The sequence below is a fragment of the Hirsutella rhossiliensis genome (genome assembly GCF_020360975.1).
Source record: "Hirsutella rhossiliensis strain HR02 chromosome Unknown scaffold00001, whole genome shotgun sequence".
In the NCBI taxonomy this organism is placed as follows: Eukaryota; Fungi; Ascomycota; class Sordariomycetes; order Hypocreales; family Ophiocordycipitaceae; genus Hirsutella; species Hirsutella rhossiliensis.
The window spans coordinates 4204279-4326174 of NW_025408667.1; the positions used below are offsets into that span (position 1 = coordinate 4204279).

General features: G+C 56.2%; 30 protein-coding genes across 30 annotated transcripts; 13 read left to right on the forward strand and 17 right to left on the reverse strand.

Annotated features, from left to right (window-relative positions):
* Positions 1-4201: 4201 nt before the first annotated feature.
* Positions 4202-5647, forward strand: HRG_00529 (sodium/calcium exchanger protein; the record flags this gene model as incomplete). The annotated part of the gene is made up of 4 exons (XM_044859000.1): positions 4202-4519; positions 4574-4657; positions 4713-5536; positions 5602-5647. The coding sequence occupies 4 exons, from the start codon at positions 4202-4204 to the stop codon at positions 5645-5647; spliced, it is 1272 nt and encodes a 423-aa protein (XP_044725400.1).
* A 60-nt stretch (positions 5648-5707) lies between these two features.
* HRG_00530 (sodium/calcium exchanger protein) lies at positions 5708-7288 on the reverse strand (the record flags this gene model as incomplete). Its single annotated transcript, XM_044859001.1, has 4 exons — positions 5708-5759; positions 5818-6638; positions 6695-6778; positions 6857-7288. 4 exons carry the CDS (start codon positions 7286-7288, stop codon positions 5708-5710), a joined length of 1389 nt encoding a protein of 462 aa, XP_044725401.1.
* Positions 7289-8286: 998 nt separating this feature from the next.
* Positions 8287-9780, forward strand: HRG_00531 (sodium/calcium exchanger protein; the record flags this gene model as incomplete). Its single annotated transcript, XM_044859002.1, has 4 exons — positions 8287-8658; positions 8722-8805; positions 8882-9603; positions 9660-9780. The coding sequence occupies 4 exons, from the start codon at positions 8287-8289 to the stop codon at positions 9778-9780; spliced, it is 1299 nt and encodes a 432-aa protein (XP_044725402.1).
* Positions 9781-10025: 245 nt separating this feature from the next.
* Positions 10026-13279, reverse strand: HRG_00532 (e1-E2 ATPase domain-containing protein; the record flags this gene model as incomplete). Its single annotated transcript, XM_044859003.1, has 5 exons — positions 10026-10041; positions 10119-10283; positions 10342-10724; positions 10793-11874; positions 11926-13279. 5 exons carry the CDS (start codon positions 13277-13279, stop codon positions 10026-10028), a joined length of 3000 nt encoding a protein of 999 aa, XP_044725403.1.
* A 743-nt stretch (positions 13280-14022) lies between these two features.
* On the reverse strand, positions 14023-16354 carry HRG_00533 (Low temperature requirement A; the record flags this gene model as incomplete). Its single annotated transcript, XM_044859004.1, has 7 exons — positions 14023-14427; positions 14496-15151; positions 15231-15608; positions 15671-15775; positions 15834-15901; positions 15983-16107; positions 16166-16354. The coding sequence occupies 7 exons, from the start codon at positions 16352-16354 to the stop codon at positions 14023-14025; spliced, it is 1926 nt and encodes a 641-aa protein (XP_044725404.1).
* Positions 16355-20482: 4128 nt separating this feature from the next.
* On the forward strand, positions 20483-22421 carry HRG_00534 (major facilitator superfamily domain-containing protein; the record flags this gene model as incomplete). The annotated part of the gene is made up of 8 exons (XM_044859005.1): positions 20483-20579; positions 20644-20714; positions 20768-20838; positions 20894-21185; positions 21246-21572; positions 21624-21986; positions 22037-22141; positions 22194-22421. The coding sequence occupies 8 exons, from the start codon at positions 20483-20485 to the stop codon at positions 22419-22421; spliced, it is 1554 nt and encodes a 517-aa protein (XP_044725405.1).
* Positions 22422-25596: 3175 nt separating this feature from the next.
* On the forward strand, positions 25597-30757 carry HRG_00535 (ABC transporter transmembrane domain-containing protein; the record flags this gene model as incomplete). Its single annotated transcript, XM_044859006.1, has 2 exons — positions 25597-25667; positions 25807-30757. 2 exons carry the CDS (start codon positions 25597-25599, stop codon positions 30755-30757), a joined length of 5022 nt encoding a protein of 1673 aa, XP_044725406.1.
* A 491-nt stretch (positions 30758-31248) lies between these two features.
* HRG_00536 (alpha and gamma adaptin binding protein p34 domain-containing protein) lies at positions 31249-34108 on the forward strand (the record flags this gene model as incomplete). The annotated part of the gene is made up of 4 exons (XM_044859007.1): positions 31249-32400; positions 32939-33017; positions 33096-33530; positions 33609-34108. 4 exons carry the CDS (start codon positions 31249-31251, stop codon positions 34106-34108), a joined length of 2166 nt encoding a protein of 721 aa, XP_044725407.1.
* A 7501-nt stretch (positions 34109-41609) lies between these two features.
* On the forward strand, positions 41610-43608 carry HRG_00537 (homeobox domain-containing protein; the record flags this gene model as incomplete). The annotated part of the gene is made up of 3 exons (XM_044859008.1): positions 41610-41977; positions 42057-42268; positions 42326-43608. 3 exons carry the CDS (start codon positions 41610-41612, stop codon positions 43606-43608), a joined length of 1863 nt encoding a protein of 620 aa, XP_044725408.1.
* Positions 43609-44766: 1158 nt separating this feature from the next.
* Positions 44767-49174, forward strand: HRG_00538 (haloacid dehalogenase-like hydrolase domain-containing protein; the record flags this gene model as incomplete). The annotated part of the gene is made up of 2 exons (XM_044859009.1): positions 44767-48725; positions 48823-49174. The coding sequence occupies 2 exons, from the start codon at positions 44767-44769 to the stop codon at positions 49172-49174; spliced, it is 4311 nt and encodes a 1436-aa protein (XP_044725409.1).
* A 989-nt stretch (positions 49175-50163) lies between these two features.
* HRG_00539 (zinc-binding dehydrogenase domain-containing protein) lies at positions 50164-51582 on the reverse strand (the record flags this gene model as incomplete). The annotated part of the gene is made up of 3 exons (XM_044859010.1): positions 50164-50724; positions 50791-51301; positions 51350-51582. The coding sequence occupies 3 exons, from the start codon at positions 51580-51582 to the stop codon at positions 50164-50166; spliced, it is 1305 nt and encodes a 434-aa protein (XP_044725410.1).
* Positions 51583-52680: 1098 nt separating this feature from the next.
* Positions 52681-56915, reverse strand: HRG_00540 (TATA-binding protein interacting; the record flags this gene model as incomplete). The annotated part of the gene is made up of 4 exons (XM_044859011.1): positions 52681-53145; positions 53201-53539; positions 53599-56620; positions 56677-56915. The coding sequence occupies 4 exons, from the start codon at positions 56913-56915 to the stop codon at positions 52681-52683; spliced, it is 4065 nt and encodes a 1354-aa protein (XP_044725411.1).
* A 677-nt stretch (positions 56916-57592) lies between these two features.
* On the reverse strand, positions 57593-59011 carry HRG_00541 (uncharacterized protein; the record flags this gene model as incomplete). Its single annotated transcript, XM_044859012.1, has 1 exon — positions 57593-59011. One exon carries the CDS (start codon positions 59009-59011, stop codon positions 57593-57595), a length of 1419 nt encoding a protein of 472 aa, XP_044725412.1.
* Positions 59012-59815: 804 nt separating this feature from the next.
* Positions 59816-61660, forward strand: HRG_00542 (kinase; the record flags this gene model as incomplete). The annotated part of the gene is made up of 4 exons (XM_044859013.1): positions 59816-60198; positions 60469-60583; positions 60696-61152; positions 61422-61660. 4 exons carry the CDS (start codon positions 59816-59818, stop codon positions 61658-61660), a joined length of 1194 nt encoding a protein of 397 aa, XP_044725413.1.
* A 723-nt stretch (positions 61661-62383) lies between these two features.
* Positions 62384-63619, reverse strand: HRG_00543 (NAD dependent epimerase/dehydratase family domain-containing protein; the record flags this gene model as incomplete). Its single annotated transcript, XM_044859014.1, has 4 exons — positions 62384-62694; positions 62754-62876; positions 62931-63299; positions 63367-63619. 4 exons carry the CDS (start codon positions 63617-63619, stop codon positions 62384-62386), a joined length of 1056 nt encoding a protein of 351 aa, XP_044725414.1.
* Positions 63620-64878: 1259 nt separating this feature from the next.
* Positions 64879-66782, reverse strand: HRG_00544 (FAD binding domain-containing protein; the record flags this gene model as incomplete). The annotated part of the gene is made up of 3 exons (XM_044859015.1): positions 64879-66325; positions 66397-66600; positions 66757-66782. The coding sequence occupies 3 exons, from the start codon at positions 66780-66782 to the stop codon at positions 64879-64881; spliced, it is 1677 nt and encodes a 558-aa protein (XP_044725415.1).
* Positions 66783-70794: 4012 nt separating this feature from the next.
* Positions 70795-71497, reverse strand: HRG_00545 (prokaryotic phospholipase a2 domain-containing protein; the record flags this gene model as incomplete). The annotated part of the gene is made up of 2 exons (XM_044859016.1): positions 70795-71044; positions 71103-71497. The coding sequence occupies 2 exons, from the start codon at positions 71495-71497 to the stop codon at positions 70795-70797; spliced, it is 645 nt and encodes a 214-aa protein (XP_044725416.1).
* A 5355-nt stretch (positions 71498-76852) lies between these two features.
* Positions 76853-77990, reverse strand: HRG_00546 (uncharacterized protein; the record flags this gene model as incomplete). The annotated part of the gene is made up of 5 exons (XM_044859017.1): positions 76853-76993; positions 77067-77288; positions 77407-77560; positions 77615-77636; positions 77684-77990. 5 exons carry the CDS (start codon positions 77988-77990, stop codon positions 76853-76855), a joined length of 846 nt encoding a protein of 281 aa, XP_044725417.1.
* Positions 77991-81978: 3988 nt separating this feature from the next.
* Positions 81979-85976, forward strand: HRG_00547 (PIF1-like helicase domain-containing protein; the record flags this gene model as incomplete). Its single annotated transcript, XM_044859018.1, has 10 exons — positions 81979-82440; positions 82526-83296; positions 83492-83583; positions 83645-83705; positions 83783-84188; positions 84353-84531; positions 84752-85188; positions 85254-85631; positions 85686-85731; positions 85779-85976. 10 exons carry the CDS (start codon positions 81979-81981, stop codon positions 85974-85976), a joined length of 3030 nt encoding a protein of 1009 aa, XP_044725418.1.
* Positions 85977-86214: 238 nt separating this feature from the next.
* Positions 86215-88243, reverse strand: HRG_00548 (ferric reductase like transmembrane component domain-containing protein; the record flags this gene model as incomplete). Its single annotated transcript, XM_044859019.1, has 3 exons — positions 86215-86252; positions 86596-87142; positions 87203-88243. 3 exons carry the CDS (start codon positions 88241-88243, stop codon positions 86215-86217), a joined length of 1626 nt encoding a protein of 541 aa, XP_044725419.1.
* Positions 88244-92322: 4079 nt separating this feature from the next.
* On the reverse strand, positions 92323-92574 carry HRG_00549 (uncharacterized protein; the record flags this gene model as incomplete). The annotated part of the gene is made up of 1 exon (XM_044859020.1): positions 92323-92574. One exon carries the CDS (start codon positions 92572-92574, stop codon positions 92323-92325), a length of 252 nt encoding a protein of 83 aa, XP_044725420.1.
* Positions 92575-93163: 589 nt separating this feature from the next.
* Positions 93164-94802, reverse strand: HRG_00550 (protein prenyltransferase alpha subunit repeat domain-containing protein; the record flags this gene model as incomplete). Its single annotated transcript, XM_044859021.1, has 2 exons — positions 93164-94041; positions 94097-94802. The coding sequence occupies 2 exons, from the start codon at positions 94800-94802 to the stop codon at positions 93164-93166; spliced, it is 1584 nt and encodes a 527-aa protein (XP_044725421.1).
* A 270-nt stretch (positions 94803-95072) lies between these two features.
* Positions 95073-95635, reverse strand: HRG_00551 (Nuclear transport factor 2, Eukaryote; the record flags this gene model as incomplete). The annotated part of the gene is made up of 2 exons (XM_044859022.1): positions 95073-95536; positions 95590-95635. The coding sequence occupies 2 exons, from the start codon at positions 95633-95635 to the stop codon at positions 95073-95075; spliced, it is 510 nt and encodes a 169-aa protein (XP_044725422.1).
* A 232-nt stretch (positions 95636-95867) lies between these two features.
* On the forward strand, positions 95868-99137 carry HRG_00552 (tRNA synthetases class I (M) domain-containing protein; the record flags this gene model as incomplete). Its single annotated transcript, XM_044859023.1, has 7 exons — positions 95868-96027; positions 96092-97398; positions 97458-97954; positions 98247-98299; positions 98358-98437; positions 98499-98748; positions 98794-99137. The coding sequence occupies 7 exons, from the start codon at positions 95868-95870 to the stop codon at positions 99135-99137; spliced, it is 2691 nt and encodes an 896-aa protein (XP_044725423.1).
* A 373-nt stretch (positions 99138-99510) lies between these two features.
* HRG_00553 (ABC transporter domain-containing protein) lies at positions 99511-100551 on the reverse strand (the record flags this gene model as incomplete). The annotated part of the gene is made up of 1 exon (XM_044859024.1): positions 99511-100551. The coding sequence occupies one exon, from the start codon at positions 100549-100551 to the stop codon at positions 99511-99513; it is 1041 nt and encodes a 346-aa protein (XP_044725424.1).
* Positions 100552-105473: 4922 nt separating this feature from the next.
* On the reverse strand, positions 105474-107127 carry HRG_00554 (WD40 repeat 2; the record flags this gene model as incomplete). Its single annotated transcript, XM_044859025.1, has 5 exons — positions 105474-105965; positions 106032-106418; positions 106514-106557; positions 106601-107003; positions 107086-107127. The coding sequence occupies 5 exons, from the start codon at positions 107125-107127 to the stop codon at positions 105474-105476; spliced, it is 1368 nt and encodes a 455-aa protein (XP_044725425.1).
* A 1770-nt stretch (positions 107128-108897) lies between these two features.
* Positions 108898-111001, reverse strand: HRG_00555 (uncharacterized protein; the record flags this gene model as incomplete). Its single annotated transcript, XM_044859026.1, has 12 exons — positions 108898-109226; positions 109299-109365; positions 109428-109511; positions 109570-109658; positions 109715-109775; positions 109837-109918; positions 109983-110213; positions 110270-110351; positions 110414-110546; positions 110606-110702; positions 110758-110883; positions 110949-111001. The coding sequence occupies 12 exons, from the start codon at positions 110999-111001 to the stop codon at positions 108898-108900; spliced, it is 1434 nt and encodes a 477-aa protein (XP_044725426.1).
* Positions 111002-112175: 1174 nt separating this feature from the next.
* Positions 112176-112646, forward strand: HRG_00556 (aegerolysin domain-containing protein; the record flags this gene model as incomplete). Its single annotated transcript, XM_044859027.1, has 2 exons — positions 112176-112261; positions 112322-112646. 2 exons carry the CDS (start codon positions 112176-112178, stop codon positions 112644-112646), a joined length of 411 nt encoding a protein of 136 aa, XP_044725427.1.
* A 1751-nt stretch (positions 112647-114397) lies between these two features.
* HRG_00557 (uncharacterized protein) lies at positions 114398-115117 on the forward strand (the record flags this gene model as incomplete). Its single annotated transcript, XM_044859028.1, has 1 exon — positions 114398-115117. One exon carries the CDS (start codon positions 114398-114400, stop codon positions 115115-115117), a length of 720 nt encoding a protein of 239 aa, XP_044725428.1.
* Positions 115118-116834: 1717 nt separating this feature from the next.
* Positions 116835-117272, forward strand: HRG_00558 (YCII-related domain-containing protein; the record flags this gene model as incomplete). Its single annotated transcript, XM_044859029.1, has 1 exon — positions 116835-117272. The coding sequence occupies one exon, from the start codon at positions 116835-116837 to the stop codon at positions 117270-117272; it is 438 nt and encodes a 145-aa protein (XP_044725429.1).
* Between the last annotated feature and the right edge of the window lie 4624 nt (positions 117273-121896).

Consider the following 121896-nt stretch of genomic DNA (forward strand, 5'->3'; position numbering starts at 1 on the left):
GCGGATTATATAGATATTTTATAAAGATTTCCCTAGGGATATATTATATAGGGAATATACTACGATTTCCTAAGTAATAATAGTTCCTTAGGGACTATATTAATATTTCCCTAAGAAGTTACTATAAGAATATAATAGAGAGATTATAAAGAAATACTTATACTTACCTAGGGAAAATACTAGGAAATACCGCTAATACGCCGTACTACTATTATATAATTATAAGGTTAAGATATTACTTAGTTAAAGCCTTAAGTAAGGTCTTACGCTCGCTATAGTATATATAGAGGATAGAGAACCCGCTAGATCTTAGGTAAGTAGAGAAGAATATAGATAGTTATTATTACTCTTACTTTAACTTATAAGACCGGTTGCTAGTCTATATTTAACGCGCGTAATAATATATAGTAGCTAGTCTATATAATACGTTTAATTACGTATAGTAGCTAGTCCGTTTAATTACTTATTAGACCTATACCGGATCTAAGTAAACGGTAAGGTTAATATACTAGCCCTATACTAAGGGACTAGTATATAATAAGGAGGCCTATTTTTTTTAAGGTAAAGCCTTTAATATAGTAGCTAAGGGTCTTCTTTAGTTCTAGGCTCTTATTTAAATAATATATTAAAAAGAAGGTAGCTTCTATATAAGCTGCTTTTAAAGGACTATCCTACCTAACCTTTATATAAAGAGGCCTATTATTTAGAGCCTCTAGGTAGCTCTATTAGGCCTATATAACTTCTATAGTAGACTATTCTTAAAGTATATAAGTAAAAGCGGAATTTTAAGAAATTAAGGAATTATATAAGACTACGTAATAAAAGGGAAGAAGGAGTATAAGGTAGGATTTTTAATAGAATTTATTAGTAATATATTAGTATATAGAAGAGGTATTAAAGTTAATAATTCTTTCTCTATTTACTAGCGGACATACTATCTTATATAGATAATTATAGCTAAACGGAAGAACCTTTCGGGACTAGATTTAGGCTGCTATATAGCCCTAAGACTAAGGAATTTAGTAATACCTCGAGTGTATTAGGAAGTGTCTTAGTTCTACTAATATTCGTGTTTAAAGGAGGTTAGTCGTGCCGGTATTCTTAAGAGGTCTTAGCTAGCATTCTAAGCTAGCTCTATTTCTTCGATTCCCGATTATACGATAACCGGCAACCCGTTTAATGCATAATAACATGCAAAATAACGAGCGATTCTTACTCTATAATATAGGATTTTATCTATAATTAATATACTACTTATTAGCTTATATAATTAGGAGAGTACGTTATAGCTACTTTATTTATAGTAGGAACACCGTTCCTTATAACTATAGGGCCTAGCTTTAGTATAGGGGGCCTAAGACCCTTAAGAGCCTTATAAAGCCTTTTTAAAAGCTTTAAAACTAAGCTCTTTTAAAGGTCTTAAAGGCCTTTAAATAATCCCTTATTAGGGCTTTAAAAGCTAAAGCGGCCCTATAGCTATTTAAGGTATAATTTAAAATAGTATGCCTCTCCTACGCCCTTTAAACCCTATACTTTTTACTTAGTTACCTTATAAGGTAGGCTTATAACCTAGCTATATAGAATAACCTCGCTAACTTAAGCTTTAACCTAAGAGCCTTAAGCTATATTAGGCCCTATATATAGCTCTTCCGCCTCCTTAAAGGCTTAGTAGCTATTTTAGGACCTAATTATAATTTAGAAAGAAGGAATACTAGCTAAGAGCCCTTATAGGCTTTAGAGCCTAAGGCCTTTATTATTATAATAAAGGCCCTTAAGCTCTTAGCTAAGAAGTAATACTAATGCCTTTTAGCTAGCCTAGCTAGCTTAAAAGACTTTAGGCTATAGCCCTTAGCCTTCTATACTAATAGCTCTAAGGGGTGCCTTAAAGGGTCCCTTATAAAGACTAATACTTACTTTTTTTATAAAATAAGCCTAGAAAATAAGACTATTAAGGCGTACTATAAGAACCTAAGGCCCTTAATTAAAGTAGCTAATATAGAGCTATTCGCGATACTAAGGGTCCTAGAAGACTTAGCTAGGAGGCCTTAGCCCTTAAAGCTTAGCCCCCTTAACCCCCTTATAAAGGCCTATATCTTTATAGATAGCTAAGCCGCTATAAGGAAGGATATAGGTTTCTTAGACCTAGCTATATATATTAAAAGGCTCTTATCTAGCTTAGAAGCCTTTTATAATAAAGTATTATTATTTACCTTAAAGTAAATCTTTATTTAGCTTAGATTCTCTAGAAATCCTCTTTTTAATTAGATAATATATATCTTAGTTATTATTACGATATCTTAAGTATCTTTAAGTCTCGTCTTATACGTTACGCTTACCTCGCGTAGGGGATAAACCCCTATAGTAGGGCCCCTCCCTTAAGGGGACCCCTCCCTTACTAGCTCGGGCGCTTAAGTACGCTTTTCTAAAGTTCGAGCTTTCTAGAAAATTCTAAGGATTTTCTATTAAAAGACAGCTAATATAAAGTACTAGCTAGTAATATCTAAGTACTTTTACTTTAGCAGGTTAAGCTAAATAGAGATTTACTCTATAGTAAATAGTAATACTCTTTATAATATATAGCTATACTAGTACCCTAGCTACCTAGGGATCTTTAGTAATAAGCTAGCTAATTAGCTAGCTAAGAGAAGCTTAAGGGCCCCTACCTAAGGGACCCCTTTAGTTATTATTAGCTACTTATAAAGAAAGGTCTAGTAAGCTACTAAGAACTATTAAACGGGCCTCTAAGCTACTAATATAGCTAAAGGCCCTAGGGCTAAGAGCCTAGGTAAGCACTATATATCTATTTAAAAGACCCCCTGCTTAGCCCTTAGCCTAGAAAGGGACCTTATAAGGAGGCCTAGGCTAACCCTCTCGGCCTTCAACTAGCTCCTCTTTAAGGCTAGCTTTTTATTTTCCTTCTTAAAAAGGACTAATAAGGTAGACCGAGATAACTACCGCTACGGCTAAGAAAGGTATACGGCTAGGCACCTTATCCTAAGGTGCCCGAATAATAGGAGGGAAAGAGAGGTCCTTTACTAGACCTCTAAAAGATAAAAGGGGGCCCTTAGCCTACCTATTCTCTATAGCTCTAATAAAGGAAGGGAAGCCCTTCTAACCTTCTTAGCTAAAATAAAGATAGGGATAGCTAAGTAGCTCGAAAAGGAGTAACCTAGGGGCCCTAGGGCCCTTAGGGGAGGGAAACACCGCGCGGGAGGAACTAGACTAACCCTTCCTTTATTATTGCCTTTATAGCTACCCTTTCCCTAATTATTTATAAGCCCCTAGGCTCTTTAGCTAGCTAGGACTGCTAATAGGGGCCTAGGCCCCTACTAGCCTCGCCATGGCCCTAGAGGCTGCATGCGAGTAATGATAAAAAAAAACCTTGGCCGCTCATAACTATAGGTTTATTGAGTGGTTCGCTAGTTAGCTGACCAGCCCCTCCAGCAACGGCCGAGGCATTGTGGTCATCAACCTGCTGACCTGGACAACAAGCCGTGCCGCATTCCCGTGTTAGCGCGTTGGCTTGACCACAGAGCTGTCCGCCACCGTCAAGCTGAAAGTTGGGCCGCCGAGTGCCGGCCGCCGTTATTTTCTGAGCTCTCCCTGAAATCCAGCATATTCTGGCGAGAGCCCGATATCTTGACACGCCTGATAATGAGCCCGTCGACGGAGATCAGTGGGATGGCTTCCATACACATCGCGACGGGGGCGTCGGGGGCCCATGTTGGCACGCGGCGGCCGGCATGATCCTTCCGTGTCCTCTCGCCCGGGTCCTCGCAGGTCTGGGCGTCAGGGGTAGTTGGCGCGTGCTGGTGTTAGTTTGGTCTCGTCCGAGGACATGGCCGGTCCTGCGCAGCACTGCCCCCTTCTATAGAGGGGTGACAAGAGTAGGATTTGTTATGTGTAAGTATACGTACGAAGCATATACACGGCAGTACGGCTGAAAGACGACACCTGAACCAGTCTCAAGCCTCTTATCTGGCAGCCCAGTCCGTCACTCATCTCCGCCTCCCCGTGCCTGCTGTCTCAACTCCAGCCTAGACATGTGACCCGGCATCCGAGGCAGGTTGGCCGTTCCCCGGCGTTGCTCCGAGCCTGTCACCGGCCCTCGTCTCAACCGATGCTTGCCACACGAGCATTTGATTACACCAGATCGGCTCCGGAAGCAACAGAGGTGCCTTAATTACTGTCACTCCTGGCCATGTCCGAATCGGCGTCCCTCGCAGACAGCTTCGTCGAGCTCGCCGACCCGAGCGCGCGCCGCAATGTACGGCTGAGGCTCCCGGGACTGCTCAAGGACTTTGTCCTCAGCATCAATGTGTTGCTCGTGTTTGTGCCCTTGGGCTTCGTGTCTGTTGCCCTGCGGTGGCATGACGTGATCGTTGCAGCATTCAACTTCCTTGCCATCATACCGCTCTCGTGGCTCATTTCCGATGCCTCTGACACGATTGGGACTCACTTGGGAGACTTGGTTGGCGGCCTGGTGAATGCCACCTTTGGCAACACGGTTGAATTGATTGTGCGTGCTCCAGGGGATGGCCGGTCACACGTCGAGCTAACCACGGAGCTGCAGGTCGGCATAATAGCCATATACCACGACGAGCTCCTAGTTGCGCAGTCCATGATGCTGGGAAGCATTCTATCGGATATCCTGCTGGTCTGCTGGCCCAGCCCACCAGTGTCGCCCATGAGCCCGCGCTGACACCGTCCAGGTCCAAGGCTGCTGCATCGTCATTGCCGCGCGCACAAAGGGCGTTATCTGCGTCAACTCCAGCATGGTCGACTCGCTGTCCTCGCTCATGCTCCTGGCCGCCATGGCACTGGCCCTCCCCACCGCACTCTACGCAACCTTGCCCGACGCGGCAGGCCGCATCGACATCGACAAGAAGATCCTCTCCTTTAGCCGCGCAACCGTCGTCGTGCTGCTCGTTGTCTACACGGCATATCTCTATTTCCAGCTCAAGACGCACTCATCTCTGTTCACGGGCCACGCCGACGACGTGGACGAACACCGGCCTGTCGATGGACGTCGTGAGCGCCCTACCACGGACAGCCCTGCTCAGCAAATCGGTGAGGCCCACCCCGGCGAGGGTGAGCAGGACGACGTGCCGTCCATGGGTGTGGTCTACAAGGCTGGCGCCGTCCTCGTCATCTCGAGCCTGCTCATCGGCAGGTGCACGCATTCCTTCATGGAAAGCCTCAACGGCATGACAAAGGCACTCGGCATTACCAAGACCTTTGTGGCCCTCTTTATCCTCCCCGTGGCGAGCAACGCACCCGAACTTTCGCAAGTGGTGGCGGCGTCGCGGAAGCAAAAGGTCGACTTCGCCGTCGGCGTCATCATCGGCAGCATCCTGCAAATCGCGCTCTTTGTCCTCCCCATCCTTGTCGTCACGGGTTGGGCCATGGGCCGTCCGCTCGATCTCTACTTTGAGGTGTCGCAGACCTACATCCTCCTATTCGCCGTCGTCCTCGTGAACCAGGTGCTGCACGACAGACAGTACACATATCTGCACGGCGTCATGCTCCTCTGCGTGTGAGAAGCCTCCCCAAGCACGCAGTCTGCTCTGTTTTGTTTCCGCTAACCTCCAGGATCCCTAGCTACGCCGTCATCACCATGGCCTACTTCACCCAGTCCAACAGTTGAAATCACGGCCCAGTCTAGTTTCGAGTGCGTCCCCTTGACGCCACTCTCCGCGGGACAGTGTTATAGAGTCGGTTCGGGGCGAACATAGGACGCAACGACGATAGATAGGTACCTAGTCAGACGTATGTTAGTCGCGGCGCTTTTTCGAGCAGACAGCAGTGGGCACTTGCGTTCCCATAAGCATAGAGCCTTCAAAATAGTTCGTCTTCCCATGCTGAACTAGGTAGGTCATGATGATAACCGCCAACAAGAAGACCACGGCCTCGAACAGATCAAACTGGAGCGCCATCGGCCGCCCCATGATCCACCCCAGCAGCACGAGCAGGGGCATGAGGAAGAGCAGCGTGTCCAGCACGTTCGTCATGACATACCGGATCGCAAAGTCCAGCCCCATCTGCCTGGGCGCCGGCATGCCGCTGGACCGCGCGTGCTGGCAGATGGTGATGGACTTGGCGAGGCTGGCCACCAGCGGCAGGGCCACGAACCCCGTGAATGCCTCCGTCACATGCAGCGCCCGTGTTGCGGAGTCCATGCTGTACATCAGCAAGTTGGCGCACACGCCCGTGCAGGCGACGCTCCCAACAAAGCAAAAAGCCAACACCAGCGGCGATGCCGAGCCAGCCCGGCTGGCCCCCAGGACCGAGCTGGTGCGGCTGTCCGGGTTGGCGTGGACCGCGTTTGTGTTCCTGGGGAAAAGCTGACGGTGGGTCAAGAAGCGGAATGCGAGGTAGGTGATGAAGAGTAGGAATAGGACCACGGCGATGATGTGTGAAAGGCGAAGGGTGTAGTCGTCGACGGCAAGACGGACAGCAGGACGGACAGCAGCCACTGGAGCGTCTTCTTCTTCAGCAGTTGCAAGGGACATGGCGGTTGGGATGGTCAGGCAAAAGGCCGTGACCATGACGAGCGAAGACAGCACGCCGGAGCTCGCTCTGCTGAACGGCACGTCTGTCTTGCCGTAACTGGCGTGTAAGAAACTGCTACCCAGCACCTGCGACGCGTCGGTCAATAGGGCCACCTCGAGCACCATCCCGGGTCACATCGTACAAAGAGCGAGTAAAAGGCCGCGGTGCCTGTTGTGATTCCGAGGACGAGCTGGGTCTTGCCATAGTATAAGGCGGCGATGCTGAGCTGTTTGCAGCCATCCATGGTCAGCGTAAAAGGGCGACCAGCAGTGCTCCGGGAGGGAAGAAGGAAACGTCTCCTTGCCGTCAACTCGGTTGCATTGCCAAAGATGGCTCTAGGCAGACCGCCCCAGGCGCCGGCATTTCTTGTCAGCGCCAGAATGCTGTAGATATTCACAGCCGCCAGCGGCACGACGGCCAAGATGTTGAGGGCAAAGACGGCCACGGGGAGCAGCCGCAACAGCCCTGCGGCGATGGCGATGGGGACGAGAACGAGCAGCACCTTGGTCGGGCCAAGATGGCTGTTCTTGATCATAATGGTCAGCTGGCGATACGACTCGGAGCGCGCCAGCCAGGGCGCCGAAGGGCTTCTCTGCCGTATGGGTGATTGTCCATGCTGCGACTCTCGCTGCTCGTCATTGTCCGAAGTCCCGGCGCCGGGGTCCATCGTCAACGAAGTTGACGAGGTTGTGTCGAAACGATTGCGACGACGGAAAATTGCCGCGTTGGAGCTCATGGCTGCGCCGTTGGATGGAGCACAACGATGTTACTGTAGCCTGAGCCACGGCGTCTGCAACTACGGACTGTTCCAGCTGCTGGGCATGAGCTTCTATTGGACAAGCCGGCATTTGTTTCCGGTCCCCTGCAGAGACATCTGTCGCGAAGCCCAATGTGTTGGACAAACTTGGCCTTGGTCGGCACCGCGCAGCGCAGCTGGTACGAAGGTTGATACCAAAAGACCTTCAAGACGGAGGGCTAGGCAGGGGCCCCTGCTACTGTGTAATTCAGGGCTTGCATACAGTGCTGCTGGTTATGAAAGTGAAGTTATCTAGTCATCTGAGTCCCCCTAATCGGAGCTTCCGTGACGATCCAGAATAAAAGGCACAGGCTGTGACACTAATGATTGTTTCTCTTTGTTTGAGAGCTCCAGTGGGGCTCTTCCTTCCTTGTAACAGTTGCCGCCTTGTAAACACAATACTCATTGAATATGACTAGGCATTCGTTCGATACGCCTCTGCAGCTTCCCCTATAAGAGGGCCTTCTACGCTTCATTCCATCAAGTGACAAGTTGCTGCCTTTTTCTTAGTAGTCTAGGCTGGCTCAATAAAGGGCTATTGTCTCGTGGGTCGTCGGGCCGGCTCTTTGCTCAGCTTCGTGTTTGAGGCATCTTCGTCGAACTCTTTGCTGTTCTTGAAAGAGGGAAGTTACACATATAACTTATTAGCATTCAAGCTTCTCGAGCAGGGTAATGCATGCAATACAGCATAGATCTGCAGGTAAGCGTGGCTTACACGGTGGCAGGGGCCCCTGCCTAGCCCTCCGTGTTGAAGTTCTTTTGATATCAACCTTCGTACTCTGTACAGAGTGTCCGTACAGTAATTACTTCAACAGCACTGCCCCAATCGAAAGTGCCATGCCGCTTCCGAGGGCGTTATCACCTACACCACATCTCAGTGCATACGATCCCTCCTGTGTCCATGGGGCCCTTTGGTGCTCGACACACGCACCGCCATCATGTGCAGCGACGCGCCCGCTTCACGTCCAGACATCGTCACCGAGTCAACCCCATTGCTCGATGAGGCCGAACGCCTCGAGCCCTACAAGCCGCAGGAGACCCTGGTGGTTCGTGCCGGCAAGGAAGCCTGGTACGCCCTGAGAGCCACCCTCCTGTGCAGCGGCACCAATGTCCTCCTCGTCTGCGTGCCGCTCGGCCTCATGGCCGGTCGCTGGGGGTGGCCCGCAGCCGCCGTCTTCGTCCTCAACTTTCTGGCCATGCTCCCGCTCGCGTCCATCCTCACCTTTGCGACCGAGCAGCTCGCGGGCGTTGTTGGGTCTGTTGCCGGGGGCTTGATCAACGCCACGTTCGGGAATGCTGTCGAGATGATTGTCGGTTTGCTCGCCGAGTGACGCGAAGCCGGGTCGTCGTTGTGGCTAACAACCTCGCCGCAGGTTGGCGTCAGTGCTCTGAGGGAAGGGAAAATCTCCATTGTCCAGTCGAGCATGATTGGGAGCATTCTGTCGTCCATCATACTAGTACAGCCCCCTCTATCTTATCCAGTTGACTACAGTCGCCGCCCTCATGGTTGTTCCTCGTTGATAACACATCTAGATCCTTGGCACCTCTTTCCTCCTGGCCGGCCTGGGGAAACGCACAGTCGACATCAACGCGGATGTGAGCGGCATTCTAACCTCGCTTATGATCATCTCGTGCGCCTCCCTCATCATGCCCTCCGCTCTGGACATCGCCGACCCAGAGTCCCGCAACATCAAGAACAACCCCAGCAGCTACGTCCTGATCTTGTCCCGTATTATGTCCATCGTCCTCCTCGTCTTCTACCTGCTATACCTATATTTCCAGTCGGTGTCTCATGCGGAGCTCTTCGCCGAGGAAGAAAACGAGCCGCAGGACAAGCTACACGCCCTGTCGAGTTGCGTTTTTCTAATCCTCTCCACCCTTGGGGTAGGCTCCTGCTCGGACTGCCTGGTCGACAGCATCGACGGCTTTGTCGAGACGCTGGGCGTCAGCCGTAGCTTCATCGCCCTAATCATCGTGCCCATTGTTGGCAACCTCGGGTGCTTTGTCGGCACGATCCAGTGGTCCAGGACCAACCGGGTCAGCCTGGCCGTTTCGGTCATCGTGGGGAGTACGCTGCAGATATCGCTTTTCGTTGTCCCGTTCCTTGTGATTGTGGGCTGGATCATCGACAAGAACATGTCCCTGCGGTTTGATACCTTTGAAACAATCATCCTCACTCTATCGACCCTCATCGTCAGCTGCTTGTTGCGGGGCAAGAAGACGAACTATTTTGAAGGCCTACTTCTCATCGCTACGTGGGTATCTTTTGTCACCCTGCGTGGCAGCCGTAACTGAGCTGATTCGCGTACAGATATGTTATAATAGCCATCGCCTTCTTCGTACACCCTGGCGCGACAGTGTCCGCAAACGTACTCGACAATATCGCTGGTGGAAGGGATATGGCCTGGACGGCCGCAACAGCAGGTGGATGATGGAGGAGGTGGCGACGCGTGCGCTGACCAGCAATAGCCGCCGCATGCTCGGCTGCTTGAGAACCATGGACGCGAGGGAGCCCAGGCTTGCCCGTGCTCGAGGACTGGCCTAGATCAAGGCCTTGCAGAGTATATGTACAACCGCTAGAACAATGCGCTCTCACCAAAATTATAACATGTGCTATTCATCTGAGTCTTCCGATTCTCGCCGGCACCAACGCCTTGGCCCGCAAGACTTCCATGTTCTAGCCAAGTACCTCCCTAGGTTTGCAAACGGCCAGTCAGGCAGTAGACGCACGAGGACCCCGAGGGGCAAAGAGAGCACGCCAGGCACCAACGAGATGGCCCATTGGGCACCATTGAGTGGCACCACGGAGAAGGCTGCGCCACCAACGAAGATGATGAGGACTTGCGCTCCGATCATGATGCTGCTGACTGCTATGAACAGCCTATTTCGAATAACGCCCTCGAACACGTTGAGTGTGTTGTCGTGCTGTCGATTACTGGTCGTTTCAGCGTCAGTAGCTGCCTCCAGCTAAGCTGGGCCAAAGTGGCACGTACTTATACATATTAAAGACTTGTAGCCAGACAAAGGTGTTGAACACGATGGTCTGGAGTTGCTGTTCCTCCTCGTCGGTGTGGTAGGACAGAATACTCGATCCGCCGAAGTACAACACCAGCGTTACAGCTAATTGGTAGATAGACTGGCTTATAATCGTCTCCCACATCGGCACGGTAACTAGCGACGCTAATCTTGGTTCGGGCTTCCGGTCTAGGAGTCTTGACTTGGGGACGTCCGTTGCGAGCGCAAGCGCAGCGAGAGTGTCTTGGAATAGGTTGACCCACATGAGTTGAACAGGCGTGAGGACTGATCGCTCGTTTGGGTCTGCAATTGCCGAGATGAACGTCAGCAGGACCGACGTAATGGTGATGGTTATCTGGAACTAAACATGGGTCAGCGCCGCCAAATATAAACAAAGGCCACAGCACTGGCCAGCATTGCCTGTCATACCAGCAAGAACTTCCGGACCGAGTCCGTAACACCTCTGCCCCACATGATTGCCTTGGTGATGCACGTGAAATCGTCGTTCATCAAGACGATAGAAGACGCCTCCCGGGCAACTTCAGTCCCCGTGGTGCCGCCCATTGAAAAGCTAATGTCCGCCGTGCTGAGGGCGGCGGCGTCGTTTGTTCCGTCGCCAGTGACGGCGACTATTTCTCCGGCCCCTTGGAGCTGGGTAACAAGCTTCTGTTTGTCTCGGGGGCTCGACCTGGCGAGGACCTTGAGATGGGGGAGAACCCGTCTCAGTTCCTCGTCACTCATCGTCCTGAACTGCATGCCCTCCATACAGACATCGCTCTCATCATCGGCAAGTATACCACACTGCCTTGCAATGGCCATGGCTGTCTGGATATTATCTCCCGTGACCATGCGGACGGTGACGCCAGCCTTTTGGCATGTTTCCACAGCCTGCAGAACACCGGGCCGAAGGAGGTCCTCGATGCCGAAAATTCCCAGAAAGACCAGCTCTTGCAGAAGTTCATCAAGACCGAAATCCGTCTTCACGCTGTCAGCTTCGCCATCGCCCGGAAACTCCAGGTCCCGATACGCTAGACAGATGGTTCGAAGCGCGCCGCTGGCATAGCTCTCGATGTCGCCGGCCAACTGCTGTCGAGTCTGCGCACCGAGTTGGGTAACTCGATGGCCTTCCGTGGCGTTGTGGATGGCCTTGGAACACTTGGATAGCAAAACCTCTGAAGCGCCCTTGACCAAGACTCTGCATTTGTGTTTGGAACCAGGTAGCCTGATGACTGTTGCCATGCATTGCCGCGTGGCATTGAAGGGAATCAGCTGAGTGATGTCTCCTTCTAATCGCTCCAACTTAACAGGCCGGTGCATATCCAAGTGGCGCCGGGCAAAGTCTAGCAGAGCTGATTCGGTGTTGGACCCGATAAACGACTTGCCAAGGTGTTCTTCAAAGGCCACGGAGTTTATCGCAATGGATTGCCTGAGTATACGTTTGACGTCGGGGGCGAGTCTGTCTGCGACTTGTTCCAGGCTGGCCGTCTCGGGGCCTGTGAATGCTGATGCCCCTGCCGAATCCGCACGAGACGAGGGGATGCGGACACCACCGAAGTGCAAACAAGACCCGATCGAGCATGCCGCAACCATCATTCGGTTCTGTGTCAGCGTGCCAGTTTTGTCGGAGCAGATGTTGGTGACATTGCCCATGGTCTCGCAGGCTCTGAGGTGGCGAACAAGGTTGTTATCCTTGAGCATCCTCGTAGATGCAAAGGCCAGCGACAGCATCACTGCGAGAGGAAGGCCCTCCGGTACGGCTATGACGAGCACAGTGAGAGTGATGATGACGATATCGACGAACTCTCTGCCCTTGTCCGCCGGCGTTTCTGCGTTGTGAGGCAGCTTCACCAAGAATTTAATAAACAGAGTAGCGAATAAAACCAAAGCAACCACGCCGCCGCCATAGGCGATGTACTTGGCGACAGTTGTAAGCCGGACCTGCAGGGGGGTGGGCTCGGGCTCATCCTGCAAGGACGCAAGAACTTTGCCGTACGTTGAATTGAGCCCGGTCGCTGTGACGAGGAACGTGCCGACGCCGTCGAGGACCTTTGTTCCTGAAAGAACAAAGGGGTCATGGCGGAAGACGGCCGGGTCCCAAGCCTCCTGATTGCTATGCACCTCGCCGAATGCTTCGTCGCCTGGAACCTTGTGGACAAGCTCCCCTTCTCCAGTCGCCGAAGACTCGTCACACATGACGCTGAAGCCATTGATCAAAACACCATCGGCTGGTATCACATCGCCGGGCTCGAGGTGAACGACATCTCCAACCAAGACGCCGGACACGGGGATCAGAACCGAGATGCCTGAGCGAATGACCTTGACGTCCCTCTGCAGCTGCTTCTTGTTGAGCTTCCGGAACTGGCGCTGCTTCTCCCAGTCGTTGATTGATCCGACAAGCACAATGACCACAACGGCAATGAGGATGGCGACGCCCTCCACCCACTCGACGGGTGGGTTGCCCGGCGCGTGAGCCGTGCCTAGGGCCTGGTAGAGTCCGATGGCGAGAGACACGGCAGCGGCAGCTGTCAAGAGGAAGAGGACGGGGTCGTTGTACGCCGCCCACAGGAGCTGCAAGATGTTTGGCTGCTTTTTGGTCGGCACATGGTTATCAAGGAAAATGCGCTTCCGGTCAGAAAACAGGGCGTCCGTCGCGGAGCCTCCAAGCCACAGAGATTGGCTCCCCGCGACCAGATGTTCAGCCTTGCCATCGGTGGGAGTTATGGTAGCATTCCCGGCGACTGCGGGAGACGCGGCAAGCTTTGTCTCGTGGCCACTCAGGCCGCTCTGGAGGTCTGTTCGCAGCCCTCTCTCCAGGCCCGCAAGGCCACCGAGCCCGCAAAATGCTATAAGACTCTTGGGGTTGTGAAGGGTGCTCAGTTGCGCCGGAGAAAGCAAGGCGTCTCCTCTGCCTGCCATTGGATGATATGGGGCGTCAGCAAAGGGGGTAGCGGTCACCGGAGAGGGATGACAAGCCGCGGTCTAGAGCTTTTGTCCAGGCAGCCCTGCACAGCATGTACGGAGAGGTGCCGCAGCTGGATGCCGCTTCGTAGTGGCAGTTCGGCGTGCCGGCAGCTTCAGTCACGCGTGGTGAGCCGGCGATGGAGATGCTCCGCCAGAGATGCTCCGCCAGAGATGCTTGCACTGCTGGCAGCACTGCCACAGCATGTCGTGACGACGTCCAGCGTGGTTGCCCCGCAGGCGGCCTGCTCAGCAAAACCCCCTGACCCCCTACTAGCAGTCGCCTCGACAGCTCGAGGTAGGCTGTGCCAGCAGGTTCCTTTTGTTGCCCCTTCTGTAGCCCCCTGCCGCTGATTCCGTCCGATACGCCGCCACCGATCGCCAAATCTCCTCAAGGAGCTCCAAACAAATGCGCTGGCAAAGCGCATAACGAGTCGGAAGCCGACAATTACAGGACCCAAAACGAGGAGGCACCACGCTCGGGATTAAACGCCAGGATATATATAGTTAAACGATATAAACTAAGCTGTGTTATTATATATATACCTTACCCCTCTTATACTAAAGAAGGCGATTTTTATACTTATATCTTCACGTGGTTACCCAGACGCATGACTGTCCGGTAGCGAGTAACCTGTCTGGCTGTGCTCCCCATGCTGTATATTGATTCTATTTCCTGAGATGGCTTGACTACACACGCCCTAACTGTTTACATCCATCCCCTGTTGCTCCTTGCCCGTCCTCCGCGTGTCGTTGGTCCAGCCGCCAGCCGGGGTCGGCGGGACGTAGTCAGAGGCGCTGGGCCGGCCGCGGCGACGGAAGTGACGCACGTGGTGACCGACATTGCCGCCGTTGATGTGAGTGACGACGAGGACAATGGCCCAGACAAAGGTGATGACGGGCAGGACCCAGAGCGTCTGGAGGAAGTCAAAGGCCTTTTGGGGGCTGTAGAAAAGGAGGGCGGTGAGGCTGGTGCCGAGGGCGAGGAGGAAGATGATTGTAAGGCGGATAATAGGCCAGGGCTTGAGCGGCGTCGTGCGCGCAATGATGGCTAGGAACATCATAAAGAAGAGGGTGCATCCGCCGGCGACGTACGTGTAGGCAAACTGCGAGTCCCGTTAGTGGCGACGTAACCCCAACCGTAAGCCCCAGGGCCACGCATCTATTAACATACCACGAGCTTGTATCGTTCCAACGTCTTGTCCTGTACCTGGCCCTGGAAACCGCTGCCCTCGATGTCTTGGCCGACCTGGAGGTTTTTGGTTGTGACCTCGCTCTCTAGGCCCACGCCGAAGGTGGCGAACAGGGCGTTGGCCATGGAGGACATTGCGGCCTGGAGGGCGTTGGAGAAGACATCGTAGGATTGGAGGTCGGTATCCTGAAGGGCCGCTGTGTCGTCGGTGCGGTAGTAGTTAGCGAGGTCGGGCCAGAAGGAGTCGGGTATCTGGGAGATGTTGGCGAGCGCATTATTAACGGTATCCTGAGTGCTGGCGATCCTGGGTGGGAAATCGAGAAAGAAGACTTGCGCCGACTTATTGAGGCTGCCCTGTACCTGCTTGCTGGTGGCGTTAAAGAGCCAGTCACTATTAGCCCGGCTAAGGCCCGAGCTTAGCTTATTGAGCACGTCGATAATCTTAGACCAGAGAAGGAACTGCGTAAAGCCTTGGGTGAAGAGGATGAGGGAAAGGTGGAAGGGCAGGTGTATGCCTATCCAGAGCTGCTGGCGCAGGGGGGGCAGGTAGAACGAGGACCGTAGCCAGTCAAAGTAGACAAGGAAGATAAAGTAGATGGTGGCCGTAGCGGCCGTGACGAGCCCAATCGTCGCCTTGTCTGGTTTTGTTTGCAAGAAGGTCAGCGGATGTGGATGTACTAGGACGAGGCTGGGGAAGAAAGGGGGAGAGCCACGAACCCCAGGCATCCGGGTGCTTGACAATGGTGACGACCTCCCTAGCCACCTGGATAATACCGTCGCCAATGATAATTACGGTTAAAAGCGTGAGGCGCTTCATGATGTGCGTCTTGGTGAAGTTAAGGATAGCGTAAAAGTTGGAAATAGCAATGGTAATAATAGCCTCGGCGCCCGAAACAAAGTACCACGAGATAAAGATGCGGCTATTTCGGTCCTCTTTAAATCCAAAAGTGATGCCAAAATAGATGATGGCAGCGACGGTGTGAACGGCGATTTGAATGTATAGGGGAATGCGAGCCTTTTCGAACCGCCTGACGTGCCATAGCGTCGCGCCGTACTCAATGGCCAGGCACGCGCGGGAGAAAAAGAGGATGAGCGCTGCGCAAGTCAGTCCCAAGGCTCCTTTCCTCGACGTAGCAGAAGGGAAGAAAGTCACGCACACATTGCCTGCATCGTCTCTTTATCCTGGTCCGTCGGGTTGAACTTGGGGGCAACAACGGTGAAGCCAACCATGACGCCGAGCTGAATGGCCCTCGTCAGACGAGCTTGTGCCATGGGTTAGCCAGACGCGACTCTGAGTAGGCGGGGAAATAAAGGCCTCACAGAAGATGCTGTCGGTGACGTACCGAACGTCGAAGAGCGTGACAACAAGCCATGTCACCCACAGGAGGCTGTGGAGCGCAAGAGGTAGCGGTCAGTAGACTGATGCGGACAAAGGACGGACCAAGGTTTATTTAGACAAGGAGCCGTACAAGAAGAAGCCGATATAGGCCTTGAACCGGGCGTGGTTGGTGACTTCCTGGTTATCGGAAAAGACGTTGTAGTTGGCGGCGAAGAAGAGGTCGAAGAAGACCTCCAAGAGGCTGGGCTCCTCGCGCTGCGGGCCGTATCATGTTAGCACCAGTTGAATGCGCCAGTGAGGGAACTCGACGCACCCGCACGAGCCGGGGGAGGTCCCGGGGGGGACGGCGGCCGCCCTTGTCGCTGTCGCCGTCGCTGTCGCCGTCGCTGTCCGTGATGACGCGGTCGAGGCTCCGAGCCTCGTCATCACCGTGGTACACTAGCGGGCTCGTGAAGAGCCGCAGTTTGCCGCCGGGCTGCATTTTGGTGTCGTGGTCCGACATGCTGGAGGCTTTTTCCGGCATATACCGCGTGTTACCTCAACTAGATTACGGCGACATAAAAAAGGGAGAGTGAAGGGCACGACGGGTAATACTGGAAATGAAGTGGATGATAATAACGGCCAAAGAACCGTGGGTCCTGCTCTATGAAATCCCCTTCGAGCTAACAAGCCCTTGAGAGCATGACCGGCCCAGACAACCCCTGAAGAGCCTAAAGGACTCAATGGGGCGGGCGGCTCCCGGACGAGAGGGCTGAAGGTGAGAGACGCCTGGGGCTGAAACTCGCACGGCTCTCTGATGGCAAAGGCGGCCGGGTGTTACAAAGCCGTAAGGGATTGGACCTTCTGACACACAAAGTACTGCGTCTGACGCCGAACCTTGTTTCATCAAAACAATTAGAATCGATTAATCATCACAATATGTCCGCAGGGCAAAGAGGGACTACAGAAACACACAGACAAGCACACACCATCCCGGCCCAGTACACAAACCAGGGCCGTAGCAAGCTCGGAGGCCAGGATCGGAAACAAAATGCCGACCTGCCCATCCTCGCTTGGCCCCGTGCGAATGGCCCTGGAAAAGTACATAATGGGGCGCGGAGGGAGCCCGAGAGGCCGCGGCTGTGGCAAAGTGCCTTGGTATATCGCCGTCGAGTGCAGTCTCAACTTATCTGACAGGAATCTGAAATCCTGGGAGGGTCAAGAACGAGGGGATACCCTAGAACCCCCATTTTGCTTGCAGCAGTCAACCAGCTGTTTAAACCGCTTCCTGATAGGCCGAGGCTAAGTATATACTGTATATTGAAATTTTCCATTCCTTCTGACTTGTAGGAAGGCATCGTTTAGCCAAGGTAGAGTAGTAGATATAGTAGATTACTTAACTGTTAAGCATAATACAATTATTAGTCGCGTATATTTATCCATGTTTTATAGGCAGCTGTAAATGCAGAATATAAGAGAGACACGCCTATAAACCTTCCATTAACCTATAGTCATAAATGCTCTGATAATTAAAATGCTCTTTAAGGAGTGAGCCTCGTAGCAAGATAACATGTAAGGTAGCAATATAGCTAGCCCCTAAGACCCTAAGTCGGAGCCCAGCATCCAAGAAATTGGCGTAGATGATGGATGGCAAGCCTGGACTCGAAATCGATGTAAGATCAAGTGCCAAGTTGGAAGTTTTTTAGAAAATAAAGTTTTCAGGGCGGATGAGAAAGCCTGCTGAAGCATAATACAAGGAATCCGACGACTGAAACCCGTGCGCTCGCTGAAAACCACGTCGCATTTCGGCCCGTCTCGATTGTGACCTCTAAGCATACAAGATACTAGGAACGGTCGGGAGGAAGTTGGACACGGGTATAAGCCCAGGCGGCCGGTTCCGCCATCAACTCAACCGATATCCCGAGACCTTGCAGTGCACCAGCAACGGCCGTAAGCTGCAACATCTTTATAGCTACCCTTTCCCTAATTAGTTATAAGCCCCCGGGCTCTATAGCTAGCTAGGATATGGCCCTAGAGGCTGCATGCGAGTAATGAAAAAAAAAACCCCCCAAGTTATCTCTCGCTCGATTAATCCTTCGTTGATTCTTTGAACGGGGCAGAGGGCCGATCAGGGTCGCAACATAAGCACTTCCAAGACAATTCTGTCTTGGGTGCCGATAACGTATGCTCTGTTTGTCCCAAGCCCTGCTCCACGAACTGCGAAAGTAGGAGGAGACGGGTCTCGGCTTTGGAGTCGTCTTTTCCGGGCGCCATTATGGACAGCGCCTCCAATTGAAGGCGAACGAGCCCTCTTGACCTTGGATACCATCAAACAAGACAGTCAAGTGTCCACGTTGCCGGCCGCTGTCTCAGCATTTTGAAAATGAGCTCATGGACGGCTATCCAGTCTAGACGACGCCAGATCATGACCACGTATCACCGCTCCGGTCTTTCATTGGCTATAGAGTCTAGGAAACATTTGGTAATGTGGCCTTGCTGTCTTGGAAGGACTCGGCAATGTCATTTATAAGCTACATTTGAGACGGCGCTGCCTCGGCCGTTCGTTTGTCCGTCTCTGCGAAAGACGGCTTGCGCGAATAGGATGGAAGAGAAAAGAGGGAAAGGATTCTCGTCCGCTTAAGCTTATCAGCTAGACATTGATCGAATCGGTAGATCCTGCCACGGTGCCCTTGGTTACTTACAACTTGGGTAGTATACCGTGGTCGGGGATTTGACGGGTCCTGCCGAACCCGGTGCCGAGACTTGGCCCAATAGGCATCGAGGTGAAAGGGGGGGGAACGTAGTGATGAATGACGGATCTAGTTGCAGCTTCTCCGACAGATCTGACTACCTGTCTGCTTTGGAACCAAGGGATGGGAGTGCCGGAATGTTCGCTCCAGGGCCGCACGCCACGGAAAGTAGGAGGCGGGGGTGCGGATATTGTAGGTGCTCCATGTAAAGGCTACAATTGCTTCTACTCTTTAACATGCTAGGATGTCCTCGTGGGTTCCATTCATGGGCGGGCATTTACCATGCATACTCTGACGAAGAGTTCATCTCTCATAACTGAAGTGTAGGGATGCCTGTAGACTTCGGTCTATCCAGATACGAGTTCGATAGTTATTCTCAGAGGTAAGAGCGAGTTAAAGACTGCTTAATAAAGTCAGACATGCCCAACACCAACGAGTAAAAGAACGAGTGCCTGGCCCGCAACCGGCTCGCTCCAACGTAATGCCTGACGCACACGCGCTTACGGACACATCCCAGATGACGAATCAAGCTGCGGCAGGCCAGCGGCACCGGTATTGGTGTATCGTCAGGACCTGGCCTCAGGGCGAAACATTGACTTGGGACGACGAGGTGAGCTCGTCCGTTAGGCTGGATCGGGTGGCGGGATGGGCTGCAGCTCCTTGCTTCATGCTGCTGGTTTGCCCTGGATATGACAGGAAGGTGTTCTGCCCCGGTCTTGGGATGTCATGGTCGAGGGGTTGTAAGCGTTTCACCCGCTTCGACTTGGGCATTTGAGCCCTGCGGTGGCGAGCCGATCAGATATCTCCATACAGTCAAGGGCGACAGCCACAGAAGAAGCCACGATCAAAAGGCGCCTGATTAGATTATCCCCTTCCTGAAAAGAATAGAAGCCGTCCAAAGTGGATTCTTCGGGCGCCCCTCCCGAGCCAGCGGTTAAGCGGCATCGTGGTTCATGTGAGACAGCGATGCAGAATCGTGCACGCCAAAAGACTAATCCAGACTCCAAGGTCGACACCTCGCACAGGTTATCGCCGATGAACCTTGCAGATTCCATGCCAGACAAAACGGTCCTCTCGTCCTTAGGTGGCCTTGCTGCCAGCCTGGTAAATCCTCGAGGGTCGGAAGCCGGACAGTTACATGTCCAGAATGATGGCAACGTGCAAGGGGAAGCACTCCAGGCTCTGCTCTGCAACAGAGAGAGCCCAGGCACGGTATGGGACGCGAGGGCCAGCTTCCAACCTTCCATGCTGGATGCCCGTCTCACTGACACCAGCAAGCCCCTTACACCCTACACATTGCAGTCTGCCCACGCCCGCCGCCGCGGTAACGCAGCACATAGTACATGTACAAAGCCTGAAGGATAGGAACCAAGATGGGAGGAAAGAGAGATTCACATCCCGTGTATATAGTTACATGTAAAGCACAGTCCGTCTTGCCCAGCCCCGTTCAGCAACACGGCTGAGGCATTTGCGCGTTCATTACAGTCGTCTAAACCCCTCTTTGTCCCGATAACCCCCTGGAACCTCGCCATTCCTCCGTCCCCGAGCCTGTCTCGCGACACGCGGTGCCGCGACACAAACGGGCAAGAAAAAGGTCCTTCGGTCTGTATCAGACGGACAGCCACGCATCCAGGGAAATGGGGGCCCGGGAACAGTCCCAGGTTCATTGCAAAAACGTCCCATGTTGTCGCCGTCTGGCGTGTGTCTAGCTGTTGACGTGTGTCTAGCTGTTGACCGGATGAACCGATTTAAATATATCGATACGTCGCCATGGAATCTCCAGGGGCTCTTGCTCATGTCCCTTCGCTGAAGGCTCGGGCACCATCTCATCATTCTTCGGTTACCGCGTCCTCGCTTCGAACCTCCAATGCCCCAAGCCTCCAACGGCCTCTATTCCCACCATGAGTCGTTCCAGCGGAAGCACGATTGTGGAAGACAGCCAGAGTCACCTCGATGGCCCAGAGCATCCACCAGGGACTGTCGAGCTGCTGCTGTCCAGTAAGCTAAACATGACGGGACCAGCTGCACTCGAGGCCCAGGCTGACGCCTCTCTTTCCTCTAGAGCGCAAGAGCGAGAAGGAGGGCGAACTGACTCTGGTCCCCACGCCCACTGATGATCCTCGCGATCCCCTGGTTCGTTGCCTCCCACGTGTCTTTGCCAGGACGCTGCTCACCACGTCTTGCAGGCGTGGCCAATGTGGCGCAAATGCCTCAACTTTGGGCTCCTCTCCACCACCACCATGGCCCTGTTCACCGGGTATGCGAGACCGTCGGTTCACGTCGAGAGCTCCGGGGTACTGACAGCGCCGCAGCCTGTCTATCCAGCACATATTCTGGGCTCCCATGAGAAAGGACTTGAACGTCACCTACGACGACCTTATGCGTGCCAGGGCTGCCCAGCTCGGCTCCGAGGCCATCGCATGCGTCATCTTCATCCCATTTGCCAAAAAGTACGGCCGACGCCCCGTCTACATCGTCTCCACGATCACCTTCACCGCGGCCAGCTGGTGGTCGGCGTACATGAAGACGGTTCCCGAGATTTTCCTGAGCAACATACTCAAGGGCATCGCCGCCGCCGTCAACGAGACGGCGGTTCAGATGAGCGTACGTTGTCCCACGCCCCGGGTGAGCCCCTTGTGTTGCCGGTCTGACGATGCCGTCTAGGTCCGCGACATGTTCTTCGTCAATCAGAGGGGCAGTGCCAATGCCGTTTATCTTGCTGCTCTGAAGTTCGGCACCGCGCTCAGCCCCATCGCAGCCGGGGCCCAGGCGGCGAAAACGGGATGGCGGTCCTCCTACATCACCCTCTCCGCCATCATGACAGTCGTGACCCTGCTTTTCGCAGCAACGTTTGAGGAGACCAAGTTTATCCCTCGAGCCCAGGCCGGCGTGGGCGAAAAGAGCAGGCCCAGTGACGACGGGCTCCATACCGGGGACGGGGCGGCTCGTGTCGGGACTGGAGGACAGAAGGCCGCTCCGTCTTCAAAAAAAGTGCGGTGGCCGAGAGGCATGAGTCTCCAGTTCCTCACTACTACCGACGAGTCCCTCTGGAGGACCATGTATAACCCGATCCACGTGTGGTGGATGCCTCATATCCTCGCTGCTTCCTGGATATACGGATCGAGCCTCGCCTTGGTCATCATCTTGAGCTCCATGAAGTCCATCGTCTTCCCCGCACCACCGTATAACTTTAACCCTGGCCAGCTAGGGCTCTTGCAACTCGCGCCCTTTATCGGATCCTGTCTCGGCATCTTCTACGGCGGATACCTCGTTGATCGGGTCATCGTGTACTTGGCGAAACGGAACCGAGGTCTGTTCGAGCCGGAAATGCGCTTGTACCTGATGCCTCTGCCGGCCGTGATCATGGCGGGCGGCCTGGCTGTGTTTGGAATCACGGCGAGTCGCGTAAGTCGAGAACCAGACACAAGCGAGCCTTAGTTGCTGACAAACTGCAGGGTATGCACTGGATTTACCCGTGCATTGGAAGCGCCATGACCTCGTTCGGATTTGGAGCCCTCGGCGACATGGTGTTGACGTGCGTTATTGACGCCTATCCAAACGTATGCCCCCTGACCTCTGGACACTACGCGAGGCATGCTGACTCGGGGCAAGATTGTCTCTCTCGCGTTTGTTGCCATTGCCTTTTTCCGCAACACTCTGAGCATGATTGGCACATTTGGCCTCGGCCCGTGGCGCGAGAGCATGAGCGTCGAGAATATGTTCATCATCATGGCGGTCGTGAGCCTTGTCATTAACCTCTCTGCTTTGCCCCTTGTCATTTGGGGCAAGAAGGCAAGAATCGCCACCGCTGCTCGATATTATCGCCTGGCAACCAAATGAGGAAGTAGAGAAGCAGCAGCAGCAGCATCGGACCCAATGAGGGGATAATCAGCATCTCATTGGAGTTTGTGGGAAGGCCCTTGGTTTCTCATGTCTTGGATATATACATATGCGGGCGTCGAGGGATGATGTCGAAAACAGGACCTGGGCTGTAGGAAGGCACAAGGGAAACATGTAACTTGGCTTCAACGGTGAGATACGTGTTACCTACTTGGCATATAAAGACTGATTCCAAGACACTCGGCTCGGCTCTCCATGGTATGTTGAGAAGCATGCTGCCGGCAGTCCAGTCCGGTGGCGCGGGCCGGCATGCGGTGCGGGGCCGGCCGGCTTCGCAGACAGACAGACTGCCTGCCAGTTCCCGCTAGCCAAAGGGCTGACGCAGGCGTTGGAACTGACCCGTCGTGTGCATCCGAGCACAGGCCGTAAGCACCTACTCGGACTCGCTGATTGGGGCTCGGAAGGGCGAGGGCGCTGCACCTGACCAGGCCATGCAGGCGGGTGGATGAACGTCAGCCCAGTCAAGAGGCTCGTCCAGACTCCAGGCCGCCCCAGGCGAGGTGATGGTGCAGGGGAGAGGTTGGACGAAAGCCTCGTTTTCGCTGCCTCGCTGTACGGATACTGTATGCATGTATGTATGTATGTGACCAGACTGCTTCGTAAAGGTCAGCCGCTGAAGGACAAGCCATGCTGTGGCAGCTCTCCAGAACCTGTGCTGTATGCAACGTGCGTGCATGAGGCAGGCAGAAATGACGGGCGACGAAGAAGAGGCGGCGGCGGCGGCGGCGGTGAGTCACGATGCTTTGCCCACGGCAACGATGACGGGCCCTTGTCCCGCCGTGTGACTGCGGCGGCGGCGTCATCGGACGGCACCGAGGTTGCCGAGGGGGGTGGCCATTTCCGTGTCCGTGGAATGGCGTTGAAGCAGAAAAGATTCATGGCCGGAGAATCAAACAGAGAGCGAAGAGGATGATGGGTCATCGGTACCGCCAGGTATCCGTACCTCGCAGCCCGCTGGAGATGCGAGGTAACTACAGTGGTGTACCTCAATGGATTACTGGCAGTCCCCGCCGTGTGACTTGTCGTGCCACCGCCGCTACAGTGCGCCCAGTGGTCAAAGCCAGCAGGTAACGGCGTGTCTCGCTCTCTTGTTGGTTGCTGCCGAAGCCATGTAGCCTTGTCATGTTCACCAGCTTTGCCGTGTAATTTAGGGGGTTTCTTTAACTTGTTATAGTGGTTGGAAAAACATCATAAAGGGGCTTCGCCGCAACATCTCACCGCAGTCTGTCTCCAAAGGGCCTCGTGCTGCTCTTTTTGATACTACTTGCCCATGTTTAGCTCTGAAATTCTCCTCGGTTTGAGCAAGGATAAAATCCGCCCTCCTCGACCATGGTGTAATTGGGCTATTCTTATTCTGTCACACACATGAACCAATTTTGCTCGCCAACGATACCAACTCCGTCTTTTTATTGTTTCTCAGACTCGGGATTGTTCCGCAATGCCACGGGCGCCGGGGGTAACATAATTGCTGCCATCAAACGCAGTCATCCACGGTTGGCCCGCTGCTCATCTCATTGATCATTGAGGCAATCATCTTCTGTACACAAACGGCCGTCCCCAACGCTTTACCTCCCTTTTTGGTGCCTCGTTATGATGGATACGCTTAAAGGCGCTCCGTCTCAGTAAGCGTTGCGGACAATGCATACAATTTCTTCAAGCACAGGGGTCCAAGAGCATGAGAGGACGGCCTTGTTTCCACCCGTCCACCTCGTCCCTGCTTGCATAGACAGCTCACGGCCACAAGCCCGAGGCCGTGAGATGGGACGACGCCATGACCTTCCGGAGGGCGGCGGCAACATCCCATATACAATGCAGCCTGAGGGAAATGCCGTGATACAAGTCGCCTCTGGCAGGACCTTGACATTGACCTTGGGATAGTGAAAATGGATGTTGCATGTGTCAGGGCCCGTGCCGAAGCTCGGGACTAGCGAGCCAGAAAAGGGCAGACCCATAGCATGGATGAATGACTCTGACCGAGCATGGACGAGCAGCCCCCTGGTCGCCAGAGGGGAGGGTAAGATGACGCCTCATGCACGGCCTGGCTCGAAACCAAAGGAAGATGGATAGAAATGGTTCTGTCTTTGAATCTACTTTGTTCGCCGGCTGACTGAGATATCGATGGGCAGCACCTCGAGGCACTGGCTGGCTGTACGGCACTGTAGTTTTACAGTAGGTAGTGCTACAGGCAGGCCTTGGCGCTGGCGGCGAGCCTCGGACCCCTACGCCGCCAGTCGGTCATGTGCCCACTGCAAAGACCAGCAATTAGCCCTACTCCGCATCCCTAGCGAGGTACTTCTTCCTTCAGCCGGTGTGATGGCTCTGGCCAGGTACCGCCCTATCGAACCCGGCCGAATGCAATACCTCTTCGTACTTGACCTACTTGGCAGGTCCGAGGCACTCGTGCCTACCAACTTTTATACTTTGCCCGGCCCGCGTCTTCTCCCATCCGCGCCCTCCTCTCCTCTCTCCCGCTCCCTCTCTCTCGCCCCTTGACGCCCCCCCCTCCGTCTACCATCTCCCCATCTCTTTTCTTTTGCTCTTCCCCTCACCATCCCCTCTCCGCCTCCGGTCCCCGCCTCGCCTCGCCGACGCCTGCCCGCCCGCCTGTGCTCCTTGATTCGACCGGTGGCCTGGGAGGCATCGGGAAATCGATCAGCAACGAGGGCAATATCGGAAATAAGCACCGGCCCGTCCAGCAGCGCATTTGGCCGGCACAAGGATCCTGTCTCAATATTCTTATCCTTCCTCGCTCCCCCGCCGCGCCGGCTTCCGGGCCCCGATATCGATACAGCCCTCGACGTGACGCCCTCTTCCAATTCCTCGACGGGCACGCGATCTGCGACATCAACATCAGGCCTCCCTTTGCCCAGAGATAGAGAACCTTCTCCCTCTCCCTCTCTTCTTCCTCTCTTCTCTCTCACTCTTGCCCGTCGGCCTCCATCTCCGACTCTTACCCAAGGCTACCAGCACCATCGTCACCGCCGGCCGTCGACTCTTCGTCTCCGCCCCTGCACGACCAGCCACACCGGCTCCTACAACCTGACAGTACATGCACGCGTCTCTGCCACCGCATGCTACGAGACGGACCGTGGCATCCCCGACTTCGGCGCTGACCATGGGTGCTTTCGCCCACTGCTCGCCGCCGATATGGCGGGTAGATGACCTCACCTCGTGCTTCCAACAAGAGTTTGTCCTCCCACACTCGTCCTCCCCTCACCCCAAGCCCCCCCTGGTCCATGACCCGTCGATCCATGCATTGGCGCCGCCGCCCCCCGGCCTATGCGTGGCCATGCACGGCGCACGCTGCTGACTGAGATCCCGGCAGCTACCTCAAAATCCTCCTCCCGCTCATCGTCATCGCCCTCTCAGTCGCCCGCCTCGCCTGGTCCGCCGTCGCCCGCGCCATCACCCATCGAGATGCCCGGGGCTACCGACCCTTGGCCAGCGAGCATCGCGCCGACCCAGATCACACCGGCCTGCCTCCGGACACCTCGCCCGCCGATTCCGACGACGATGACGAGCAACATCTCGAAATCAATGCCGGCAGGCTGGCCCTGGCCAAGACTGCGAGCAGGGGCTCCATTGTCCAGGCCGACACCCCGGCTGGCCAACGTCTGTCTACGACTGTCGAGGAGCTGGCAATCATTGGCCTCGTCGTCGTCAATGTCATCGCCGCCATCACGGGCGCCTACGGTGCCGCCGGGCGCGGTAGCCTCGCCGCCGCCGCGGGCCTCCTCACCTGGATTTACACACTCATCCTCGCCTCCCTCCGCCTCTTCCTCGGCAGGTCCAAGTGGCGCATCCCTCGCCTCTGGAACCACACGGCCTCCATTTACGGCCTCAATTGGCTCTTGGACATTCTCATCTTCCGCTCCGTCATTATCCACCCCAGCTCGCGTCTAACCCAGGTCCTCGTCATCCTCGAGTTCGCCCTCGTCACCCTGCTCTTCGGCATGGCTCTGACTACTAGGAAGGGAAACAAGACTGTGCTTTTGGAGTGGGAGGACGGTATCGAGCCGTCCCGCGAGCCTCTTGCCAGCCTCTTCTCCCTCGCCACCTTCTCCTGGGTCGACGCCATCGTGTACCAGGGCTGGAAGACGACGATGGAGATGGACCATGTTTGGAACCTGCTGCCCAAGGACAAGGCTGCCGCCGTCATCGCCGACTACAGACAGCTCAAGAGGACGGGTGCCCTGGCTTGGCATCTGCTCAAGTTCTTCAAGGGCATGCTCCTCTTCCAGTGCTTCATGGCCTTTGTCTCGGGCCTCTTCACCTTTGCGCCCACTCTCCTGCTGAGGGCTATTCTCGAGTACGTGGAGCAGCCGGACCGCGCGCCCGTCAACGTCCTCTGGCTCTACGTCATCGCTCTGCCCGTCCTCGACACCATCCGCTCTTACGCCGACGGCATGGCTCTGTGGACTGGCCGCAAAATTTGCATTCGAGTCCGCGCCATCATTGTTGGCGACATCTACGCCAAGGCGTTGCGCCGCAAGGCTGCCGCGGGTAGGGACAAGGTTCTGCTCGACAACAAACCCGCTCAGCCCAAGAAGGAGGACGACTCGGACGGCGACAGCGCCGCCGCCAAGATCAAGAGCGCTCTCGGCATAGGAAAGAAGAAGAACAAGAGCGTGGCCAGCGACACCGAGTCAGCTAACAGCGTCGCCAGGGAGGGTCAAGACGCCAAGCCTTCGCGCGATGACGAGCAGGCCAACCTGGGCACCATCATCAACCTCATGTCCGTCGACAGCTTCAAGGTCTCGGACGTCACTGCGTACCTACACTTCCTATGCGCCGCGGCCCCGACCCAGCTCGTCGTCTGTGTTGTCTTGCTTTGGCAGGTCATGGGTCTCAGCGCCATTCCGGGTCTCATCGTCATGGCCCTGCTCCTCCCAGTTAACTACTTCATCGCCAGGGGCTTCAACATCACCTCCAAGAACATCATGGCCGCCACGGACAAGCGCATCAACGTGACAAACGAGGTCCTCCAGAATATCCGCATCATCAAGTACTTTGCCTGGGAAGAGCGCTTTGGTCGCATCATCGACGAGAAGCGCCGGGTCGAGCTCGCCGCCCTGCGATCCCGGTTCATCCTCTGGGCTGTGGCCGTGGCCACCTGGAACTCGGTCCCCGTACTCATCACCTTCTTCTCCTTTTTCGTCTACACCGTCATCGAGAAGAAGCCGCTGTACCCCTCGGTCGCTTTCACCGCCATCTCGCTCTTCATGCTCCTGCGCGTGCCGCTCGACCAGCTGGGCGACATGTTTGCCCACGTGCAAGAGTCCAAGGTATCGATTGACCGTGTCGAGGAGTTTTTGAACGAGGAGGAGACAGAAAAATACGAGCAGCTGGGTCAGGACAATGTGGATGAGGACGGCGTCAAGCACATCGGCTTTCGAGGCGCGACGCTCATCTGGGGCGGTAGGGAGTCGGTGGCCGATGATGGCTCGCGGGCCTTCCGCCTACTCGACATGGACATTGATTTCCGGATAGGCAAACTCAACATCATTGCCGGCCCCACGGGATCCGGCAAGACGTCGATGCTCATGGGGCTCCTGGGCGAGATGACCCTCATGGAGGGCAAGGTGTTTTGCCCTGGCGGTCGGAGCCGCGAGGAAGTCTGGCCCGATCCCGAGACGGGTCTAGCCGACACGGTGGCGTACGTTGCGCAGGCGGCTTGGCTCGTCAACGCCAACATCCGCGACAACATCTTGTTCGCGGCGCCGTACGACGAGCAGCGATACAAGGACGTGGTGGTTGCCTGCGCCCTCGAGCGCGATCTCGAGGTGCTGGACCACGGCGACGACACCATGGTGGGAGAAAAGGGCATCACCCTGTCGGGTGGCCAGAAGCAGCGCATCTCGCTCGCCCGGGCCCTCTACTCCAACTCGGCACACATACTGATGGACGACTGCCTGAGCGCCGTCGACTCCCACACCGCTCAGTGGATCTTCACAAACTGCATCAAGGGGCCGCTCATGCGGAACCGCACCTGCATCCTGGTGACGCACAACGTGCAGCTCTGCGTCCCGTCGGCCGACTACGTCATCATGCTCGACAACGGCCGCGTCACCGCCCAGGGCCCCGCGCAGGAGGTCATGGACTCGGGCAAGCTCGGCGAGGATATTCTCAAGTCACGCCCCCCTTCGGCCGTTGCCTCGCGCGTGCCCTCGCGCGTGCCCTCGAGCGTTGGGGACGCCGAGACCATGGTCAACAGCAACATGAACACCATGAACAGCGTCGCCATCTCCAAGAAGGTGAAGCCGAAGAAGGCTCAGCTGGACCCCATGGACGAGGGCAAGGCCACCGGGTCTGTCAAGTGGCCCGTCATGAAGCTCTACCTCTTATCCATGGGACCCATTTGGTTCTGGGTCGTCGCCCTGATCGTCTTCATACTGCAGCAGCTGTCCACTGTCGCCACCAACTTCTGGGTGCGACAGTGGGCCAACATGTATGTCCAGGAACAGGAGACGGACATTGCCATGAGCTCCCTGTCGCGCTCGTACGGCGGCGAGGTCGTGGGCAAGGGCACCTGGGCGAGCATCGCGCGGCTCGGCAGCGCCTCAAGCTCGCAAGCGCCCGAGGATGTGCCCGAGGTCAACGTGGCGTTTTACTTGACCGGTCTCGCTGTTATTGGCGCGGCCGGCGCCTTGGCGGCCCTTGTCCGGGACGTCTGGATCTTCTTTGGCTCGCTCACGGCATCGCGACGTCTCCACAATCGTCTGATGGCGGCGGTCACGAGAGCAAAGTTCAAGTTCTTTGACGTGACGCCGCTCGGCCAGCTGATGAACCGCTTTAGCAAGGACCTCGAGGCCGTTGACCAGGAGATTGCGCCCGTGGCGATTGGCGTCATGTCCTGCGCCCTTTCGCTCGTCGTAACAGTCATACTGATTGCCGTCATCACCCCCGGCTTCCTCGTCGCCGCTCTCTTCATATCCGGCCTCTTCTACTTTGTCGCCACGCTGTACCTGCGCGCGTCGCGCGACCTCAAGCGTCTCGAGTCGGTGCAGCGCAGCCCGCTCTTCCAGCAGTTTGGCGAGACGCTCAGCGGCATGACGACGATCCGCGCCTACGGCGACGAGCGCCGCTTCATCCGGGACAACCTCGCCAAGGTTAACACGCAGAGCCGCCCGTTCATCTACCTGTGGGCCTGTAACAGATGGCTCGCATTCCGCGCCGACGCGCTCGGCAACATGGTGTCGTTCTTTGCGGGCGCCTTCATCATCCTGAAGCTGGGCAAGATTGACGCCGGTGCTGCAGGCATCTCGCTCAGCTACGCCATGAACTTTACGGAGAACATCCTTTGGCTGGTGCGCCTCTACGGCATGAACGAGCAGAACATGAACGCCATGGAGCGCGTCAAGGAGTACCTGGACCTGGAGCAGGAGGCGGCTCCGGTGGTGGAGGGGAAGCGTCCGCCCGAGTCGTGGCCGGACGAGGGCAACGTCGAGTTTGTCGACTACTCTACGCGGTATCGCACCGATCTCGACCCCGTGCTCCGGGGCATCTCGCTCAAGATTCAGGCCAAGGAGAAGGTGGGCATCGTGGGGCGCACGGGCGCCGGCAAGAGCTCGCTGGCGCTGGCCATTTTCCGGGCGCTCGAGGCGGAGAAGGGCCGGGTTGTGATTGACGGGATCGACATTAGCCAGATTGGGCTGCGAGACTTGCGGGAAAAGATAACGATAGTGCCCCAGGATCCGACGCTGTTCATGGGCACGATACGGACCAACCTGGATCCGTTTGACCAGTACACGGATGAGCAGGTGTTTGAGGCGCTGCGGCGGGTGCAGCTTATTGGGCCCAACGAGGCGGTGGCGGGCATGCGCGTTTCGTCGGCGCCGTCGGTGGCGACGAACAAGAACGTGTTTCTGGACCTCTCGTCGCCGGTGTCGGAGTCGGGATCGAATCTGTCGCAGGGGCAGCGGCAGTTGCTGTGCCTGGCGCGAGCGATGCTGAAGAAGCCGACGGTGCTGGTGATGGACGAAGCGACGGCGTCCATCGACTACAGCACTGACTCGAAGATCCAGGAGACGATACGGGAGCTGACGGGCACGGTGATTACGATTGCGCATCGGCTGCAGACGATTGTCGACTACGACAAGGTGCTGGTGCTGGACAGGGGCGAAGTGGTCGAGTACGGGCATCCGTGGGAGCTGATGAGCAACGAGGAAGGGTCGTTCCGCAGCATGTGCGAGATGAGCGGAGAGCTGGACATGCTGCTCAAGGCGGCCAAGCGGAAATGGGATGAGGGGCGGCTTGTCGATGTTGAGGAGAGGTAGGAGGAGGATGAGTCTCTTCTTGGCGTCTGGTCTCATGTGGAGTGGAGCTGGCATATTGCATTCTTGGACTAGAGAAATGCGTGCGCGCATTGGCCAAGACCAAAATACATACAGTCAGAGCTGTCTGTTTGTGCGAAGAGGGGAGTTGAGTATTTGTCCCGTGATGATGGACAGGTAAGTTAGGAGGGTAACGATGACACGACCCATGATGCCCTCACTAATGCTCCACTTTAGTGAGACTGGGGAGAGTGGGTGGCTTAGACGGTGGCGGTGCGAGGCATTGTCTGGCTGGACCCTTGTACGTACAGTAGCGAGCGGGCAGCAGGTTTCTGTGACGCTCCTCGTCTCCACATCGCAGGCGTCCTTCTTCACCTCTGTGGACTCATTCCCTGCTCGTCGTCTGTCATCACTATCCCCGCTCATCTTCACTTTCGCGTACTTGATCTCCTACTCACCATCGACCCTGCATCGTCGGCTTCTGCTCATCCAGCATGGGCAATGTCGAACCGCTCCCCTCTCCCAAGCCACCTCTCTCTCCGCTCCAAGAGTCCCGCAGCGCCATCTCTCTCCAGACAACGGCAGCTGCTCCGTCGTCGTCCTCGGTCGCCGCCGCCGCTGTACCGCATGGCCATGAGTCGCTAAGCCGGTACTTCGACGACCCGATACAAGGCGAATATGACAACGACGACCTGCCACCGCTCTACAGCGAACACGCGGAAACCGACGCCGCCGACAGCGCGCCCGTCAATCCCCTCATTCCCAGAGGCGGCGACCAGCTCGTCCAGCCGTTTGGGCACGACGGCGGCGGCACGACGGCTTACTATCTCGACCCGCGGCTCGACTCGGACCCGTCCTTTCTCATCGACCATATTCAACGCCTGGCTGCCGTGCCGCCCCGGCCTTTTGTCCGCCTCCGCGGCACGCACAGGGAGCGCCAGCGTGGCCGAGACAAGGACCGGCACGGCGCCGATCAGGTCGTCGACTTTGACATCCGCATCGAGCTGACGCACCTGCTCTACACCGACATCACTCGCCAGCAGGCCTGGCGCGGCCTCGTCACCGCCGGCAACTTGGAAAAGGTCCGTCGCGGCACCGTCTTTGCCGAGCGCGCACCCGGCTTCGGTGGCGCGGCCGAAGAGGGTGTCCCGGGCCTCGAGCAGTGGTGCCACCGCTTCTGCGCCAGCCCCGCCGGCCTCAAGTGCTTCACCCTGGAGCGGCGGGTGCTGGGCTGGGACTGGGACCTGCTGAGACGGCGCCTCGAGGCCCTGGTACGCGCGACAAACTACCGCGGCCACGCCGTCGTCAGCTTCCCCGTGCGCGACGCCCGCGTCGACGTGTACAACGATTGCCGCACCAACCGGTGGCGCCTAACGGGCCGCATCCGCTTCCTCTTCTACGCCACGTTTCTCTTCCTGTTGACCTGGCCGTGGCTGCTGCTGCGCACGCGCCGCTGGGAGACGGTTGCGGCCGAGTGGCATGCCAGCCAGCCGACGAGCGTGCCCGGGCGCAGGCGGTACGCGGCGGGCATGGGCGAGGAGCAGTGGTACAGCCTGTGGGCCACGGCGATCCAGAGGGCCATGCTCGAGCGCAGGGACTGCGAGCTGGATCGCGGGGACCTGGAGAGAGCGCAAGGCGAGACAGTGGTGAGCGAGGGGGGTTGGACGGGGGTTGTCAGGGCGGGGATTGAGGCCATGGGCACGGTGAATCGATCGTTTGGATGGGGAGGGGATCAGTGTTGAGTGGCGGTTGATTCATTGTGCTTCACTCTCTTCTTATCTCACACTGTTTTGGGCAACATGTTTTTGGGGTAACGGGCGTTGGGATCAAGACGGCTTGAGGCAGGCGAGGTGTCTTCATGCTGTAACGGGCCGTGGATTGTATGATTGCTTTCTGGCTTGTCGAGTACAAATCTGAACGTGATACGAGAACATTGTGGCAATTAGGGGTTGTTTATAGAGTAAACTTGGGACATGTTTCGACGGGGCCTATGCCTAATACCCTAGACGACAGATGGTGCCCAACACGTGACCACTTGCTTGCTAATGGAATCGACCGCCCACGACCTCGCGGTTGATAAGAGACGGCTAATTAAAGCATCAGGCCCCGACGCCATTCTCTCATTCTCTTTGTCCCCTCTCTCTCCTCCCTCGCGGCCTAAGAGGAGGACGAACTCGCTCGCAGATGCAGGTCTCCAACCCGAAACGGGTCCTGGCCGTGAGCCTGGCCAACGAGGCCAACCACCTGAGCCGCGTCATCAGAGGTGCAAGCCCGCCCTGGTTCCCGGACGCAACGAAGCGCCCCTTGCTTGCCTGACTGACACGGGCACCTCGGCACACAGATCTCTCGGGCTCGGCCCCGGGCCCCGCGTCCACGTCCCTGGCCGGCACGACGCACCACGTTGCCTTCGAGACGCAGTACTACAAGGCCTCGGTCCCCGTCTGGCTGGACCTCATCGCCTCGCCCGCCGAGTGGGCCGAGTCGTTCCTCTCCGACGAGGCCAGCGAGGTCCTGGCCGTGCTCGGGGGGCTTGTTGTTGTCTTCGCGCTCCCTGCTGCGGGGGCGTCTGGCGACGAGCTGCGCCTGCTGATAGAGCATGTCGGTCGCGTTGTGAATATGGGCCTTGGCGGGTGGGAGTGGGAGGGCGTGCGGCTTGCTGTGGGCGTGGGCGAGGATGCGGCTGATGACTGGGATGAGCTCTGTGCCGAGGCTGGGCTTGAGTTTGTCCAGGTCGGTGTCGGGCAGCAGCAGCAGCGCGGCCTCAATGAGTTTGGAGGTATGTCTCACTCGATTCTTCCTGGAGGAACGGCAGTTCCTCTTTTGCACCGTGGGCTCGCTCACATGCGCCTCGCAGAACGGATTGGCATGGCCCGCGTCAAGGAGGCTCTCGAGTCCAACGACTGGGCCCAGACGGACAGCCCTTCCCTCTCCGACTTTGGCGACTTTGAATCCGGATCGGACGGACACCCCGAAGCCAACAACGTCGACTTTGACCCAGAAACCCTCGACTTTGGCTTCGACAGGGCCGACTTTGAGGGGCTTAGGAGGGCCATCTGGAGCGCAGGGCAACGGGACAGCCCTGCCGCTGAGACTGCCGGGGCGAGCACCCGGGAGGCGAAAGCGGACGATGTTGCGCGAGACGACGACGGCGCCTCTGCAGAGGACACGAGTCTCCAAGGGGGGCCTTGCGTTGATGAAGGCGACGAGGCCGAGGTCGACGGCGACGACGTGCTTAAGCTAGAGAGGATGACGAGGAAGCTCCAGGCTGTGAGGGACGCGGGGGCAGGCATGGGCGAGGCGCAGAGGAAGAAAATGGCGGCGCGGGCCGTTGCGGAGGCCATGAAGGAGTTATGAAGGTTATACGGAGGGCAAAAGTCTCCCACTCACCCAGCCTCTCGGCCTTGACTTGAGGACTGCCTGATGTCTGCCGGTCCCGCGAGTCCGCTGGAATCGCCAGCCCAGCGATGACTTCTCTGATTCCATGGAGACCGGCTGATCATGGCCCGGCGCAGCAGACGACGTCTTCTTGCCGGCACGGGCTGCCGCCTCGGTGCTTTGCCAAGCCGCAGCGGGATCTACTCCCTGCCTCACTAACCAGCCACACACACAAAACAAGCAAACATCGTACCGTCAAGGGAAAGGGGCTAGCCCCGATCCGCAACTACGACAGAGGTTTCTTCAGGAGTGCTATCTGCCACCGTTCTTGGATGGCTACCCCCCCCTTTTCTCTCCCAGCACGGCGGGTTTCCCGGCAGTCAGCGGTGTTACGAGCATGACCTCGGCAACACGGTCGAGATTATCCAGCTCGTCTGGGAAGGCTGTGGCCGAGCCTACGCTGGGTGTGTTCAAGGCCGTGCATGCGTATGGAAGCGCAATACAGGAAGGGGGGGAGGGGGGACAGGGATTGAGGATTCGTGGCTACGTCGCCGTGGGGGGTGGATGCGATGGCGACGAGATGCCCCAGATTCTCTCTGAGGGAGGGCAAGATGCGCAGCAGTCAATCTAGGCCCTGTCTCGCTGCGTTGCGGCATCACGTCCGCGAGCTGCCGTCTTTGCTCCACAGGCTGGTTGAGGACAGCAGCTGGTTAAAGGGCACGCATGAAAGTGAACTTTTACACAGCCCATCCAATGGTAGCCCACATGGCCGGCCTACGTGCAGACTGCCCGCGTGCTTAGTCTGATCCGCCGTCCGTCATCATCTAATCGTCAGTCCCCTTTCGTGCCCTGGGCTAGTGAGCGGGGCTCAAACACAATCCCAAGTGAAAAAGATTCACCAAACTCACAGAACCAGCTACGCTCAGCACTCCACGCAGCCCTGTCCTCAATAGGGGCGTTCGCTCTCAGCGGCCCTGAGGCCGTCCGAGTGTCCGTGCAGCTTCAGGGTAGGCGGAGAGCCCCGGCACGTCCAAGCGGGTCTCTCAAAGTCCATCGACCATCATCACGTTGATGAGACACTGATCGAGAGAGGAGAAACAGAGTAAACAAGGTAGACCATGCTCCGTCTGAGACGGTCGAGCACCTCCCCGCAGATCGATCCTCCGGGAGCTGTGGCTTTGACGTGACGGGCAAAGGGGAAAGAGGCGGCATGCATCCATCGACATAGCATCGCAACAGATGTGGAGAAGCCAGACCCAAGCCAAAGAATCCACGCGACGACTGTCCGAGGATGCGTCCGTCGCTGATCGGTGGACTTTGGCCTGAAGCTGAACAAGGCAAAGGGTTTCTTGCTGAGCAGCAACGGCTTTCGTTCGCACATAAGGCAGGATCCGACAAAGCCTGCCGCCCTGGCCGAGAGTTAATAATCTGGATAGGCTCTGGTCTATCCTAAGCCGTCCCCCAGTCCGTCGGTGGCTCGATCGGGTTCGTCTGACCGCCGAAACACTACTACGCTGGCTGAGAGGCCCCGTCCCGGCGACGGGGCGGCAGTCCTGAACTCCGTCTCTCTCCCTCGACGCCGGCTGTTGGTGCCAGGCCGGGCAAGCAAGGGGCCCGATTTGGGGGTCTGAGCCCCGTTCCGCTACAAGACGAGGACGAGAGCTTGGCCGTACTAGTGCCGAGTGCACAGCTTCAAGGCGTCAATTGTGCATGCCTCTCACGTATCATAGAGGCAGGTCATCCTTCACTAGTCCAAGAAGGCGCCCAGCGATGGCGTCAGCAAGGGCGGCGAATCGAGGCCCGCACGGCCGATGAGTGTTGGAGTTGAAGATGGTAAGGGGAGAGTCGAGCCCGGTAAGGGTAGGAGCGACATGTGCCACACTACAAGCACACCGTCAGCTTCCCAGTCTGTTGGAGCGACAAGGGAGAAGAAAAGCAAAAATGAAAAAAAAAAGGGTCAAGAAGGGACTAGCAAATGCGCCATCGGCTCATGCGTGGCATTCAGGACGCTTTGCTTGTAGTTGACAGCAGAAGACCAAAAGGAGTCGACGGCGCTGCGCGGCGGTAGAAAGACAATGGGCATGCGGCCGTTGCCCGCAGCCCGTGGCGGGTGCTGATTGGCTAGGCGGGCTGATGTGGGTGCTGCGAGGCACAGACATGGCAGGGTCCTAGTCAGGGGTAAAAGGGAGCTTCTTTTTTCCTTTTCGTGTTCGCCCTTTTGGTGTGGCGGCCGGGGGAGCAAATGGTGGAGAAGACAGTCTAAGCGCACGAGCCGCACCGGAGTGGCAAAACCATGAGGCTCCGGGGAACGATTGGCAGAGGCGGGTAGAGAGAGGAGGCCAATTCGGGCCGCCAAGTCGGAATCAGGCCGGTAGCCGCGCGCGGCCAACTGAGAGCAGTCGAGTCAGCCACTGCAGAGGCTGCGTTGCATAGGCAAGGGCTACCTCACCTCTGTTACTTGGTAGTTGGATTCTGCCATTGGCACAGACCTCGGCGCGACACAGGCGCCTGCAAGTGCCGCCGCTCGGTGTGTTCTCGCTGTCCGCTCGTGGCAGTGGTTCCCGGAATAGTCGTCTGGCTCTGCACTGCCTTGAGTGGCACGTAAACAAGCGTGTGTGCGAGGCCGCGGCCGAGTCCCGCCCTTTGCCAACCACATTGCTCAGCCGCAAGTCATGAGAGCTCCATTGCAGCGTCGTCGAGAGTCGCACCTTGGGTGTACCCAGGCGCTTGGCTCTTGCGCACGGGCTCTAGAGAAACAGTTGATCAACTTGCTCAGGACGAACATGGTCAGGGGCTTCGTCCACCAACCGGCTCTGCTGCATGACGACAGGGGCGCATTGGCGAGCGAGGCTACTGCAGGAACAGGGCGGGCCTCGACTCCTCTCTCGTCACCCACTCCGGGTTGTGCCAGTGGAAAAGGGGGGACCCATCGGAAGCCGGAGCCTGCCATGGTGGAGAAAGGTGAGAGGTGAGAGGTGAGGTTTTTTCCCTTCTTCCCTCCTCGGGCATGGAAGCTTTTGGAGAGCTGGCGAGGTACACCGGCGTATCGGCCACGTCTTTTTCAAGGGCAGCCAAGTGCCGAGCACCAGGCGGAGGGCCTACCCATTGTGCACGGAGATACTCTGGGATACTTGCCAGGTACCTACCCGCTTGCAGAAGTGAGCTCCTTCTCAGCGAGCAAGGCAGGCAAGCCCAGCGCCATTGTTGATGACGTGAGACCGTGCTTTCCTGTACTCGTACTGTACAGTACACCTTGTCCCCCGTATCGTCCGACCTCTGGCACAACAACAACTTCAGGCGAGAGCCCCCCCCTTTTTGTTTCTCTTGGAACCTTCGTCGTGCTATATATATACCTGCCACACGACCTTCTCAAGCACGGATTCCATCTGGGCGCGACCCAGAATTTCCATGTGTTCGAAACTGACAAGCAGCGCCAAGCGCGTCGCGTCAACCCCCATCGCCGGCCGACACGGCAGACCCCATGTTTCCGATGCAGTTGAGGCGGCGGCATCCACCCTCCCTTTTCGTCGCGTCCCAATGCCCCCGAGAAACGTTCTGCCGCATTCTCGACGCGAGATAGAGTTGCGCGGATCAGATGGACGGCACAGGGCGACGGTTGACATGACTGCCGCCTCCCTTTGCTACTGCACTAGACACTTCAATCCACAATCCACCCCCCCATACAGCGCAGTCCACGGGCTCATGCATGTACAATGCCGCAGACACGCTCCCACAACACGTGTGGGCAGAGTGCGTGGATGTGAGGCACGCAGTTCCAGACATGTCTCCTTGGCCTTTGGGCGCCGCATCATGCACAAACACGATTCAAGCAAAAGCACGTGCTGCACGAGTAAGGCATATCTCTGTCTTAGCCAAGAGAAGGCTTGGCTGAGAGGGCGAAGAGGTCAAGATGCATCACCGGATATGCAATGCGGCGTCAAAGGGGACAGACCCAGGCGATTTTTTTCACTGCGCAACATGCACAGCGTCTATCAGCGATACGTGATGGCGCCGCGGCCCCCACCATCGTACCGCGCGTTGTACCTACGGGTTGTCGGAGTGGCGCCGGTGAGAAGAAGAGAGGGCCCAGGCTTAAAAAGCACAGTCGGAAGGCCGTCGAGGATCGGGATCGGGAACTTCTTGGGACCCTGCTTCAGAACTCACAGTCCACTGGGTGAAGCACCTCGGCCAAGTCACCGCTGTCGCGTGGACACCTGCTGCGGGCAGCTTGCCGGGTTTCTTGGGATATCCGGGGGATTGTCGGGAGGTGTTCCAGCTACAGCGCTACCTCATCTCAGGCAGAAAGGCCTGATACCTCTGGGTACATTCATATCTGTAGCCGGAACCTCCAGACAAGCGCTGCAACTCGTGAGACGTGAGACCAAGTCCTTCGCCAGCGTCCTGTACTTGTAATGGGTAGCAAGGATCGCCAGTGCTCGACCGGCCCGGGATCCACCATGAGGCTGCCGCTTGTCTTGGGCCAAGCCAAAGCATACGCGTGTACATGAATGCATAAGGCAAAAAGCCGACTCAGCCGTACTTTGCAGTCCAGAACTAAGGCAGCTAGCTGGTTGATGCAGGTCCAAGACACAAGAGGGGCCATTGTCCTGCTACGTTGAGGGCGAAGTCGTCCGTGGAGAAGTTCTCGCGCCTTGGCGCTCAGATCGCGCGGCGCACCCCAGGAGAAGCAGCAGCAGCAGCAGCAGCAGCAGCAGCATCAGAGGACCGGCCGGCTGTACGGAGGGAGTACCGTACATACTTTCACATACTGTATCGCACTGCGCTGAGGTACAGTACGCCGGCCCATGGATCGATCCCCACAGCTACGTCGCCGAGACAGGCTCGAAGCGTCAGGGCCCAAACAGACGGACGCTTATGGGTTTTGCTTCTTCTCTCATGAAGCCAGAATGCAGCGAGACAGTCGGGTGGAATGGCTGCTCGGGCTAGACGCAGGTACCGTCAGGATTACAGGACAGACAGCAAGCCGCCGATGGAAAAGAAGGTCAGGTACCCGGATGCCGGGTGGGGGACTGGTGCGCCCCATATAATTTGTACGGCACATGTACGGAGTAACTATCTTGACTTTGCGCGCACAGCATCCACCCGTCCGTCGTGGTTGGTCGAGGGCCGCCGACGGCCGGAAAGCCCACCGCAGCATCTCGGCCAGACAGGGCGTGCGCGGTCCCATCGGTATGACGATGGACGATGGACGATGGCTACTCACAGACATGGTTCCCTCTCCCCTTGACGGTCGCTTCTCCCAGGCGCCGCCGACCGCCCTGGGTCCGCCCGCCGTGCGCGAAAAAAAAAGAGGGCTAATCGACTCCAGAATCACGGCACTCTCCCGCACGGCCGTTCAACTACGACAGGGGGAGAGAGGGGTGCCGTTTGAGCTGTCGCTCGCGGGAGACGCTTGCCATCAGGTACCCGCGCAGTACCGGGCGTACCGAGTAGCGGCGAGCATGTTGCACGGTGATGCGACACAGTGCAGATATCGGCAGAGCACACGGTAAATAGCGCTGCCCCGGAGCTGCGTGTGTGTGCCAGCCACGTTGGACCGACGCCGTATCGACCAAGGTGGGCAGCATCCATCATCCTGTGCTGTAGCCCGGCATCGGCTGGCCTGGTACGGATACGTACAGTCGAAGAAAAGGAGGACCGACGATGCGCAGCTGTGGATCGACGTCCAAACCATGAGACGGTGGCTAAGCCTCTCTCCCCTCGCACTAACAGCGGCATCCGTCTCATCCCGTCGCAGCCAGGAACCAAAGAGGTCTGTGGGCTGGGCCCGCCTGTCTGCACATACAGCTGCTGCACTGCGGTCACGCGTCAGCACTCGGTTGGCGAGGGGCCCAGGGTAGCCGGTACCTGTGCCCGCTGTTATGCTCCGCCATTGCCACCTCTCCTCTCTGCTCTCTGCAGCGTCGTCGCATCCGTTCCGTCGCCGCCGACTGGGTCTGCACAGTACAGTCATATGTGAGCCACGGTCGATGACATTGCGACCCCGAGACGAGGCCAGGCGCCTTGACAGAGACGTGCTCGTGCCGCGTCAGAAGCCCCGGCCGCCTTGGCCGGCTACAGGTACCGGATACCCGACCCCCGGCCCTGACAAGCTCCGGCGCGGCTTTCGAGTCTAGCATGCGGCGGGCGGTACTTTATCCACGAGCTATCGCACTTCCACGGGTACATGCAAGCATGCAGTGCCACACAGTACGCTTTACTGGTATGTGTACTGAGTACCACAACTCCTCCCTCCTGCAGGCAGCGTAACGCCGAAACGAACCGTGCTTGGTCTGGCGCCCGAGATGCACCTGGCACTGTTCCGTGTGACCCACCTCGAGGTAGATGCCTCGCTGCAGGTACCAGCAGGCCAGGTCTCTTTTTGACTTACACGCGCCGACGAGCACGGCATCTGGCGGTCACCTATACCCGCTCCATTGACGGACTGGCACGCCATCCCTTGCTTTCCGTTCAAGGTGCGAGCCTGCGCGCAACGTCATATCTGGGATGAAGCGTGCACGCAGCGGTTTCTTCTACAGCCGTGGACGGACAGCGTGGAGGGAGAGGGCGCATCGGCCAGTACAAAGTCTGGAGACTCTCGGACGCGTGAGCGAATAGTGCAGTACCTGTGGGATACGAGCCGTGAGCCCGCCGCGTCGCCCAGTCGTGGGTGCCGACAGGGGCAGCGTGGCTTGTAGTCGGCCAGTACCCCACCGGCCAAGGTCGACTCGAATCGACCATTCAGCGATGCAGCGGCGCGCAGTCGGCGGATGCAGGCCTGCGGGCGGCCACTGGGGCGCTGGGACCAGCCTGAGTCGCTGTTCTGACCACACACACACAGTCCCCGTGCTCCTCTCAGCGGCCCCCAGCGGCCCTCCTCTCTGGCCAGCCCGGGCCAAGCCCCTGTGCCCCCCCCCTCCTCCTGGGCTCTCCACCCCACCCCCCCTGGTTTCTCTCCATCCTCTCTTTTTCTTCTCTTCGCCTCCTCCATCACCAATCCGTTCTTCTTCACCATCCTACTCCCCATCTCCTTCTTCCCCCCCCTTGCCCCGTTCCCTTTCCTTTCGAGTCACTCTCTTATTCTTCCGCAGCCATTTCGGTACCCGTCACTCTTTCCGGGTCCATTACATTCATTCGGCTGGAATCATCATCGACGACGCCCTCCAACGGCTCTGCGATTCCCACACCCCCCTTTTCCACTCGAGGACTCGGAAGCGACGCTCGTTCTGTCTGCACCACACAACCACATCCCCCAGGTTCACTGTCTACAACTCCCTGTCCCCTGCGCTCCGCTCATCGATATTTTTCCTTTCGCTCTTTCGCCCTCGGGCCCTCTCATCCAACCCGACTCGATCCTCGATCCCCTCGAGCTCCCGCCGCCCATCGCCGTACTTGCCTGGTCTGGGCCTGCTGATTGCGCTGGACACAGCCCCACGGCGACGGTTTGTTGTACGCGAGCGGCACTGGAAAGACGACGGCCATGGCTACCGAGATTGAGCATCCGCTGGCTCTGGGCCATGGGGCCCATGCTGTACACGCACCCTCCCACGACCACGGCGCCGACGCGACGCCCACGTCTGCCACAGCCTCGACGCCCAACAAGCAATCACCAACGCACTCCACATCCAGCGCCGGCGGCCAATCGTGCAACTCGAAGCGGCCCCCTCGCAAGAGCACCCTGACGCAGCAGCAGAAGAACCAGAAGAGACAGCGGGCGACGCAGGACCAGCTCACGATTCTCGAGCTCGAGTTCAACAAGAACCCAACCCCGACCGCCAACGTCAGGGACAAGATTGCCGAGGAGATCAACATGACGGAGAGATCTGTGCAGATCTGGTTCCAGAACAGGTACAACCACCCCTGAACGTCGCCGCGACTCGGGCGACTTCCTCTCGAATATACACTAATCTCATTTCCTTCATGACAGACGCGCCAAGATTAAGTTGCTGGCCAAGAAGAGTCTGGAAACGGGCGAAGACATTGACTCCATACCCGAGTCGATGCGCGCCTACCTGGCTATGCAGGCAATGGAGTCTGGCAAGGGCCTGGGAGGCAGCTATCTGGGCCGCACGGGGCTCTTGCCCTTTGGCCACGGCGGCATGCTCCTCAGCGGCGACCAGGGCGCCCATGGCAAAGTTTGTGAGTCGTGACTCGGCTGTTGGCTGCCTGGCACTGAGCTAACTGTTGCCCAATCAGTGATCCATCATCTTACCTGCCGGTCCCTCAGCGTCGGGAAATGGACTCGGGTGGGCCAGAACACGATGGACCTCATCATCTTTTACTCGCCCGACAAGTGCACCATGACATACTACATCAACAACGAGCAGGCCGGATACAAGATCGAGTATCCCTTTTCGTACATCAAGAGCATCTGGCTCCAGAACGGCGATGACGACCAGAACAAGCTCGGCGGCATCGTCATCGAGCTCAACCACCCGCCCAACTTCTTCATGGACTCGTCGCCAGCCACAAACGGCTTCATCCAAGTCGGCGACTTCACCGAGGACATGCAGGCCACCCACTGCATGATCCACCACCTTGGCGGCAACCCCAAGGTGCTGACCAACCAGCTGGCCAAGCTGGTCTCGCTCGAGTCCTTCATGAACCGCCACAACCCCCACCAGTATGGTGAACATTCCGGACTACCAGCGTCGGCCCCGGTCTCACCCACGGCACGGCCGTCGTCGCAGCCCAACTTTGCCCAGCAGCCCACGGGCATGCTGCAGGAACCTTGGGGGATCAACCAGATGCACTCGGGCATGCGCCCGCCGCACGGGCACAAGAGGCAGCGCAGCCGATCGGTGCCGGGTCCCATTGACTTCGCCATGTTCCAGAACCACTCGATGCCGTCGTTTTACATCCAACCGCCGGGCGAAATGGGCCCTCCCCAGCACACGACGCCCCTCTACGCCCCCGTCCCGCAGCAGCCGGCAAGCGGGATGCCCACCAATCTTCGCATCGACACGCAGGCGGGGTTCGGGCTGGAGATGCGACAGTATCCCATGTCGGCAACGACGGCGTCCCCGTCCGAGTTCCCACCGAGCCCCGGATACTTTACGCAGGGCCCCGAGGGCGGCGCGATGCACGGCTCCAACCTCAACACGCCGTATGGCGGCGCCTTCTTGTCGCCTATGATGAACGCGGAGACCAATGTCCCCGCTGCAGTCTCGCCCCTTCCGTTCAATGGGCCGACGGAGCCGTCAATTGTGGAACAGTCGCCGCCAATGTCGATGATGGGTCGGCCAGGCTCTGCCGAGATGTATGCAGGCCACGAGGCGTCATCGTACGCGGTATCGGAAGACGGGGCCAGCCTCAACGAAATGTACTCAAAACACACCATCAACCTGCCAATGCACACTCCCTCTCCAGGCGCCTTCGGCCAGCCTCAACACGGGGACCTCGACATGGACCAGCTGGTGCAGTTTGACGCCGTCGACGCGTCGAGCCTGTCGCCCGAGACCAAGCCGCCCATGTCGTAGCGGCGTCTGGCCACGACGCCGGGGTGCCAACTGCCACCGGTTGAGCGAGCGTGGAGGCCGTCGACGCGGCGGCCGAAGAAGAGGTCCCTGGAGACTGATGCACTGAAGGCGTTTTTCTGCGGTTTGTGGCAGCTGATACCATGGGAAGTTTGGGTTTTTCTTTGTTGTTGGGTGTCGGGGTCGCTCAGTCTCGTCGGGCAACACTGCTCGCGTCAAGGTCGACGACCCTCCTTCCCCCCTACTGGCCTGCAGCGGCCATGATGATTTAGCATGACGATTTCTCTCTACGACATCGGTCATGCCTGTCCGGTACAACGACGGTACATTATTTGGCTTTTGCGCGTGGCCTACTCTGGAGGCGGAAGACCATGGCTTGCCGCTGGCGACAGTCTCATTCCGGTAGCCTGTCTGGGCTCACTCCTGTGTTTCCGGGCCTGTTCCTTTCTGTTCATTGTTGGTTTCGTTTCCCTCGTCGTTTGTCTGGCGCTCGGCAAGGCCTGGGAAGGCATAATTCTTCCGAAGCATAATTCGAGTAATAGGGCGACGCCTCCCCCGTTCCTTTTGGGTTTCATTTCTTGTCTCATGTACTGCGCGGTTTTACGTTTGAGGGCAGGCTGAGGGATGAGCCCGGGAGGCTCAGACGAGACTCGAGAGGTTGTTTGGGGATGGAAAATGTAAAGTGTATGATGAAGCGGAATGGAATCTCTAGGCTGTACAGTACTCTGCCTAGCGGGCCATGACTGGAAATGAAATGGTTCCGAGGCAAGTATTCGAGTAATGGGACATGGTGAAACACCACGAGTAGAACCACGAGTATTAGAACTGACTCTGTTTTTGTCGACGATGACGGGGGTTTTTGTTTCCCACTACCCCCCCGGGCCTGCGCCTCCCCCACTCTGGTTCCCTACCCTCCGCTCGACCCGGGGGCAAGGAACCGAGCCAAGACAACATTCCTCATCCAGCCCATTGTTCTTCATCACTGGCGCGGATCGCCGTCTGGACACGCAGGCCCTCTGATCGCGCCGCGCGCCTTTGCCTACGGGGGAGGAGGAGAAACAAAGTATTATGACGACGGTGCGATAGAGAGCTGCGCGGGCGATTCTCGTCTCGTCTTGTTTCGACAGCAAAGACGCCATTCCCAATGTCCAGTCGCGGGCGATGACACTGAGCCGCAGCAGCAGCAGCAGCAGCAGCAGCAGCGGCAGCCATGTTGCGCCGCGCCGATCGCGAGATGGGCCGACAGCAGCAGGGCCGACAGCAGCAGGGCCGACAGCAGCAGCGCAGCTGGCCGACTCGCGTCTTGGGGCGCCGCCACAGCAATCGTCGTCGCCGGCGCGCAGTCAAGGTCGTCGTCGACGTGCCAGTGCTCGCACCGCCGACGTCAAGGCATCGGCTTCGGATCGAGTCAAGTCGGCCCTCCATCAGGCCGTGTCTCTGGATCGGGAGGCGCCGAGGGGAGACAAAAGAGGCACGAAGCGCATCCGCATCATAGCCCCCCTCGTCGCGCTGTACCGCAGATGCATCGTCGAGGGCCTCTTTCGCCTCAAGACTCTTCCGCCTACCAAGAATGGACGCCACATCCCCCTCAACCCTCGTCCCGGCCCCGAGTCCAACGGCGGCCTGGTTGACGAGCGCACCGACAAGCCCTACGTCAGCAACTTCATCCGGTCCAGCCGGTACACCCCCTACGACTTCTTGCCCAAGCAGCTACTCTTCCAGTTCAGCAAGCTCGGCAACTTTTACTTTCTCGTCATGGGCATCCTGCAGATGGTTCCCGGATTGAGCACCGTCGGGCGCTGGACGACCGTCGTGCCTCTCAGCATTTTTGTCGCCTTTAGCATGGCCAAGGAAGGCTTGGACGACTACAGGCGTTATCAACTCGACAAGGCAGAGAATCGGAGCCAAGCATGGGTCTTGGCCAGCGACATCCAGAGACGGCAAGGGAAAGCCATGGCCGGCACGGGGACAGCTGCCAAGCAAACCGACCAGAGTCCCGACTGGCTCTCCGTGCAGTGGCAGGACGTCCGAGTCGGCGACGTGGTGCGACTTTGCCGTGATCAGGCCGTGCCCGCCGACATGGTTCTGCTGCACGCCTCGGGCCCCAACGGCGTCGCCTACATCGAAACCATGGCGCTTGACGGCGAGACCAACCTCAAGAGCAAGCAGGCGTGCCCACTGCTGGCCGAGAGATGCGCCACCGTCGACGGCATCAAGTCGACCGTCGCTACCGTGATCTCCGAAGACCCCAACCCGGACCTGTACAGCTACGACGCCAAGGTCGTCGCCGACGGCCAGGCGCTGCCGCTCGCGCTCGCCAACATGGTGTACCGCGGATCGACGCTGCGAAACACGGCCCAGGCCGTCGGGCTCGTCGTCAACTCAGGCGAAGAGTGCAAGATCCGCATCAACGCCCACAAGCACGTCGGCGCCAAGAAGCCCGCCATGCAATCCATCATCAACAAGATGGTGCTTTTCCAGATCGTCATTGTCTGCGCGCTGGCTGGCGGGTTGACGGCCGGCTACTACCTATGGGACGGCGCCGTGGAGAAGCACTCCTTTTACCTCGTCCACCCCGGCTCGTACGACGCCAGCGTCTCCTTCAGGGAGGTCTTTTTCGGCTACCTCATCATGTTCAACACGCTCATCCCCCTCTCCCTGTACATTAGCATGGAGATTGTCAAGCTCGGGCAGCTGGTCCTGATGCAGGATGTGCACATGTACGACCCGGTGACGGACACGCCCATGGTCGCCAACACGACCACCATTCTCGAGAACCTGGGCCAGGTCACCCACGTCTTCTCGGACAAGACGGGCACCCTGACGGAGAATCTGATGCGCTTCCGGAAGCTGAGTGTTGCTGGCGTTGCCTGCTTCCACGACATGGATGTGCAAGGGGATGAGCAGGCCAGGTCCAACAAGGTGGAAGCTGTGCAGAAGCGCGCCGAAGGCAAGGGGAGGTCAACAGTGGTCGTGCCCCAAGAAAAGACCATTGACAAGGACGGCGAGCCAGGTTCCGATGTCGGGGGCTTACCCGCGATGGCGTCCTCTGTTCGAAGAAGCCCCGCTGGTCCGGGTGAACAGGCTGAGATGAAGACGGAGGCGCTGCTGGACTACATCCGGCAAAGGCCAAACACGACATTTTCACGCAAGGCCCGGCACCTGTTGCTGTGCATCGCCCTGTGTCACACTTGTCTACCCGAGGCCAAGGACGGCGGAGGGATTGAGTTTCAGGCTGCTTCTCCCGACGAGCTCGCCCTAGTCGAGGCTGCCCGCGACCTCGGCCTCGTGCTCGTCGACCGTCCCGCCCAGTCGATAACGCTGCAGATTCGCGACGCCGAGGGTGGCCCGCAGCTCGAGACGTACCAGGTGCTCGACGTCATCGACTTTAGCAGCCGGCGGAAACGCATGTCCGTCATCGTCAGGACGCCCGACGGCCGCATCTGCGTCATCTGCAAGGGAGCCGACAACGTCATCATGTCGAGGCTCAAGCTGAGCCACCTGGCGGAGCAGAAGGCGAGAGACATTGGACGCCGTGCCAGCCTGCGCAAGACGTTTGAGCAGGACAAGGCGATGCGCCGCATGAGCGAGCAGGCCAGCGCGTGGGGGACGCCGCGGACCAGTTTCGCCCTCGGGCGTGCCGAGACGGGCGACCAGCTCGAGGGTCTTCGACGCAGCTTCGGAAGGCAGTCGACGGATTTTGCGAGGCATTCTCTGTCCGAGGGCGTCGCGTCGTGGGCCATCAACAGGAGGCAGAGGGCGACGGAGGAGGCGGCGTCGCCTCGGGCCTCGGCCAATCTCCTGCGCAGCCCGAGGCCGAGCCTCAGCCGCGTGCCGTCGGTGGACGGCATGGACTGCGGCGGAGTCGTCGATGCGGTGGCGGCCAACGAAGCCGTCGTTTTCGAAAAGTGCTTCCAGCACGTCGATGACTTTGCGTGCGAGGGCCTGCGGACGTTGCTTTACGCGTATCGCTACGTCGACGAGGAGACGTACGCGCGGTGGAAGCAGCTGTACCGGGAGGCGGAGACGAGCCTGGTGGACCGCCAGAGGCTCATCGAGGAGGCGGGCGAGCAGATTGAGACCAAGCTTGAGCTCGCGGGAGCGACGGCCATCGAAGACAAGCTGCAAGACGGCGTCGCCGAGACGATTGACAAGCTCCGGCGCGCCAACGTCAAGGTGTGGATGCTGACGGGCGACAAGCGCGAGACGGCCATCAACATCGGGCACTCGGCGCGCCTGTGCAAGCCCTTTTCCGAGACGTACATACTCGACGGCACGGCGGGCGGCGGCAGGCTGCGCGACGCCCTCCAGGCCACGCTCAACGACGTGTGTCGGGGTATGGTGCCGCACTCGGTGGTGGTGGTGGACGGGCAGACGCTGGGGACCATCGACGGCGACGAGCAGCTGCGGGTGCTGTTTAGCGACCTGGTGGTGCGCGTCGACTCGGTCATTTGCTGCCGGGCGTCGCCGTCGCAAAAGGCCGAGCTCGTCAAGGCGATCCGGCGGCGTCTGCCGGGGAGCATGACGCTGGCCATTGGCGACGGGGCCAACGACATTGGCATGATCCAGGCGTCGCACGTCGGCATCGGCATCTCGGGCCGCGAGGGCCTCCAGGCGGCGCGCATCGCCGACTACTCCATCGCCCAGTTCCGCTTCCTGCAGCGGCTGCTCCTGGTCCACGGGCGGTGGAACTACATCCGCACGGGCAAGTACGTGCTGGCCACGTTCTGGAAGGAGATTGTCTTCTTTCTCGTGCAGGCGCACTACCAGCGCCTCGACGGCTACTCGGGCACCTCGCTCTTCGAGTCGTGGAGCCTGACCGTCTTCAACAGCGCCTTTACCTCGCTACCTGTGATTCTGCTCGGCATCTTCGAGAGGGACCTTGCCGCCGAAACGTTGCTGGCGGTGCCCGAGCTGTACACGTTTGGCCAGCGCGGGCTCGGCTTCAACTATGCCCAGTACCTGGGATGGATCGTCATGGGCGTGGCCGGCAGTGTTGCCATTTCCCACACCGTCTTTGGCCTGTACGCGCCGGCGCTGTTTACCATTGACACGAGCCTGTTTGCCATGGGGGATGTGTGCTTTACCGTTGCGGTTGTCTATATCAACATCAAGCTCTTGTGAGTCGCCCAGAAGTCTCTTCCCCTTCCACCACTCGCTCCTTTCGAGCGCCTTTCACCCCGGTATGGCCAGGTCGACTGACGCGAATGGCTTCAGGATCCTCGAACTCCACAGCAAGACGGTGGTCACATTTGCCGGCTTCTTCATCTCGGTGGCCGGCTGGTTTGCGTGGAACGTGGTCCTCTCGGCCGTCTACAGGCAGGTCACGGGCCCATACGTTGTCCGCGACGCCTTCACGCACAACTTTGGCCGCCGCCCGCCGTGGTGGGCGGCCGTGGTGCTCGGCCTGGGGATGCTGGTGGTGCTGGAGCTGGCGGTCCAGGGGCTGCGGCGCGTGTACTGGCCGACGGACCAGGACCTGGTGCAGCGCATCGAAAAGGACGCGGCTGGCGACGAGACGTTGATGCGCCACGCTGCGGAGAATAATCTGAATGGCAACTGCGGCTAGATGGACGACGACGAAGATGTGGCAGCCGTGGAGATGAGCGAGGTGGCGGTGGCAGACTCCCGAGGCAGGGGTGAGCAAGGGCGCTCGACGAGGCGCGAAATGAGCCGCCACTCAGGGTCGAAGAGTCCGTCGCGAGCGCCGAGGGTCAGCCTCGAGTTGGGGTGGGGGGCGGTGCGGATGAGCCTCGACGACTAACTTATCGACGGCCCAAGTTTACGCCCCCGGCGGAGGAGCGAGAGAGCCCGCCCGAGGGTGGTGAGTGCACGCCTCGGGGATGAAGGATGGCTATACCCCGTCGTTGCCCTTGATGCGGTGCGACGAATTGCACTGGGGGGCATGTACGAGTGTTGCGAATGAGAGCTTGGAAAGGTGGTTTGCGGTCTTTGTTCCTATACCTTTTCTTCATCGTCATCCACAGTCCATTTCCCCCTACGTTTTGGAGCTGAGGCGGCGGTCGGCAACTGTATGAAGCAGAGACAAAGGGGGGGCTGCTGTTTTTATTTCCTCGTCATGACTGAGCGAGGCGTTTTCGGAGGCAGCGATGCGACTGCAGCTGGACGCGGGGACTCGAACAAGGCACAGAATGGGCGAGACTGTGTACATGGCATGAAGCAAGCTTTGGGGGAAGCAGCTGCATGTACAGGTGCAAGGTTGGAAGGGCGTTGGCTGGAAGAGTGAGAGATGGAGACTGAGTGAAGGAGAGGCCAGCTCGACGTTGGATACCCATGGCGAGAAGCTTGCTGTAGGGAGTGATGAGAAGCGAAGAATGGAATCGAGGGGAGGGGTTCGTTAACACTATGCATACATTGTTAAATCCACATGGCCATTACTGCCGAGCAAACAGAACATTGCTGCCGTAACATGATAGTAAGGAGGCATCACGGTGTATACCAAGACAGGGAAGCGAACCCGAGCCCGACGAAAATAGATTCACTGAGGAGCGAGATGGCTGCAAGAGGAATACAGGCGGTGAAGAAGCAGGCCGGCCATCAGCACTCATCGTCGCCAACAAGGGGGTCGACCTTGACGAGAATCTTTCCCCTCGCATGGCCCCGAGCCAGCTTCTCATACGCGGCCACGGCCTCCTCAAAGGGCCAGACGGAGTCGCGCACGATGCGCAGGCGCGGGCGCGAGTCGTCGTCGTCGGCGGCGGCGGCGAGGAGGTCGACGACGTCGCGGCGATCCTGGAGCGAGGGACTCAGCATGGCGACGGCGCGCCAGGGACGGCCGACGCCGCCGAGCCAGCGGGCCGTGGGCCACCACTCGTTGAGCTTCATGCGGGCGACGGCGACGAGGAAGTCGGGCAGGGCGAAGCGCGGCGGCTTGATGCCCACGGAGGCGTAGACGCCGCTGGGGGCCAGGAAGGACGCCGAGGCGAGGTATAGCGGCTGGAAGCCGAGGGTGTCGATGACGGCGGAGAGGGGGGGGCCGGAGGAGGATGAGGAAGAGGAGGAGGAGGAGGAGGAGGAAGAAGAAGAAGAAGAAGGGAAGCGGGTGGCGAGGTGGGCGGCGAGGCCCGGTGCGTCCTTGTAGAGCGTGTAGTCGATGACCTTGACCGGCGGCTCCGTGTAAGTCCCTCTCGTCCCCTCTGCTGCCGCACACCCACGCAAACTCACCTCATCAGCCCCCAGGCTACGCACCAGCTCGGCATTTCGCCCGCTGCAGACGGCGACGACGCGGCCGGCATCGCCCACGGCCCGGCGCACCATCTGCACGACGAGGCAGCCGACGCCGCCGCTGGCCCCGTTGACCAGCACGCGCCGCGGCGGGTCCTGGCCCCGGCCCCCGTCTCTGCCGCCGTGCTGGTCGAGGGGGAGCCCCGCGGCCGCGACCAGCAGCCGCGCCGTCATGCCCGCCAGCAGGCACGCGGCGCCGTCGGCGAGGCTCGTCGCCGCCGGCTTGGCCACGGCGCACCGCGCGGGCAGCGCCACCGTCGTGGCCAGCGCGCCCGTGCCCGTTGATAGGGCTAGGCTTGCGGGGACCATGGCGAGGATCTTGTCGCCCTTGCGGAAGCGCGAGGGCACGCTTGCTGCTGCTGCTGCTGCTGCTGCTGCTGCTGCTGTTGTTGTTGTTGCATTCCCGTGTCCGCCGCCGCCGGTCGCCGATCCGGGCCCGGCCTCCCCGGGGCTCCAGACATCGACGACGACGCCCGAGAGGTCCATCTCCGGCACGCACGTCGGCGCGCGCAGCCACGCCGGCAGCAGCAGCATCTGCCACACGGCGCCGACGTTGAGCCCCGCAAAGGCGACGCGCACCAGGATCCATTCCTCGGCGCCGGCGTTGGGCGGCGGCAGCGTCGGCGCCGCCCGCGTCGTCTCGAGCGCCAGCACCGCCCCGGGCGGGCCGCGCCGCGAGTAGACCCAGGCGCGGGACTGCTGGTCCTGCTGTCGCGGTTCCTCGGTGGTCATGGTGGTGGGTTTGCTGATGTTGCTGCTGTGCCGGCGGTGAGCTCCGGGGGGGGAGGCTGAATCATACATACACAGTGTGTGGTGCGGGACAGGACCAACCAACCTTATACTTGTTGTAGCCTCATCAACGCGTCTATCTTGGGTTCTTACCGCGGTAGATAAAAATGACGTCGGACAAGAGAGAGAGAGAGAGAGAGAGAGTGAGGGTGGGTGTACAGGGCCGTAGGAAGGGCCTTCTGATTACAGCAACAATGCCAGGCTCGAGTGCTTCTGCCCACAACGCCAACTCCCCCGAGCAGCCTCGTCCAAGTCCTCGGGGGCGCCGCGGCCGGCGCAAGCCACGCGCCTGTCGCCTCCCAAAGAGCGAAAGAAGGCACCGGATGGATGAGTGGACAAGTCCTGCCCCTGTACTCTCAGCCCCTCGCCCCCCTTGTGAGGCCGTCGTCTTGTTTTCCTCAGCGGGCAAACTGGTCTCTCTCCCCCGGATGGGGGCCAGGGGGGGGAAAGGGGGGGGGGGGTTAAGGGTCGACCTGTCCACGCACTCCTGGCAAACCAGCCCAACCAGCCGAGGGTCCAAGCGGCGTCAGCCGTAATCACTTTCCAGTGCCACCGTGTCATTAGCCATTGCGTCCAAGGTCCAGCCTCGCCAAAGGGGGCCATACGAAAGCAAGCCGCAGGCAGTTGCATGCCATGCGAGTCCTCAGGGGCCAATGCCGCATCCGACGTGGAAGCCGAGCCGCTCAGACAGCGACCTGTAGCCCGGGAGAGTCTAATCGACTCTGTAGTTGCGTTCCACGGAGCAAGAAACCCTCTCGCGACAAGACGCCAAACGGGCGGAACGCTCAGCATCAAGCCCGCGCAGGAAGCAGAGGCTAGCCGTTCTGAATCCACATGAAAGGTCCTCGCAGGTACGACGGCTTCGTAATGGGCATTGTGCGCAAGCCACCGTTCATCATCTGAGCAATATAGCCCGTCTTGGAGACCTCGTTATGCGACATGTTGATGTACGGCAATGTAGTCTGGTCTCATACCTATCCGTGCTTTTTTCAGAAGAGTGACCACCGACTAGACTCCTGACATACCCGCTCTCGTCTCCCATTAAACCATCCTGGTCTGTAGCTCTTTGGTCTCCTCTCGCAGCCCCTTTAGCTGCTTGTCGAATTCCTTGTTGACCCACTCCCAGTACGAGGTCCAGACCCCGGCGGCGCCGGCATTACTGGTCGCCGCACCCGCCTTTCCAGTCCTGGCCTTCATCTTGTCTCCCAACAAAAGCGTCACCCTCAGCACGCTCTTGTTGGCTTCCTCCTGCTTCTCAATGTCCTGCTTGACCGCGTTCTCCTTGAGCTTGACGGACAGTACGCCCCGGTACGCCTCGGCGATGGTGTCCAGCCTGCGGGCCGTCTCGTCGGGGTCGATGACGATGAGTTTGGTGACCATGAGGTTGCACAGTTGTCGGATGTCGTTGTCGTCCTTGAGTCCCGCTACGACGCGGTCGTAAAAGTCAATGTTGTTCATGCGGGTAAATGCCGTCTCCATCAAGGCGTAAAGGGTCTCGTACGCGCTCTGTTGATGCGTCAGTCAAGGCATCCGGGACCACAGTCACGACGAGTACACCGACCTTTCGAACCTCGAGTCCATCATCAACCGTGTGCTTGAAAGGCCCCAACATGACTTCCTTGACGAGCTCTGGCTTGACTACCGACTCGCTCAAGACAAACGGCACGAGCTCGCCCAGGTGAGGCAGGATGAGATCTGGCTTGTTATGTGCAGCAGAGTTGAGCGTCGACATGGCCAGGCGTCGAATCTCCATGTCCGAGTCCTGCAGCATGACCAGCAGCATGTTGATGAGGGTGGTTTTCAGCACCGCGTCGAACGTGTCCTCGCTCTCCGGGAGCGTATATCGAACGGCCTGGACGGCCATGCCTCGTATGCCCGACGACTTGTCCCTGAGAAGCGTCTGGGAGCGGGGGCAGCAGGTTAGCAACGGTAAGCACTTTAACGGGACTCGAGACTCACCTCGAGTTTCGGCATAAACGCGGCCGGGTCCAGAATGACCAGGCGCCCGACACACTCGGCGCAGACGACTCGATTGTCGGCGTTTTCCGACGCCTCCAACAGCTCGTCCCAGATTGGAATGGCATAGTCTCTCAGTTCAGCAGACTGCACCGAGATGGATTGCAATATCTCTTTGATGGACTGAATGAGCAGGTATTGAGTGTTCCCCCCCTTTTGCATCGTCTTGAGGATCACAGGCAGAAACTGCGGGGCGTTGCCAGAACCGGCCCGGCCGAGAGCGATGGCGGCAGCCAGCGACACCTTGTCCGGCTCCGAGTGGAACTGCTCTAGGAAGAGGTCGGGCTTTAGAGGCGACTTCGAACCCAGCCTCATGCCAGCCTCTCCCAGCACCGCGAGTGCGAGGCTCACGCGAGCATCGTCTTTGGACTCGGCGCTCGTCTGCAGCTCCGAGATGAAGCTATCCAGCGAGACGCCCGTGGAGTCACCCCCGGTGACGAGCAGCGTACCAATCACCTTGCCCACGACAGAGGGATCCCCAGAGATGCTGACGTCTGTGAGAAGCCCTCGCATCAGCTCCCCGGTAGCACCGCTCTGGCCGACCTTGCTCATCAGCTCAAGCAGCTGCTCCAGAACAATGTTTGCAAAGTGCGACTTGAGAAGCTGGCAAAGAGCGGCAATCATGTCCGTGTTGATCACCAGGCCCGGATTGCCCTGCACCGTCTTGGCTAAGATGAGCAGGGCTGGGCCGAGCAGGTGAGTATCGCTATTCGTGATGGCGGGCATCAAGGCAGAGACGATGCCCTCGACGGTCGAAGGATCGAGCTGGTCCTTGGCCGCATTGCAAAGGACCAGGTGCTTGAGTGCCGTGACGCTCGAGCCGCGCAGGGATCGGTTCGCCTTGCGGAGCTGTGCGCAGAGCTCCAGGGCCACGTTCTGGATCCAGTCCTTGTCGAGTTGGCCGGGGGTGGTGGCAAAGGCAGCCACGTTGTCCACGGCCCGCACCGCGGCGAGTCGAGTCGTCTCGTTCTTCAACCTGTCTCGGAGCACATCGAGCGCGAACTTGCGCTTCTCAGGGAATAGCAAGAGAGTGCCCTCGGCGGTAGAGGTTCTCGACACAAGGACGCCGAGCGCATGGATCGCGCGCTGGCGCACCTCGGCGTCGGCGTCGTTGGCCAAGCCCCGATCCATAATGACGTCGTACAGGTTGCCCAACTCATCCTTGTACTTGGCGCCGGCGTTTCGCGAACGCGGAGGAGTTATGGTCTTAACAAGCTCCTCGGCAGTGCGAATGGCCTCGCTCGAAATCTTGTAGAACCGATCGTGGACCGCCGATGTGACGGCGGCGACTATCTTGGACAGGTATGGCTGCAACAGGGCTGACGAGTGAGTCTTGCAAACGTCGCTGATGAGTCGTAATGCGGCGACGCGCAGGGTGCTCGGAGTCGCCGAGGCGGAGCCGCCGGCCGCAGCCAGCGAGGATGACACAGCGCCAGAGGCCTTGGCCTTTGCTTCTTCCGTTACTGGGCCCACAATGTCGGGGAAGAAGTCGGATAGGCCACCGCGCTGCACCGATACCAAGTCGTCGAGCAGTTTGATAATGGACTGCTTCGTCGGCACCGTCTTGCCCTTGAGCTGCTTGGTGCAGGCCTTGACAATGGTCGGTATGAGGCGCGAAAGGTCGGCTTGGGGGCCGGTGGACGGGGTTTTCTCTAGCACCGGGGATGTGAGGCCGGCCATGAACCGTGAGGCATTGGCGCTGCCGCCGCTGCTCTGCCTCCTTCTCTTGCGACTGAGGGGCATTTGACCGGCTGCTTCGGGCTCCAGATCGTCCAGGCCCAGGTCTGTCATATGAAGACCCTCGCCCGTCTTGCGAATAAGAAGGGACAAGGCCGAGATAACCTCGAGACGCACATTCTCCTCCCTCTCATCAATGCGCTTGATAAGAACCGGCGCCGCCTGGTCATATAGAACCCCGTTGTCCAGCAGGTCTCCGCTGCCCCGGGTGGCGATGAGAGTGTACAGCGCCTTGACGGCGCAACGCCGGACCTTCCAGCTCGCGTCGTCGTCGTCGTCGTCGAACCCATCGTCGTCGTCGAAGTCGTCTTCCTCGTCGGCGTCTTCATTGTCATCATCCATTTCCATTTCATCGTCGCCATCGATGGCGTAGTTTGGGTCGTACTTCATGTATCGAAGCGACGAAGCGATGGTCTCGTCGGTAAACTGCCGCATCTCCTGGGGGCAGGATGCCAGAAAGGCTTCTAGGGTAACCAATGCTGCTTCTCGGACCTCGTTGAAATCTTGGGTCGGATCCTCGCCCTCGCTGAGCCTGTCCATGTGCTCCTGGAGTTCCACCTCGGACAATGCTTGCAGCACAAAAGGAGCGGCCTTGGGCAGGTGAGGACCGAAACGCGGAGGGATGGACCTGGCCATGCTGCCCAGGATTGATATATACAGTCGCCGGGTGACGGGGTTGGTGCCAGCTTGAGAGAGGCCCGAGGTGAGCCTTTGGACGACAACATCAAGCTGCTCGTCGGCCAAGTAGACGGCGAGCATGGAGATGGCGACGACTGCGCGCTTCTTGACCACCGACGTTCCCCTATCGCTATCGAGCAGCTGCATGACGACGTGCAGAGTGGCCTCGACCTCGACCGACTGGAGCAGGGGGCCGAAGCAGCGGACCAGCTCGATGAGGACGTCGACAGCCTCTGCATTGATACTGTCCTCGTCCTGCAGGAGACCCGTTGGAACGGGAGGAAGAGGGACGCTGGTGTCGGGCACTCGCGTCGTGGGGCCGGGCCCGATGAGGCGTGGAATGAGAACCCGCTGGATGGCTTCGTAGGCGTGCTTGACATCGGCGGTAACGGGCAGGCCAGGGACGGGACGGGGGAGAGCGGTGATGACGGACCGGAGGGCGAGCGACGGAACGGTATTGTCGACCGAGTTCTTTAGCTTGAGCGACGACAGCTTATCGATCATGGGCGGTAGGATGGACGCGGGCACTTTGCCGACGAGGGGCCCTAGGCTGTGCGGAGGGCAGTGTGAGACGTGATGACTCTGCCAAGGGTTAGGCCGACTCACCACTTGATGGCCAAGTTCTGGACCTCGCTGTTCTGATCGTCGAGCGTCTTGACGATGCTATCGACGGCGCGGGCGGCGATGTTGTATTCATGATGTAGAAAGTCGGGCTTGGAGTGGGTCAAGAGCTGAAGCAGGTCGTTGAGGGACATGAATCGAAAGTCTGGATCGGCGTCGCTGAGCTTGCGGACGTGGGCCATGACGGCCTGCGGGGTTGCCGCATTGACAGCGGGAGACGCCATGATGATGATGGGCGGTGGCGGAGAGCGGTGGCTATCGTTGCTCGAGGCAGACGAGGGGGGCCGCCGCAGTCTCGGACCGACGTCTGCTGCTCTTGCTCTCCCAGTCTGCGCAGCTGGCAGCGGGCCTGACGGCTGCTAGAGCTTCGCCGCGACGGTGATGCGCTGGCAGATGGTGCGAACGATGGCGAGTGTCGGGCGGGTGACGAAGCGGCCCGTCTTGGGTGCCCTTTTGGTTCAGAAGCTCGAAAGAGAAGGATCGTGAGGGTGACAGCTTCCCCCCTCCACGATAAGCCAAGGCGGCAAAACAGCTTAACTTATCGATTGCACAACTCGGTGCGGGCCATCTATTTGCCCGCCTACGATGACGTAAGGATCCTCGACGGCACACAACACGTCGTCTCTCCTCCTCCTCTTTGTTGCCGACGACCAGATACACTTGGCATCGATGGATAGGTGACTTCACTTTGATCAGAGGAGGTTTGGCATGCGACGCCCTCGTCTATTCTACAGTTTACTGCCCCAATGAACCCGTTCGGCGTTCACAATCTAATATCTATGCATGACCCAAGGCTGGCCCTCATTCACAATGCTAAACGCTCTGCGAGGCTTGGGAGTCACGTCCTCTCTTTCGCCACACCCTGCGGCTTCGTGGCCCTGGACGGCCGCCCCCGGTTTCGTTAGGGCGCCGTGTCTGGTCCGACGGCCGACCTCGCCCGAAGCTTGCGGGGCTCATCTCGCCCATCACTGTCGCGACCGACTGGCGCAGTAGCGGCGGCCTGAAGCCGCTGGGAGCGGGCGGCGATGCGGGCGCTTCGACGAAGCTTGGGAGCCCGCTCGGAGGAGGGAAGTTTTGTTGCTGGAGCCGCTTCCTCGTGCTCCTGGCTGCGACTGCGCCTCGGCGGTGACGGCCGCGTGGGAAAGGTTGCTGCATCCTGAGGATGCGGTTGGCCAGGTTGAGCCTCCTGTACCTCAGGAGAAGCTGAGTCACGTCTGGGATACAAAGTGCGGCACCATTCTTCGCATTGTGAAAGACTCAACTTCAACGGCGAGCGCCTGCGCGCCGTGGGCCGGGGCGTTGGGGGCGGGATGGCCTCCAACGCGTCGATTTCCGACGGCGAAAAGTCGAGGTCCATGGTTGTCCACTCCTCGGGCTCGGACAATGGGGACTCGTTCTCCCACTTCCACCCAAGGTCACTGACTCTTTTGCTTTCGTTCCACCTTTCCGCGACATAGGCCAGGTGATTTTCCTTGTAATGCGATCTCGCACTTTCGGGAACGCGGCTCAGCCGTGTCCTCTCCTCTTCTCCTTCCAGGTAGAATGTATACCACGGGCGCGAGGTGATGAAATCCTCGGCGGCCGCCTTGCTGGCATCTGCGGCAAGACTGTTTCGTGGTCGCAGCGGACTCCATTGGCCGCGACGCAGGCCCTGGCGTCGGCGCATTGCGCGGGAGTTGGGGTGTTGAGGGAGCAAGGGCCCGTGACGATCAGCACCACAACTGGGCGAATCGCCCTGCCATTTCCATTTCCAGAGCCAGGAATTATCCCGCGTCTGCTCGTCGACGCGGCCGGGGATTCCCCACTCGGGATTCCAAATGCCAAGGCGCTGCCATCGCTTCCTGATGTGATGCCTGGTGAAGACATTGAGCCGCAGACTGCCGTTTCGTCTGACAAACATGTCGTGGAGTTTCCGGTTGTCCCTCGCTATGGGCGTGGATAACAGGATGTGGTAGGCTTCGCGCCTGTAGCGACTCCCGGGGTTGTAGGCGTCTTGCCACATCTCAAAGTGTTTTTGGGTCTCGATCAGTTCTTCTTGGTTGAGAGGTTCGTCAATGAGCAAGTCCAGCTCGGCAATCTCCGCCTCTGATAACGGTTCATGCAAGAAGCGATGAAACTCGTCCTCTCCAGGGGTTGACGGCGACTGACAAAGCGGCGGCTCCTCGCGGTTGAATCGTCGCTCGCGAATCTTCTCGAGAAGCTCCGTGTTGTTTGCCAGGTGTCGTAGTTCGGGCATGACAAGCTCTTGCAGCGACCGATGACCCAGCTGGTTGACGGAAGCGTTGCCCATTATGGGACTGAGATCGAATGTCGGGAGCATGGCGGGCTAGGAGAAGATGTTTCTTGGGGGGAAGAGAGATGGTGAACTGCAAAGGGGGAGCGATGGGGGAAAGAGTTATATTCAATGTTGGTCTGGCGGCAATCGTCGATCCAAGCAAGGCGCTTTGTCGGGGACGCCGAGTGACACAAACGACGCGCTATTATTGGCACAAAGATGGCGACAGTGAAGGTATCCAACAGCGATGCACACACCCCCTCTAGCAAATTGTTTTGTGGTGCATCTTATGGGTCGCTTGTGCGCCTTTGTGGACGTGCCGCGGGACCCCACGGGGCTGAAGGATTTCATGTTTGCCCTTTGAGTGTGCCAACATGAAGGCAGCCAGCAGGTCAATACGAAGAGCCTATCAGTTCTCGTGCCTTGTGAGGAGTGATACAAGTGCGTGATCTGTGCTGGCCGTCTGCTTATGCCACCCCTGTGAATGGGCACCTACTCTGAACCCCTGAGCATGGAGGGATGCGGCCAGGCTCAACACATCGCGGAACGGAATCAAGCAAGCTGTTTGCACCAATTTCTCATTCTCCATCTTGTCCTTCCAACTGTTGCCTTTACGCATTCAAAGAGGATACGCGTATTGATTGATCGACTTGAGGCTTGGAAATCAAAGTTGGTGGCTCAAACAGGAGCCAGCAGCCGTACCTATAGCCCTACAATGCTTCGTATAGATACATCCTCCTCTTCCAGTTCCTCCCTGATACTCTAGTTGCTCACTCAATTTGCCAATTGCTCCCTCGATCCTCCAGTTGCTCCCTCGATCCTCCCCGTCACGCCCTCCTCTTCGGAGCCATGGTTCGCCCCGTCAACCCGTCAACACTTTTCCACCTCGAGCCGGCTGATGAGAGAACGAGAGATATCACCAATCACCAAGACAATGCCCCTTTCATCTCCATGAGCTCCGAAGGCCAGCCATCTCTTGAAATCGGCTACCATGTATCGTCGCGGCCCCGCGGGGGTCGCATCATCGCCAAGCTCGGCCGTGGTACTGAGGCAGACCTAGTTCTGCTGGCCAAGAACATCGCCCTGGTCCACATCGCCTTCGAGGTTCATCCCGAATCTGGCGCGATCCTTCTCTGCGTCCGTGCTGACAAGATTCGCTCCGTCACGGTCCACCCTCGCGGGCTGAGACCCGACGGCGATTTCCGCCAGCTGGTCTTAGTCCCAGGGGAGCGGTATGACATATCCATTGGAGAAATCTCTCGACTCAACTTCCACCTACGATGGAGGCTGGAATCTCCACCAATGCCACAAGCTGTAGAAAACGGCTTCCGGGAAGCCCAAGCACGAACCGTTCATCTCCGTTGCGCCAAGACTGAATATGGCAACGATTCTACCGTACGGTCTTGGTACAACACAAGGCTCCCATCGAAATCAGGGAACGTCATCAGAGATGCACTGCAGGGTGGGAAAATAGGTGATGGTGGCTCCGGAACGGTTTATAGTGCCATCGACTTGGACTCTGGGCACTTGATCGCGGCCAAACGCGTCATTCCCAGGAATGAAAGGGAACGGGCGAGGCTCCACAGGGAAATCAAAACAATGGCGACGCTAGACCATGTAAGTCTCTGTCTTCGAACGATCTCTAATATACGGGCTTTCAGGCAAGCATAGCTTGCCATGCTCTGTACCTGAGGTGGAATCACTAACACCGTGTCCCTGGACGCCCAAGCCACATGTCATCGACTTTCTTGGCTGGGGAGAAATACCGGGCAATCCAGACGGTGTTCGAATCTTTTTGCCACTCCGGCATGGGAATTTCCTCGACCTCATCTCTCTGCTCAAGAAGCCAGAGGAGCCTTTCATTTTCCAGGTTGCCTTTGAGATGCTATCGGCTCTAGATTACTTGGCCTTGCGCAACCTATGCCACCGAGACGTCAAGCCGGCCAATATCCTTTGCGAAAGGAAGAATGACGGTACATACATCTTTCAACTTTCTGATTTTGGGCTTGTCGACCACCAACAACTCGCTCAGTCGGTTTGCGGAACTAGCGTTTTCACGGCCCCTGAGGTTCTTGACGGTGGTGGCTTAGAGAAGAGTCACCAGTCTCCAAAGATGGACGTGTGGTCTCTCTTTGTCACGCTCGCTGGCATCATGACTTGGACCGACTTTGACCAAGACAAACTCGGTGCCTGTGGCTATCCTCGAGTTCTGGATTTTGTTGAAGACGTGGCAGTTAACACCCTTCCTTTTCTGGCGGCCATGGCCCGCCAGGACCCCGAGAAAAGAGCTTCGGCGGCCCAAATTCTCTTTTTCAACTTCGGCGGCCACGGACTGACGACTAGTCGCCTGGCGATAAGTCCTATACAGCCTATGGAGGCAGCTCCGGTAAATACCACAGCACTCGCTTGAACGGCGTCACAGGCCGCGCCGGATCCCCAACTGACCATGACACAGACGACTTCACCTCCCACTCGCAGCCTCTTGACGCCCGCCGCAGGTGTTCCGGCACCGAAACGCTGGGAGAACCGGCAGGCGGCGTCATCGCCACCAGCATCGGAGCCAAGGACTGCATTCACTTCGAGTCCATCGACAGTCAGAGTAGCCCCCCCAACACCGTCGCGGCGTCGGCATCCCTACGAAAGGATGTCCATGGTAAGAACTCGCGCGATGCGGCAACGAGAGTGGCGAGATAGCATGCCCAGCCAATCTGACCCCGACGAAATGGACTTCACGTGGGACATTGAGGCGACAGACGAACGTGAGGTCAGGTAAAAGTATAGTCCAACTGCCATGCGAAGCGACAGGGCCTCAACTGATTCCGTGTCTCGGCATTTACAGTCCTCTGCTGATGTTGGGTGGTCGATGACCGACTGTGCACTCGCGCTGTGCTGCCCACGCCCAAAAAATATGATTCGCGCCTTGGCGAAGCTGCTTTCAACCATGGGCATGGTAGAACGTCTCGTGATCTTGAAAGCAAAGCATGCAATTCATCGTTGTGAGGGTACATAGAGGCGTGGGACGCTGGTGGTTAGATTACCTGTGTGTATGCGGCGCCGAGTATTTCTGCCTTAATGGTCCAGGGTTCATGTGAGCTGGAAATGGAGAGGGAGGCAACGGGATATAAAAGTGGTTATGGCAGAAGAAGTATTGAATAGACGTCATGGAGCCTGATCGACTTGACATGCCCAATATGGTGCACGCAGTAAATCCCTCGGCCAGGCTGCCAACCCAACCAAAAGAGTTAGAGGAGTTCAAAGGGTAGGTCGCCATGTTTCGAGGGCAGAGAGGCTCGCGAAGGGAAAACCAATCTTGTCACGCCGATGCAAAAGATCAAGGTCTAGTATATCAGATCATGAGACTGCAAATAGGCTATTTGACTACTCGAATCGGCTGTGCATCAACCTGACCCCTGAGCTTTAGCTTGACAGCGCTGATCGAAGATCCTCCGTATTCATTGCAACGCTATCTTCCAACGACGTCCATCCAGGTCGGCCCAGCCGCCTCAGCAGTTCCTCGGCACGGTCTTTGGACGCCACGGTAACGACACGCTTCCCGCTGGCAAAATTGTCGTGGAACTTGCGGTCGGGGTTCTGCTTGCGGAGAATATCCAGCACCTGGTCCCAGTTGAACGAATCCACAATGCCGAAGACGCGCTCGCTCTGCACGTCTTGACAAACGGCTGCAGCAACGTGAAGGCGGGCCGTGTCCTCGACGTCGACAAAGGGCACTGTTGTTCATATGAGTTAGCCGCATCTCTTGGGCACAATGGGGGCGCGCATGGCATACTGGGCGCCCAGAGCCACTCCGGAACTCTCTCCCCTTTCCACAAGATGGCGATGGTTTCCGTGGAAGAGGCATGTCCCTGGTTAACGGGGTCGAGACTTCTTCCCAGGTTGAAGCTTGGCAGCACTGCAGTATTTTTTAGCACATCTTCAGTGTGCATGACGGCTCTCCTCCGCTTACCTGTGTTGACAGCCAAGTCCGGTCGCTTGCCCTTGTTCTCCTCGTGAAACTTCCAGACCGCCTTCTCCTGCTCAACCTTGCTCGCAGAGTAGACAGCGCCGCTGCGCTCGGGGGTATACGGAGGGGGTGCCCAGGCCGCCATGACGACGCCATCATTCCAACTCTCATTGGTGACAACTGGAGACTCCTCGACTGACTGATGAGGAGCCGCTGCATCCTTGGAAGAAGTAAGGATGAAGCGCTTGACGCTGGTTTCCTTGTATGCTGCTTTGAGCGCATTGAGAGCGCCAGCGACCGCCCCTGGAATCACCTGCTCGGGGTCGGGGCTGAAACTGAGGATAGATGCGACGTGTATAACAGCCGAGACACCTTGGCCAAAGGAGCATCAACGAGGGGCTACTACCAACCTTCTCCCCCCAACGTCAGGAGAGCTTACCCTTGACGGCCTCGTCTAGTGCCCCCTGGCAAGCAATGTCGGGGACGGCGAGCAACTCGAAGCGGTCCATGCCGTACTTGGTTTCAAACAGAAGGCGGAGCCAGTCACACTTGGCCACGTCACGGACTGTGCCCCGGACGTTGAAGCCGAACTGGAGGAACTGGTTGGCGACGTGGGAGCCGACGAGACCGTTGGCACCCGTCACCAAAATGCGGGATCCCGGTGGGATTGCCAAGTTATCTGGAAGGGCCATGGCGATGGTTTTTGACTGCGCGATGGCTTCAATTTGCGACAAAGGTTGCTAATACCCGGTTCTCGTGATGAACTGGCTGAGCCTACACGGTAAAATGCCCGACTGCACTCTTCGTACGCTCGCTCCAGTGACTCGGGGTTTCAACTCGATTTATATAACCTCCGTACTGGGGCGGATGACAAATGCCAAACTCGTTTGTCGGGCGAATTCAACAGCTGCTGGTCGCGACTCGCGACTCGCGGCTCGGTCGCGAGTATTCGCACCTTGACACAAGTAGACAAGGCTTCCCTTTCCGTACGGCCAACAGTAAGGGCTGAGGGGCGCTTTTGGACAAGTTTCAAGAATCCGAAAGAGCAGCTTAAATTCACAAGTAACAGTTGGCAGATTTGCTCGACAATGGCTGGATCGCTCTCATTATTGGCTGCGGCTAAGATCCTCGTCCGAGTCGCTGGACAAAGCGGACCGTCACGTACTTGATACAGTACGTTACACATGTACGGTTTACTGGTTCGTTATCAAGCATCAAGTACGAGTACAGGTGCTGGAAACACGCGACCTCGTGCGGCGCGCCTGAGCTTTTGGTTCTGAGAGGCTTTGGCTACATGCCGTGTAAGCAACGGGGAGATATCCGACCGTGATTTGTGCGGTTGAAGGACCATTACGCCCCCTAGCCCTGTGCTGTTTCAGATTGATCGGGTTACGCTCGTCGCCCCCACTGTGTTCGATGGGGGTCGCTTCGGCCTTTTGTGGTCTTGTCGTCTTGTATAAATGGCCAGGGGGGGCCGGCCGCTAGACACGACTGGAGGACACTGGAAGAGCCGGCTAAACATGTCTGTGATGTTTTACATTTACAGATCTTTCATTTGTTCAAGTCAAGTCCCGACGCTTCCTGTGAACATACCTCCAAAGCTCCCCAAGTTCTGTTCAGCTTGCGGCCCACGTACTGAAGGAACTATCTTGAGAAACTTGCTCCTAGTGTTGGCGTCAGGCTGCAATGACAAAGTCGCTGACGTATTACCGTGAAATGTGCTTCCCTCGGGACACATGCTGAGCGGCGGTCATAGCATCATTGCCCCTAAGACCTCACGTTAAAATTTCGCCGCCCTTCCTCTCCAGTGCTGTGTCTCTACTCTCCGAGTACGCTCTTCTAATTCATTCCCAAGCCAAATTATGGTGTCGGTCTATTTTTGTTGCCAAGTAGGGACCGCATCAGTGGATGTCTCGTGCCTTGAGAGGCCGGCAACTTGTCTGCAAGTCTGTCAACGACCCGATCTGCACATTCTTCCGCCCCTGCTGACGACCCAGTCCTCACTCCCCACATTGGCCACGCCGTAAAGCACCCCCTCGGGGTCGTATTTCTTCTTAATCGCTCGCAGCCTCGGGTAGTTGGCCCCGAAGAAAGTGTTCTGGAAGTCGCGCTGCTGGAAGTCGCCCTCGTTCATGTAGGCCCCGGCTCCAGGGGTGGCAGCCTCTATGATGGGCTGGATGTCTCGCGTTATTCTGTTTTGTTGCTCAAACATGTGCTCAATTGGCGCCTCAAAGTCGAAAGGGAGCATGAGTACCGCAGACACAATCGAGTCGCGCCACTGAGGCAGGACCGAGTTGGCACCGTCCTGGCCGAAGCGGGTAACGTTGATACCAAAGCCGTTGAACGTAACGCCCATGTCAACAAGTTGGCGCACCGTCGGCGTGAGACGGGGTAGCACCGAACGCGGGATCAGACGGCCACCGAGGAGTGTTGTGCCGACCGGGAGGTTGCCGGCGGGTAGAGGGCCTACATAGTGAACGTAGTGTTCGAAATAGCTGGGAAATTCTGTGAAATTTGACGAGACGACAAGGCCGTTAGAGCTGGCAGAAACAGAGTCCAAGAAGGGCCGGACGAGAGCTTGGGCCTCGGGCTTTGTCTTGTTGTAAAATGTGATGCCTTGACTGTGTATGCTGCCTTTGCTGATGGAGTAGAAGACAAAGCCGCCCGAGTCGGCCATCCGGGTAACGGCTTTGTGAAATTCATCCAAGATGTCGTAGATTTTATCAGGGTTATTCTCGGGCGCCTCGATGCTGAAGCTGGCGCCGCCGACTTTTGCATCGAGGTGGGCACGGATCGTAACAGAGACGACAATGCCGTAGGTGCCGCCACCACCGCCGCTCAAGGCCCAGTAAAGGTCTTGGTTTTCCGCGCGTGACGCCGTGACGAGGCGGCCCGAGGTCAAGACTACGTCAAAGGACAGAGTGTTATCCGCAGCCATTCCATACACAGAACTGAGGGCTGAATGGCCGCCGCCTTGGATATAGCCCCCCGCGAGGCCGACGCTGGGGCACCCTCCCGACACGATGACCAGGCCGGCTCGGTTAGCGGCCTCGGCAGCTTCGTGGCCCAAGGTTCCGGAGCCGATTCTCAACGCCTTGCCTGTATAGTGCTTGTCTTTCCAGTCCAGAATCCGGCTGCCCTTAAGGTTGTGAGTCCTCACCGCGAGGGCGCCTGCTCCCGTGGACCGGCCATTAAAGTCGTGGCCGGTATTGCGGACGAGGAAGCGGATGTTGTGCTTCCGGGCGAAGGCGAGAGCTGCTGCTATGTCTTCCGGGCCCCGGGCATCAACGGCGTATTTCACGTAATTGCCCAGAGTACAGGCTGAGGACCTAGGCTGGAAGGCTTCACAGCTCTGGTTGGCGAATAGTGGCGCCATGACGGAGGAAGAAGACTGTATGCTGTGACGAAACTCCGTCAGCGCGTGGTCCTTCGCGGTACATGATACTATAACAATCCAACTTCAACTTACTGAACAACCGGGAACAGCCAGTCCTTGCGCAGAGCCTCACATGCTCCCTCGTCGTATTGCGGATCATGACAAGGGGAGCCCAAGGGTACCGTGGCAACCAGCCGGCCGCCAACGGTGCTGTTGAGCCGAGTCCACTCGTTTGGGCGCGGCCAGCAGCTGTCTTGAGGGAGGCATTTGCATTTGCGTTTGCAAGCCGACGGCGGCCTAGAAAGGGCAGCGAGTATGCTTGAGCCCGCCACTAGAAGCGAGAAGATCAAACGAGGTAGCATAATGGCTATACAGGGAAGCGTGCTTGAGGATGAAAAGGGTACGAGGGAAGGACAGGAGACGTTGATGGGTCTTCATTTTCCTTTAATATACCCTCGCTCCCATTGCCCATTGCCCATACCTCTCCGTCTTGAAGTTTTGCCCATCGAGAACGAGTCTCCGCTGAGTTGAGCATCACATGTCTCCGTGAGGGTGCGGACCGAGAAGACGCGAGACGGCCGTGAAGACCTCATGACACCTGAGAGGCTAGGTAGGCGGACTGGCTCTGAGGGCAAGCACGGAGCGCAATGAACCGCCTCATATCCGTGACTATTGATCGAGAACAGAGATATGAGAGCCTCAAGGCCGACGCACACGCGCCAGTGGCTCTGCGTTCTCGAGCTTTGAGTCGCGTGTGAGTCGCGTCGGCGGTCCAGAATCGCTACCCTGGTGCACATCCGAGCGATAGCCGAGTGAAAAGCCTTGAAGATGCTTGTCATGATCGCTTCCTGTCATATATTGAGGCCGGGGGCGTTGGATACCGGATCTGACGGCTTCTGCCTGGCCGAGCTTCTCAAAGGATAACCTAAACGAGGACCGTCCGTCGAGACCGCAGCTAGTGAGTTCCAGACCAGAAGCACCACAAGGTGAGGAGGGCCGGAGATGGCCCTTGACAGCGTAGCGCTGCGCCGAGTCAGGCCGCCGTGCCCGGCCGGGGACAGTGGCGACGTAGCTTCGGGAGCGAAATCCTCACGCCCGCCGCCATGGAGGGTCATTGGACTTGAGGTAGTCAAGGGTTGCTGTTTTTTGCTTCGGCGGACAGCGCGGCAAGCCGGAGCTAATTGGCAAGGAGAAGGGGGATGGAGAGTGTCTGCGCGTAAGCGTTGGCCGCGGTTTCCACGAGCTGAATGGCTCGGAGGAGGGGAACATGGAGTCTGGTATCAGAAGCCGGATGGATGACGGAGTGGGCTGCGAGCCAAATTGGGCTCGGTGCCGCTCGGTCCGTCGGAGGAGCTGGATCCCTGCCGCGAGGGCCTTGCATGGATATAACGGTGTAAGTGGCTAGCCTGGTAACATTCACCCACGTCTTGTCCCTTGCAGTCCCAAATCGTTCAGCGCGGTTTCTGTTTCACTTGCTCTCTTAGGTACGCCCTCGACGACGCCGCAGGTGGAGGGTGTTGATGACCAGAGCACTGGAGTGCCGGCTGTGGATCGAGACAAGACACGAGTCTACGCCGCCCAGCCGCAGCATCACCAGGGGGGGCGGGGCTCAGGATCTGATGCTCCATGTGGGCGACTGATTGCCAGTACCGACGGGCTGGCTGTGGTCTGAGGCACCTCCGATCCGCATGTGCTAGCACTTCTCATATATCGTGCAGCACGATGGAATTAGTTGGGCTGCCCTGCGCTGGCGCCTGCATGCACATAATAAACGGCCAGATTCGAGGAGCCGGACCCCACAAGGCTCTTACTTGGAGTCCCTCCCAGTTCCATCAAATGCAGGGCGGCGTAGCGTCAGTCGCGTTCAGCCCTTTGCCACCCATCCTCGGCTGGCAGTCCAAAAGTGCGTAACGATGCTCCCACGGGATATCCCAGCCTCGCTGGGAAGAGAGGGCCGCCCGAAACCGGGCCCATCGTTCCAAAACACTGATGCCCTGCACGTTCTATCGACTATTTTGATGCCAAGCGTTTGCAAAAGAAAGCGAGGGGGTCAGCAAATTTGGTCGAAAGTGATGCCGAGTGCGAGTGGCCAAGTATACCCCGTGAAATAGAGGCCCCGATACCACAATGTTGTGTCCTGGGTCGCTTGGGAAAAAGGATCAACACTGTGTACTCTACAGGAAATCACAACAGCTAATTGAGACGTGTGATGCGTATGGCGCTGGGCCTTGGTAGGGTTCGTACGTGTTTTGGTTGGGCCGGCTGAACGTCGACGGTCGAAATGATGCTGGATGCCGCAGGTTTCGTGCACGGGCATGTGATTGAATCTGAAAACAACCTACGCTACTCCGTACGAAGCACAAATATCCGGTCGGGTCATCGTTGACGGGCCTCTCATTTGTCTTGACTGCATCAAGTCCAGGCTCTACTTTTGAAATGCATCTATCCAATTGTTTCAACGAATCATGACTTTGACTGAGTTCTCGGGACGGAGCCCATGACATGCCACCAGTCTAGCAACAGGTCGAGGCTTCGGTTATCTTGGTGTACTAGTTACTACGGCCTCAAGATTTCTCTCCTATTCAAGTGCTGACCGTGGCCTATCTTTCAGAGATGCCAACCCTGCGCCGTGAGCCGCCTGTATGCATTCTTTCCAGCGACCTGGGGCTTGGCGGGTCGCTCCGGACGTAGCCGAGACACGTGGAGAATCTGGGAGAGCACTCCGTATCCGTAGCATCGGCTCTAGTCCGTTGCGGGACCCACGAGCCCCGGTGCCGGGATCATCGGCCCAGGCTCGTGGGTCCAATGAGGTCACATCGCAATGAAGCGAATGGAAAACAGAGCGAAAACGAGGTCATGGGCATTGCTTACTTTTGGTTCTAGCCACAGGGCCAGCCGGAAGAGTGAGGTTTTCGATCTCGAAGGCGATTGGCGACTCCTTTTGTGGGACATTTGAACGAGAGGACCGAGATTGCTCCTGGTGGCACATATCCACGGCCCAAAAAGGGGTGGCGACATGTAAGCTGCCCAATGTTAGCCACATCAAGATCGGCGCATGTGAACACCGCGTCGTTCGGTAGAGCCAGGTCTGGAGCGTCCTCGTTCCACTCTAGCATGGCATTCCATCTTTGGGTTTTGGGAGAACCAACCTCTGTCCGGCGCCACATCGCGCCCTGCCTTTTGCTCACTCGCTCTCGCTCTCGCTCTCGCGTACGAGTGCACTTTTGAAATTCCGCCCGTTGTTCAAAATCCCCACGGCCTCCGGCCCACGCACACAGCCCAAATATAATGCCACTGCCGATCCCCCGTGAGGCTCAGATCTTAAGGCTCACACCTGGGGATGGAGAGCCGAAAGAAACAGGAGACTGCTCCGGATGAGTTCCGCCGGGCCGCGAATGAGGCGGAGCTAAGAACGGCGCCGAAAAGCCAACAATTCGAGTATCTTTGCGTATTCAGCAGTTGCCTTCATGTTGACACGCATGTGCACACAGTCGTCTGATTTGACGGTCCGGAAGCAACATCACGGCCTTTGGATTGAAGCCCTGCATCACTGTGGCTAGACCTCAAAGTGATGCTTCCCGGGGGCAAACACTTGGAGGGGCATGCAAATAAAAATTCGCATGGTACTTTCACAATATTCGAGGTCCAGTGTGGTACGGCATACAGAGCGTCCTTGTGCAGTCAAATTGACATATGCCACACTCGGTCGCGACGAATGTGCACAGAAAGGTCGAGGCTTCAGGTCATCCATCGAGTCGGGCCATTCAGCTTGGACCGATTCAGGAATACCTAAGTAGAATTTGCTCTTCCTGTCTGTAGTAGAATAGTATATGTGACCAGTACATGTATGCTATCATAGTCGCTACACCTTTGAACATCCCGTTGAAGGAACGTCGTCGGGTTTCACGTCACCGAGTCTTTATTGTACTTGACTTATCTGGATTCATGAAATTTGGCAGAAGCAAAAGAAACCATAGGCCTCGGCCACATAAATTTTATAAGATAAGAGTGACCAGATTTTATTTATATCTAGTGCTCTTTGCCCTAAAGTTGATATACTTACCGCTTTATATATATAACGCAAATATTTACTTACAGCCCCCTTTTGATAATACTGGTTCATAATAGAGCGCTGTTTAGCGCGCCGAACCAGGTGAACGATGCGGCACTTTTAGTAGGCTCGACAACGAGGAGCAATGGTAGAGGTACTGCGTAACCTATAGTACACCCAGATAGTAGAAATGGTAGAGAGGAGGGGTAGGCGCTAAGGCTATAAGTATCAAAGATTTGGACGAGGATTCTTCGTCTCTTCTAAATATACGCTGCCGTTATAACATCCCCGATCCCGAGCATATTACCTTTATACTTTAATGAGAAATCAAGTAGTCATGTCAGTTTAATTTAATTCAGACAACTTAACAGACGATTCTATTCCAAGTAATCAAGTTTCGACCCCGAACTTGACTTCAAATGAAGCTGGCGCTATAATTTCTAGGCCTTGACAGCACTCTTTTCCTGAACTCGCCCATCAACAACTTCGTACTCTTTGCCTTCCGGAGGATCATCCAACGACGTTTCAAATTTTCCAAAGTTGTCCACGCTTATATGGTATAGATTAGCCCATACGTCGCAGTTGAAAATCACATGTCGTACGGCGGCCCCAGCTGGGGATATCCAAAACATCCACCAAGGCGTGTCTTTTTTCTTGTCCTCTGGGACACTAGCGCATGCGTCGTTCATACTAATAGGATGATTAGATACCTCTGACAGCAGAACCGTAATTTAGATCTGGTACATACTCCTTGAAAAATATGTTGTCCACTTCGGTTTTGACATTGCGGTAGAAGCGACCTTGCTTCTTGAGGGTGTGATAGCAGAAATCATGGCGTCGACATGACTTGGTGTAATTAAGGCCTGGCATCGGTTCATCCGGTGACGCAGTGCAACCGTCCGTCCACCACTCAAACCCTGGGGTGCGATAGGGCGAGTCCCACTCAGAATCGAATTCGTCAAGATTGCATTTAAAGCATAACTTGTCCACCTGCTTTTCAGGCGACAACCGGACTCTCTCCGGAACTGTTAGGCAAACGCCAGTGGGTTCCTGAGGTTCCATAGGCGGTGTGGTCGGCGCTGCAGGCGGCACCGCCTGAACAGCCGTCAGAAGAGCAAGCCCGGTAACTACTGAGAGTCTCATATCGATAAAGACTGTCAGTGGATGCTCAGATGGGTCTTGTCAACGCCTCGATAAGTTTGGCAGTGTAATGGTAGAGATCTGGAGACTGTTGGACTGGAGGGCGGCAAGGGGAAGATGTGTCCTTATATGAAGAAATCAAATCTTCTTGACGAGATATCACGTTCCATTGGGTGGGTATAGCAGCAACGTTGAGCATGCATTGAGTGAATGAGCCTTGAAATTTCTTCTAAAGCGTGGCCAGCCGGGATTCGGTAGCCGCCACCCTTCGACTGTGCAGTACGTCTAGAGCACAGTCCCTGGTCCGCACCAGTAGTACTTTTGTCCTTGCAAAGCCCGGTTTTTATGCTTATGTGCAATTAGCTGTATACTAAGTCGTCGATTCGGACATGTGATTCATGCTTAGCCAAATGACACATGAGGCGATTCTGGCCAAATATCCGCAATGGCCTTATAGTGTTCCAAGCTGCAACAGCCCTAATTGCTGGCGTTTAATGCGGGGAGCATGCTCACCCAGCTGCATAAATGCTATGCCCTGAACACACAGATACTACCCTGAAATGGAGCAAAGGGTTTCAATGTTAGTTGGAGATATTGGATGAAACTATTCAGACCAGCTTCAAGAGCCAATCATCCTTTTGTGGACCATGACAACTACAGAGTAGTCAGTTCTAACTGGAGCATTTAATGTGTGGCCCTGTTCCTTGGCGAAGGGTCGGAGATATCTTTTAGAGTAAGAGCCGGCGAGCGTAGGTGGGTCATATGTCCGAGAAGCATTAACGATACGACCCATATTATTGGCGGACTTGAGTAAGTTTATGGTGCGACGCAGATGGAGCTGCGCTCCTCGGAATCTTCGCGATCCAAATCGCATCGCTCAGGGGGGCCTTGCCCGTTAAGAGTAAGTTAAACTGAGGCCACTCGTATCCTGGATGAATCAAGAACTCGCTGAACACACAATAGTCAGATTTTAACCAGTTTAGGATCATTTGGCCAGTTGAAATGGAAGCACGCACTCAAGAACCTTTTCGACATACTAATAATTTCCTAACAAATGCAAGGTTAGTCGCATTGCTCGAAATTCAGCGTAAAAGTCTCTGCACGCACCTATCGCCACTTTAGTCTAATGCCGCATAAGTCCCTTTATCCTAACGCACTACTTATTATTATGGCCCTTTAGCTTTTGTTACTGTCAGGACAAGAAAGGGCCTATAATACGCGTTAGTAACACCTCTATTGGGGGTGCCCTCATTTTGCATGGTGTAGCGGTATTTTACCAGCTTGACAGTTACTTAGCGACTCGTTCGTGCGGAGGGGGGAGGAAAACACCGCCGCCCATCTCCCTATTTTCTCTACCAGATGGGCGGCGGTGTCCCCCCCACACTCCGCTTAATGAGGCGCACACTTAACGCTGAGGGCTACCCGTTGATCTTGGTGTGGGGCCACAGCAGCCCAACTAAGTGTCTTCGCCACTTAGTTGGCCCAAAAAATCCGGCACAGCCCAAAAAATCCGGCACAGCAGGGTCCTCAATTTGGGGTGCAAAATCAAGGAAATTCTACGCTTCGCTTCATGGTGCCGTCAATGCGACTTCAAATAGCTAAAATATACATGTGATCAATAGCTGCGGATCACCTAAAGACGCAAGTAACAACGAAAAGTGAAAAATCACGTCTTTGGGCCTATTTAGGAGCTGCCGCCTTCCAGTCGAAGAGATAGGAAGACCGCGTTTGTGAGTCCAAATAGACGTATTATGTAGTAATTTCGCCTGTTGTGCGTCTCTGAGAGCTATTTTATCCATACCTGTGTTCCTGGAGCGTCTGCTGTATCTTGTTGGACGATCGGGTGCGCGGTCGAGGGCATGGTGTATCGACTACCGCTTCAACCGCTGCTAACGGCGGCGATGAGGTATATTCTCTTGCGTGTCGAGTAAATTGTCCTCGTCTTCATCGTCGGCGCCATCCTCACTATGTTTGTCAAGATCGAGGCCTGTGAAATAGACGGTATCGTCACTGCCGGGCAACGACGACATATCTGTAAGTGGGCGAGGTCGGGTCGCTGCGCGCGCCCTGACATCTCTGGCGGAGTTATTTCTCTTCGTGGTATCATAGAAAAGGATTCCTTGATGGCTCTTTGAGCTCCCGCATGAGGGTATCGCAACTTTGCTCCAGAGTGTAGAACTCAACGTCTCGTCCCGTAAACTCTAGCCAGGGCTTAAAGTTCAATGTCTTGACTCTGCCATTGACTAACTGCTTCTTCCCGACTTTATAGTCTTCTCGGATCTTCTGCATCTCACGAACTCGTTTAAGATGCATCCTTATCTCCTGGCGCGTTTGAAGCCGGGTTTGCTTTGCCTGGAGCTCCTCATACTCCCGGGTGATGTCGGCCATGCTGGAGCTCGTGATAAACTCTCCGCGCGGCCTGACAATCTTGCCTCTCTTCATTCGATTCGCATACGCCTGGGTTCGGCTATTCTTATCGCTGACTATGCCCTGGGAATGTGACGCCATCGCGATAGACTCGGTGTTCACTTTCGCAAGAACCCGCAAGTTTTCTCGTGATGGCGAGCTCATGAGGGGCCCATACCGTTGCCGGATATCATTGAGGGCATCCGCGGCGACTTGGAAACGCGTCTCCGAGGGTAGGAGCGAGGCGTATGCAGGATTGATCGGCTGCTGTTGTCGTAGCTGCTCGTGGAGGATCTTGGTGATCACCGGCGCTGGGTCGACAGGAAAGAGGCCTGTTTTTCAAATGCCGCCATAATGTTATGCCGCGTGAAGCCAGCCTCATATACGTCCTGAAAAGCTGTGAGGAAGTTGACCCGCGAAAATGGTATGTTGCCTTCTGCGAGCGACTTCGAAGCGCTTTCTGATGTGCTGACTTTAGTGGCTGGAATACCCCAACATCAAGCGGCTGCATGAGGTGGGTGGAATGTGGAGGAAAATAGCAATGATGATATCAAACTTGATACAATACTCAGCAAAGTCAAGGGTGGTATGCCCTGTAAAGCCATCCACAACAAGCAATCGGTAGATCTTCTCGTCGTCAGGCCGTTGGTTTGGCGGCGCCTCCACGCGACTCATCCCCATGTTGGGGCGCCGAAGATGCTCGTCACAGCCGAACCACTCTTCCAGCGAATTTCCTGACTGTTTTGCTTGCGCTGACGATGCCCAAGACCAGCAGTTGAAATGCCTTGCCCACTCAAGGTGTATCTCTGCGTTGGAAAAGCCAGTTGGCGACTGGGCAAACCGTACGCCTGTCATGATGTCGATGCCGGCCCAGTTGGTGGTAGGGTAATGTTGGAAAACAAGCCAGGGTGGAAGAGAGTCCCCCACTGCGTTAACTGAGGCAATTACCGTGCAGGATTCTCGGTTTGCTGGGTCTAAAACTCGGGGCCGGGTGCTCTTGACTCTAGTGGTGCGCGTGATGAGAACTTGGATGCGTTCTCGCAGGCACCCAATGCGTATTCCGGCCTCGTCTTCATTCCAGATCTCTGAACTGCCAATACGGTAGCTGGTGATGATTTCTCGAAGCTTTGAGTAGAAAAATTCGACTTCTTCTACCCCGTGGGCTTCAAAGGACTTCCGGGCTCGTTCAACTGCTTTGAGATACGTCTTCGCGATCGCAGGATGACTTCCACGCCAATTGTCAAGCCAACTTGACGAGACCGGGCGGGCATTGGGATCTCGACGCATTCTTATTGCATTTGCAACAGCTTCAAGTTGCTCTCTCGTGGCGGGCATGCCGGTGCGTTCCATCCACTGTACATACGCAACCAGGGCGTCGTCTTCGTCCTCCGTCAGCGCCAATGGACGCCCTGGAGCACGGGAAAAGGGGTTTTATGAAATTAATGGCTCTCTGTACGGATGAGCTCTTCACATTGTAACGGATGGCCGCATCTCGCACGGAAAGAGGCGTTCTTTTTGGTGTTGTTGAGCGACGAACATCGGCTCTGGGGTCGCGACGAGACGCCAGAACGGCTTTGCTGCCTCCAGGGTAGCCATGTTATCTGTCATAATGTATTCCGGCAAAAAGATACGTAAATAAAGTCAAGTTGCGCGAGAAAACGCGGTTGAGATGCATAGGGTTGACGTTTTGGAGGTGGGCTGCTGTGCCGGATTTTTTGGGCTGTGCCGGATTTTTTGGGCCAACTAAGTGGCGAAGACACTTAGTTGGGCTGCTGTGGCCCCACACCAAGATCAACGGGTATAGTGGAGCTGTCGCCGGGATCGCCCGACTTTTAGACCCCCCTACTGCGTACTCGAGACGAGCTCTAAGACTCTTAAGAGGCTAGAGAAGCTAACTGGACCTAAAGAAGTTAACAAGTCGACCGGCCGATCGGAAAACATTAGGGGCAGTGTAGCGAGCGGTTTGGCTCTTACCGTGGACTTAACTCCACTGTCAAGCAGTACGAGAAGGGCAGAATGCCCTGCTAGGCAACAACGTATTTTCAGCCTGGCTGGGGTGTATCTTATAGCAACCAGTTTTTATCAAAAAGCAGATACATGTTAGATCTAAACATAAGAGGTCACAGGATTCGTCACGGAATTAGTTGCGTATGGGGACCCGGAGGACTTGGGAGCTTAGGGAAATTACCCAATTACCTTGCGAAGAGTTATATCGCTAGGAGTTTCTTCTATATACGAGAGGAAGGCTCGCCAGCCGCGGCTCGCGCAAAGAAGCCTTTCGGAACGAAATTTGGCGACAAGAGAACCGGAGAAGAGTTGGCTACAGAAGAGAGAGAGAGAGTTGGCGACAGTAGATAGGAGACAGGAAGAAGAGTGAGGTCGAGATACGAGACACGGCGAGAGACGTAGAGCATTATCGTGAGTGAAACCGAGACAGAGCGTCGGGAAGGCAGGCTAGGCCGCTGGAGGAAAATTTGGTTTAAAAAGGCGCAAACTCAAAGGGCGTGGAGAGACGGCAGGGTTGAAGAGAGATGTGAGTGGGTAATGCATGTCTGGGCGAGTGGAAGGCTCGGAAAATTTACATGTGCTACCGGTATAAGTCGTAGGTATAAACAGAATAAGGAGTATATTGGGGAAGTTTTGACTTGATCGTCTTCATGAAAAGGAGAACAAGAAGAGAAGAGAATGTGCTATTCGAGCCTTTGGCAGTTGATTTTGAGGATGATGAGACATGTTGTCATGTTGTATTGTTTCGTTTGATGCTTTAAAGTTCAGAGAATATTCTTGGGCGGACGTCGGGCGCGCAGTGGTCGGGAAGATATCGACGCGGGAGGTCTGATAGAGCCAGAGGCGGATGTGTCTTGGTGATTGACCTGTTCGGTGTCCGTCTCTGACTCTGCGGGTCTTCCGGGGACAGAAAGGAGGAGGTATCGGATTTGGGAGTCTTGACCGTCACAGTCGGTGATTATGGTGGAAGTTTCGGGAGAAAGTCGCGGTCTCTTGGTTGGGGTTTGGTAGGGATCGGGCAATGACCGACTTGATGCCAGCATAAGGATCGACTGGGCCAGAAGCATGCGGCGTGGGGAGGCGGGGCTTTGGGCGGCCTTGGGTTTCTTCGTAGAGGTAAACCTGGCCAACGCAACGCTATAGTCCGAGGATTGCCGACCGCGCTCTTGGGTGTCGTCGGCAGTAGTTGTGTTGCAGAAGCCTGGCCGGACATGGCCTTGTCGTGGAAAGTCCACGTGTCGGGGACGACGATGAAGATATAGTCTTGGTCGAAAGCCGGGGCATGTTTCATGATCTGGTGATCCAGTAAGCCGGCGATTTTGCCCGTACAGGTGAAGAGAGCGTTCGACTGGAACTGGCTGTCGCGCCTCTCGGTCATATTCTTGCATAGGAGGTCCAAGGATTAGCGTGAATGGGAAGATGACGAAAACTTGGAAGGGTGAAAGCCCTTGAAGGGGTTTGCCGGGAATCCCAGGACAAATAAAGGTGGAGAGCTGGACAAAGCCGCAGCAGCTCAGCTGGGTGTCGTCAAGGGCCGCAGCCGAGTTTCCATGCAGGAGGTCGCGGCCGGAGCCGATGACAGGTCCCGTGAAGGAGACAATGGGTTGTATCGTTGGGAAAGTATCCACCGAGCTGAGGGTGCGAGTGACAATTCTATGGATATCGTCAGGAGGGCAGTGGCGACAGAGATTTGGAGCATAGACTCACGGTTGGTAGCTGTGATCGCGGACTATAAGCGCGGGGACGGTGTATTCTGTGATGTTATCATCGTCCGACTCCAAGCCATCACGTCGCTCGATTTCCACGTCAGGGCAAAGGGATGAACACGGCCGACCATGAAGAACCATTGCTCGGTCCATTCCGAGGAGATTATCTGTTGGTTGTATATGGAAATATTAAGGCTGAAGAAGATGCAGGTCGATGGATTGCCAGTATCTGACCGGATTGCTGCATACTCCGGAGTCGACAGCCATGAGGGCGTGGGAAGGAAGACCCTCGCTAGGGTTTCTGCGTTGAGCCCTTTGACACGATGCTCATTCTGGTAGGCGAACCTAGCCGGGCAGCCGGGCTGGACAAAGGCCATCATGGACATGTCGGCGCCAGCATTTTTCTGGCTGTCAAGAGGTTGCCGCGGGAGGACGAGGTATCGACGTTGAGCTGGGAGGCCGACATCGTGAGAACATGGCAGATGTAGTCACCGTGGAAGTGTAAATGAGGGGTTACGCAGAGTGGAGGTGGGCATCCTATAAAGCAGGTTTTCTTGCTGCTCGAAAGAGGGCTCGCGGCTAGGGTCGGGGAGACTTAAGAGTCAGAGAATGCTACCTAGGTGATAGATCAGAAGCGGGGGTATGCGGGAATGAGCTGGCGAGGTTCTTGAACAGTCTCGACCATCTGGTTCTATGGTCGTGAGTGAAGTAGGGAGCCGGGGGTTGGAAGTTGAGTAGGGGTGATGGCTATGTCGCGAGAAGTTGGAGGTCGGCGAACAGTAAGGTTAGTGTGGGTAAGTCTGCGGAGAAAGAAAGTCCAGCAGTACCCTTCGGTGTCATCGTTGCATGGAGTAGATAGCAAAGGCGACAATAACGAATGAGAGTGAAGGAAAGAAAGAGGTTATGGTAGTATTGCAGGGGTCCCTTTTTGACGGTCGTCGGTAGTTGGATGGGCATTGCGTGCGGCTGAGCGAGGCGGGTGCCGACCGTGTCGAGTCCACTATTGGGACACGGTGAAGTCGGATATAGGGGACGACCTGAGGAGGAGGATGCGAGTTGGTCACGAGAACTCCAAGAGGGTTTGCAAGTCGAGACTCCGGTGGCTAGCGACTACAAGAGGACAGGCAGGGGATCCTGGCTGTCGCTTTAGCATGAAGGCCGTTGATGCGACGTTGGTGGTGGCGAGGAGCAAACCTAGCCGGGTAGTCCGGTTGCACGAGGACACCGTGGACATGTTATCGCCGGCAGCCTTTTGGCTGTTGCTCGACGAGGTGGAGTGGCAGATATTGATGGAGCAACTGATGCGCAAGGTGGGTGGGACGGCGTTGGAAGGGCCGGAGAGTATGGTTGGAAGTGTGCGGCGGGCGGTTGGCGCGGCCACCCCATGTGCCGGAGGTCGGCAGTAGCCAGGATTCGCTGGAGTGCGCAAAGAGAGCACGGCGATGGAAGGGCCGCCTTTGGCAAAGCTGGGGTAGCAGGTCGCACGTGGAGACCAGCCGAGGGCCGGGACGGTGGACGCACATAGGGAGGGTAAATGGGGATTACAAAGGGTAGTAGTATTGCATCGCTTCGGTACCATAGGCAAGCATTATAAGGGAAGAAACGCCACGGCCATGAGAGTAGTGATCGTTAGGAAGCTTCCCACTCGGAAAGAAATAGTGTACGCCAAGAAGCGAGATTATCCAAGTGGAAGTGCTCCGGGCCAAAACTTTCTAGCCTGTTGCCAATCCACGCTAGTCGACGTCGAGGAGGCAGTAGCATGGCGGACAGTCCTGCAGGGAAGCTAGGCGAGGCGGCCGCTCACCGTGGAGCCTGTTCGTTGTCAGTCGAGGATGGAGAAGAGGGTAGGAACGGGGGAGTGCCTGTTTCGGGGTGCGGAGATGATACAGGGCAACTCGAGAAGGGCACAGAGCACGGGAGACAAGGTTGGGGCGGTTCGGGAGATACAGATCAGTGGCGAATGAAGCATTAACGTTCCGGCTGATTCAGCCTAAGCAGTCTGCGGTCGAAGAAACCGCATGGAGAAAGCATGCAGAGGCGATCGCAAAGTCACTGCCGAGAAGACCGCCGCGAGGCGGTTTGCGGTCAAGCAGAGCACGGAAGTCCCGTAATTTGGTCAGCAGCGGAAATTCCGCGCAACGTCAGTCACCGAGTCCGCTTCCGAGGTTCGTGTTGCCTACAGAACGTGGAGACCAGGGGCAGTGGGCTCTAACAGTCCGCCCTTCATCGGCCGTTTTGCCCCAGGAGAGGGGTCCTGAAGGTGACGGGCAGGGAGATAAGGTGGCGACCGGCGGTGTCCCGGGTGTTCGTTCGAAAAAGGGACCGACGCTCCGACCTATCCAGCCCAAGGATACGACTTTCCAAGACCTAAGACGAACGGCGCAATTTGCAGCATCGATTGCATGGGGTTTGCCCAAGCTCCGTCGGGGACCGGTTCGGCGGCCAAGGGCACAGGTGGGTGTGGACGATGGCGCAGCAGAGGCAGCGGACGGCTCGCTGCGCGGACAGAGGCAGTCCCGGAGGCGGGAGAAGAGAGCCCGTCTTCCTAGCCGGGATGGGCGCCCGATAAAACAGGTCCGAAGTGGAATCGGAAGGCATAGGAGACGGGAGCTGCAGGCCGAAGACCTGGCGAGTGTGCTGCGCTTTTTGGAGGAAGACTTTGCCTTGAAGGAGAGATTGTCTAACGATCAGACGTGGTGCACGCCAATACCGCTCGAGAGGAAGGTGTCGACGGTGCGAGACTTCTATCAGGCGTTCCACGATGCGAGCACGTTGCCGATACGGACCTGCATGGTGTGCTACCGCAAGTGTACGAGAGGAGAGTTGAGGAGATTACATGGGATCATTGGCTGTCAAGTTGCGTACCAAAGGGCGGCCGCTCACCATTTTCATGCCGGAGTTGCTTTCCTGAGGGCGAGTCCGTGTCGGTGTGCGCCGAGTGTGGCCGATGCCTGGCGCGCAGGAGCCTGTCGCCGGCGATCCACCTTCACAGTCGCCTTGGCTGCGAGCACATGTTCCCCGATGAGCTCAAGGGACTGACGCCGGTCGAACAAAGCTCATCTCGCTGAACTCATGTTACGGGTTTGTCACGAGATATAGCATTCCGGGCGGGCAGAGGCAGAGCGTGAAGTATCCGAGGCATGTCAGGGCCACATCACGGTGTTTCCGAACAATGTGCAGGAGCTGGCCACCAAAGTGCTCCCGCACCCCTTTGCAAGCACTGGACGAGATCCACATCTCGTGGCAGGGCGCGGAGAAGCCGGCACCGAGCGACCTGTCGAGTCTCTTGTCGGTGAGGCGGCGGGTGGTCGAGAGGGCCTTGTCTGGCTGAAGCGGAACAACCCCACTACGCCGAGATCGAGATCGACGCGGCGGAGATGGAGAGCTGGGGAGACTCGATACACGGGGTACCGTCGTCGGTGTGCGATCGTATGGAGCGGAACGAGCCGTCTGGGTGGAGAAAGCGCGGACGGCGCACGTTGTGCCGCCCACGGAACGCGCCATGGACGAGGAGGGCCGGTGGAGATCGAGGAGCTCTTCGCCCTGCTCAACCAAGGACAAGAAGCCGGCGGCCAGGGTGAAGGTCACGGGCCCAACGGAGAAGGCGCGGTTCGCGATGGAAGTGACGCCTGCCCCGACCAGAACGTTCCAGCGATCAACGAGGTGACGTCTTCTGGCATGTTCGCGCTCGACGGACCGCCAGACGTCGCGGACGTGGAGAAGCTGCAGTTTGCCTGTGACGCTGTTGGTGAAGGTGCCGACGACGGCCGTGCGGGCCCGAGAGCGTGGGTCGGGTCCCTAGCCGGGGGGGTTCGGGGGCGTGGCGACGGTGGTTGTGAGCCATACATCCGGGTTTCGCGGGGGGGTGAGTTTACCGATTCCTTTGAGGCGTCCTTCTTTGCCAGGACGTTCCCGACCCTGTTCCCATTTGGCGTTGGGGACCAAGGCTGGTTGAAGAGACCATGGTCGACGCGGGAAGGTCACGGCCAACTTGCGAGGCAGGGCTGTCGAGGCAGAGGCGGCCGCGGAGACCCCGTATCGTCTCGAAGCTTGAACCTTCAGGCGTGGGCCGAGATCGTGCTCCGGCGCCATGGTGGTCGATTTGCACTGCACCACATCTTCGCATTTCTCGTCTTCAACATGGGGTGCGATCGAGGAACCGCCGGGTCAGCATGTTGAGTGTTGGGAGGAAGAACTTCCGCAAGGTAGAGCGCATCGTGCGTTCGATGACCACAGAAAGGCTAGCGGCGGCGAGGGTCGAGTTGGAGAGCTCGGGTAAGACGACCGATGGTGACGTGAAGGAGCTTCTCAGGAGCCTCTCGCTTTACGGCCACCGGCAGCCCATGTCGAGAGGTCCGTCTCAATATGCGGCGGAAAATCCAGTCGCTCATCGTCGGATATGGCGTGCCGGCCATCTGGTTCACCATCAACCCGAACGACATTACGAACCCGGTGAAGCTGCGACTGGCGGCATACCGCACACGCGATCCCGACGCGGCCGAGGAGTTCTTAGAAGGCCTTGGGGATGCGTATAAGCGGGCACGGCTGGCGATATCGGATCCCATGAGCTCGGCCGTGTTCTTCCACCGCGAGATGAAGCTGTTCTTCGATCATTACGTGAAGGTCGGTGAAGAGTCGGTATTCGGGCGCATCGGCAAGTACTATGGCGCCGTGGAGACGAACGAACGAGGGGCGCTTCATGTTCACGGCTTGCTCTGGCTGCACGGGAACGCGCATCTCAGCTCGATGCTTGCCGACATCCACGGGGAGGATCAGGCGGCGTATCGCGAGCGAATCGTCCGATACATCGATAGCGTCTTCTCAGAGGTAAGAATGCCTACCTAAGATATGCCACCGGAGCCTGAAGTACTCTTCTGATGGCCAAGTGGGGCCGGGTTGACGTGCAAGGCAGGATCTGGACCAGGAAAGTTTTTGCGCCGTGCAAGCGGAGCGATCTGTGACGGGCGGTATTGGTTCCCTGCTGGACAACGCCGCGCAGTTCTCGGCCGCGTTTATCGAGGAGGCCAACTTCTGTGCCGGCGCGACGCAGGTGCACACGCATAGCCCGACCTGTGTGAAGTATTCCTTGGGCAAAGGAGGGCGGAAAGGGGACCTCTGCCGGTTCAAGGCGCCATGGAGGTTAGTCGACAAGACCGCCCTCACGGCAGACGGGGTGCTGCAGATCCGGAGGACACACAGCATGGTCAATCGATGGAACGAGGCTATTGCTGTCGGGCTCCGGCACAACCATGATATTTCCTTCATTGCGACGCAGCGCAAGACAATGGCCCTCATCTATTATGTCACGAACTACGCGACCAAGGTGGAGGACCCGGTGTGGAAGCGTGTGGCGGCCGCGGCCGAGCTCCTGGCCGCCTCAACAGGTGATGGCACGGCCAACGGAGGGCGGGACGGTGGCGGAGACGCTGCCACCGATGACCCTGTCAAGGGGAACAGGACGCGACAGTTCCTGATGAGAGTGGCGAACCGCGTGTTCACGGAGCGTCCGCTATCACAGGTCGAGGTCGTCGCTCACCTTCTCGGATATCCGGCCGAGTTCACCGACAGCAGCGCGTGGGCGTACCTGAACTGTTCTCTGCTGTACTGGGAAGTCTTTCGGCGATGGCGGCATCTCCGAGAAGCCAGTGGCGCTGCGGCTATGGATGACACCTTGGATGAGTCGGTCGTCGTCGAAGAAGAAGGCCTGAGAATCTCCCACGTCGAGGCGTACCAGCACCGGGAGAGCTGCTGAAAGGCCTATGCCTGTATGACTACATATCGATCGTCAGACTGAAACGCATCGGCAACGACGAGAGCTGGGCGGCTTGGGGAGATGTCTTTCGAGGATGGATGGGCGCCGGGACGACGCTGGGTTCAGGTGCTCAGGCGGCCGGGCAAGCACGCTACCGTCTGCCTCGACGGCTACCTGAGCAAGGACTTCACCTACGATGACGAGTCGTGCTACCGGAGGTGTGTATGGCAACTGCTCTGTCAGCGGGCATTATCGGAGAGGCTAACCCACCCCCTGAAGGGCAGCCGTGCAGCATCTTGCGCTGTTCGTGCCGTGGAGTCCTTCCTGGGCGAAGGAACAGGTGAGATCAACAGCATCTGGGCGCGGGCTCGAGACGCTATGGCCCCGAGAATATCATGTCTCGTCGACAACGTGCAGCTGCTTCGACGATCCGCCGAAGACGCAAAACGCGACGCCAAGCAATGGGCAGCCTCGTCCGGCGATGGCGACCCGACGGTCGCACACGTCGAGGAGGGTGGAGCAGGCGAGGCGGGCGCGGAGTCTGCAGCGACATATCAGCCCAACAGCATCGGAGACGCAACGCGGCTCATCGACGTCGTCCGAGGTGCAGTGGGAGCGAATCAGGTGACGGCCAAGTCGCCGGAGCTCATGGCAATGATACAGCAGCTCTGTCGGTTTCAGCAATCGGCGCTGCGCTCGACGGCCGAGCTCGAGGCCACGGCGCTGATCGAACGAGGAGAGGCGGTTAAGCATGCCAGGGCGGGTATTTTCCGGGGCCGCACTACCGCCGCAGGATCAGGTCAAGGCTATCAAGTCGCAGCAGGTAAGTGCCTCGAAGGAGAGGAGAGGATGATCCAAGGGATACAAAGCACGCCCGCCGCCTGGGAAAGCGATCGCCGCGCAGCGTTGCGAAGGGTGATGACCGGTTTCGGGAGGACGAGGTCGAAATGACGATGGCCGACTCCGACGAGACCGCTATCGACGCAGGGGCGGGAATGGACGTTCAGTTTGGCCCATCAACCTCCTTCCTCGCGGCGGGCAAGGTGTTGGCAACACGGCTGACGCTGAACAAGAGGCAGTCCATCGCTTTTCTGATAATATGCCGCCAGCTCGATTTGATGCAGCAGACCGACGGGGCGATGCCTGCCAGCTGCGCCAGTTCGTCGGTGGCGAGGGCGGTACCGGCAAGTCGCGAATCATCGAGGCACTCGTCGAGCTGTTCAGTAAAAGAGCCTTTCGAATCGTCTGCTGATCACGGCGACGTCGGGGACTGCGGCGGCGCGGATCAACGGCATCACGATCCACCCGCCTGCGGGTTCACTAAAGACCAAGGGGCGGGGGCGCGAACATGGTCAAAGACCTTGACGGGTGCGGCTGCCGAAACAGGCGGAGCGGTTCATCCACGGCCAGTCTCGAATGGATTGGCAGGAGAAGGATGTGCTCGTCATCGACGAGGTGAGCATGCTCGGGGCGCGGACGCTGCACGCCGTGAACGAGCGGCTTCGCCGGCTTCGCGGATCGCGGCAAGATTTCGGGGGGATCCCCATCGTCCTCTTCTGCGGAGATTTTCAGCAGTTCCGGCCGGTCCAAGAGAGGTCGATCGTCCTGCCTAGCGCGGCCATCTCGTGGGACGTAGACAACTCGTTCAAGGCCGAGCAGCGTCACCAGCACGACAAAGCGCACGCACTGTGGAAGAGGTTCACGACGGTCGTCATGCTGGACGAGCAGATGCGCGCCGCCGGCGACCCGGAGCTGCAGAGGCTGCTGAAGCGGATCCGTCTAGGCGTGCAGGATCGGACGGATCTAAACCTCCTCAACTCAAGGTGCTACCGGGAGGAAGGCGGATCCCTTGGGAGACGGGCATCACCGTGGTGACGCCGCTCAATAGGAATCGGTGGAACCTGAACATGGAGGCGAGCCTGGCGTTCCGGGTCCAGCAGCGGTCGACGATGCGCATTTTCATCTCCGAGCACAAGTGGAAGGAGGAGCTGCCGACGGAGGAAGAGGCGATCATGATACTCAACCAGGGCGACGATAGCGCGATCCCGGTGCCGGCCGTCTTCATGTTCGTGGCCGGGATGCCCATCGTCGTGAACCACAACACCCACCAGGGGCTGAAGCTAGTGAACGGCGCGAGCTACTCGGCGGTGGAGGTCATTGTCGACAAGGCGTACCCGGGGCATCGGATCTCGGCCGATATGACGATCCACTTCGGGCCGCCGGCGGGATCATTCTCGAATCGGAGACGACGAGATATCTCCACTTCGTCGGGATGCCGCCGGGCACGATCTTGTTGACACCCATGACCGTTAAGATACAGTGCCAGCGAAAAAGGCCGTGGCAACGCAACGACGTCAGCCGAAAGGGTTTGCCGTGCGCAGCAGCGTTCGCGTGCACGGACTACAAGGTGCAGGGCAAAACGCTGGAGCGCGTGGCCCTCGAGCTGCGAGGGACACGGACGACGAAGATGGATGGAACGGTGGTGCCCTCGCAGTGCGACCCGTACGGCCTGTACGTGCAGCTATCGCGCTGCCGAACTCTAGACGGCATCATGCTCGTGTCCAAGGTGCGGGACAGAGACTTGGGGGCAACCGGGTCCCCGAGGAGATGACTGCCGCACAGGCCAGGCTCGAGGTACTGAGCGAGAGGACCGTTGAGGAGGCGTTGCGCTGGCTGGACGGTGATGCTGAAGAGTCAAGGCGGCCGCGCTAGGTGACGCGATGAAGAGTTCGGCAGGCGGGAAGAGTCGGCAGTGGTGGGATAAGGCACGCGAAAAGGCAACAGAAGCCGGGGGAAGGGCAGCGACCAACAAGGAGGGAGGCAAGGAGGGACCAATCACAAGGGACCAATCAAGGGGCGGAGAACTTTTGGGGGGAGAGGGCGGGGTCTGCGGGGCACGTTAGAAGGCCTTTCGTTCCTCAAGGCACATACATGTTTATTTTTAGTTTCTTTCAGAGTTTCTCTTTGAATGATCCTTAATCATGATATTAATTCCATTTTAGGCTCGCTGTATCTGTAGAGCATTATTTTAACAAGAATATACGTATATAATTTATGGTATCGGCGCTTGGCCTTCAACTAGCCGCACTTCCCTACTTTTATGTGCGCTGGTTGGCGAAATTTGTTCGAAAAACGCTCGGTGTAAGGCTTGCTTCCAAGAGCCGCTCACCATGTGAAACTCTCCTCTGTAAAATCAACAACGCTGGCCCCCTGAACCGCTCTTACCGCACCTCGGACGTCGTCCGCCAAGCCTCCAGCTCCGCAAACGCTGACGCACATGGCCCCGATCTGCTGGCGGACCTCTTCGGCGACGAGCAAAGACACGTCGGGACGCCCGCGGGATATCTTGATCTCGGGGATGGTATTGATGCCGTATTGGTTCGTTGGGCGCGTGACGAAGACTGAAATGTGCAGCACGTCTTCGTTATGGGGTATCTGGAGGAGCGCATCTATGTATTGGCGCACCCATTCTAACGAGTTGAGGTCGCGAACGACCCAGTTGAGCACCAGACGGCGTGTGGCGACGGTGCCGACAGCATGCCCCTCAAGGAGATGCTTGATATACGACAACTGGTGTGTTATCCCTGTAGAGCCAGCAAATAAGACAACGTGGCCGTAAGAGTCGAGATTATGATATCCTGCATATGGACCCTCGATTGTAGCCCTAACCCGGACGCCCGTGGAACAACTGCTGGCCTTGTTGAAGAGCTTGCGAGTCACCCCCGTGTGAGCGCCAATAAGGAAGGACGCCGAGGTCGGACCATTGACTTGATCCAACTTTTCGAGGGAGCTCTCGGTCTCTGATCGGGCCAGTCCCCGGCTGTCGCCATGCTCGACCCAGGCGATGGAAAATGGATGGCTCTCCCAGGCGTTGATACCCCAAAAGCGTATGTAGGCATGCGTGCCCGGCTTGATACTCAGATGGCGCGGGAGGTGCACCGTCACACGTGTGAGATTGCCTGGCAAAGCTTCGCAGAGGGCTGTAGTGAGGGCTCCGCCAGACCAGTTTACATAGAGAAGCCGCACCAGTCTAGCAAGGCGCTCAGCGAACCAGAGGTAGACGATGGCCATGATCCAGGGCAGCTGGGGAAGCCCGTTTTCAACATCGGCTGAAGCACAGTGAATCCAGGTGGTGGCGAAGGCGGTGGCTGCGAGGAGAATATGAATGTCGACAAAGGTTTCGTAAAAGGCATGTCGTATGGGTGAAAACGACAACAAGAGCAGGAAAAGCATGGCGACTGCTCCGACGGTGCCAGACGTGGCGAACGTAGTGCTGGTGATAATCTTGCACACGAGACCCCAGCCGCCATCGGCAACAACGGGGATAATCCAACACATAGTATGGATTAGGACCTGGGCGACCACAATGCGACCCAGCCATCTGTGGAGTAGGTTGAATGTATCGAAGCTGATCTTGAGAATGGGTATTAGGGGATTGTTGCGGCCGGCTAAGATGACGAGTGGTACCATGTTGGCAACCGCCAGGGTCCCAGAGCGGCCTCGTAGCTCGGCAAGAACAGCATATCGATTAGGGTTGGACAGCTTCAGGTCGAGCATGGAGGCAACATTAGAGGCCAGGTAGAGGACGATCAGTATGATGAATAGTCGAGAAGGCAGCGTGCCCAAGCCCAGCCGAAACGGGCTGTTATGTCGCTTCTTCCAAAGGGGTGCGTAGAGCAAGTGCTTCTTGAGCCCGGGCACCCATCTCCACTGAGAAGTCTTCCAGTATGCTTGTTCTTCGTAGTATTGGTCTTCTCGCGGTCTCGACATGGCCGACACTTGTCGCAGCTTGGCCCATATTGTTTCTGATATGCGTATGACGAGGATGAGGAGAGCGAGGATGCCCAGGCTCCACCACATAATGTCTGCGCAGCGCATGTTGGTCGGTCCATCGACGCCATTCAACGCCGTATAATATGGCGTGATTGTTGATTCCGACTTCGTCTCTGAGTCTGTCCTTCCTACTATTGTGAAGTCCGGCGGAGACGTTTGCGTCGGCACTCGATGTAGAGCTTCGACACTGGCGGTCCGGCGCTGGAGACCCATTTCGGCCTTGAGCAGTTCGGCGCTCGTTGGAAAATAGTCGATACATGAGAGAGGCAGGATAGACGAACCTGACTGCAGGGAAAGGGAGCGCAGATAATCAAGCTACTTATCATACATGCATCTTCAAGGCGGCGTCTAAGCGATTAGTAGAGGCTACACAGAGTGGACTAGCGGGCGATGCGGCATGCGGCATTGCTCGTTGCCGGCCGTTAGAAGACTCAAAGAGTCTCACAGCCTCAGCCTGAAGCCATTTTCCCGGCCACCTCCCGCCTCTCGCTTGTTGCGCTTTGTTCCATACACAGGCCCGAGAAATGACGGTCTTAAAGCGGTCCAGAAAGGTTATCAAGATGCGATTGTCCTAGCCCTCCAGTGTTGATCTACGCAACTCTCGTCCGGTCCTCTTCCGATGCGGATGCCCAAAGCAAATCGCCCGCTATTTCGTCGAGAGTTGCAGAGCAGCCCGATGTCATTAAAGACGGCCGGCCTCGATCTGGCCTAGACCCGCCCGGAAGACGCAGATGCCGGCGAGGCGGTATTCTAGATGGGCGTTGGCTTCTGGGACAGTAGCGTGAGCGCCACCATTCCTGCGGAGCGGGAGGACGGATGTGTCGCAAATGCGCCGTTCTTGCGATCTTTTTCGGGACCATCGGGACAAATTGACCTTTGTCTCCTGGTAACGTAAAGTATAAAGGAGAACATGACGGGGACTTGTATTAGCATTGTAAGGAATATTGCGCCGAAAAGTCGAAATCAACACATCTCCCCATACTCATGTAGCAGGCAGTATGGCAGCATTACAGCCCGAGTCAATTGGGTAACGTGAATCACTCCGTGTGGTGGATGGCAGATATTACCCTGCATCTGCAGCTCAACATAAGCCGCTCTTTTATTGTAACCGCTGTCTATCGGTTGAGAAGTGGCTCACTGAAGCCAGAGAGACGACCGACTTACATGGGTATAGAATAACCCGGCAGTAGCAACGAAGACCACTTTGTTATTCTGCCAGTCGGACCGTACGAACACGGTCGGATTGAAGCTGATCCTGAGGGTGAATCGGGGAAAATGAGACTGTCTGGTAGGTTATCACGTGTATCTCATGTCCGCCACTCCGATGTTGGTCGTGACTGCAGCATGACGCATGGTTGGACCGTCATGTCCTGGACGGGAGATCGATGAACTCGTCCAAGTCCGGACGAACTCCATCAAGCTAGTTGAGGATGTTGTCCGAAGGTCAAGGCTTCAAAAACATCTCACTGGCATATCTTTAAAGTTGAAATGAGTAGCTACTCGATAGAGCAGAAGCATGGACCTCGCCTTGGATGTAGAAACAACTGCGGTCGTTGTTGGGCAAACATTTTATGCAATAATTATCCGTTTATTTGACCCCAGGTTTCTCTGGTAGGGTGCTGAGGCTTGTCTCTTACTCGAGGGGGTGACTCTCGAGTACAACGTTTGTAGAGAAAGCTGAGTCGCCTCACAGGCAGATGCGATCACATATACTCAGCGGCAGCAGTAGACCTTGGCTCCCCTCCAGCAGTTCAGCTTCTCGCGCTGAATTTGCCTCCATCCAGAAGGACATCGACCGCTGCAAAAGGGCGCGGTTCCAAACCAATCGCAACGCCTGCGAACGCTGTTCTCGGCCGGCGTATCTATTCAGCAATTGGTCAGTCAGACCCAGAGACGACGAATTCCTCAAAGAGGCCAGGCAGAGAATTGCCAACTCACCAACAGCGGCAGCCGAGGCCGCGGTGATGATGGCGAGAATGACTTTGAAATGCATTTCTATTTGCGACCTTCAGTACAAGTGCCTCATAAGTGGTCGACTGCTGACTGCGGTGGTAGATAACTGTGATAATATTCGATGGATGTAAATGTGGTGCGAGATGGAACTCAAAGATCGGCCTCACCCAGCAGTTTCGACGAGGCCTTATATATACCGAGCAACTCGACGAGCGGGGTGCAGAATCATGCTTAAAATAAGCATATCCAGCGATTGATCTCGTCGTAAGGTCTAGAAGCGCAAGGTCCATGTTGACAGTGATCTCACCCAAGCCAATAGATGCTTGCTTTGTTGCTGGTGTCCTCTTGGCAAGCCCAGCTCGAGCACGCTACCACCAGCCACAGATGCTAGAGCATGCACTCTTGTTTCTCTAGGCCTATTAGCTTTCGCAAACAGCCACTTTCTTCTTGTTTCCCGGGCACAAGGCCGAGGTCTAGAGGCTCTGGCCGTCGGACTATTCGCCCTTGTTTTGCTTGCTGGCCGTGTCACTGGCCGAAGTCTTGATGCCTCAGCCGTCGAGCCTGTATCGGCCCCGCCGCAGGCTGGCGCATGGCAAGCCTAGCAGATAGCGTTATCGACTTTGGTATTAGCCATGGTTCAAAAGCCGAGTCCATCAGCCAAAGGTATCGTGTCTCTCAGCTCTATTTATGAAGCCAAGGCGATATCGTTACGATAGCTGCGAAAACCAGGATCAGCAGATACACATGGGGCAGCTTCTAGCATCACCGAGGGCATAGACTATTTACGGGGCCAACCGAAAACGAGATGGCTCGCGTTTATGCTCCTGCGTCCCGGGAAAAAGTAAAGCTCCTGCAAGCGGCTCGAGCGCATGACTGCTATATATAGATTGGCAACAATCGTCCATGTTGGCGCCACTCACCACCTAGTCTGCAGTCATGGCTCCTGTAAAACAAACCATATACGGGCGAGCAAGCATTTAGCCATCCCTCGAGTCTATCGAACGTTTGTTTTCCCCTCAAGCGAATGCTGCCGACAGAGGCGTCTCGGCTTGACAGAGTCATGAAGTGAAAATACCAGAGCAACCACCAGTGCGACAAGTGACTCACAGAGTCGCTTGCTTCCTTGATGATCAGATGATCCAGACTGAAAAGACGTTAGACACTCCGGTTACCCTTAGCCGTGTGTTGCGTGTGCTTTAGGGGTGTGCCCTCGTCCCCTTCAAACTACCAGGGATTGCCATTCTGGACATGAAGAGAACCACACTTATGATAGCGGTAGTAAAGCAGACTATAAGAAAGACTGCTCCCACGGATAGCTGCCACTCGATGTCCAGCCGCTGCCTTAAATCTTAGCTAGCAACCTGCCAGCTGCGACTAAACCAAGCCAGATGTTCGGGGTATTGAGACTCATGGAAGCGTGCAGGTAAGAAGGATGCCGCCAGCTGAGCTCAGCCGCACTTGGAGCATATTCCGTCCTTCCAACCATCGCACATGGCTCCATCTTCTTGAGGGATTATCCCGGTTGGCCTGCTGAGATGGTGTGCCGCAGTGGAGATGGACTCACTTCCGCGACCAGGCTTCGCGACCGGGTGTCCAGGCCTATTCTGACCTGGTCACAAGTAATAGTCTTGGTCACCCAGGTGCACAATGAAGAGCAATGGGGAGAATTGGGAAATGGGAATGCCGCACAAGAGCCAGTCACACACCACGGCCGCACGCAGGTGAAGGCCTTGCGAGTGATTGTAGCGCAGTGGCTCCTTCGTACAGCATGAGTATCCGATAGACCAGAGGGTTTCGGTGCAGTATCACGTCAGTAAGCCATGTGACTCTCCGTTGTTAATGAGGGGACAGGCAAGACTTTCCGCCTTTCAGGCAGCCAGAGGGACTTTTGGCCATTCAATCATGCAACTCAAACCTGCAGTCAGACGTACCCAACTCATTTCTCAAGTTGACAAGTCCAGCCTCAACGAAACAAGTCCCAGTCCCACTCGACCTTCCCTGAACCCCCATCGCCCTCGTTATGACTATCGTCGCCGCTGAAAGAAGGCATGTGTCTTGAAATGGCCGTTCAGCGAGCCTTGCCTCGGAACTCGAGGCCAGATGCGGTCGATGAAAAGTTCTACTGCAGAAAAGAGTGGTGCTCGCGCAACATGCCCTTGAATGCCGGCTTATTACTTTCCATTGCCTGTCGCCGGGGCAGAGCCGCCGGCCTTTGTCGCGGCATCGTCTTGGTACTTGTCCATCTTCATGTATCCTCGAGTCAAGGCCCGCCCCTCCTGGCGGTCGCCCTCCTTGTAGATGCTGAGCTGGTGAGCAGCCAGGAATTTGAACTCGTTTCCGTAACCTGATTCCTTGAACCACTGCTTCTCCTCAGCGGTGAGGGGCTTTTCGTCATCGACGTGGACAGAGGAGTCCTTGGCCATGATGAGGGTTTGCGAACGTAGAGTGAGGGGTTTGATATCGTTGTCCGAGTAATGCTTGTGGCGAGACTGAATGTGACAAAAAGTGTGAGAGATAACGGGACTCTCCCGATATGCCTATATATGTATTCGAGCACCGAGGAGAAAGGGGCCCGCCCACAGAGGGTAACCAGAGATTTCAAGGTTCGCGGCTAGTTACATGCGATATACCTTAGGCGGCATCGCCGCCAGTGTGATGAGAATTGCATAGGAAGGGTTCTTTATTTAATGGCGCATAGCGGTGAACACGGGACCCTACAGCTTTAAGCCCGGGGGGGTTGGAATCGGCGACTGAGTACGTCGTGGTCATGCTCCTTTGCCTTGGCCAAATATCTCCCCGCGTCAACTCGGCATGGCTGCATACAGACCGCCGAATGGGGAGGCATTAGTACAGTAAGTTGTATCACACGGCTTGACCGCCTTCAGGACACACTTCGGGTCCCTGGTTTCCTAGCCCCGGGAACTGGGAACCATGGAAGGTCAGGAACGGCTGGTCCTGCGACATTTGTAGTGAATGCCATGGCCCGAACCAGTCCAGTCCGACCACGTCACGTCAAGCCGCCCGCTCAAGCTCGGCAGCCCGGTACTTCCAGTATCCTTCCCGTACAGGGTCCCACCTCTCAGAGAGCCTCTGCAGACATAACTTGGCCTTTTCATTGTCTCCCTTTTCGCGGTAGGCGTCGGCGAGCAAGTCAAGAGCATGAGAGCTCTTGACCGTCTCGCTGTCCTGGCCGAGACCGGAAACAAACTGCGAAGAAAACTCTTCCATAGTAGCAAGACCGCGTCCACCCTTGGCCATGACGCCACGGAGATAGTTCCACCCCGACTGATTCTGCGGCGCGATGAGTATCTTGTCCTTGGCGTAGACCACTTCCCTGTCAACAATCGAATCGGGGACTTTGGGGTCATGCGCCGTGGGGGGCAGGTCGGCGGTCGATACCCGGGGGTCGGAGAAGACGACAAAAAAGCGGTGCGCCCATGCCGAGTTGTTGCGCACATCGTCTTCGATCATGTTTTGCGTCGAGCCGAGCTCGTTGGGGGTCCAAAGCCCCAGTTTCCCAACAAGGTACTGGCGATATGACCAAACGTGGTAGTTTTTGGTGTCCTCGGCCAGTATGGCGGTGATAAAGTCCATCTCAGACTTGCCCAACCTCTTGACAGCTTCGTCGTCAGATGCTATGACCGGGTAGTAATGGTCCATGAGGAGTTGGCGATGATGCCATATCTGATAGTTTTTCAGATGCGACATGGCCACCTCGTTGAGCCACTGGATCTCTTCGGGAATAGACTGACCCAGCGCGGAAATAATCTTGAAGCGGTACAGCCAGACGGTGTAGTGAGCTGGGTTCATTGTGATGACGTGCTCTGTCAGACGCAGGCAGCGAGGGGAGCATTCCTCGACGGCCATGACGGCGCGCAAGTAGGACACGGCTGTGCTCGAGGTCAGAACGGACTAAAGCGTGGAATTGGTCGGGGGCTGGCTCACCCTCGGCATAGTCGTCAGGATAGGCAATCTTGGCGAGAGCATCCTCGGGCTCGTTCTGGGGAATGGGAATCACGTCGTCCCATTCGGGGTCGTTGGCCAGTGGGCCGGTGATTTCACCGTAGAGATCCCTCTTCAAGGCTGCCATGTTGATTCTCCTCGTCTTCTCGTCGTCTATTTCCGCCGAAGGGACGTCGGTGCCGTTGTTGCGCGCAAGCCGTCTCTTCGTGAGAAAATGGCGATGCAGAATGTCCAAGGCCGTCAGCCTGGCGTGCTTGAGGCTGCGTTGTTCAAAGTCGTCGAGCTTGTACGATGCAAAATCGCGACCGCTCCTGTCCTTGCCCCAGCTATAGTCTTTGCGAAGGCGACGAACGGGGAGGGCGTCCTTGGAGACTTGTTTCCAGAAGTCGCGTTCCGTCTTGGTCGACAGCGACACTGCGTGCTGGGCGACGGGCAGGATCAGGCGGGAATGCACGTATGTCTTCTTCTCGGCTGGCGTGAGACCCGACAGCCCGACGTCTTGGAACCTTTCCTCGACGGGGTTGGTTTGATGGAATCGGCGTCGGGCGCGCTCGCCGAGGGTGTCGAGGGTAGGCTCCGGAGCCGTGGGAATACCACCGTCAGCCTGGGCAGAGGGGTGACGAGGGCCTCGGGGACCACCAGACAGGGCGTTGTTGGCTGGCGCGCTGCCTTTTGGCTTGGGCGGCATTGTTGGAGCAGAGTGCTGGTGCTGGTGGTGGGTGGTGGAGGGGAGGGAAGAAAGCAGGGCCGATGGCATTGTTCTCGCAACGACCCCACCGTTTATCCGGGCCTCTAGCTGCACATGCTTAGCCCACCAACAAACAGACAGACTGGGCACGATGATTTGAGGCAAAAACGTGTCTACTAAGCTCTCCGTGTTTGCGCCGTTGGCGCGGGGTATCTGCTGTTGATTCCGTCCGTCACAAACCCGCCACATCTGTCCGGCATGCCCATGGATTCATAGAGCGCGAAAGTTTTGCGACATGATGAGCCACCGCTTGATGCCGCGTGGGGGATTCCTCGCCATGGAGTCCCAGTTGGGGACCAGGACAAATGTCTCGTTGAACATCTTTTGCGGCGCGTCGCGGCCCTTGCCAAACTGAACCTTGCCCATGGTGGTGACGGCGATGCTCATCCGACCCCCGTTCCTCTCCACCTTTGCTTCCTCGTGGATCTTGTCTGGGGCGTTGTAGGCCGACGACGGATTGATGACGTGCGCATCCAGCGACTCTATCTCGTAGCGCACGCCGGGGCCTTGGGCGTCGAGGAGCGACGAGTAGTCGTCCGGCGTGGCCACGACCTTGCCGTTGATGGAGATGTCGGCCGTGGTTGAGTGGCGCGCAGACGAGTTGATGTAAAAGGGCTGCAGCGTCGAGCGGTTGTTGAGGGCTTGGTAATAGTGGTTGACAAACGTCTCGGCCGCTGCAGCGACGTGCATAAGCCAGGCTCGCTTCACGGGGGTGGTGCGCACGAACCTTCGCTCGACACCCTGACCTCGGTGTCGGTGTCGGGAGGCGCCATGCCGACTCTACTCTCCGGCTGGCGGTGACTCGAGGCTTGAGGACGCGGGTTTGCGATGCAGCAGAGGAGCTGGGGCGAGTCGGACTTCAGGCCTCTCTTCTGTTGATCGAGCACAGTTATCGCACGGCAGATCTTGGCACTGTGCCGACAATCTTGTCCAGGCGCAGAAAATCCCAATCCACGATCTGCTCGACAGCTTCAAGGTCGCCATCGAATCGAGCCTCGGTCCGCCATGCGGTCAGTCGCATCGCACGCTCTCCGGGCGATACCGCGTGCGCGGCCCAGCTGGACGTGTCCGGGCTGTCGGCCGCGCACCGTGCGCTGGAGCAGCTCCGACAGCTCTCCTGCGAAGCCATACTACATCACGACTCCCATCTTTTACGTCAATGCCTGTATGCATCTTGAACCAAGCACTCCTCGGCTGTCTTGCTCGCCTGCTGACCCGCGGGCCAACAGCTCCCCATGTCGGGCACTTGTACTCCATGGTCCTGGCCGACGTGCTGAAGCGATGGCAGCAGATCAACGGCAGGCAAGCCGTCCTGTGCACCGGCACCGACGAACACGGCATGAAGATACAGAAAGCCGCGGCAAAGGAGGGCATGCAGCCCAGGGAGTTCTGCGACTTCAACTCCAGCAAGTTCAGGGCCCTGGCTGCATCGGCAGACGTCCAGCACGACTTCTTCCTCCGCACCACCGACGACCAACACAAGGAGGCTGTCCAGCGCTTCTGGCTGCAGCTCAAGCACAGTCTCCCCGAAGACAGGGGCCTGTACAAGGGCACCCACAAAGGGTGGTACTGCGTCGACGACGAGTGCTTCTATCCCGCCGACATGGTCCAGGCCAGCATGGTGCCGCAGACGGGGAGAAAAATCATGGTCAACGTCGAGACGGAAAACGAGGTCGAATGGGTCGAGGAGGAGACTTGGTTCTTCCCCTTGGCCAAGTACAAGGGCGCCCTGCTCGAGTTTTACGACGCGAACCCCGACTGGATCACCCCGGCGCACAAGATGAAGGAAGTGCGCCACTGGGTCGAGAACCACCTCGAGGACCTGTCCATCACCCGCCCAGCGTCGCGCCTCGGCTGGGGCATTCCCGACCCGGAGGACGACGAGCAGACCATTTACGTCTGGGTCGACGCGCTCATCAACTACATCACCAACGCCGGCTACGGGACCAAGTGGCACACGGCCAAGGAGGACATGGGCCTGTGGCCGGCTGACTTGCAGGTCATTGGCAAAGACATTCTCCGCTTCCACGGTGTCTACTGGCCCGCGCTGCTCATGGCCATGGGGCTCCCGCTGCCCAAGAAGATTCTCTGCCACAGCCACTGGACCATGTCGAACCGCAAAATGTCAAAGTCGCTCGGTAATGTCGTCAACCCCTTTTTCGCCATGCAGCGGTGGGACACGGACCCGCTGCGCTACTTTTTGATGCGCAGCAGCAACTTCAGCAAGGACATGAGCTACTCCAACCAGCTCATCGGGCCCGTATACGTCAAAGAGCTGCAGGCCAATCTGGGCAACCTGTTCTACAGGATTGCCAGGCCCAAGGTGACGGGCAAGTGGTCGACGCTCGAGGCCGTCTCGGCATACCGAGACGGTGCCTTTGATGAACTGCTGGAATTTGAGAACAAGGACAGCGTGGGACAGCTCTACTTTAGGCTGGGGTCTTACCTCGAGAAGACGACGTGGGCGTTTAGCGCCGAGATGGACAAGTTGAACACGGGCGGCGCCATTCGAGAAGTGTTTGAGCTGCTTCGAGAGGTAAGGAGTCGGTGTCGAGAGGCCGAGCTGCGCCCCTGTTAACGCATACGTGCCTGCAGACAAACCGCTACATTTCCGACACGGCGCCGTGGGACCTGGTCAAGGGTGCCGACCCCAAAGCACGCACGCTCCTGCACTGGGTCATCTTCAACGGTGCCGAGGCGTTGCGAATTGCGGCCATTCTGCTACAGCCCGTCATGCCGACCAAGGCAGCCGTGCTTCTCGACGAGCTCGGGGTCAAGGCGGAGAGGCGGACGGTCGAGTACGCGCATATGGGCAAGGACACAGAGTACGGGACGTCGGCCAAGCCCGACGCGGACGGGGGCAGGATCAAGAAATGGGACACGGTCTTCCCGCCGACGCCAAACGAGAATGACTCGGATGCGCAGGTGGTGGAGAATCTGAGGGCGTTGCTGCACCACAAGACGAGGAACAAGATGAACCAGATGGCCGAGATGCTTGCCATGGAGTCGCGGATGGGCGAAGAGGAGGTGCAGAAGCTGCTGCTGCAGACGTACGGACCCAAGGATGACTCGACGCCCGCAGAGGGTAGCATGTAGGATAACTAGCCAAGCGATGGCGTGTAAAACATGGATTGATGACTTGTTTTGCAGTGAGTTTGGATGTCGGACGTTGATGGTGGTGGCAATGGAATGTAGAGACGGATGGGCCCGCAGTTGGCCGAGATCAAATTCCCACTTTTTCTCTCTTCCAAGTTCGGGGGACGATTATTAATTAATAACGTCAGCCACCTAGCTTACAGCATAATTACCCCCCTTTCAGTTACACCCCGTCGCGGCGCCTTGAATCCAGCGCACACTCTTGAAGCGACGACGACCCGCGCTCAGGTCGTACTTGCTCTGCCGTGTGGGCGATGAAATGAGGCTCAACGAAAAGACGGGTGAGACGTGATAAGTCGGTGCCCCTCGGTGCCAGGAATGCCCGTTGACGGACCGCAGCGGTTGCCACAAGCAAGGTGCTCCTGGTGCCATATCAAGAGCGCCATGTGCTCAAGTACCACGGCTGGATGCAGGACCCGGTAGGCCTACTGTCGCTTTGGACCCCCTTGCGTGGGCGGCGCTGACGTGCGCGGTGGGCAGAGCATCCAAGCGGCGACGGCGTCGGAGCCCCTGAGCTTGCAGGAAGAGTACGAGAACCAGGCGTCGTGGCGGGCTGCGCGGGATAAGCTGACGTTTATCGTGTGCGCGCCGCTCGAGGACGTGGTGGCGGACGGGGAGTCGTCTGCGTCTGTGAGGGCGCAAGAGGGCGATGCCGAGGACAGGACGAGGGGAGACGTCAACTTTTTCCTCTATCCCGCCGACGACGAGGACGAGGACGAGAGGCCACAGGGTGAGACGGCCAAGAGGACGACAGACCCGTGGCTGGTGGGCGAAGTCGACGTCATGATAGCCGAGAGGGAGCATCGCGGCCGGGGCCTAGGTAGAGAGGCGGTCCGGGCCCTGCTGGCATACCTGTGCCGGCACAAGGACGAGATGCTGGCCCAGTACGAGCAGCAGCACCAGGACGACGAGGGGGCCAAGCTCAGGGGCGTCATGGCCAAGATCAAGCAGGGCAACGCGGGCAGCAGGGCTCTGTTCGACGGCCTCGGCTTCCGGCAGCAAGGCGGGGTGAATTACTTTGGCGAGGTGACCATGTTCATGGCCTGGGCCGAGGTGGAAAGGCGGGTCAAGGAGGAGGATGCGTGGCTGCGAGGTTATCGAGAGATGGCGTATGAGTAGGAGCGACGAGGACGTGGTGTGGGCGATCGAGGATCGAGCACATTCGATTTGGCCTTTGTCTGTTTTCCCCTTCCTAGTTTCTATTGGGAAGATTTCTTGATGCTTTCCTGTTATTTTCAAATCTCGGCATTGGTATTTTACCCTGCTCGAGTGCCAGTCGGAGCAGAGCTTCCATAAGTATCAGAACCAGGGTTCTACGGCTTGCTTAATTACTATAGGCTTGCCACCGGCTTCCTCCAGAGATATGTTTATGCCGTAAATCCCCCCTTGTATACTACCCGTGTCACACAGGCCCCGAAAGACGCCGCCCTGTCTTTCCCATAGCCTTAGCGGCTCACAATGCGGCTATTGCATATAAGCGCCCGCGCGACGTTCACGAGCTGCCGTTGGCCCGGCGAGAAGTTGGCGCCGGGCTCTTCTCAACGTGGGCGTCGAGATGGAAACCGTCGTCAGGACCAGCCCTGTGTAACGCGTCCCAAAGCCCCAGGTCTGAATGTTGGCCCAAGGGGTCAAGGTTGGACCAAATGCTCCTGCGGAGAAGGCCGGGATCTTGTGGGATGATGGAGATGCGTGATCGCAACTCGTGGAGCGGGACGTGGGCGATGTCGAGGCCGTCGATGGTGATGGTGCCTGCTAAGAGCTCGACGAGCCGGAAGAGAGCCGTGGATATCGACGACTTGCCCGCCCTGCTTCCGACGACGACGCCAATCTTCTCGCCACCGCGGATGCTCACGTCGAGGCTGTCTAGCACGAGGAGGAGGTCGAGACGGTAACGTAGTTGCACGTTGGCCATGCCGATGTCGCCCCTGTCCGGCCAAGAATCGGAGACGGCCGGGGCTCCCGGTGTCGATTCTCGGGGCAGCTCAGTCCCGTATTCATGCCGTCGTTCGGTCGACACCATGGCGTTATCGACCTCAGGCAGCTGGCGAACGGCTAGCTGCATCATCTGGGTGATGGCCAAGCAGCAGAAGGGAACCAGGCCCGAGGCACTCGGATCGACTCGATAGAGCAACAGCACCACCATCAGCCCGGCCGTCGTCATCGCCAATATAGCCACAGTGTCCCGCCGGCACGTCGCCCACCGTTGATTGCTCAACGTCAAGAGATAAGCCGCGTCCATGTCGTCAATGGCATCATGCACCCTCTTTACCACCTGGTCCTGCACGTCGTACGCCGGATGTTCGGGATGCCTACGAGGGGCTCGCTGAGCCGAGCAACTCGGAGCGCGGCCTCGTGATGCTTCATCTGCGTCGCCGACGACGGGCAGGACGCCGTTGCGTACAGAGAGGCAGTCGTTGGCGGGGGCATCGCGACAAGGAGCCGGTGGAAGTAGGGGCTCAGGACTCAGGAGTACCACAATATTGGCCATGGTGTACATGGCGATGCGCACCGAATCGCGCCGCTGGTTGGTCATGACCTCGATGTCGCGCGACAGGCGGTTCGTGATGCGGCCAAGTGGCTGCGTGTCGGGGCGGTAGCACCATCGACCATTGCTTTTTGAGTTGTACGATACAAAAAGGACGTAGGAATGCGGCTCTACGGGAGGGTGCCAATGGCATCCCGTCACGTATAATCACCAGGCCAGACCGGGGGAACCAAGCGAGAGGACTATCGAGGCGGCGTTGCGCTGGTTGGGCGACCAATCTGAAGAGAGAGGGCCAGGCGGCTGAGTTGGGTCGGCTGTCTTGGGTGCCGCGACGAGGGGGGACGGAGGAGCGCGTCGGCGCCGGCCCGGGCAAGTAGAAAAGGGCAGCAGCAACCTATCACGAGGGGGCTTTCGATTTAAAGAAAGAAGGCAGGAAAGAGCGAAAATCCAAGACGAAAGAGGCAATTTTCAGACCAACAAGAAGGCGAGGTTTAGGGGGTGAAAAGGTACGATTTGGTTTCCCCCGCGGGCTCTAAAGTCCCTTCGTTCTCCAAAGCATAACCAAGGTTTCTGCCTGGCGGACACACTGTTGCAAATCCGCTTGAAATAGCCGCCGTCTCCTAGATTGGCTCCTATCGTACTTTATATTAGTGTCTACTGCCCAGCAAGGGATTGTAAAGTCCTTCGGGACTTACACAAACTCGTCCGCCACATTCCGTGGTGCAGCAAGCAGTGCCCAACGGACACTGATTCTGTGGACAAACAATAATGCATGAGAGATTCCGCTGTCATCGAGAGTCGCCTCGTTAGAAGAAGAATCTTGTTCAGCGATGGGCGTTGATAGAACCTTTTTACACCGGGGAAACACAGCCCCTGGGCTTGCCAGACCCAATCCCAAGAGGCTGGCTACGAGCACAAGCGAAGCTCTCATCTTTGATGCGAGAATATTCGGTGCCAGTGATGCAACTGAGGCGTGATGTGGGATTGGAATTAAGACAACTCTTCCGAGTAACGTAAGAAGACGTGCAGTGATACTGATTTAAATAGACGATTCCCCGCGCAGCTCTCCCTGATGGCGGCCGCGGGGTAAGTGAAAGAGGTCAGCAAGCAGTCCAGCCCGCAACAAGCCGGCACGGTGACGATAGGCCTGATCCAGCCGTCTTAGCCGACTAATGTTGCTGCGGCTCTAATTAACGTAGGTTCCCAGCCACCAAAGCACGGCATCGCCGATCATTGGCTATCCGCGCCGAGGAGGCGTTTTCATCAAATGCCCGCCTACTTACTGACTATACGTCCAACATTCCCCTCCCGCCTGCTCCCTTCTCCCGTCAAAGGAATAAGATCTATACAGCCCAGTTGGCCTGCAATTGCCAACCTGGCGCGTCGCTTTTGCCTCCGTGGTACATTGGCACCACGGACCTGCCGATCCCTCGCGCCTATGCAGTGGTTGTGAATCGATAGCTTGATCGTAGAAGATCAGCGGGCGGCTGGTGGTGGAGCTAGTGGGACTTGAGCGTGCCGAGCCGTCGAGTTAATAATTACCATCTCGATAAAGTATTAATAACTCGACGGTTACAAGCCACTGGGCAGCGAAACAGGGATCCAGCGTCCCTCCCGTAAAAAGTAAATCCCTCGGGCATTTTCTTCCAAGTTGTAAGCCTTCCCGACGTTGCTTCTGCGACGAGTACGTCGAGCGGTTCGCTTGAAACCTGTCTCCTCCTCCATCGCGCCACTCACTCTTCGAACAAGAAGTTAAGAACATGGGTGGACTAATAGGCAAATTAAAAATAAAGAATTTATCACGATAACCCAGACCCTCGCCCTTAAGTAGACAAGCAAGGCGGACAGCCAGGAGGACGCCAGCCTTATTTGCTATACCGGACTTTAAGCTCCAGGTTTGAGGCATCGGGGCCGGTGTTCCGACAGACGGGCGACGGCCGAGTTTATTGCCACTGGTATCTCGGTCTATCCATCTCAGTCTCTAGTGTATGTGCTTCGTATGTCTGATCAGGCCATCGGGGCCATTAGGTCATTTCACGGTAACCTATCCGCGTGGTTCCCTCCAGGCCGATCTGGCGTTCTCCCGTGTCACGGCACTGGCAGACCAAGCGGTGAGCAGAGAAGCTTGAAACCTTGATTCGCCACCATCAGACGCGGCTCGAAGAGGCAATTAAAGGCCACCGGGGGGATACAGATCGAGCTTGGCCACAAGCCAAAGATCACCACGCGCGTAGTGATAGTTTACCGGACAAACATACCCCGTCTTGACTGAGCTTGCCAAAGCCTTGCGGCGAGAAGCTTTTTACGATGCTACAACAGGTCAATAAGTGCACGTGGGCATTCTCAAGTGCTCATGGCTAGAGGATACCGTGGCCTAGATATTCTGGCGTATTGACTTTTCGGGGTGTATGGTAATGAACTTATCAGCTGCCCTTTTCCAGAGCCTGGCCCTTTCGCCCCCGACTTCATGTTCAGGCTGATATGGCTCATGGTTCTTAAGCGCCCTGGCTAACTCCATGACGGCTTTAGCCCGCGCTGCTACATCGTAGCCCAAAGCCACAATGCGGCGGCAGAGTAGACCGATGACCCTGTCTGCGGCATGTCTGGGCACGTCGAGTCCAGCCACTGTGAACAAATGTGACATTGTTAGTAGCTCGCTGCCTGTGAAGAAATTGTGCCTTAGCGGCGGGGATCCCCATTAGGAACTGGGCTTAAACAGAACTTGCTTCAATCTGTCTTTCATACAGATGACCTGTCATAGTCGTTTTGAGTTCCAGTCGATCATTGGAGCGCGTCCGAGGCATTAATTCGCCGGGCCGTCCGAACCTTTCAACGCCATCAGCAAAGCAAGTACGAGCCTCCATGCCCGCTGGGAGGATGACGAGTTCTGGGGACCTATAATTGGGCCATTTTCTATACGTTTGAACAAACTTCGGGACAGGGGCTTCCAGCGCTGATCCAAGAGCAGGGGGGGTGTGCATATCTTCTACAGATTGTGTACAGTAAACGCATGGGTCACAGATCACATTCACTCGAAGTAAGCGTGGTTCTCCAAATCGTAGTCAAAGCCTGTTCTGTAGCTAGCTTTCTCTGCTACTATATGGCGGACGGATATCGACTGCTAGCATTGGCGCCTTAACGGCGATTTCTACATGCAATGTTGACCACACAAGCATCATGAGCCACCCAACCATAACATGCAAGAGAAAATTACCATTAAAACTATTGTTGCGAGGAGTCACGCTTGAGGCGAGCCCCTTGCGGCCTAACGGGTATGCATTTGATTGGCGCTGAATCAAGAGCCTCTTGCGGCTCAACGGGTTTCTTTTGTTTGGAGCGGCTCAGTATGTGGCTGCCCGGGGCGGCACATCAGTCCCGTAACCGCACGATTTCCAGGATCCTTGTTCGTTCGACCGGCTTCATATCACACTTTACTTCGATTTAGACTGCTTCTTAGGAGTCTACGACCCGTCTATTGATGCATGAAACACGGGTCGTAAAACTATTATGTCTCTCGTGCCCATCTTTTACGCGACGATCCGTCCCGATTTCCCTTCGACTTGGTCGGCTCCTTGGCAGCCGACGACCTATATGTAATGCATAGAGAGCTTCACTAAGCACCCCTATAGGTAATATACACATCGATACACGAGTCTCAGGTTGTCGAACAACCTGCACTGCTTGGGCTGCTGCCCTCATCGGAGCCCGGAGGCGTCTATGATATTTGGCTGATATGGGCGAGAAGGTTACAGCTGCTTTTGGTTTACTTAATGGCAAAGTGTGCCATCTGTGGCGTCGCGCAACTGCAGCGCCTCGACGGCTCATTTCACCAAGCAACCTTTGCTAAAAGTTGCTACTTGCACTAGTAGACGTTAGGGAGGTGCCGCACATTAGCTTTGGCCGGAGAGTTCCACTTCACCAGATAGACTGACCGAAGACAGGAAGCCCTAAAGGCCTGGGTTCTCTGTTGACGATATCCACCCGCTACCGTCAGCATACGGCAGGGCTCATAACATACGCTTGACCGCGGAGGCTGACTAGGTATGCCGGTGCCAAGAAATCAAGGAAGAACTGGCCTAAGAAACAAGACTATCGATGCCGAGCCCCTTGACCTTTACTAAAAGAATCGTCAAACACGTCGAGGTCGTGAGTTGTATTTTACTTGTATTTCTTTAGACCATTGGCTAATGGCTGCGTATACGACCTCTGAAAACTATTTAACCACCTCGTCGTCGGCATGCCTGTCTGATTCTCGTCCCCAATCAACATACTCTACTCACTTACTTCTCCGACTCCAGTCTATTCTCAGTTTTCCAGAAATCCCACGTTCACACCTAAACCAATCGCCAAAATGAAGTACTTCGCGGCTGTCTCTGCCCTCGGTCTGGCCGCTGCCGTCTCTGCCACTCCCGGTCAGCTTGAGCCCCGCTGGGGTCCTCCCCCTCCTGGCAAGACAACCGAGTGCTGCTCGGGTCAGATTGGACTCAACCTCGTCGGTTGCGTGAATATCGGTTCCGGATCTAACTGCGCCGGTGGAAAAACTGGATATTATTGCAACGCTGGTCAGGTAATATATCTCCGTCTCTAAAACTTGACTTGAAAGAAGCTAACAATGGCCTGTCCTACTAGGCCGGGAAATCCATCATCGCTATCAATCTTTGCGTTCCTATTCTTTAGGTGTTAACTGCCAACTGAGAGGGATGAACGGCTTGTTATATGACGTAGCTTGGTTCATTGTCAACGTGTCTTGTGGTTGAGGTGGTGGTTGGAGAGTTCGCAAGTTATAACGGTTGTATACCCGTTTTGGGTCGCTTCCGGTTTGTTATGGCCATAACATGAATACACTCGTTTGAAAAATTAAGAACCAAGGGTGACTAAGGGTCTATGAATGGTGCAATGATTCACATTACTCACGTATGCTGCGTTATCAGAGCATGACTCTCTCGGGCCCCTTTAACCAGCAGGCACGTTTACCTATCGAGTATACGAAAAGGTGGGCTAGTGTGGCTAGTCAAGGTAGGCGTTAGTCGGAAGAAGCAAGACTCTTGGTTGTCAGTTTGACCGCTCTGCTCTGACTCAATGGTGGCGTCCGGTATGTTCAAGGGATGTGTCGCGTCGAACCACGCCATGTCAAGCTGGTGTCGCTCCGACTCCCTGCCAGCTCCAGGCTCTCCTCGATGGGGCTCAACCTCCTCCAGCGGCCTGTTATACGGAGCGCATATCTCTGTTTTACCGCAAATCTCAGGAGTCGTGCATGTAGGCCTAGCGCTCTTCGTCCGGAGGCGTTGCGCCCTAAACTCGCTGTTCCAGCGATAGATGATGTCCCAAGCAGGCAGAGACCTCTCAATGAAGCGTTCTAGGACTGAACACGCCTCCGGATGCCCAACGGGGTGTAGATTGTTGATATAGGTGCCGATCTTGGCGTGGCCTTGGTCGTCAGTGCTGACGTCGCAGGGCAGCCACTGGAAGTTGGTAGAGAGGGATGGTATTGTACTCTTAAAGGGAATAAGGCCTTTTCTCAGGTGCACAGCCTCTCTGGGATCCGGCCTTGGCAAGATATCGCCAGAGTCGCACGCCTCAAGGCAGTTCTGGAGGCTGACGACCTTGTCGGGCAGGATACGTGAGCGGCCATAGACGAGAGGCCAGAGCGAGGGATGGACTAGGTCGAGCACCTTGCCGTCGCTCCCGGGATGCCCATCATTCTGGCCATTGGCGACGTCTTCGAGCGGAGCAACCACCGCTCCGAGCTGGTTCATCAGGTCGTCTGAGACGATGCTATCCGACTTTATCAAGCAGGTCGAGTAGTCCAATACGGGAATCAGGCCGGTTCTGTCGTATAGAAACGCTTTCTTCTGGAGCTCATCGATGCACAATACAGTTTGAGATGAGCAGCACGTGAACAATCCTTCTGATTTCTGGAGAATACTCACAGCCTGGGCCATGGCTGGCGTAAAGTCGCCGGAGCGGTGTTAAGCTGGCCAGTCCCTCTCCAATAGTTCCATCTTCCAACCATCCAGAATCGTGGGATCGTGTATTTTATGTCACCACTCAGGCCTATTGGTGAGATCCTCGATAGCCTCCAGCATGCAGATCTCACGTATGTGCAATAAGTCAGCAGTCCAGTCGCGGTCTTCATCGCCTATCAGGGCAGGGAAGCGCTTCATTTCAGACGGCAGGAAGCTCAGGGCCAAGCCAAACCCCGGCCGCTTCAACGACTCGGGTATCTTGGCAAACCAGCCAGCGGTCGGCACCGCAGACACTTGGACAGCCGGGCCGTCATATGGCCCATATTTCCAGATGACTACTTTCATGTCATTCGATCCAGTGGCGAAGAAGCTCCCGACGGGACAAGAAGCCGCCCAAGCGACTTTGTTGTTGTGTCCCCGCACCAGTACCTGCGCGTTGCCAGTCTGCGGGTCCCGTAACTGAATCCCTCGGTCCGCGGATACAGAGATGACCCATTTCTCATCAGGTGTCCAGGAAACACCCAAAACTTCATCCTAAGAAACAAACACCCGAGACATGATGGGGTTAGTATCATGTCGTCTTACGTTTTTCTTCCGGGGTGTAAATCGCCCTCACCGCGTGTCCCTCCATCGTACGAAGGCACTTGTCTAGGTTCATGCTGTCAAGTCCCTGGCCGATGTCCCAAATCTTCACAGCGTGGTCCAAAGCACCTGACACTCGCAACGGAGGGCTCGCCCAAGGTGTCTCCACAGGCAGCGCCAGCTGAGAATTCGGCTTGCAGTTCGTCGTGCTGCCGTAGTGTTGACAGCCCTTGCTAATGAGTCCCCTGTGGATGCGGCATGTGTTCGAATACTGTAGGACCATAATAAAGCTCGAGAGTTAAATACTGTTGAGGAGAGCGGAGCCAAGAGGTCAGAGTCATGCCCAAGGGGTCTGCCGGACCAACCTGACTCTCCTATCGGAAGGACATATGGCAGGTGTGACTCTTAAATAAGGAACATCTCAATGTCCTCTTTTGGCTGGTTATTTATGGTATTTTAACGGGCAGGATAGGACCCATATAGGTACTACCCCTAACAGAGGCTGATAGTCTCCGGTCTCTCCTAAGTGTATATAAAGACCTTAAGGTGCGCGGATTATTTAATTAAGGATATCTTATCTTTCAGAATGAATTTACACGTTTATTTTCCCCTTTAGCGAGAGATGACCTTTGGATAATAAACTCATAACCTCTAGAAAGTGACCATACGTCAATGACCAAGCGTAGTTCTTCGTGTGATTGATAATATCTTTGAGGCGGAAGGCTGCAATCTATTGCATTGAATAGCAAGAAGCGGTGAGCGCCGTATTAATAGCGGCGAGGCAAGAAATTTATAGTGGACGTTGCTGACCCAGCGCGGGTCCCGCGAGTATATGGAACCGCGAGCCTACTGGGTTTGTCCCCGCCCCGGGGCGCCAGCGTACCAGCCGCCTGAACGACAGACTCGCGTATCTAATAATATTTGCCGTCTCGCAGGAGACAGTACAGCTCGAGGTATGGGTGGAGTGACTTCTGTGTTGACTTCGGGCTTCCGGTGGCTTTTGATGCACTGCAGATGCTCGTTCAAATCGTCAATCTGGAGTTTGGAGAGTTCTGTCGACCCATCCTCGACGTTTGAAGCCTGGTCTGGAGATTCTTTAGCGCCGCGGGTAAGTGGCTCGTCGGGGAGTATAGGGGGTTGCACCTTCGCCGCCACTGGGGCTTTTGGTATCGGTCATCGGATACCTCCTATCCGGACTTCTTCTGCCCCTTGCTGGCTCGTCCGAGGGGGCTGTCGCCTTGCCGAGAGCTTTGAAGCTGCGATGGTGTCGAATCCTCAGCTTGTCGGCCTTTAGCATCGACACAATCGACACCGGTTCCGAAGTTGTTGACATTGCCGCTGAGTTTTTGCGTCTATTTCTGCGAAGGGATGCTTTTGGGTGTGCTTTGGTCGGTGAGTGGAATCCGGCTCGCACGAGCTTGGCTGGGCCCTCGACCAAAATACCTATGCTTAAGCAGATTTCTACCCGTCGTTAGAAGTAAGAACGGTTAATATTTAGACAGGGTAGTAGCTTACTAGGTGGTAAAGTACTGTTGAGGAGAGTGGGCATAAGAGGCCACAGTCATGCCCAATGGACCCAATAGTCATGCACAAGGAAGCCTGCCTGACCAACATGACTCCCCTAGCCCAAGGACATCATGCAGGCCTGACTCAGGTATAGGAACATCTTAATGCCCTCTTTTGGCTAGCTATGTGTGGTCACTGTACCTATATAAGCCCCTCCCTTGTCCCAATAGATAGACCAAGACATGCATCACTAAATTCACCTTTCTGTGCCCCTATTTCTTCCACTGTGCTCTCAAGCCACTGCTTGAGAAGTACGTTATCGGGAAAATAAGTTAACTCTCTAAACCTTCTTAACGTAAAAATCAAAATGCTTTGTCGCTTGACTGCCCGAGTCCTCCAGCTCGAGCTGGATACACCCTAGTCCCGGCAAGGCAACGACGCTCACTTTCTGCTCGAAAACCCCCTCAATTGCTTTCTCGGAGACCCAAAACCTGCTCTGCTCGATGTAGCCCGGGGTTACGTTCCGGCCCATGAGGCATATATACTTGTCTATGCCATCATCATCCTTCTTTCCAAACAAAACATTGCTGGTGCCTATGACATCGCCATACTGGTAGGCTTCCAACTCGAAGAGCTTGGTTGCTTGCGGGTGCAGATGGTCGTCGATGACTATATGGCGGGGATCAGGTTAGGACAGTCAAAACCGCCTGCGGGATCAGGAACACCTAATGGGAGTCGTACTGTGCGTCTGGCGGCCGTTGTCGAGGCTTAGCTTCTGGGCTATGAAACGTTTTGTCTGGATGGCAAGCTTTTCCCATTTGACGCGAGTCAGCGTTGCTCCCAGGCTGCAGGCATTGTGTTGTATCTTACCAAGACCTCCTGACGAAACCTCTCTGGAGAATCATACCCTGGCTTCTGCTTTGCCTTTTCTGGATCTATACTGACACCTGTGATCTGATAATAGGTGGTTAGCATGGCCGATCGAGGACGGCGACATTGTTGTCGGAAATACCCAGTTTCTGTAGCCTTCTAGCGCATCACTGGCGCGCTCGTTGAGCTTCTCCATCGTCGCTTTTCCGCCCTTGTAATGATCCTGGTCGGCTAGAGGGACAATTTAGTGGCCACATGGCATGCAACATCGATGCTGGGTGCCTTACTATCCTGGATCATCTTCTGAGTCGCACGGTACTTGGTGAAATCGATGAACACCGACCAACTCTAAATCATCGTATTAGCCGCGCGGGATGCCTTTCCGTGGATATGGACCAAGATCGCCTACCCGATCCGCTGCTCCCACGTAGTTCAAAGGTGTGAACTGGCCTTTCCAGTCAGAAATGTTGGTGTATTTCTCGAGTAGTGCGCTTCGCTTAGGCCATTAGCAGCTGCAATGAAATGCCGTGGCAGAAATTCGCCGCGTCTACTCACAATCGCTTCCACTGGTGGTTCTTCGCATCGGCAAGGAAACTGTCGGCCGTGCTCTTAAGTTGAAGAAGGTCGTCCTCCTTTCCGCTGGTTTGGGCTTGATTTGTGGGAGGCGCCCCAACGTAATGGAGATATATGTGTACTTTGGAGTGTTTTTGGATCTGTTCAAGGTTGGACTTCATTGACTGTGTGACGTTGACATCGACCCCGTACATGCTGAACGCTGCTGTAGCCCTAGTTGTTTCGTGTCGTTAGGTCTTGGTAGAAAACTTGAGTACCGGTGCACCTACGACTGCTCAATGTCCCTTTTGTGGGTTGAATCCTCCGTGACAATCGACACTCGGGCGAACAGAGCTCCTCCTCTCACGAAGCCTGGAATCGACTTGATCAGAGTTCCAAACAACATATAAAAGAACAGACAAGGCAGGCCTTACCACTAATGAAGCGATTCCCATAAGTCTCATTGGGATTAGCTGGCGCCGTCCACTTGAAGGAGTATTGGGACGTGGCGCTCGGTTGCTGCCGAATGTCGACTTTCACAAGATAAGTCAAGAAACTCGTCTCGAACTAGAGAGAATTTGCTGTCAGGATGCTGAGTGAGGCTGATGCCAGTCTGAATGACAAACCTCTCTCCGGTCAAGGAACTTAAATTCAGCCTTTCCTGTCGTTTGCATTTTTGACACGCCGACGCTGGCACCAATTTCGAGCGCCTCAACGAGCTTTCTGCCATGCCGGAATCAGCATGAGACTCAATAGATGGACCACTGACGACACTTACTCATAACTGGTGATCTTCTGGGCATTGTAGATGATCTCGACGTCATTTGAACCCTTTGATGAATCAGGCTTCCCCTTGATCTCTACAGCATCATGCATACAGCCACTCTGAAGAAAGGTGTTGAAACTGGCAGAGTTTCAGCTCCCCATGTTCCAGAGACTGAAGTTGCATAGACAGAGCGAATCACTCACCCTTGTCCCTCCGTGAGGGCATCCTCATACGGAACTCGTTCTGGGTCTGACATTGCAACGGAGGGGGATGAACAAGGCAAGACTGATGGAGTGAGAAAAATGATAGTTGGGTCCAACGTAATGGTTTCACGGGAGAACCTGCGGCAGGAGTTGGATATAAAAGGACACGGAAAATGGGCCTCCTGAGCCAACCCGACACTCTTAGCAGAAGGACGTACCGGTACGGCAGGCGTGACTCGCGTACAAAATCATCCGAATACCTTCTTTTGGCTAGTTGTCTGTGGTATCTGTACCAATATAAAGCCCCTCACTGGTCCCGATAGATAGACCAAGACATGCAGAACTAAATTCGCCTCTCTGAGCCCCTATACCTCCTTCCACTCCGTTGCTTGAGAGTCACGAATGTGTAGAGCCGCCTGTTATACGTGCTATCTTACGGGTACGGTCTGGACTTAAAGCGCAAAACCACTTGTGGAGACAGGGGCCAAGAGCCTAAAGAGGGGCGCGTTTACAATTATGCGGCGGGTAAGCGGTGAACCAGACCGCTCAACCCGCTTTGAAATAAGCGCGAGGTTTGGGCATACTTCTCCCAGCCCATCCTATTAGCTCGTAAGTGATATAAACACAGAACGGCTTCTTCCGAAACAGTCGCAGGCATTTTGGCCGGGCCCGAGTGCTAAGTTAAGAGGGAGGGAAAATACATAGTAACCAATTAACGAGGATGGTTAGAGTAGGAGGAATTTATTAGTGTGCCAAGGCGAGCATTGACGACGACGCCTTAGTCTACCACGGCATATGTTGCAGCTTATGCCTTAGTTGCCAGGAACATACCATCAACGGCTTAAATAAAATCAGATATTTCTGCAGTCATCCATATTAATCCCGTTAAAATTATCCCCTCTCGGCGAGGGCGAAAATGCTCGTCACATTCTCTCTTGCCTCCCCTTTTGCATCTAGGTTTACCTAACGCGCATAAGGAGTAGGGGTCCAGACAGGCATCAAGCATTTCCCCTCAAGGTTCGCATTGTCCCTCACGCAGTTCTAGGCCCCAAAATATAGATTTGCGTTATATATAAGTTGTTAGGCATACTTGAGAAGCCCAACCGTGATTATAAGCCTCGTCACAACCCCCCTTATTAGGCATGACATAAATCATTGTGTATTTTCTTTGGAATACTTTACACCTTTGGCTTTGTCACACTAAGCCAGTCAAACGCCATCGTCAACATGGCCTATGCTCAGTGGCTTACCATTCAGATTCAAAATCTGTTGAAGAAGAATGACATCCGCGTCCAACATGCCGTCCTTGAATGGTCAGTATCAACTCCAAGAGTATATCCAGACCCACACCATTCCTGACTTGCACTCTCTAGGGGCAAGTTCTACAAAACCTCCAAAGACGTTGAGGTCACAACTAGCCAAATCGAAGCCGTCGTCATCGCTCCTGGATCCTCCGAGAGTGTAAGCGCGTGCGGTCGTTCTGACGCATCGTCGGGTACAACTGGGCAATTCGACATTTATGAGGGCGCGGCCAAGATTTGCACCGTCAAGTGGGACTGTCCTTGGGGGTCGAAGACAAACAGCTTTAACATTGAAAGCTATAACATCATCACGTCGCCGTATCTTGTCAGTGTCGGAAACTGGAATCGGGACAGTGGTGCCATCGGAACTGTCCCCATTGTCATTTCGCAGAAGTAGAAATTGTGCTCTGGGACAGCTGGCTTTGTCAAAGGGGGCACTCGTCTCCGTCTGTAGGCTTTAGCTTATGTAGCCGTCTATAGAACGTTTCCAGCCTTTCGAAGTAGGAAAGTGATAATCTTCGCAGAACTTGTTCCTAGCGATCAAATATCAAATAGACCCTTCCGTTAGATAGGGAATCAACGAGAATTCAATCTTTGAAATCCTTCACCCACTTCTCATCTTGCGACTTCCAACGCAGTACCCATAATCAGCATCGATGGATTGTCGCCCTGTGTACATGTCGAACATCTCTGGATCATGAAGACTGTCCCGCTTGGCAACATCCACGTGCACAATACCTGGCTATCTCATATATGTTATCTTTTACTCCATCCGTACTTTCAACAAGGTTATATCCTACTAGCTCCAGCCTCCCCCTCCTTACAAGTGGAAACCTAAGTCCTGCTAAGAGCCTATTTAATAAATGAAAGGCTGGAAAGGCTGGTTCTCCGTCTTTGCTTTGGTTACTTCGCATTGGCGGGCATATTGAAAGCGAGAAATTAAAACAGGAATTAATGGGGAAATGCCTCAGCATTAATGCCCCTAAGGCCTTACTCTATTTGCATCTAAGGTACGAGGTATAAATAGCCTATAGTAATAAAGTTCAACAAGGGTTTTAAAACCAGTTTAATTTGGGCATAATATGCGGAGGAGCCATATACAAAATATCAACAATATGTTAAGGGATCCGGTGCTATTAACATTCGCTTCAGTCACTTAGTCTTATGCAATTCTTGACTTCTATTTGTATACCTCGATTTAGCCTAATATGTGATTTTTGTGGTACTTACTTATGTCGGTCGTGTTATGCATTACTTAGGCAAAACTCACTTCGTTGGAGCTAGATGCCCACTTTAACTCGTACCTTCGCTACGGAGACTGAAGGCCTTACGATATACCTGTGGGGCCACTAAAACTAATGCATAACACGACACAAGTAAATACCGTAAATACTAGGATAAGTGACTTAAGCAAAAGAGTACTGCTATTTACACAATAGCATATTGCTGTTTGCACACTTACCCCATTTTCAAGATACGTACTAACGCCAGCCCGCCCCGCCTATTTGTACCGCGCGCGCCTGGCAAGTACCCGTACCGCCCAAATGCCCGCGCCCGCGCACACAACGCACTTTTGGTCACATAACCCCGACTCAACGATCCCTCCAACGCCTGACGAAGCCGGCGGCGCGCCCCTCCTGCCGCGTCCTCCTCTTAATCCACTTCCCCTTATATTTCCTCGGGCTAACGATCCTTATTATAACGCTGCGAGAGACCGCGGGCTGCGGCTAAGTTTATCGATTGCGGCGTTAGTAATAGCTTTAAATTTAGTATGTGTGTTTATAGGCGGGCGCGGGCGCGGGCATTTAGGCGGTACGGGTACTTACCAGGCGCGCGCGGTACAAATAGGCGGGGCGGGCTGGCGTTAGTACGTATCTTAAAAATGGGGTCGGTGTGCAAACAGCAATATGCTACTGTGTAAATAGCAATACTCAAGCAAAAACCTCATGTATGATGCAATGTAGCTTCGCCGCAATGATCAGGGTATATATTGCACGAATGTTTGCATCCGATCCTTTCCTTTCCTTTTGTTCTTTAGATAACTCTCACCAGCTTGAACAATTAGCCTGCACCACTGGCGATACTTTAGTACTGCCCGAAAGTCGACGTCGAGAATTCAACCGTTCATTATTTACAATTATTTCAATCATGGCCCTCAGTTTGTCCCAGATAAAAGCAGTCGTTGAAAGACGAAAGCTGCACATGAAGCGGGAGGAGAAAAGTAAGAAGTGGGTGCTCAGCTTGGAGGAGAAGTCCGAGTATCGGTTTTCTGCTCTCGGCGCAGGAACTGGTAAACATGTCTTTCGAGTCCACGACGGTACATCGGACCTAAACTGGGTCTTCTGTTTCGCAACGTTCCCCGGTAATAAAAATACGGAACAAGATATAAAGGCAGAGATGGAAATCTTGCTGCGATTGGGCAAAGAGGACGTGGTCGTGCCAAGCCCTTTCCGAAAGGGGGAGGAGGGCATGGCAGGTTTTGTTGAGTTTAAACTGGACAACCCGGACGCGGATTTCAACGGTACTACCTATGGTTTCTTCCTAGAATACCTCGACCTCGACAAACGTTATGTTGAAATGGTGAAGAAGGGTGCCGATAAGAACGCACGAGGAAAATGGTTGCAACAGACGATCGATGCGAACATGATCTCCAAGCAGAACATAAATACCACGAAACGGTCTTTTCAAAAAATTCGAAGCGCGTGGCTCACTAAACAATGGGGAGATTTTCAGACGGTCTATGATCGAACAACAGGCGCGCTGATGGTTATAGATCCAAACAATGACACTACGTCTAAGGACGTTACTGAGTTCATCCTCGAACAATGGAAGATTTATCTCGACACAGTAGGGGAAGTTAGCTTATAAATATAGTATAAATTCTTATCAGACTGTTTATATTCTTTTTAAAAACAACCCGCCTACAGCGCTGCTACTATAAAGGCAATGCGTTGTATAATAGGCGTCATACTCGGGAGGGTTTCTATAACAAATAGGAAGAGTTATCGGAACTGACTGGTAAAAACATATATTAGGTCACGTGAATGGTCACGTGTGGATTCCGGCGAGGACAAAGACTTATAAACTATACCAATAACACCTCCACTGGGGGTGCCCCTATTTTGCTGGTGGTCAAGTGATATTTGCTATGTTTGATACCCCTTTATTTAGGAAGGAACGAGGTCTCCTAGGAGGCCTCAACACTAGATAAAACGTTCTTCGCCGATCCCGAGAATCCCCCGATCTCTCGTGGTTTCGAGTCGACGAACAAGAGCTTCGTCGGCCAATCATCACGGCATAGCCGCCACATCCACAGTCGACAAGGGCGCGTATTCAATAGCCTCTGTTTATCCGCGCGTTGACTGGTACGGGTCGACTACTCATTCGTGGCTTGAACGCTTCGGATGTCTGACTTTGCATGCGCCGGCGCCCGCCTTCGCATCGGGGCTAATCATTTCCCACCGCGTGGTCTTCACTTGATGTTGCGTCTGAATCAAAATTACCTGCGGCAGCGGGATTCTCTATGCGCGCGACTTTCGGCTGCTCCGGCTTACGCTCGCTCGCCTAGGAAAATCACCTTGGCGGGGCCAGCCGCGACGACATGGCCTTTTCGGCCACAGCGGTAGCAGCGCCGCTCGGTCTTGGCTAAGGACTCGATGCTATGACGGGCGGAATGCTCGCTCACTCGGCGCCGGCTGTTTGCTGAACTCAAGTCTCTCTATTCTGCCGGCAATTTCTTGAACCCTCGCAAGCCATACTTGGTAGTCCTCGGGGGGGCGGCTGTGACTGAACTGAGTTCAGCGCCTTTTCGAGGAACACGATCTTCGCTCTGTCCGACCAGTCTCTTTCACCGGCCTCAGCTAGTGCTTGCTCGAGTCGGGGCAGGAAGGAGGCGAGAAGCTGGTCATTGCGCTGGCGCATGGTTCTCAGCGAGGCAGCAGCGCGAGACAGGAGGTTGCCGTCCCGGCAGGTTCGGTCGAGGTATCGCATGATTTCTTGTCACTGCATCATCGATACTACTCTGTTCGGCCGAGTGCTCGGCCGTGCTCGGCGCAGATAAAGCTAGGGTATTCGACGGCTGGCCACTATCGTCCAAGGCAACCCCGTGCTCATAACCGGGCGCCCAGGCGTCCTCCACTCGGGGCTTATCGCGCGACTATCGTCTGCGAATATATGCAGAGTAAGTTAGCAATCCCACAAGCAGCTCGTTGATCCGTCTTTGATCGTGCGGAGAACCGACGCCAACCGTTACCCCCCAGTTCTAGACTCTTTCAGTCTCTCTGCGCTTTCCTATTTTAGCCTGGTGAGGCCTACCATTGAAGGCTGCCCGGGTTCTTCAGCAAGTAGCGCTTTTGTTATCACCTCGATCCAAGTTATCACCTACAGGCGGCCCTGCACGACGACGAGTTTGCTGGGCCTATACCACTTCCCTGGAGCTGAAGGAACTGAGATAGATATAAAGGACATCTTCTTGTTTCTTCCTTCTGCCTTCATCATTTCATGCTTTTAGTCTAGTTTACAGCTACGTCACCATCCACTACAAGGCCCCTCGAACGCCTCCGAACTTTCTGTTATGTCTCGCTTCATGCTCTCCATCCAATCCGACCCGGTTTATGCCGAGGCACGCAAGCAAGAGCCGCCCACCGATCACTTAGAGTCCTTAGCCAGCTTCAGCGAGGAAATGGCCGAGGCTGGCGTTCTCCTCGTCGCCGAGGGCTTCAAGCCGACCGCCGATGGCTACCGCATCAAGTACAGCTCCGCTCCCCCGCACGAGGTGGTCACCGGCCCATTTGATGTCGCCAAGGAGAACCATGTCTGTGGGGTCTGGCTTATTGAGACGAACACTCCCGAGGAGGCGTTGGCGTGGGCGAAGAAAGTCCCCTTTGTCAATGATGGCGAAGTTGTGATGCGCAGGGTCGGATACGGCCATGAGGAGAACAGTACATTCACTAAAGAACTGAAAAGCCGAACAGATAAGCTGAGAGCTCAGATGGAGAAGAATAGGAAGGCTGTGGGAATGTGAATTTCGGTCCCAGACTGGCGAATCTCGTTTCCGACGTAGGCGATAATTACTAGGGGATTCTCAAAGGCAACCATCGTCGAGCTTGGATTTCAAGCACGGGGGAGCGACTGACCGAGGAAGAAGTCGGAAACCGAGATAATCAGCCCACTACTATTTTAAAATGTGCATTACTCTTTTAAGTGCATGTCATCGTCGTATAAACGCACATATCCGATTCCCCGCCATCCCGAGATAGTTACTTCCAGGCTTGTTGCAAAAGCTCCCTTTGAATCGGTTTCTCTTAATTTTAACGAATTATTTGTAAACTCTTCAATGCCCGAGAATACTGTGAATAGCTCTGTTGTCTCGTGCATTGGAATTTCAATTTCAAGTGGAGTTTCCTAGCTAAGAAGTTCCGCGTCTGTTAAGTGGCGAACGGTAAGAGAAAGCCGTCATCGTGCATCTCAGTCTCTATCCGGTGTAACACTAGCAGCCATTTTTATCTCGCGGCACGATCCGGCAAAGAAACCTCGCTGGTGGCTCGTCAAGCCATCAGTCAGTTCGACCGCCGTGACCTTGTCCAAATTCATCAGCATCGACGCAACAACATTCCATCCGCTGGCCTCAGCCATGTGCCTGCCGATATATTCTCCGGCCATAGCCAAACTGTCCGATGGGAAAGGGCTCGCCCACGCCGCACTCTTCTACGGGTGTGTATCGATGGATTCAGATTGAACATACCAATAATGACTTATCATGCGTCATGGCTCGCGCGGTGGAATAGACAAGGGAGCCGGCGGGGGAGGAAAGGAAAGGAGGCGAGTAAGGATTACCCGTTGATCTTGGTGTGGGGCCACAGCAGCCCAACTAAGTGTCTTCGCCACTTAGTTGGCCCAAAAAATCCGGCACAGCCCAAAAAATCCGGCACAGCAGGGTCCTCAATTTGGGGTGCAAAATCAAGGGAAATTCTACGCTTCGCTTCATGGTGCCGTCAATGCGACTTCAAATAGCTAAAATATACATGTGATCAATAGCTGCGGATCACCTAAAGACGCAAGTAACAACGAAAAGTGAAAAAATCACGTCTTTGGGCCTATTTAGGAGCTGCCGCCTTCCAGTCGAAGAGATAGGAAGACCGCGTTTGTGAGTCCAAATAGACGTATTATGTAGTAATTTCGCCTGTTGTGCGTCTCTGAGAGCTATTTTATCCATACCTGTGTTCCTGGAGCGTCTGCTGTATCTTGTTGGACGATCGGGTGCGCGGTCGAGGGCATGGTGTATCGACTACCGCTTCAACCGCTGCTAACGGCGGCGATGAGGGTATATTCTCTTGCGTGTCGAGTAAATTGTCCTCGTCTTCATCGTCGGCGCCATCCTCACTATGTTTGTCAAGATCGAGGCCTGTGAAATAGACGGTATCGTCACTGCCGGGCAACGACGACATATCTGTAAGTGGGCGAGGTCGGGTCGCTGCGCGCGCCTGACATCTCTGGCGGAGTTATTTCTCTTCGTGGTATCATAGAAAAGGATTCCTTGGATGGCTCTTTGAGCTCCCGCATGAGGTATCGCAACTTTGCTCCAGAGTGTAGAACTCAACGTCTCGTCCCGTAAACTCTAGCCAGGGCTTAAAGTTCAATGTCTTGACTCTGCCATTGACTAACTGCTTCTTCCCGACTTTATAGTCTTCTCGGATCTTCTGCATCTCTCCACGAACTCGTTTAAGATGCATCCTTATCTCCTGGCGCGTTTGAAGCCGGGTTTGCTTTGCCTGGAGCTCCTCATACTCCCGGGTGATGTCGGCCATGCTGGAGCTCGTGATAAACTCTCCGCGCGGCCTGACAATCTTGCCTCTCTTCATTCGATTCGCATACGCCTGGGTTCGGCTATTCTTATCGCTGACTATGCCCTGGGAATGTGACGCCATCGCGATAGACTCGGTGTTCACTTTCGCAAGAACCCGCAAGTTTTCTCGTGATGGCGAGCTCATGAGGGGCCCATACCGTTGCCGGATATCATTGAGGGCATCCGCGGCGACTTGGAAACGCGTCTCCGAGGGTAGGAGCGAGGCGTATGCAGGATTGATCGGCTGCTGTTGTCGTAGCTGCTCGTGGAGGATCTTGGTGATCACCGGCGCTGGGTCGACAGGAAAGAGGCCTGTTTTTCAAATGCCGCCATAATGTTATGCCGCGTGAAGCCAGCCTCATATACGTCCTGAAAAGCTGTGAGGAAGTTGACCCGCGAAAATGATATGTTGCCTTCTGCGAGCGACTTCGAAGCGCTTTCTGATGTGCTGACTTTAGTGGCTGGAATACCCCAACATCAAGCGGCTGCATGAGGTGGGTGGAATGTGGAGGAAAATAGCAATGATGATATCAAACTTGATACAATACTCAGCAAAGTCAAGGGTGGTATGCCCTGTAAAGCCATCCACAACAAGCAATCGGTAGATCTTCTCGTCGTCAGGCCGTTGGTTTGGCGGCGCCCCCGCGCGACTCATCCCCATGTTGGGGCGCCGAAGATGCTCGTCACAGCCGAACCACTCTTCCAGCGAATTTCCTGACTGTTTTGCTTGCGCTGACGATGCCCAAGACCAGCAGTTGAAATGCCTTGCCCACTCAAGGTGTATCTCTGCGTTGGAAAAGCCAGTTGGCGACTGGGCAAACCGTACGCCTGTCATGATGTCGATGCCGGCCCAGTTGGTGGTAGGGTAATGTTGGAAAACAAGCCAGGGTGGAAGAGAGTCCCCCACTGCGTTAACTGAGGCAATTACCGTGCAGGATTCTCGGTTTGCTGGGTCTAAAACTCGGGGCCGGGTGCTCTTGACTCTAGTGGTGCGCGTGATGAGAACTTGGATGCGTTCTCGCAGGCACCCAATGCGTATTCCGGCCTCGTCTTCATTCCAGATCTCTGAACTGCCAATACGGTAGCTGGTGATGATTTCTCGAAGCTTTGAGTAGAAAAATTCGACTTCTTCTACCCCGTGGGCTTCAAAGGACTTCCGGGCTCGTTCAACTGCTTTGAGATACGTCTTCGCGATCGCAGGATGACTTCCACGCCAATTGTCAAGCCAACTTGACGAGACCGGGCGGGCATTGGGATCTCGACGCATTCTTATTGCATTTGCAACAGCTTCAAGTTGCTCTCTCGTGGCGGGCATGCCGGTGCGTTCCATCCACTGTACATACGCAACCAGGGCGTCGTCTTCGTCCTCCGTCAGCGCCAATGGACGCCCTGGAGCACGGGAAAAGGGTTTCTTATGAAATTAATGGCTCTCTGTACGGATGAGCTCTTCACATTGTAACGGATGGCCGCATCTCGCACGGAAAGAGGCGTTCTTTTGGTGTTGTTGAGCGACGAACATCGGCTCTGGGGTCGCGACGAGACGCCAGAACGGCTTTGCTGCCTCCAGGGTAGCCATGTTATCTGTCATAATGTATTCCGGCAAAAGATACGTAAATAAAGTCAAGTTGCGCGAGAAAACGCGGTTGAGATGCATAGGGTTGACGTTTTGGAGGTGGGCTGCTGTGCCGGATTTTTTGGGCTGTGCCGGATTTTTTGGGCCAACTAAGTGGCGAAGACACTTAGTTGGGCTGCTGTGGCCCCACACCAAGATCAACGGGTAGGGGTCAAATTTGCCATTTTGTCTGGGTCCTGCATGCCCCGCTCCCGTTCTCTAGTGATTGAAAGATGCGGGGGCCACCGCAGTTTAATTAACGGGTACAGATACAGATTAAACGTTGAAGGAGATCGCCCGAGAAGGCTGGGGTAATATCTTTTTGAACAAATCACTGACCTATGTAACGCCCCACTCTGTTTTGAACTCGCGAGCTTGACTTGACGTCGATATGCCATCTATCATTCTATCATAGATAGTTATGTGCCTCTGAGGCACAGAAAGGATCATATTACCGCATCCCTCGCCAAGACATGACGGGGAGACAAGAGAACTTCTGGCGTTGTTGAGGCCTTTACCGGTTTGCTATCTCGTCTTGTTGCTGCGGTGTTCCCTATCACAGACGCTTCTGCATGCTACCAGATGGATCCGGGGATCTGTGGCCACTGCGCATTTGCGCTGCAAAGACGAGGAATCGAGTTTCTTTTTTCGATACGCCTTGGGGTGCCCGGTCTAGGACACCGCTTTATGAGGTTAACATGCAGTGGCGGTATGACGTGGCGGATTTCGAGGAGGGTATCCTGAACCTCCTACGTAAAGCTATGATCGTCGGGGATGAGAGACATATGATATGCCACTCCGAGACGTTGGTGGAAAGAGTTTACTCTTGGTCTCGGGAGACCGGCAGAGCAGTGATTGCGTGTATCCTGCCTATTATAACCCATAACACTGGCCAGATCGGGCGCCTAGAGGATCCTATTGATCGTGTACTGAATGGCGAGATGAAGGGCACCCTCCCCGTGTGGCGCTCTTTCCCAGTTCCGATCCTCCATGGCGAAGCAAGCATCCGGCCGGTGGCACAGCTGCCTGAGACAGCCCGAAGGATGCAGTCCCCGGAGTCTGGACAACAGGCACCCGTTACATCAACACATCTTCTAGATCGACATACCTACCCGGGCTGCGCTCCTCCAACACAACGTTCGAGTCCGGCGACGGTGGCTGTCACGGCAGCGACAGCGACAAAATTCCTTG